Genomic DNA, 144179 nt, shown 5'->3' with positions numbered 1-144179 from the left:
ACTGTAGGTGCGATCAGATTTCAGCCTGTCCTGTGCTAGCTCCTATGTTCACGTTTTTGTCACAAATTACAGTCATTACTTTTTTCCTTCGTTAAAGACAATTCTTGCACTGTTCAACACCTTCGATAACAATAACTTGCCGATTTACAGTTTCGAACATAAATTACTTGAATTTTATTAATTAATAATGTTGTCTGCACGCTGGCAAGACCGCTCACTTTTTTAGCTTAAAGTCGACCTTCCTTTACGTTTTCACATTACAAGCAGAAGTACATTAAAAAATCTGAAGATCTACCAAAGTTTTTTTATTGTCATCTTTTATTTAGATCGAAGCGGAACGTCAGTTCAGCTTCTGTTAAAATGTTTCTTTGACTGCGCAATCGATGTATTAGCGTCCGCGCTAGATGCGCATCTTTACAGTTCGTAAATTTTATAAAACAAATGTCTTTCAAAGAATAGGTCTCATTTCATAAGTTGATCATGTAACATACAGATAGGTGAATGTCTTTCCAAGGGTACTCACAGCTTTCATACTACGGAAATCCCAATAATATTACAAGCGGAATGGTTACCGTTCGTCCAGGTATGAATTAAGTTAGTGATCGGAAGAGAAACCACAGGTCCACAGACTGCAGCTACGCTTGCAGATATTACTGCCTGAAGGCTGGGTAACACTTCATCGTGTTCCATTGCCGCTTCTCATTGTTCGCGTTTCTTTCTTCTGCTCATGTCAAACATATAGTAAAGATAGGTAATGCCGATGCCGCAAGCCCTGATCAGGTTATCGGCCTGTCTGCAGGTATTGTGCAGCCGTTCTTCGCCACAGCACTTGGAGGGTGGCAGGCCAGTCACCCAGGCCACATTTTGCCGCCAGGAAATATCCCTGGCACTCTTTCGACAGCAGGCTGAGAGGCCCTCGGACTGCCCTGGAGTGACTACAATGCCGGACAATCCCCGATCCTATCCATGACGAGAGGAGACCTCCAGGGTCAGAGTCTGGTACTCTACACCCTAGACCACCACAGCTCCAAACACACAGTGCCTTTCAAAATATTAGAATAAACGGACTTAGTAATCATTTTTAATTATGGTTTCATAAAAAAAATGGTAACCTGGTGACCAACACCAGACTTTCTGAAAGCCTAGCACGTGCATTGCACGACCACAATGGCTGTCCGTGCCAGTTTCTATCACGAAGACAGAGAGCCAAATAAAATTAATTTGATAATTCCAATCACAAGTAACACTGATAACAACCTCAGACTGGAATTTGCGCAAATTAAAAAGTCAAAAAACATAACTGATCAATTTTCGTAATTAAATAACTTTTCTTGGTCACCTTATACCAGCAACGGACTGCCTACATGGAGAGCCATCGAATGGTGGTGGTGGGGGGGGGGGAGGGGGAATAATTTCCTCATTCACCATTTAATTAACGTAGAAACTGCTCATGGCGAAATTTTGTTAAAATTGAGGCCATTACATATGAATATAAGCTGGAGCCATACGGTGGCGCAGGTGTACCATTTCCTCCCTCATTCGAGGAACTGGCCCCCAAACAGGTGTCCCAACCTCAAAGAGACAGCGCCGTCCGCCAGAGCAAGGTTGCACCGGCTGTTCATTTCCACCATCATGTTGGCTAACGCCTTGCCGTAGTTGTAATGCCGATCCCCGTCAGTTCACTGAACCTAAGCGCTGTCGAGCTGGGCTAGCACTTGGTTGGGTGACCATCCGGTCTGTCGAGCGTTGTTGGCAAGTGGGGACCACTCAGCCCTAGTGAGGCAAACTGAGGAGCTACTTGATTGAAAAGTAGCGGCTCCTGTTTCGTAAACTGACATACTGCCAGGAGAGCGGTGTGCTGACCACATCCCCCCTCCAAATCCGCATCCAGTGACGCCTGTGGGCTGAGGAGGACACGGCGTCCGGTCGGTACCTTTGAGCTTTCATGGGCTGTTCGGGCGGAGTTTAGAGTAGTTTATTTTAGTCATGCTGGCTGCCATAAGCTGTTTGCTAGCTATACCTTACACTACGGTTCCACATCCAAATTTACAAACGGTACGAAGAGCCACTCTCAGGGCCCATTCGGTTACTAATCCTGGCCGTGTACACATCTGCGATGGTTTTTTCGTGCGATCTCGCGGCTTTTCATCGCGAGAATCTGGCATTACAACTACACTGATCACAATGCCGTGAGCTTTGTCGTTCGGACACTACCTCCGTGCACTTAATACGGAACTCATGCTAGCAACTCTCAAGTTCTTGATTCATTCCTTGTTCTCTTGTAAGTAGGCTGTTTAGGCTTTTATGTTGGTAAGGCCACGTAGTGCTTTGTATGAAAATCGCTGACTGCGTTGTGTGCAGTCTGTGGCTGGTTTGATTCATTGTTGGAATATTCGCTGGTGTAGTGTTGGGCAGTTGGACGTGAACAGCGCGTAGCGTTGGGCAGTTGGAGGTGAGCCGCCAGCAGTGGTGGATGTGGGGAGAGAGATGCTAGAGTTTTGAGCGGACGATCTGGACGTGTGTCCGTCAGAAAAATGAAATTTGCTTAATTGGATGTCACAAAATTATATATATATTATGACTTTTGAACGCTATTAAGGTAAATACATTGTTTGTTCTCTCTCAAAATCTTTCATTTGTTAACTATGCCTATCAGTACTTACAAGGGAACCTCCCCATCGCACCCCCTCAGATTTAGTTATAAGTTGGCACAGGGATAGGCCATGAAAAACTGAACACAGATCAATCGAGAAAACAGGAAGAAGTTGTATGGAACTATGAAAAAAATAAGCAAAATATACAAACTGAGTAGTCCGTGTGCAAGATAAGCCACATCAAGGGACGTGTACACTGAGGAGCACCGTGGTCCCGTGGTTACCGTGAGCAGCTACGGAACGGAAGGTCCCCGGTTCAATCCTCCCTCGAGTGAAAGGTTTTAATTTTTTATTTTCAGACAATTATCAAAGTTCATGCACGCAGACATGATCAACTTCGCTCTCCAAAATTCCAGGACATGTTCAGATTTGCTTGGACACATGCAGGATTTGACGATCTACACACGGAAAAACTTGAAAACGTTAAAAACGTATGTTTTGACAGAGCACAGGGAAAACTGTGCGACTGTGAAACTGTTGCATTCATTTGTTGCCGTTTATGTGACAAACTCTTATGTTTTCATCACTTTTTGGGAGTCATTATCACATCCACAAGAAAACCTAAATCGGGCAAGGTAGAAGAATCTTTTTACCCATTCGCCAAGTGTACAAGTTAGGTGGGTCGACAACATATTCCTGTCATGTGACGCACATGCCGTCACCAGTGTCGTATAGAATATTTCAGACGTGTTTTCCTGTGGAGGAATCGGCTGACCTATGAATTTGCGATCAAATGTTTTCGGTTCCTATTGGAGAGGCACGTCCTTTCGTCTACTAATCGCACGGTTTTGCGGTGCGGTCGCAAAACACAGACACTAAATTTATTACAGTGAACAGAGACGTCAAATAACGAACGGACAGATCATAACTTTGCGAAAATAAAGTGAGTAAAATTTTTACTCGAGGGAAGACTCGAACCAAGGACCTCTCGTTCCGCAGTTACTCAGTCTAACCACGGGACCACAGCGCTTCTCAGCTTGTGTAGTCCTTGATGTTGCATATCTTACACTTGGACTACTCAGTTTGTATATTTTGCTTATTTTTTCATAGTTCCACACAACTTCTTCCTGGTTTCTCGATTGATCTGTGTTCAGTTTTTCAAGGCCTATCCACTGTGTCAATTTATAACTAAATCTGAGGGGGGTGCGATGGGGAGGTTCCCTTGTTAGTGCCTTCAGTAGTTAGAATCTTTTATTTAGCTTGCAGTATTGGCGCTTGCTGTATTGCAGTAGTTCCAGTAACGAAGATTTTTGTGAGGTAAGTGATTCGTGAAAGGTATAGGTTCTGTTAGTCAGGGCCATTCATTTGTAGGGATTATTGAAAGTCAGACTGCGTTGCGCTAAAAATATTGTGTGTCAGTTAAGTGGTTCAAATGGCTCTGAGCACTATGGGACTCAACTGCTGTGGTCTAAGTCCCCTAGAACTTAGAACTACTTAAACCTAACTAACCTAAGGACATCACACACATCCATGCCCGAGGCAGGATTCGAACCTGCGACCGTACCGGTCGTGCGGTTCCAGACTGTAGCGCCTTTAACCACTCGGCCACTTCGGCCGGCAGTTAAGTGGTGATCAGAATAAGTAAAGAGAAAACTGTCTGAGTACGATGTGTTTTACCCAGTTGTTTCTGTATCAAATAACGTAAAAGTTTACCAGCACAGTCATTCGCAATTTTTCAAAGGGGACGTTTCACTCTCAAGGAACTGAACGTGTTCACATTTAGATTTGTCATCGCACAGCAAGGCGGCTTCTGCCAAGTCACTCAGAATTGTGGGTACATGCTATTAAACACTGTGACAGGCTACCTCACATGAATGTGTATTTCTGCAGTAAACAGTATGTTTCAAAATTACGCCAATAAACGTCGAGGGGATATAGAAGTTGTCTTGAGGAACAAAATGAGTATATGAACCCGTGTCCGGAAACGTCACCCAACAATGCTACAGAGTGTCGAAGTTATAAATTCCGGCGTATGTATACAGGATAAAGAAAAAATGTCACATTTGGCGATCAGCATGTGAGTCCTCATCCTGATTCGAGGCAAAAGTGCATCTAGCAAAACATAGTCCCGCCAGTATGTTTAATAGAAATGCGATTTAAAAACGAGGTTCTGGCAAAGCTGTACCTATATGCAGCGTGGGCAAAAACAGGTAGTATGAACTCTGCAGTCTGCCGTAACTGTCCCATCAGCTCAGCGACGGAGCGGCGAGGACGCGTGCTTGCCAACAAAATTCAGAACTCGGTGCCTGTCTTTACAGGGCGATAAGCTAAAGCTTACAATTACGACTATTACAACATGTACTTTGTTTTTTTGATGACCACGTTCAACGACCTGCCACCCATCCATAACGGGCAGCGTTCCAGAGAAGTGCAAGTGCTCGTGTCCGAGAGGAAGGAAGTATGAATGTCGCAGCCAGCAGACGTCGGTGAACCACAGCAGGTCCGTCTGGACCTAATACTTACGTTCGGGGGTCGAGAACTGTACCTAGCAGTCCCCACCGACCGCCGTTCCATTGCGACGAAATTTTTCCGTCACCTCAACCAACGCTTCTATCAAGTCATTCGTCATTCCACCACGTGAAGATTTAAATAAAAATCTGTTACGAAACATAATCACAAAACACACAGTAAAGTTTTAAAATATCCTGTGATTGAAACCTGGTTAATTCGCAGTAACACAAATTTTAATGCAACTGTATTGTAAAATATTTAAGATTTTTTTTCCTGTTACAATTTATGATGTGGTATGCAATGATAATCCAGAATAATATCCTAAGGTATATTTATTGCTTTGTGATCATGTAACTAATTAAGATCTGAGTTGCAATATTTAGGGTTTCGTAAGATATCAGCATATTCGAACACAAGTTCCATGAATTAACTTTAAATATTTACTACCTGGCAATATTCCGTAAAATCATAACTTCCAAATAGCGCAAACTAAAAGTTAGTGAATGCCAATGTGAAAGAAATTTTATCGAAAACATCAATAATTAACTGCTATTTTGAAAATACCATAAAGACCTGATTGTAATATAACTAGTAGACATGCGCAACCCTCGGCTCACGGGGGCGGTTTTTTTTAAGACGGTTTTGTTTTTTCCGGACCTTCCTCTGCCGAATGGGTGAGCCCGTCGAAACTTAACAAAACCGTAGTCAAAATGTGAGGGTGCACATGTCAATAATAGAAAGCCACTGGAAACTAAATAATGAACATTGTAAATAGAATGTAAACCCTATGATCAATTGAAATAACTGATACCTATCTATGACAAATCAGAGAATCTATTATGGACGATAATTTCAAAACATTGTTAATAGTTTTTAAATTCCCGTCCGGGGGACGATGTAATATTGTGTCCTGCCCGCGACGTGATAATGTACTATTTTCACTTCCTATCGAAATATCAAAAGTTAAAGATATAATTTAATCTTTGTGCCAATTAACTGCGCTGCAAGTCAGTGAATATGTACGCCCAGGATAATGAGAACGGCGTAGCATTATCATCTGTATTTTGTCCTATATAAGAATGCGCGCCCGTCTTTTCTTTCTCTCTCTTTAGTCGCGCGCCTTTCCGACAGCATCTTACGCTATCAGACTCCTATATTCTTCCATTTTGTTTCAAATGTATTCCTGTTAGGAATTTGTTTAGTTGTGTTGTTATTGTCGGCAATTGCGATTACCGAAACGACTTTACTATGAATATTTTTCTTTCGCTCCAAAATCGAGCTGAGATTACTGTAATATCAACGTGTTTCGCCGAAATACGGCACAATTCTTTATTTTGTTCAAAAGTGTGAGATTAGTGTGCGAGATGTCAGATGTCTGTACGAAAAACTTACTTTGTGAAATAATAATTGCTTAATTTGGCATTTCCTCTTTCATTTCATAGTAACGGTTATCAATCCGCAATTTATAAAATGTTACAGCTTTTGCTTTACTACATTTTTTCTTACGTTGTCAACGCGATACCCACGAAATTAATTTAGAAGTGATCTGAATTTTCTCGCGAGGCGAGAAGGCAATTTTCCATTCCCCTGAGATTTTAAGATCGTAAACTAAACGTTTTCCCAGCACGTTAAGAGCCTATTAAACTTTACTTCAAACAACAAAGAAGGTAAAAAAGGATAAAGAAAGTGTATTAAAAAACTAAAAACCCGTCTCGATTGCGAAAAAAGCACCTAGTGTTAAGTGTTAACCCAGGTTTCGGCGTAGATTACTACACCATCTTCAGAACAACAATAAAACCCACAAGTGCCTAAGAAGACCTTTGTCAATGATTAAAATAGCTATACATTTATAAAAGAAAAGGAAAACACAAACAGTACATATGTACAAAGTCAAAACCACTACTTAACTTAATGGTGTACGCTCCACCTCACACCGGCCTATGTTCGATGGGCCATGACCCGCCATAAACTGCAGTTACAAACGGTCGCTCACTTACAAGCCTGACCCGCTATGTATGCACATGCGCAAGGCAAGGGAAGTTACTTGAATGCGCATGCGCATACGAATACAAGAAAGTTTATACATGGGTTGGGGTTAAATAGCCCATATATTCCAACCGTGGATCAACGTATATTAAAAAATGAAATGGATAGAACAAGAGACGAGCTAAATAGGAGATGAAACTTAAATATAACCGCACACGGTTGATTATGCTAGTAAAGAAACTTACATATGAAGCTACTTTTGACAACAGGAGGAACTCTTAAAAGCTATACCTAAAGCCAGTAGTTAGCTTTGGGGGGGGGGGGGGACGTAATCTAAAGACGTCGTGGTAATAAAGATATAGGGATAAAACGTGAGGCGTTCGGGCTAAAATCACCTTAATCGTAAAAGGAAAATGAAGATAAAAAGAAAGAAGATGAACAACTTGACCAACCGCGCTCGCCAATCAGCGCGCGCATGTGATAATCCCCAGATCATCAGATTTACAAGTATGAAGAACAAAGTAAAGGCCAAAATTCTTCAAAAAATTTTCTATTTTTTAGTAGCAGTTGGTCATTGAGGATGTTGTCTTTAACATGTTGCAGATGCTTAAAGATCTGCATTTCTTCCAAAACATCCAGTTTTAAGCCCTTAACCTCGGCATGAAATAACTCGATATTAACTGGAGGGCTCGGTGCATGAGCCGTTTGCACAAGATGTTCCGCATAAGTAGAGCCCTTAGTACCGTCACCGCTTCTGGTAGGAATATGCTCTTCATACCTGAGACCCAGTGCTCGCCCCGTTTGCCCGATGTAAAATTTTGGACAATCCCCGCATGTAATTTTTTATACTCCTGATTGGAAAAGTTTATCGCTCTTACTCTGCAAGGAGCGAATTAAATTCCTGTGTAAACTATTAATTTCAGAGTCGCCGCCGCGCAGGATTAGCCGAGCGGTCTAACGCTCTGCAGTCATGGACTGTGCGGCTGGTCACGGCGGAGGTTGGAGTCCTCCCTCGGGCATGGGTGTGTGTGTTTGTCCTTGGGATAATTTAGGTTAAGTAGTGTGTAAGCTTAGGGACTGATGACCTTAGCAGTTAAGTCCCATAAGATTTCACACACATTTGAACATTTTTTCAGACTCGCCTATTCTACTAATAATAGAGGTGGAGCGTACACCATTAAGTTAAGTAGTGGTTTTGACTTTGTACATATGTACTTTTGTGTTTTCCTTTTCTTTTTCGTTTATAAATGTGTAGCTAGGGTGTTCTTTTAATCATAGGAAAAGGGGAACCCTGGAGATTTATAGGACGTTCCAGAGATTATTGGTGCCCTATTGGACTATTATATGTCAAGAGCTCATGAGACCAGAGGAGCAACTTACAGCTGCATTTTTGGAAGTTATCGTCATCCAAAACCGCAAACCTCGGGGAGATTCACGTATTACGGACTAACGACCATTAACTTAGTTCAACTGTGATATGAAAATCTTGACACGTCAACTGACAGCTCGAATTCTGCATACGACATCTCATGTCCTATCAGTGGATCAGGCATCGATGGGTGGGACGCATAATATTCGCTCCGCCCTGTGTCGCTACAGGGACCTGACTGCTTTCGCTAAGGTGTGTCGAGTACCTGGAGCTCTGGCTGCGATAGACTTCAGTCAATCATTTGATCGCATTAGTCATATGTACTTAACTGCTGTTCTTCAGAATATGCATTAACCTAGCGCTTTCGTCGAGGTGGTACTCCGTCTCCTACGTAGCGCAACATCGAAAGTGCTTGTAACGGTAGATCGTCGAATACCTTGCAAATCCGCCGCTTTTGGATGCCCTTTATCGACAATACTATATGCTTTATCAATAGAACCTTTGTTCTGCGGGCTGTGACACCACCTCACGGGTTTGTCTCTTGGTGGCTTCGCTTTTAGGTACACTGCGCTTGCAGATGCTCTGGTATTAACTCTTCGTGACGAACATGATGTTCGCAGATCCTTGGATTGGTTAACCACGTATGGTGATGCTTCGGGGAGCCGTATAAATGTATATAAATCGATGGCTTTGAATATTGTCACTGGGATGACACCTGCAAGCGTCGCCCCACTCAGACGGTGCGATAAAATCCGTTGTCTTACTATTGACTTCACCGACGACATCTCACGCGCGACGACCTTTAATTATCGGAGCATGTTGCATCACATGCGTGCTGGAATTGTGGATCATCGTCTTCGTGCATTGGACTTTCATCAACGGACCGAATTTGTTAACACCTATCAGATATCACGAATTCCGCAAGTAGTGCAAACACTACCGATGCCTAAACACATAGCTTGGAGCATCACGGCGGCATTCGGTTCCTTTGTCAGCGCTGGAATGATATTTAAGGTTCGATACGAGTCACTCACTCTTCCTAAAGAACGAGGCGGACTTGGCCTTGTCAGTGTTCATGATCGAGCAGTATCTCTATTACTTAGTATGCACCTCAAGCTTTGGCGAAGATGCTCGACCAGCCTCACTAGCCTACTGATGGAGGCTCTGGTACCATATTCCCTTGACCCTCCGGTGCACTTACCGAGATACCGGTGCCCTTTTTTTACTTTTGGATGTTTTATCGGGAGGTTCTCCCCGTCCCTCGCTTACCAACGGCCTGTGACATCTACCGCACACTACCTCGCCGCCCGTCGCCTAATGTCGTCGAACTGACTTGTAATACAGTGCGTTGGAACGCAGATTCGCCTATATGTGTGAACTGCAACGTCCAGGATACAGACGAACACCGTCTCCATTGTGGGCCGGCAGAAGACATCTGGTATTTTGGGCGTCGAATTTTGGCTCTCTTTTTACGAATGTCGCCCTCTTATGTCGGTTCCCGCACCCTCCTCTACCCGAGAACGAAATACAAAGCTGTCATGCGGATCAGGGGTCACGCGATTCATTATTTATTTGGAGGTGGTGTCATAGAACTCATGAATCTTTGGAACTATTTAAACGATCGTCATTGTGATATTGTGAAGAAACCTAAATACAGTCAATACTTTTCGAACTTCTTACGGAGATCTACCACGATCCGCCCCGTATCTGGATTATTCATCGCAGGAGATAAATTTGATACATTCCTTTAAGGAGATGAATAGATAACGATACCTACACGAGATTACAAGAAGGCATGTTATGAAAATGTGGCGACGGCGTCAGTGGAATATCGACGCCGCATGTGCGTGTTACAGAAGTGTAGCTTTTTGTTTATTTTTCTTTCTTTCAGAGGCAAGTCATGGAAAAGGAGGTTTTTTTTTGTTAATAAAGAAATGAAAATTATTCTATGGCAAATTACCCCTTCCACATGTTCCTGTTTAGTGACGGAGACATCCTGTCCACTTTGCCCCCGAGACCATTCCTTCTATTCCTTAAAAAAAAAAAAAAAAAAACGAAGAAGATGAAGAAGAGTGATATAAGGCAGTGCCCTACGAGCAAACAGGCAGACTCGTCGATCTTCGAGGTACGTTCGTACCCAATATTTTTTTCTGTTAATGCATCAAATTGTATCCATTTAACACCTCCACAGCATGGTAACTTGTGTATTTATTTTTGTTACTGCTATCTTTATCTAAACATTAAGATATAGCATGAATTTCTTACAGACGTAAACGACAAATTTGTTTCAACCATGACACAAAAAAAAATTCAATAGAACATAACAGTGGATACAGTAACACCCTCTGTATCCAAAGAGGTACAAAAACACAAAATGTAGGCTACACTAGATTGCACATTATGCTACAGTAATTACATTTTCTACGTTTGACGTCCAGGTCTATCTTCACTGAGTCTGTACGTACACATAGGGGCAACGTTCACTTTAAAGAAGATGTTCAAAGCGACCACCTTGCATTTGCAAACACTTTGCCACTAACTGGATTCTACTTTGCTAGACCCTACACAACACACCTGCATCCATCTTTCTCGAAGTGGCATGCACTTAGCTATGAAGTCGTATACGTCAATGAGTGGAGTACCATAAACGTGTTCCTTTAAGTGTCCCCGCAAATGAAAATCTGGTGGATTAAGGTCCTGAGAACGTGGAGGACAGAGCATCTTTAGGGGACTACCACAGGATTAAATATTAGATCCACTGTTGTTTCTTATGAACAATTACTCTTTAATTAATGTTAAAGAGAATTAGTTCCTTTTGTGGAAGTCAAAAGTACCGCAATCAGTCCCAAAATAAATACACCAATAGATTGAATTGTAAATAACATTTCAAAAGTTACTGAGTGGTTTCCCGCAAATGACTCTTTCTTAATTAAAAAGCGCATTGTATACAATTCTGAACGAGAAAGCATACCAGTGCCAATGAGAAACCTGCAGCACGGAAAAACTTTAGCGTGTAAAGCAGAATCTTCAACATTTTTGTGTATGCATATTAAAGAAAATTGGAAAAAATACAGATTAGAGCTTTTTAAAGAAATCACTTAAGCCATTTTTGTATTTCACATCATTGCAAGCCCTGAAGAGAAACAGATTAACATAATTAGCTTATTTCCTGTCAACAATGCCACTTGGTGATTTCTGAGAACACTTCTCGTGGAGAAAGAGTGGTCTGACTAAAAGCAAAAATGGACACAAACAGTCTCGACCGTAAAGACATATCATCATGGTATGAGGTTCTGAGGATAGTCAAAAACTGACCGAAATCGTTTACCAACGAAATAAATTTTTTGCGGTCGACACTATTGTGTACATTTTTATATGTCACGTGGAATGATTTCCTAGAGTAGCTTATATTTAACAAAAGTGCCATAAGAATTATACGTAATGCTCACCTACGATTCCTTGTAGACAACTGCTTAAGGAGTTAGGCCTTTTTAACAATTGCATCGCAGTATGGATTTTATCTCGTGAAATTTTTTGTTTATAAACCATTAGAGTTTAAGTAGAATAATGGCACACATAATTACAACAGTAGCAGAAAAAATACACGTTATAACTTAATACTGATAAATTAAGATCAGAAAGGAATGAAAAATGTTGCTACTACAATCTGTGATCACTTACCCCACAGTATAAATGCCTGACTGCTGTCTCCAAAGATGCGGGGCAAAGCCGTACATAGAACGCCGAGCTGCCTCAGGTGCTATCAAGTTAAGGCTAGCCTGCAACAGTGGACACTTAAATCAAGACTATTTTATGCATGTGCCATACAGTACTGAAATCCAAAGTGGATACTCTTCTGCCAAATGCGGCTACAAGCAGAAACACAGCTTCCCTCAGCCAATCAATTAGAATTATAAAATTTCTATTAATAAAATATAGTAAAGTGTTACTAACCTCCGTTGCCGCATATTTTTTTTTAGGTTTTGCCCAGTCCTGTTTGACCCTGTGACGCGCAGTATAGCTGCTGCGCGAAAGCAAGCCACCTCGTAGGAGCAACTACTTCAGCGGTAGGGGGTTCTCTTCCTGCCACATGTCTGCCTTTGACATGTTGGTGGAAACAACACTGACAACACCAGAACTAAATTTGGAAGTAAGCAAAAATCGTTCCTTCTGGACGGCGTAGAATTATTATTTACAAACTTACAGATTATATACGAGGTGCAATCAAGTTCTAAGGCCTCCGATTTTTTTGTTTTAAAATGAGGCCGCGTTCATTGTCAATACGTCGCAGAGATGGCAGCACCGTATGTCAGATGGAATTTTACCGCCAGCGGCGAGAATGAGAACTGTTTTAAATACTTAAAATGGCGACGTTTTCCTTACTTGAACAGCATGAAATCATTCGTTTTCTGAATTTGCGTGGTGTGAAACCAATTGAAATTCATCGACAGTTGAAGGAGACATGTGGTGATGGAGTTATGGATGTGTCGAAAGTGCGTTCGTGGGTGCGACAGTTTAATGAAGGCAGAACATCGTGTGACAACAAACCGAAACAACCTCGGGCTCGCACAAGCCGGTCTGACGACATGATCGAGAAAGTGGAGAGAATTGTTTTGGGGGATCGCCGAATGACTGTTGAACAGATCGCCTCCAGAGTTGGCATTTCTGTGGGTTCTGTGCACACAATCCTGCATGACGACCTGAAAATGCGAAAAGTGTCATCCAGGTGGGTGCCACGAATGCTGACGGACGACCACATGGCTGCCCGTGTGGCATGTTGCCAAGCAATGTTGACGCGAAACGACAGCATGAATGGGACTTTCTTTTCGTCGGTTGTGACAATGGATGAGACGTGGATGACATTTTTCAATCCAGAAACAAAGCGCCAGTCAGCTCAATGGAAGCACACAGATTCACCGCCACCAAAAAAATTTCGGGTAACCGCCAGTGCTGAAAAAATGATGGTGTCCATGTTCTGGGACAGCGAGGGCGTAATCCTTACCCATTGCGTTCCAAAGGGCACTACGGAAACAGGTGCACCCTACGAAATTGCAAAAATACTGCATAATTACTTTTGTTATTAAACTAACGACTTCCATGTGTTATGTAGAGTCGTCCATGAATGGTATGTACATAGTCATATTTAATTACAAGTTAAGTTAATAATACACTAGCTGGAAGAAAATGCACCACCCTCATGGACTGTGTTCAGTGGCACAAGAGTATTATACACTCCTGGAAATGGAAAAAAGAACACATTGACACCGGTGTGTCAGACCCACCATACTTGCTCCGGACACTGCGAGAGGGCTGTACAAGCAATGATCACACGCACGGCACAGCGGACACACCAGGAACCGCGGTGTTGGCCGTCGAATGGCGCTAGCTGCGCAGCATTTGTGCACCGCCGCCGTCAGTGTCAGCCAGTTTGCCGTGGCATACGGAGCTCCATCGCAGTCTTTAACACTGGTAGCATGCCGCGACAGCGTGGACGTGAACCGTATGTGCAGTTGACGGACTTTGAGCGAGGGCGTATAGTGGGCATGCGGGAGGCCGGGTGGACGTACCGCCGAATTGCTCAACACGTGGGGCGTGAGGTCTCCACAGTACATCGATGTTGTCGCCAGTGGTCGGCGGAAGGTGCACGTGCCCGTCGACCTGGGACCGGACCGCAGCGACGCACGGATGCACGCCAAGACCGTAGGATCCTACGCAGTGCCGTAGGGGACCGCACCGCCACTTCCCAGCAAATTAGGGACACTGTTGCTCCTGGGGTATCGGCGAGGACCATTCGCAACCGTCTCCATGAAGCTGGGCTACGGTCCCGCACACCGTTAGGCCGTCTTCCGCTCACGCCCCAACATCGTGCAGCCCGCCTCCAGTGGTGTCGCGACAGGTGTGAATGGAGGGACGAATGGAGACGTGTCGTCTTCAGCGATGAGAGTCGCTTCTGCCTTGGTGCCAATGATGGTCGTATGCGTGTTTGGCGCCGTGCAGGTGAGCGCCACAATCAGGACTGCATACGACCGAGGCACACAGGGCCAACACCCGGCATCATGGTGTGGGGAGCGATCTCCTACACTGGCCGTACACCACTGGTGATCGTCGAGGGGACACTGAATAGTGCACGGTACATCCAAACCGTCATCGAACCCATCGTTCTACCATTCCTAGACCGGCAAGGGAACTTGCTGTTCCAACAGGACAATGCACGTCCGCATGTATCCCGTGCCACCCAACGTGCTCTAGAAGGTGTAAGTCAACTACCCTGGCCAGCAAGATCTCCGGATCTGTCCCCCATTGAGCATGTTTGGGACTGGATGAAGCGTCGTCTCACGCGGTCTGCACGTCCACGAACGCTGGTCCAACTGAGGCGCCAGGTGGAAATGGCATGGCAAGCCGTTCCACAGGACTACATCCAGCATCTCTACGATCGTCTCCATGGGAGAATAGCAGCCTGCATTGCTGCGAAAGGTGGATATACACTGTACTAGTGCCGACATTGTGCATGCTCTGTTGCCTGTGTCTATGTGCCTGTGGTTCTGTCAGTGTGATCATGTGATGTATCTGACCCCAGGAATGTGTCAATAAAGTTTCCCCTTCCTGGGACAATGAATTCACGGTGTTCTTATTTCAATTTCCAGGAGTGTATGTGCATACCTAGGTCTTGTAGGGTTAGTGATTCATTTGTCACTGCCATCGGCAAACAGATGCTGCTCTTTGTGCGCCCTCTGTTTTGACTCGCCGGCCGTAACTCTAGTAATTTTTGAGATGAACAGTGTTCGGAACATACTTTCTGCGGTACTACCAAGCCCCACTGCAAATTACATACTCATTGTGAATAGCTGCAGCTATTTTAACGGCGTCGTATTGTGGCCCTGTGGGGAACTAGATGGACATACCGAAGAACTGCTGCACATGTTGGGTAAAATGTATCGGTGATGTGTCGCTGCTTCCAACTGCAGTCTGCGGAACGTTCCCACTCCTGTAGACCAGGTTCTGGATGTCCACGTATTACAGACACCCGTCGAGATTGATTCATTGTGCGAACAGCAGTGGCCGACCTAACACCAACCAAGGACAAAATCTGGGCACATCTTGCACCTGCTGTTTGTCAGGGGCCATTGCGAACCGTCTGCTTGCAGAAGGATTAATATCACCTGTACCCCTAGCGAGGCTGCCACTGGTACCACGACACTGCCAAGCACGGCTATTCCTGTATCGTCAAAGAACTGACTGGAGAGTGGAGAGACACAATATTGTCTTCAGTGGTGGAATTAAGTTCTGTGGTCGACGTACATGTGTATGGCGTAGACCTGGTGAGCTCTATATTCCAGGCTGCATTCGCATACGACACCCAAATCCCATCCAAGGCTTCATGGTGTGGGCGACCAGCAGTTTTCCAACTAGCGGCCCCATTTGGTGCTCCTGCAAGGTAAAGTAAGCAGTCCCTGCAGCACTGCACAATCTACTATTCCCGTGATACTGCCATTTCTTCGACAGGAAGGTGACATACTTTTTCAGCAGGACAGTGCATGTCCACATACAACTGCTGCGACGCAAAGGGCTCTTCATGGTGTACAAAAACTGTTATGGCCAGCAATATCACCAGATCTCTCACCAATTGAACATGTATAGGGCACGATGAAGCGGGAACTTACTCGTACTCCAGAACCATCAAGAAACATTGCCGAATTGCAACAAAGCATACTGGATGCCATTCGGCACCTTTATGATTATTTTAATGTGAGAATATACGCCTGCGTTGCCACCATAGTTGGGGTACACGGTGTACTGATGCAACTGATTCAGCATCATTTACAATGACTACCGTGTTTCGTTTGCTCTGAATTTCTTATGATGTACTCCTACAATGATGAACTATCTGTCATATCACTTCTCAATAAAATGACCTTGCCCTTGAGTCCTTTGTATATTTTTCGGTAGTATATGTAGATTGACTCACTCCACACCACTACCATATATCGTGAAAGTGATCTCCATGAAGCAAGTAACTAACCTATAACACACAAAAGACAGTATTGCTGGAAAAACAGCAGCCTTTTCCTTCTAACTATGTGAAAAACAAATAAAGAAGAATATCATTAATCGTAGATTTTTGGTAATATAAGTCTCTGGACTAAAAGTTTAAACATGGCTGCTCTTAAGCAACGGTGGACATACAAACTTGATGGGATTGGAAATAACAGCCAGCCAGTTGCTAGTTTATTAACCATTCTCCATGGTATCGAAATATATAAATTTGTCTTGAAACTTCTGGCAAGATTAAAACTGTATACCAGAGCGAGACTGGAACTCGGGATCTTTGCCTTTCACAGGATAGTGCTCTACCAACTTTTATATCTCATTTTGTTCATAATTGTTCGTTGCATTTGTTTGGGGTGAACGTCCCATGACACTCGTTCAAGATCATCGTTGATCGGTTCACTCAGTTTTTTATTACAGAGGGCAGCTAACCCTGAGCTACCCAAACACGACTCACGACCCGTCCTCGTAGCTGTACTTCCGCCAGTACCTCATCTCCTACCTTCAAAACTTCACTGCAGCTCTGCCGCCGACTTTGAAAGACTAGCACACCTGGTAGAAAGGATATTGCGGAGATGCGTCTTAGCTACAGTCTGGGGGACTGTTTCCAGAATGATATCCTTAAATGGATAAATTTGTCTTCTTCGTGAGGAAAATGGACGTATGGAACAAATTATTACAAAACAGCTACAAGTGTCAACCGGGGAAGGGACCAAAATCGATAAACAACAATTACGAGGAACATACTCATTCGTAGAATGACATATTGACAAAAAAGTATGTTGGAGCCGTAAGTCTCTTGTCTGGTACAATGTGCACGTCACCAACAATGCATAACTGAAGGCAGTAGCCCAAAAATGTAAGGTTTTATAGTAAAACTTTAAAATAAAACAGACATGGCATTGGATCCAGAAGAAATTTTGTATTGCACGTACAAGGCTAGTGACATGAGCCAACTAAGAGATGCAGTCTGAACCGTGCTGCGGCTCGCTTTGGTGCCGTGTGTAGGTGTCTGCCAGACCGTATCGTTAGTTGGCATGGTTGCTTTGTTTGTCTTCTTGTTCACTGACGCCACTCGGTTTCGTAAGCGTTGCCTGTCCGCTATTGGCAGCAGCGGTGCTTATCGATGTGTAGTTCTGCTGCCCTATCTTTGGGGCGACCTCATGCTTCTTCTGTGTGGTGTGAGTGGGTAGTTCGGTTGGGGACGCAGGAGCAGCGAGGTCCGCGCAGAGCGACAACACGCCGGGACCTCTGGTGGCGTCTATGGACTGCCGGATGGAAGGGCAGTGGTCACGAGGGTGCAAGACCTTCGCAACCTGATCCTGCGTGTTTAAGTTGAGGCGTAGAGAAATCTCCACCATTGTGAAATCTCGAAATTCTCCAGTGACTTGGGTTCGTGTTGCTGCTCGTAGTGTCACCGAGGCGAAAAGCAGCGAGTGGAGTACCTGGGGAAGGCGAATCTGATTAGCCTTCCGGAGCTTCTAATTACTATTTACTATTTTCACCTTCTTACACTGTTAATTTCAACTAGCGGTATTTTTCTGTCTTGTGGCCCCTAACGCCCCAGTTACCTGCCCTGGGGGTTAATGTATGTAATGGCAGTGTACGAGGGCAGTTCAATAAGTAATGCAACACATTTTTTTTCTGAAACAGGGGTTGTTTTATTCAGCATTGAAATACACCATGTTATTCCCCAATCTTTTAGCTACACAACACTATTTTTCAACGTAATCTCCATTCAATGCTACGGCCTTACGCCACCTTGAAATGAGGGCCTGTATGCCTGCACGGTACCATTCCACTGGTCGATGTCGGAGCCAACGTCGTACTGCATCAATAACTTCTTCATCATCCGCGTAGTGCCTCCCACGCATTGCGTCCTTCATTGGGACAAACATATGGAAATCCGACGGTGCGAGATCGGGGCTGTAGGGTGCATGAGGAAGGACAGTCCACTGAAGTTTTGTGAGCTCCTCTCGGGTGCGAAGACTTGTGTGAGGTCTTGCGTTGTCATGAAGAAGGAGAAGTTCGTTCTGATTTTTGTGCCTACGAACACGCTGAAGTCGTTTCTTCAATTTCTGAAGAGTAGCACAATACACTTCAGAGTTGATCGTTTGACCATGGGGAAGGACATCGAACAGAATAACCCCTTCAGCGTCCCAGAAGACTGTACCCATGACTTTACTGGCTGAGGGTATGGCTTTAAACTTTTTCTTGGTAGGGGAGTGGGTGTGGCGCCACTCCATTGATTGCCGTTTTGTTTCAGGTTCGAAGTGATGAACCCATGTTTCATCGCCTGTAACAATCTTTGACAAGAAATTGTCACCCTCAGCCACATGACGAGCAAGCAATTCCGCACAGATGGTTCTCCTTTGCTCTTTATGGTGTTCGGTTAGACAACGAGGGACCCAGCGGGAACAAACCTTTGAATATCCCAACTGGTGAACAATTGTGACAGCACTACCAACAGAGACGTCAAGTTGAGCACTGAGTTGTTTGATGGTGATCCGTCGATCATCTCGAACGAGTGTGTTCGCACGCTCCGCCATTGCAGGAGTCACAGCTGTGCACGGCCGGCCCGCACGCGGGAGATCAGACAGTCTTGCTTGACCTTGCGGCGATGATGACACACGCTTTGCCCAACGACTCACCGTGCTTTTGTCCACTGCCAGATCACCGTAGACATTCTGCAAGCGCCTATGAATATCTGAGATGCCCTGGTTTTCCGCCAAAAGAAACTCGATCACTGCCCGTTGTTTGCAACGCACATCCGTTACAGACGCCATTTTAACAGCTCCGTACAGGGCTGCCACCTGTCGGAAGTCAATGAAACTATACGAGACGAAGCGGGAATGTTTGAAAATATTCCACAAGAAATTTCTGGTTTTTTCAACCAAAATTGGCCGAGAAAAAAAATGTGTTGCATTACTTATTGAACTGCCCTCGTACATTTCCTCGCCTTACCGCCGCTGTCCGGTGAGGCGTTGACAGCTTCTTGATTTTTGGTTGGGTGGCGTTCTTCTACCTTAGTGGGAGTCATTTCTTCTTGTTCTGGGCACTCTAAGCACAGTATTCTGCGGGCAGAGCCCGGACCGCCGGTTGCGGCTTTGGCGTAATTTTACATCTTGCATTTGGTTTATTGGACTTCAGCTAGCCTCACCAAGATTATCATTAATCGCTCGTTAAACTGCCACTAGTCCGAGTTACCATCTTGTGATCTGAATGCAACTCTTGGCTGCCTTTCTCTTTGCTCGCGAAAGTGTTTTTGGTGTGACCTACTCAGAGGTCGATTCCTGGAGCACCGTCTGTCACTGGCCCTTGAGTTTTATTTTATTATTGTGTTATTAAGCTACCATCATTTGTCTCACCGGTTTGTATTTTAAAATTAACTTTTGCTACGCCATTCGCCGTTTAACAGTATATTTGTTTTATTATTTTTATTTTTTTTTTATAATTGCCATTTTGGCGTTAAAGGCCTTCAGCCATGATTGTGGTTACTTGCTTTAAAATTCTGATTGTGACCACACTTACTTGTTTTCCAAAATTATTTGTTGTCTGTATTTTATGTATGTTTGTTTAATTTTTTATAATTGCCATTCTGGTGTTAAAGGCCTTCAGCCGTGATTGTGGTTACTTGCTGTAAAATTCTGATTGCGACCACATCGACTTGTCTTCAAAATTATTAGCTGTCTGTATTTTATGTATTGTTAAATTTTAAATAACTGTCATTTTTCGCATTAAAGGCCTTCAGCCGTGATTGTGGTTACGTGTCTTAAAAGTCTTATTGCGACCTCATTGGCCTGTTTTCAAAAATTATTTACTAAACTAAATGAGTGAAATTGCAAAAAAAAATGGTTCAAATGGCTCTGAGCACTATGGGACTTAACATCTGTGGTCATCAGTCCCCTAGAACTTAAAACTACTTAAACCTAACTAACCTAAGGACATCACACACATCCATGCCCGAGGCAGGATTCGAACCTGTGACCGTAGCAGTCGTGCGGTTCCGGATTGAGCGCCTAGAACCGCTAGACCACCGCGGCCGGCGAGTGAAATTGCAAAGCAAAGCAATAGTAATTGATTCGGGCCCTGTCCACAATCGTAAACCAATACTGCCTTCCTTAATTACCAGGTTTCACAGTTACTGGTAATAGGTAAACTATGATAGATGGCGCTTACCTCGTGAATGAGGAATTATAACGTGTGAAGTAACATACTGGAGAAAGTAACCGTGAATGATAAAGCACACTATGCAAACAAATTAAAATCGGATGGAAGTAACATTCTGGGGGAAAGAAAAACAAAATTAATAATAATCCGTTAGAACAGTGAATAAAAACAAAAATGCGTGACATGCACACTTTATTAGACATCAATTTTTTCTATATGTGATCCTACGAGTGAGTATGCTCTTCTACAAAAAAAATTTGTAATTACTGTTTATCGAATTTGGTTCCTTCACTGAATGACGTTTGAAACTACACTGGCGGAAAAAAACTGCAACATCAAAAAATAATTAATACAGACTAATGAAATTCCTGAAATACATTTGTCTAGGTGTCATATTTAAGTGATTAACATTGCCAGATCACAGGTTAATTTACGTGCGAGATAAGCGATTGCATATGCGAAAAGCTCGTAGCCTACATTAACAACAGATGTAACAAACAGAACGTTGAATGCAAGCATGCAAACGTGCATGCATTGTGCTGTGCAGGTGCCGGATGTCAGGTTGTGGGATGGAGTTCCGTGCCCGTAGCACTTGGTCAGTCGATACAGGGGTGACTAACGCTGTTTGTGGTGATGCTCGAGTTGTCCGATGATGTCCCATATGTGCTCGATTAGAGACAGATTTGGTGGTCGAGCAAGCCGAGGCAACACGTGGACACTCTGTAGAGCATGTTGGGTTACAACAGCGGCATGTGGGCGAGCGTTATCCTGTCGGAAACCCCCCCCCCCCCCCTGGGATGCTGTTCAAGAATGGCAGCATGACAGGGTGAATTACCAGATTGATGAACCAATTTCCAGTCAGGGTGTGTGGAATAACCACCAGTGTGCTGCTGCTGTCTTACAAAATCGCAACCACAGACGGTAACACGAGGTGTGGGTCCAGGGTGTCTAGCACGCAGGCAGGTTGGCTGCACGCCCTCAACTGGCCTACTCCTAATGAACACACGGCCATCACTGGTTCCAAAGCAGAACTAGCTTCCATCATAAAACACAATAGACCTCCATCCTGCCCTGCAATGAGTCCTTGCCGGACACCACTAAATTCGAAACTGGCGGTGATCGACGAAACGCACGCTAAGGCCTTCTGGCCCAGAGCTAATCTTGAAGTAATCGATTTATTATAGTTCGTTGTGTCACTGTGGTACCAACCGCTACTCATATCGCTGCTGCATGTACGATGCACCAGACCCATACGCCGAAAACCATCGTCTTCCCTCTTGGTAGAGCCACGTAGCCGTCCAGAGCCCAGTCAGTGTACTTGCGAGCGTACGTTCTCGCGACCACCGCTGCCAGCAACCACATAAAGTGACTACATTCCTGCCAAGTCTTTCTGTACTATCGCAGAAGGAACATTCAGCTTCTCGTAGCCCTGTTATACGAAATCGTTCAAACTCAGTGAGGTGTTGATAATGGCGTCTTTGTCGCCTTCGAGGCGTCGGCGTGTAGCTAAAGCAAACCCGATTTTCATCCTCATAGTCTCTTGTGCGACTGGCGCGGTATTTGAATAGACATCATCTTTCAGATGTAGAAACACGCTCTCAACTTTCTTTTATAACGCCCAACTCCTTCGTGTCCAACTTCTTTTTACGCCAGCGCATTTTGTAATAATTTATTCAGTAGGTCCATTTTCCTTCTGAAAAAGACAAATTTATATTTGTTGAAACCATGCTAAAGGTTAACAATTGGTTGGCCATTATTTACAATCCTATACATTTTCTGGACTAAATATACACTACAGGCCATAAAAATTGCTACACCAAGAAGAAATGCAGAGGACAAACGGGTATTAATTTGGACAAATATATTATACTAGAACTGACATATGATTACATTTTCATGCAAATTGGGTGCATAGATCCTGAGCAATCAGTACCTTGAACAACCACCTCTGGCCGCAGTAACGGCCTTGAAACGCCTGGGCATTGAGTCAAACAGAGCTTGGCTGGAGTGTGCAGGTACAGCTGCCCGTGCAGCTTCAGCACGATACCACAGTACATCAAGAGTAGTGACTGGCGTATTGTGACGAGCCAGTTGCTCGGCCACCATTGACCAGACGTTTTCAATTGGTGAGCGATCAGGAGAATGTGCTGGCCAGGGCAGCAGTCGAACACTTTCTGTATCCAGGAAGGCCTGTACAGGACCTGCAACATGCCGTCGTGCATTACCATGCTGAAATGTAGAGTTTCGCAGGGATCGAATGAAGGGTAGAGCCACGGGTCGTAACACATCTGAAATGTAACGTCCACTGTTCAAAGTGCCGTCAATGCGAACAAGAGGTGACCAAGACGTGTAACCAATGGCACCCCGTACCATCACGCCGGGTGATACGCCAGTATGGCGATGACCAATACGCGCTTCCAAGGTGCGTTCACCGGGAGTCGCCAAACACGGATGCGACCATCATGATGCTGTAAACAGAACCTGGATTCATCCGAAAAATGACGTTTTGCCATTCGTGCACCCAGGTTCGTCGTTGAGTACACCATCGCAGGCGCTCCTGTCTGTGATGGAGCGTCAACGGTAACCGCAGCCGTGGTCTCCGAACTGATAGTCCATGCTGCTGCAAACGTCGTCGAACTGTTCGTGCAGATGGTTGTTGTCTTCCAAACGTCCCCATCTGTTGACTCAGGGATCGAGACGTGGCTGCACGATCCGTTACAGCCATGCGGATAAGATGCCTGTCATCTCGACTGCTAGTGATACGAGCCCGTTGGGATCCAGCACGGCGTTCCATATTACCCTCCTGAACCCACCGATTCCATATTGTGCTAACAGTCATTGGATCTCGACCAACGCGAGCAGCAATGTCGCGATACGATAGACCGCATTCGCGGTAGGCTACAATCCGACCTTTATCAAAGTCGGAAACGTGATGCTACGCATTTGTTCTCCTTACACGAGGCATCACAACAACGTTTCACCAGGCAACGCTGGTCAACTGCTGTTTGTGTTTGAGAAATCGGTTGCAAACGTTCCTCACGTCAGCACGTTGTAGGTGAATGCTCTGAAATGCTAATCATTTGCATATCACAGCATCTCCTTCCTGTCGGTCAAATTTCGCGTCTGTAGCACGTCGTCTTCGTGGTGTAGCAATTTTAATGGGCAGTAGTGCAGTAGTATAGATAGCCCCTATAATGAATCGATTGGCTCGATGCATATCCGAAAAGGTTCGTCTTGTTGATCTACAGCACATGAAAAAATGTATCCTCTGTCCTCCCCGTCCGCACGATGCTGTAAATCGTTCAAGATGCTGGCGAGGTGCAGGTGGCGCACAGAGAGCGGAGGACACGGCAGGTGAGCAGCGGCAGCAATATCGGGACGCGGCGGGCATCCATTCGGTGGTACGACTGCGGCAGCTGACGCGGGCGCGGCTAACGACGCTGTATCTCGGCTCGTCCGCTACATTAGCCAGCACGTCCGCCCACGCGCGCCGATTGCCGCCGCTGTTACGGCACCGCACCCACCACCCACCACCCGCTACCCACCACCCATGCGCTTCTCTTCGGCTGCTCACCGCCGAACCGCGGCTGCCAGTTTCGCTGCTTAATGACGTTTCTCCCGAACAGAAGAGAAAAATTACATATACGGCGAGGGCCTCGCGGTAGAATCTCTCGTGTCTTTGTTCCTAATATACGTAAATCCACACTTATTATAAAAATGGATGGATGGATGTGTGTGTATATCTGTGTGTATCTATGTTCCACATCTCCTCCTAAACCACTGGACTGATTCCAACAAAATTCGGTACTCATATACCTCACTGTGTAAGCAGGCTGTTTAGGTTTTTATGTTGGTAACGCCACGTAGCGCTCTGTATGAAATTCACTGGCTGTGCTGTCTGCAGTCTGGCTGGTTGGCATGTTGGAATATTCACTATTGTAGAGTTGGGCAGTTGGATGTGAACAGCGCTTAGCGTTGCGCAGTTGGAGGGGAGCCGCCAGCAGTGGTGGATGTGGGGAAGTGAGATGGCGGATTTTTGAGAGCGGACGATCTGGACGTGTGTCCGTCAGAATAACGAAATTTGTAAAACTGGATGTCATGAACTGATATATATATTATGACTTTTGAACACTATTAAGGTAAATACATTTCTTGTTCCCTATCAAAATCTTTCATTTGCTAACTATGCCTAACAGTAGTTAGTGCCTTCAGTAGTTAGAATCCGTTATTTAGCTGGCAGAATATGGCGCTCGCTGTATTGCAGTAGTCCGAGTAACGAAGATTTTTGTGAGGTAAGTGATACATGAAAGTTATAGGTTATTGTTAGTCACGGCTATTCTTTTGTAGGGATTATTGAAAGTCAGATTGCGTTGCGCTAAAAATATTGTGTATCAGTTTAGTGTTGATCAGAATAAGTAAAGAGAGAAACGTCTGAGTACGTTCAGTTCTTCTCAGCTGTTTGAAAATCAAATAACGTAAGAGGTTTACCAGCACAGTAATTCATAAATTTTTCCAGGGGGATGTTTCAACTGTCAGTCGACAATCGCTGTGGAGGTAACAGCCACCTACCTACGAGGGTAATCCCAAAAAGCAAGATCTCGTATTTTTTTATAAGTACATAGACCTGTTTATTTCTGCAATTGTTTACATCAGTTTACAGCTTGAACATTTAGCTATTTTTCGACATAATTACCATTTCTGTTGATGCATTTTTTTAGACGCTGTGGCAGTTTTTGTATGCCCATGTCATACCAGCTCGCCGCCATGCTGTTCAGAAAGTTATGAACCTCTTCTTTCACCTCGTTGTCGGAGTGGAATCGCTTTCCGGCCAAATGTTCTTTTAACTTAGGGAACAGGTGATAGTCCCTGGGCGCCAAGTCAAGACTATAGGGTGGGCAAGTGGTTATGCTCCACTGTTGCAGGAGAGCAACGGTTTGCCGAGCGATGTGTGGGCGAGCGTTGTCATGGAGAATGTGTACGCCCTTGCTCAACATTCCTCTTCTCCAGTTCTGAATTGCCCGTTTGAGTTTTTTTTTTCAGAGTCTCACAGTACCTGTCACACATCATCCAGGATGATCTTCACGCGTGCTTTGCTCAACCTTCCACACTGTCTCCTCTGAAATTGACGGTCTGCCGCTCGTGAATTTCGGTCCGACCAGCTGCAAACTCTCTACACCACTTACGAACATTTTTGACATCCATGCACGATTCACCATACACTTCCGTCAATTGGCGATGGATTTCAATCGGCGCAGTGCCCTTTGCGTTCAAAAACCGAATAACTGCTCACAATTCGCACTTGGCGGTAACCTCCAACGGGAGCTCCATTCTCAACGGCTGCCAAGCCAAGACAGCGCCTCAGCGCGGCGTGCGCATATTTACACACAGCGCGTGAAGCACTCTTCATAACAGTATGACCAACTGCCGTACATACAGAGTTCTGTATTTACAAAAAAATAGGAGACCTTACTTTTGGGATTACCCTCGTATCAAAGCAATGGGGGTGAAAAGGAAGCGTAGCCTGCGACTCGTGAATTCTCTGATCTTATTCACCCAGTATTTGAGAAGGAGAGTAGGTAGCACCTTGCAACAAACTTTCACATAATTTCAAGCCTTCACAAAATTTTGTATCGCTGACAGCCTCTACAAAATGGTGAAAGGAAAAAAGTTTATCAATTACTTTACCACTGTTGATGCAGTAAAAGTAGTGTGGTATCTCGTATCGGTACCACCCCACTGGCACTCTACAGTTGGTAACAGAACTGGAAGTTTCCATTAGACGCTTATAGCGGTCACGTGGGATCTGATCGACCAATGGTGTGTGCCCGCTGAGCCATGCCTTCACCAGCTCTGGACTATGACCGCCCTTTTTCGCTACAAGGTAGGAGAGCCAACAGCAGTCACTCAGCGTACTTGCACTTGGAGCCTCATCACAACACCATCGTCTGTGCTTACTACAGCGAACTCGTCCTAGTTGTTATTGTACGAGCTGAACTCAAATTCTTGCTGCATTATTTGTAATGTGTCTTTATTCAGTTGGAGAAATACAAGTTAAGTAAATCTTTTAGCCGGCCGTTGTGGCCGAGCGGTTCTAGGCGCTTCAGTCCGGAACCGCGCTGCTGCTTCGGTCGTAGGTTCGAATCCTGCCTCGGGCATGCATGTGTGTGATGTCTTTAGGTTCGTTAGATTCAAGTAGTTTTAAGTTCTAGGGGACTGATGACCTCAGAGGTTAAGTCCCATAGTGCTCAGAGCCATTTGAACCATTTTTTTAAATCTTTTATTTCTTGTGTTAACTTGTTCACTAATTATTCCTGCTCCTGTCCAGCTTTCCTATGACGACAGTTGCCACACCACTCCCTTAGTACACCTCTTGTAGTGTCCCTTTTACGATGTTTAAGAATACTGCGTGTGAAGTGTTTATAAAAATATTGAATAAGACCAAATAGACCAGACTGAAAGTCAATTGTGAAAAAAAATATAAAATTATTTACAAAAATTATAACGTCGATACTACGGTAGGGAAAGGCTAGCAGATGTTCTTTTTTTTTTTCTTTAACCTTGGACTAGACGATAAAAAAGGTGTGTATCGGGTTATTGACGGAAATATATGTGTCAAAGTGAGTTCATTGTATTATTTCAAGAACATGCCAGTCATTAATCGCAATTTTTTTAATTGAAAAGAGAGAATAATTAGTATTTTTCAGCTATCAGGAAGACGAAAGAAGTAATCGCTGACTGGCAACAATTGGCCGCCATTAAGCGGCGGACTGAATATTAACTTTTATTACAGCTTTCCACAAGAGCAGAAGTGGTAAAATCATTTTAAATCATTATTTAATTTAAATCTGAATAGTTCCATGAGATAATTTTGCGAGAGTTCAGATACATTCAGAGATACCATTTGTCGTAGATCTGTGAACTTTGGCCTTGACTGTATTTAGATGAAAATCAGTTATAATAATCTTATAGGGAACCTGGTGCTCATTTAAATTGAAAACAAACATTTATATTGGCCTTGTATAAGATACTCTGCTTAAACCGTCTCACCTACGTAAAGAAAATAATTAATGCTAACCTCTTATCTTAAGTAGTACCAAAAGGCATAAAACCAATATGGAATATTAAAAGAGAACCGTTAGACTCTGCTGTTTTTTACGAAGTCATAGACAACAAGTACCACATGAGGCATGACGTTATAGTTTATTACTTCTTAACTTCTAATATAGTCGCGGCACTTTTGCAAACTGTATGCACATATAGCACTGAATGTTATTGTAAAATTAAGCCCAAAGCCAGACGCTGTGTGGTAAGGGCATGAACGTGCAACTATAAATAAATATCTGAGCAACGCCAGGTTTCTGTACTAGTAAGATATACAAATACAGACAGGCCACTGGAGACCACTGCATCCAATTTTTCTTTACTTCATGCAAGTGTGGCTGTTCGCTTTATACATCCTAACCTTTGAAAATTATAACACTTACTGCTTGGTAGTAAAATTACAACACCACAACTTTATTTAATTGCGTAAACAGTATAACAAGAAGGATACAGATGGGGGAGAGTACTTATTCTCCTCTGCCTCTTCCTTGGCACGCCATTCACTGTGCGACAAAAACTGTCTATAGTTTATAACTAATTAATAATAGTTCAAATTCATGGCGCAGTTAAAGTCGTTGTCTATTGCATGTTCGCAAGTTTTGCGAATCGACTCTATGAGTTAATGGTTGGAGTGCTGACATCACAGTTACAGTCTGCGAAAACCAGGTATGTTGGCCAGTGATGCAGCATATATACGGATCGTGATAACCCCTTCAGCATCAACAACGGCCTGAAGACGGCGCATTGAAGCGCCGAATCTGATAGCTACACAATAAATAAGATCATAAGGATGACTAGGCGTTTCCACACAGTAGCGAAAGGTCTTGGTCCCCAAGACCTCCAGTCAAAAGGATGGACATACAAAAATTTCTCAGTAATTCTTACGTAAGGCTACAGTCGGCAGAGGAACGCAAGGGTTGCTGTGATTTGATCCTCCTGGTACCGCCTAAACAAGGAAGCGGAACCGTAGCCGTTCATTCGGTATACGTGACTGGTCACAGATGTCGCTATTCCGCTTTGACCGCTTGCTGGCAAGGGGACCCTCCATACTGTAAATTACCGATTTTGATGCGCTTCAAATATGTTGTAGAGGCACTTGCCCTGAGTACCTGGCTATCCGGTTTCTTAGCGACGGGCCTTGGTTTTTGAGAAAATCGATTTTGAAGTTCGCTGCGTGCTTTGTATACCCGTAACATTACGTATATTTCGAGCAAGTCACCGTAGCACAGCGGTAAAGGTTCATGGCTACCGCGTTGGAGGAACCGTGTTCGAGTCCTGATCCCATATTTTTCTTATGTATGGAAGAACCGTCCGGAAAATTTGGTCGTAACGTTCAAAAACGAGTAGACGAATTAACTGGGAAAGACAGAAATGAATTCGTGTCCTGCGCGAAATCCGGTAAGTTCACTAAACTGGTGTACGAAGAATTTTTCCGTTCTGTAATTATTCCGTACGTGGGACAGAAATTTTTTTTTGTACATTATCGATTCGTGAGGAGGGCAAACCGATTCATCTATTCACTAATGAAAGGAAAGCGAGCACCTGCACCCCAAAAGTGGTCCCACCAAAGTGCACTCATTATTGCCAGCCCTGTGATGTTTATTTTTACCGACAGGTGAAAATCTTTACGAAAATCACTCAGAATGCTCCCGACTTGATGAAAGACAATAGAGACATCGCTTCTAGGGAAGATTCGATAAAATTACATTCGCTAATCTTACATCAATTCACCGCAACCTAATTTCGAAAGCATGATTAGATACGCCTGGTTCGCATCGAAATTAGCGGACGACAGAGAAATATTTCTGAATGCAAAAGAATTGTGTTTCCCGGTATCGCTCATGAAGAAAACGTGCGCCTGTAAGACGGTTGCTTTCATAAAATGCGTGTGGTGCTGCGAAAATTTGTGCTTCCGTTGTTTCTATAATAAGTATCACCCACAATATTGTTCTGGCACATCAAGCAATGTGGACGGTGAAAAGTAAGAGTTTGTAATATTGTATGCCAGAAAAAATTAATAACAATATATATCTTTATAATTTCGCACACCTTACGCTGTTTGTTGATATTCTTTGAAATAAAATAGATAAATTCGGACGATTTTGAGAAAAAAAAGTACACGTGTAGCATTCGAACACCGTACCTCCAGCGTGGCAGCCGCGAACCCATACCGCTGCGCTACACTTATTTACTCGAAACAGTTGAAATGTTACGAATATACAAAGCCCGCAATGAACTTCAAAATCGATTTTCTCAAAAACCAAGGCCCGTCGGTAAAAAAGCGGATAGCCAGGTACTCAGGGTAAGTGCCTCTACAACATATTTGAAGCGCATCAAAATCCGTGATTTACAGTATGGAGGGTTCCCTTGTGAGATGTGTGCATCCGTGCCGCAGTTTTGCATAGTGTTCGACATTTGGGCGGCCCTGCTCTAGACGAAGATGGTTGTTTTCATATTATGCAGTGCCGTTTTCTCTTTGATTCGTCTTGTGGACCCTCGTATCAACAACTACTACTTTGCAGCTGAGAAAGCCTTCTTCTTGCTTTTCAAAACGCCGTAAATGTGATTTCAACATTTTCAAACACATCGTTCGTGCTTGTCAGTCAAGTGTTGTGATACTCAAGGAACAAAAATTCTGCGGTAGTTTAGAAAGTCATGTACGATTGCGAATGCTGAACCATGAGTAACGTTCAGCTTGACATCATCAATTCTGGCGGACTATCATCACTAATCATTAGCTCAGCTATCCATCTTCGAAATGGATGGGCTACCCGAACGCTTTTTGTCACAGACAGGTACACGTTCAGCCTTAAAGCAGTTTGTCCACTCTTATTTATTTCTTTATTGACTATGACAGCTATCACATTCTGCATTCTGCAAATGATCTCCTTAGCTTTATTCGTTTTGCAAATAAAATCTGCGTTTACTTGCTGCAATATGTTTTATTTATTCGAGGTGCGTTCTATCTTTTACTTTAAGACATCTTCAGTGGAATCTAGAATGATACAGTTTTGTTTTGATGTATGATATTCGTAGATCATAAAACTCTTCACATCTCTCTTTTTACGTAAGTAAGCGATTATTTCTTCCCCCCATGAACCATGGACCTTGCCGTCGCGTTGGCGGGGTGGCTTGCCTGCCTCAACGATACATATAGCTGTACTGTAGGTGCAACCACAATGGAATGGTGTCTGTTGAGAGGTCAGGCAACCGTGTGGTTCCTGAAGAAGGGTAGCAGCGTTTTTGATAGTTCCAGGGGAAACTGGATTACTGACTTATCTGACCTTGTAGAATCAACGAAAACGGCATTGCTGTGCTGGTACTGCGAACGACTGATGGAAAGGGGAAATTACAGCCGTAATTTTTTCCCGAGGGCATGCAGCTTTACTGTGTGATTAAATGATGATGGCGTCCCCTTGGGTAAAATATTCCGGAGGTAAAATAACCCCCTATTCAGATCACCGGGCGTGGACTACTCACGAGGATGTCGTCATCAGGAAAAACAAACCTGGTGCAGGTAGGTTAGAAAATTTAAAAAGGGAAATGGAAAGGTTGAAGTTAGATGTGGAAGTTACTGAAGTGCAGTGACAGAAGGAACAGGACCCTGGTCAGGTGAATACAGGATTATAAACGCAAAGACAAACAGGGGTAATGTAGGAGTGGGTTTGATAATTAATAAGAAAATACGGCCAAGTAGCTCCGCAGATGACGAAGAGATTGAAGAAATGCACAATGAAGTAAAAGAAATTATTGTGACGGGGAACTGGAATTCAATAGTAGGAAAAGGAAGAGAAGGAAATTAGTGGGTGAATATGGACTGGGGGAAAGGAATGGATGAAGAAATCACCTAGTAGAATTTTGTGCAGAAAATAATTCAGTCATCGCTGGCACTTGGTTTAAGAATCATAAAAGAAGACTGTATACGTGGAAAAGACCTGGAAACACAGGAAGATTTCAGATTCATTGTATAATGATTAGACAGAGATTTAGAAACCAGATTTTAAATTATAAGACATTTCCAGGGCCAGATGTGGACTCTGACCACACTTTACTGTGTATGAACTGTGGATTAAAACCAAAGAAATTGCAAGAAGGTAGGAAATTAAGGAGCTGGGACCTGAATAACTTGAAAGAACCAGAGGTTGTTGAGAGTTTGAAGGGGAGCATTAGGCAACATTTGGGTAAAGGGATATGAATACAGTAGAAGATGAATGGGTAGCATTAAGAGATGAAATAGTGAAGGCAGCTTAAGAGCAAATTATCAAATAGGCAAAAAGACAAGGCCTAGTATAAATCCTTGGATAACATAAGAGATATTACATTTAACTGATGAAAAGTAAAAATTTGAAAATGTAGAAAATAATGCAGCCGAAATGGAATAGAAAAGTTTAAAAAATGAGACTGACAGGAAGTGCAAATGGCTAAGCAGAAATGGCTGGAGGACAAATATAAGGATTTAGAAGTATCTTTCTCTAGGTGAAGGTAAATACCGCATATAGGAAAATTAAGGAGGCCTTTGGGGAAAAGAGAAGGAGCTGTATGAATATCAAGGCCTCATATGGATAACCAGTCCAAAGCAAAGAAGGGAAATCTGAAAGGTGGAAGGAGTATATATAGGCTCTATACCAGAGAATGAACTTGAAGGCAATATTATGGAAAGGGAAGTGGGCGTAGATGAAGATGAGAGGGGAGATATAATACTGCGAGACGAACTTGTCACAGCTGTGAAAGATCTAAGTCGAAACAAGGCCCTGGAGATAGACGCTAATCCGTTGAAATACTGACAGCCTTGGGAGAGCTAGTCATGACAAAACTCTTCCATCTGGTGTCAAGAAATAGGAGACAGGCGAAATCCCCTCAGACTTCGAAAATAATGTAGTAATTCCAATTCCACAGAAAGCACTTGCGACAGGTGTGTAGCGAACTATAAGTTTTGTAAGTCATTGTTGCAAAATACTAACACGAATTCCTTATAGAAGAATGGACAAATTGGTGGAAGCCGACCTCGGGGAAGAGCGGTTTGGAATCTGGCAAAATGTAGGAACACGTGAGGTAATATTGACCCCACCCCGTATCTTAGATGGTACATTAAGGAAAGATATACCCACGTTTATAGCGTTTGTAGACACAAAGAAAGCTTTTGACAAAGCTAACTGGAATAATCTCGTTGAAATTCTGAAGGTAGCATGGGTAAAACACAGGGACCTAAAGGCTGTTTATAGCTTGTACAGAAATCAGACGGCATTTATATGAGTCGAGGACTGTGAAAAGAAAGCAGTGGTTGAGAAGGGTGTGAGACAGGGATGTAGCCCATCCCCGATGTTATTCAGTCTGTACACTGAACAAGCAACAAAATAAAGATTTGGAATAGGAATTAAATTTCAGGGAGAAGAAATAAAAACTTGGAGGTTTGCTGATGTCGTTGTAAATCTGTTAGAGACTGCAAAGGACAGAGCAGTTGAACGGAAATGACAGTGTCTTGAAAGGAACATATAAGATGAACATCAACAACAACAAGGATAATGGAATTTAGCCGAATTAAATCAAGCGATGCTACGGAAATCCAATTAGGAAATGAGACACTTAAAGTAGTAAATGAGTTGGACTATTTGGGAAGCAGAGTAACTGGTGACGGCCGAAGTGGAGAGGATATAAAATATGGACTGGCGATGGCAAGGAAAGAATTTCTGAAGAAGAGAAATTTGTTAACATCAAATATAGATTTAAGTGGTAGGAAGTCTTTTTTGAAGGTGCTGGTCTGGAATGTTGACATCTATGGACGTGAATAAAAGAGAATTGAAGCTTTCGAAACGCGGTACTCCAAAAGAATGCTGAAGATTAGATGGGTAGATCATGTATCTGATGAGGAGGTACTGCACAGAATTGGTGAGAGAAGAAATTTGTGGCAAAACTTGACCAAAAGAAGGGATTGGTCGATAGGACACATTCTGAGACATCAACAGATCACCTGTTCAATATTGAAGGGAAGTGTTGGAGTAAAATCCTTGGAGGAAGACCAAGAAATAAATACAGTAAGCAGATTCAGAAAGATGTACGTTGCAGTAGTTATTCCGAGATGAAGAGGCTTGCACAGGATAGAGTAGCATGGAGAGCTGCATCAAACCAGCCTTCGGACTGAAGACCACAACAACAACAACAATTGATTACTTACGGTTAATATTTTGTATTACCTTTTTCCACCTATCGTCTCGGTGTTGTATCATTCCCATCTGTTTACAAAAGTTTTTTTGCAGTCTGATTTTTGTGTACTACTTTGCATCAATAATGTTCGGATTTCTGAATCGTGTTCAGACAGTTCACTGAACTCGTCTAGTCCCTGCAGTAATCTGGATAATGCTTCTGCAATAACATTCTGACTGTCCTTTATGTATATTATTTCAAAACTGAATTCCTGCGGGTACAAACACCACCTCACTGGTCTTCGGTGTAACAGTTTACATGTTAAGAGAAAAGATAATGATTGGTGATCACAATAGACTTTAGTTTTTTTACCCCAAAGAAAATATTCAAATTTCTTAAACGCCCAAATTACTGCTAAATTTTCCAGTTTTGATACGGAATATGTTCTTTACGATTCTGATAAAGTTCTGCTGGCAAATCTGATGACTCTGGGTACGGCTTTACCCTATTCTTCTTGTATCTGGAACAAGCATGTCCCCAGCCCCTGAGACAAGGCGTCCATGCTTTAAAAAATTCTTTGGATATGTCAGGATGACTCAAAATGTTTGCAGATATTAATGCATTTTTAATTTTGGTAAAGTACTCCTGGCATATCTCATCCCATAACCAAGGTTTATTCTTTATCAACAGGTTAAGTAGGGCATCGCTATACATAAGCTGCTGTGGTATAAATTTTCGGAAAAAGGAAGTTAGTCCTAGATATGCTTTCAATTGTTTTCTGGTCCTTGGCGGTGGGCAATTACGTATGCCATCTAGTTCCTTTGGGTCTGGTAATATACCCTGTTCTGATATGATATGTCCTAAAAATTTCACTTGTTTTTTCCCAAAGTTAGATATCTTTAGATTTACTGTTACTTTGTACTCTGTAAATCTCTGAAACACCTTTTCCATTATACTGTAGTGTTCTGCCCAACTTGATGTCGCTATTAACATATCGTCAACATAAATGGTAACTTTACTGACAAGAGAACCTCCCCATCGCACCCCCCTCAGATTTAGTTATAAGTTGGCACAGTGGATAGGCCTTGAAAAACTGAACACAGATCAATCGAGAAAACAGGAAGAAGTTATGTGGAACTATGAAGAAAATAAGCAAAATATACAAACTGAGTAGTCCATGCGCAAGATATGCAACATCAAGGACAATATGAGCTCAGCAGCGCCGTGGTCCCGTGGTTAGCGTGAGCAGCTGCTGAACAGAAGGGGCCGGTCGAAGTAGCCGTGCGGTTAAAGGCGCTGCAGTCTGGAACCGCAAGACCGCTACGGTCGCAGGTTCGAATCCTGCCTCGGGCATGGATGTTTGTGATGTCCTTAGGTTAGTTAGGTTTAACTAGTTCTAAGTTCTAGGGGACTAATGACCTCAGCAGTTGAGTCCCATAGTGCTCAGAGCCATTTGAACCATTTGAACAGAAGGTCCTTGGTTCAAGTCTTCCCTCGAGTAAAAAGTTTAATTTATTATTTTCAGACAATTATCAAAGTTCAGGCACTTACACATAATCAACTTCGCTCTCCAAAATTCCAGGACATGTTCAGATTTGCTTGGACATATGCAGGATTTGACGGTCTACACATGGAAAAATTTGACAACGTTAAAAACATATGTTTTTACAGAGCACAGGGAAAACTGTGCGACTGTGAAACTGTTGCATTCATTTGTTGCAGTTTATGTGACAAACTCTTATGTTTTCATCGCTTTTTTGGGAGTGATTATCACATCCACAAGAGAACGTAAATCGGGCAAGGTGGAAGAAACTTTTTACCCATTCGCCAAGTGTACAAGTTATCTGGGTCGACAGCATATTCCTGTCATGTGACACACATCCTGTCACCAGTGTCGTATAGAATATATCAGACGTGTTTTCGTGTGGAGGAATCGGTTGACCTATGACCTTTCGATCAAATGTTTTCGGTTCCCATTGGAGAGGCACGCCCTTTCGTCTACTAATCGCACAGTTTTGCGGTGCGGTCGCAAAACAAAGACGCTAAACTTATTACAGTGAACAGAGACGTCAATGAACCAACTGACTGATCATAACTTTGCGAAATCAAGGAGCGTAAACTCTTCACTAGACGGGAGACTTGAACCAAGGACCTTTCGTTCCGCAGCTGCTAACGCTAACCACGGGACCACGGCGCTCCTGTGCTGATACTTTCCTTGATGTTGCCTATGTTGCGCATGGGCTACTCAGTTTGTATATTTTGCTTATTTTTTTCATAGTTCCACACAACTTCTTCCTGTTTTCTCGATTGATCTGTGTTCAGTTTTTCAAGGCCTATCCACTGTGCCAACTTATAACTAAATCTGAGGGGGGTGCGATGGGGAGGTTCCCTTGTGAGCAATTCTGGTCCTAATACCCTGTCCAAAGCTGATAAAAATATGCCTGCGCTAATGTTTAAGCTAAAGGGTAGAACTTGAAATTCATTGCCAATACACACTGCAGACAAATGCTGTATGTTTTCTGCTCTCCTGTAACTTTATATCCCAGTAGGACTTTTTAAGCTCAAGGGTGCTGAAATATTTGATGTTATGAAATTTATCTGGTTTTCTTCTTACTGGTGCTAGGATTTTGTTTATCCCTCTAGCATCTTAAACTAGTCGTATTGATCCATCATGTTTGCTAACTGGTAGTATTGGGCTGCAATTTGGAGAAATTGATGGCTGTATGATTCCTCATTCGCACATTCTATTGACTTCCTGCTTAACTGCTTCACGCTTTGCCCTCGGTATAGGGTAAGACATAACACAAAATGTTTCGTGAGGGTGGACATTAAGTTGATGTTCATAATCTTTAATTACTCCTAGATTCTTATTAAACACACTTGCATCTTTAAAAAGTAAGTCAGAAAGCTCTTGTCGTTGTGTAGCATCTAGAGTATTTGATTCGTTCAGTTTTTGTTCTACTAATTCCTGGTTGACTTCAGTGTCGGTCTCGTGTTCGCTATCACATTTGTTCACAAAATACACGGTGGGATATGAATACTGTACAGTGACATGGGGTTCCGGGTTTACTTTGTCATACCTCTCCAGTGTGGTAATCAGGCTGATAGAAAATCTTTGGTCTTTCACAAAGAAATGGCACTTACCATTATCTATGTCTAATTGAGTGGAATTGACTGGAATTCGTCAGTAGGAAAAGGGAGAGAAGGAAACATAGTAGGTGAATATGGATTGGGGGGAAGAAATGAAAGAGGAAGCCGCCTTGTAGAATTTTGCACAGAGCATAACTTAATCATAGCTAACACTTGGTTCAAGAATCATAAAAGAAGGTTGTATACCTGGAAGAATCCTGGAGATACTAAAAGGTATCAGATAGATTATATAATGGTAAGACAGATTTAGGAACCAGGTTTTAAATTGTAAGACATTTCCAGGGGCGGATGTGGATTCTGACCACAATATATTGGTTATGAACTGCAGATTGAAACTGAAGAAACTGCAAAAAGGTGGGAATTTAAGGAGATGGGACCTGGATAAACTGAGAGAACCAGAGGTTGTAGAGAGTTTCAGGGAGAGCATAAGGGAACAATTGACAGGAATGGGGGAAAAAATACAGTAGAAGGAGAATGGGTAGCTCTGAGGAATGAAGTAGTGAAGGCAGCAGACGATCAAGTAGGTAAAAAGACGAGGGCTAATAGAAATCCTTGGGTAACAGAAGAAATATTGAATTTAATTGATGAAAGGAGAAAATATAAAAATGCAGTAAATGAAGCAGGCAAAAAGGAATACAAACGTCTCAAAAATGAGACCGACATGAAGTGCAAAATGGCTAAGCAGGGATGGCTAGAGGACAAATGTAAGGATGTAGAGGATTGTCTCACTAGGGGTAAGATAGATACTGCCTACAGGAAAATTAAAGAGACCTTTGCAGAGAAGAGAACCACTTGTATGAATATCAAGAGCTCAGATGGCAACCCAGTTCTAAACAAAGAAGGGAAGGCAGAAAGGCGGAAGGAGTATATAGAGGGTTTATATAAGGGCGATGTACTTGAGGACAATATTATGGAAATGGGAGAGGATGTAGATGAAGATGAAATGGGAGATAAGATACTGCGTGAAGAGTTTGACAGAGCACTGAAAGACCTGAGTCGAAACAAGGCCCTGGGAGTAGACAACATTCCATTAGAACTACTGATGGCCTTGGGAGAGCCAGTCATGACAAAACTCTACCATCTGGTGAGCAAGATGTATGAGACTGGCGAAATACCCACAGACTTCAAGAAGAATATAATAATTCCAATCCCAAAGAAAGCAGGTGTTGACAGATGTGAAAATTACCGAACTATCAGTTTAATAAGTCACAGCTGCAAAATACTAACGCGAATTCTTTACAGACGAATGGAAAAACTGGTAGAAGCGGACCTCGGGGAAGATCAGTTTGGATTCCGTAGAAATGTTGGAACACGTGAGGCAATACTAACCTTACGACTTATCTTAGAAGAAAGATTAAGAAAAGGCAAACCTACGTTTCTAGCATTTGTAGACTTAGAGAAAGCTTTTGACAACGTTAACTGGAATACTCTCTTTCAAATTCTGAAGGTGGCAGGGGTAAAATACAAGAAGCGAAAGGCTATTTACAATTTGTACAGAAACCAGATGGCAGTTATAAGAGTCGAGGGGCATGAAAGGGAAGTAGTGGTTGGGAAAGGGTTGTAGCCTCTCCCCGATGTTGTTCAATCTGTATATTGAGCAAGCAGCAAAGGAAACAAAAGAAAAATTCGGGGTAGGTATTAAAATTCATGGAGAAGAAATAAAAACTTTGAGGTTCGCTGATGACATTGTAATTCTGTCAGAGACAGCAAAGGACTTGGAAGAGCAGTTGAACGGAATGGGCAGTGTCTTGAAAGGAGGATATAAGATGAACATCAACAAAAGCAAAACGAGGATAATGGAATGTAGTCAAATTAAATCGGGTGATGCTGAGGGGATTAGATTAGGAAATGAGACACTTAAAGTAGTAAAGGAGTTTTGCTACTTAGGGAGTAAAACAACTGATGATGGTCGAAGTAGAGAGGATATAAAATGTAGACTGGCAATGGCAAGGAAATCGTTTCTGAAGAAGAGAAATTTGTTAACATCGAGTATAGATTTAAGTGTCAGGAAGTCATTTCTGAAAGTATTTGTATGGAGTGTAGCCATGTATGGAAGTGAAACATGGACGATTAATAGTTTGGACAAGAAGAGAATAGAAGCTTTCGAAATGTGGTGCTACAGAAGAATGCTGAAGATAAGGTGGGTAGATCACGTAACTAATGAGGAGGTATTGAATAGGATTGGGGAGAAGAGAAGTTTGTGGCACAACTTGACTAGAAGAAGGGATCGGTTGGTAGGACATGTTTTGAGGCATCAAGGGATGACAAATTTAGCATTGGAGGGCAGCGTGGAGGGTAAAAATCGTAGAGGGAGACCAAGAGATGAATACACTAAGCAGATTCAGAAGGATGTAGGTTGCAGTAGGTACTGGGAGATGAAGAAGCTTGCACAGGATAGAGTAGCATGGAGAGCTGCATCAAACCAGTCTCAGGACTGAAGACCACAACAACAACAACAATTGAGTTTTGTAGGTTCTAAATGCGTCCATACCTATCAAGCAGTTGACTATAAGTTTGTCTACTTTTAAAAAATTACACTGCACAGAAAATTGTTCAATGTTCACGGTGTAAGAGCTTGGTGTTTTACTAATTTGGTTTTGCCGCCTGTAGTGGTTTTTGCAGTTTTGCACTGGCAGAACAGGAAATTTATTCCGTCCTTTTAGTTCGGTGAAAAATGCTTCAGACATTAAATTAGTCGTAGACCATGTATCAAGTATTAACTGTGCGGCTGTACAAAAAATTTTCACTCTGATTACTGCTTGAACTTGTTCTTCCAGTGTATTTTTCGCCGATTTTAGTTCATGTTGATATAGATCGTCTTTTATGTCTCCTTGTTCATCGAATCGTACGAAACATGTTTGCAAATCTGGTTTGCCCCCATCGCTTATAAGGTTTAAGGTATGGGGCTCAACTACTACCGATTCGGGTTTTCCTGCGGTGTAGTCTGATCTACTTCGGTACATGGGACAACTTCTGTTAGTTATACTGTGTGATTGTTTCTCCAGTGTGTATCATTTACATGCTTTCTAGTGTGTTCATATGGCTGTTGTGAAATGTTGCCGTATTGTGATTTTGCTGCGCAAAGGTTGACTGTGGTACGGCGTGTTTGTTATTGTGGCCGCGCGGCGGCCACCGATGCGGCTGTTTTCATTTACACGCGGTGCATAATTTTGAGAGGAGGGATTGAAATTAGCTTGTGGATGGTAATCGTTCCTGTTATACGGAAAGTTTTGCTTAAATATCTTGTTCCTACCATTCCCATTCCCGTATCCATTGCCACGGTTAATGTATTCTTGCGGTTGCGCGTATCAGCCTTGCTGTATGTTTGCGTCTGGCTTTTTGTATTGAACATTCAACTTACATTGTTGTGGTGTTTGGTTGTCTGACGCCCTGTTTGTTATTACTTTCTCCTCATATATGAGGTCGATTGAATCTAAAATGGACAGAAAATATTCTGTGTCGTGCTCAGGTGTACTAATTAATTTTTCACGAATGTGTGATGGCAAACTACTTTTTAAAATTTTTAAAACATCCACATGAGAAATAGGATGCGTCCAACAACGTGTTTTATGGAGATACTTCTCAAAATACCCTCGCAAGCTACCATATTTGCTATTAAAAGGGGCGGAGTTAAAAACCTCTCGCCTAAGTCTCTCCTGTACGGCTTCTGACCAATATTTGTCAAGAAACGCCCGTTGTAAATATGTGGTACAACGCTCAGCTACCTCGGTCGCCCACAAAAGTACATCGCCTTGCGTGTACCCAACAACAAACTTAATCTTTTGTGCTTCCGACCAATTTCTAGGAAACACATGTCGAGAAGCGCTAATAAACGCAACAGGATTCATCTTCTTACCTTCACTCGTAACTGTTGGAAATTGACAGTGTCTAAATAGACCTTCGTCGGCAAATATCGTGGACAAGCTGTTTGCATTTTGTGCTGTGTTTACATAGCTGTCATAATTATTTACATTTCTGGTAGGTACCGGTTCTGGTGTTATGCCGTGTAAACTTACACTCTTCGTTCTGTCATTACTATTGGCATTGTTTGTAGGGTTTGCAATGATCTGTGTGCATACATTACTTTGGTTTGCTGTGGGTGGCACTTTGTTTATTTGTACAACTGGTGTCTCTGTATCAGTTTCACCTAAGTAGTTGCGTATCCAGCACTCTGTAGCTTGCAAAATTGGTGTTCACCTTGTCGATAATGTCATTTTCCTTTTGCTGAATTACCTTTTCAACTACATCATTGATTAATTTACATTCCTTCACTACCTTTTCCGCTGCGGTACTGGTTTTGTCTAGAGTACGTGCTTCAACTTGTGAAATTACGTCAGAATAATTCTCATTAATTTTGTTTCTTTCCTTTTCGGCACAGACTGATTTGATTTCAAGTGATGCTACTTTTAAAGTGAGTTCATCAATAGCTATTAGTATATTTTCGTACTCCTTGTGCGGTTTGTTTACCACGGTAGAGATGTTCTTTACTGTGGAAGTTAATTGTGTTTGTGTAGTTTCCAGGTTCGTGTGTGTGTCTTTCATCGCTTTTATTTGCTGCTCTACTGCATCATTCTGCTCGTTAAGAGTGTCTAATTTCTGTTTTATACCAGTAATGTCATTGTTTACTTCGGAAAGTACATCTTGTTTTAGGTGTTTTTCCATGTCTTTAAATTTTACATTCATCTCCTCGCGTAAATTCTTTGTTAAATCACTGATCTGTTGTGTGACTGTATCCTGAAAATCCCTTAAAACTTGTTTTTGCTCTTGTTTTATGTGGTTTATGTCTTGTGTGACTATGGTAAGGTTTTGCGCGAAACTGTCAAATTTTGTATTTATGTCCATTCGCAAATTGGTGTTTATATTTTTTATGTCTGCACGAAAACTGGTGTAATTGGTGTTCATACTATCCAGATTTTGAAGTATCACGGCAAGTGCGTCATTTTGGCTGCTATTTAATGTACTTTGGTTGTTGACAACTGTACTCTGCAAATCAACATTTGAATTTCGTGTGATGGGTGACGGTGAAGTGTCGTCAAAAATGATGTTATCTGCGCTTTCTATTTTATCCTGTGCGAACAGAATTTTGCTCGTGGAGATACGTGATGTAGTTTCATCTATTGCCATCAACGTGTCCTCAAAGTTAGAACTCTGTGAAAGCGCACTAGCACTTGTCATTACGGTCATGTTCAACTCTGAACTCTTTAATACATCTAATTGTGGAATACATGGCGCTGCTACTTCATATGTTCTCTCCTGCAATTGTACGCCATCTTTGCTCACTGCTTTTTCGCCATTGTCAACAATAATGGAAACTGATTTTTACGCCATTTTGGTTGAAAAGTAAAATTAAAATTTTTGGGAAACAGATAACTGAAATATAATATTTTGTGAATTTAAACATACGATTTACGTGCCGTCAAGCGTTAAATAGCTACTTTTATGACGCACAAAATGTTATGACACAGAAACTTTAAACTTTTCTCTCGCTACTCATTGCGAAAAATTCCTGAAAAATTCACTACAGTACATTTAGGAAAGGAAATTAAGGAAGGGTACTTCTAATCAAAACGCAGGAGACACTACCAAGCATAGCTAAGCAAGCGGTTGCGTAGCGGTCCTACCTTTGCTGCGATGAAACAAACAGTGTATGTCCATAATTTTCCGCAAATTCCGATTTCATTTTGCTTCCTTTTGGAATTGGTTTTCTCCACAAGAATGATACTGACTGGGCCAAATACTTCACGAAATAAGCGTCAAACGAAAAAACTACAAAGAACGAAACTCGTCTAGCTTGAAGGGGGAAACCTGATGGCGCTATGGTTGGCCCGCTAGATGGCGCTGTCAAAGGTCAAACGGATATCAACTGCGTTTTTCTAAATAGGAACCCATTTTTATTACATATTCGTGTAGTACGTAAAGAAATATGAATGTTTTAGTTGGAGCCCTTTTTTCGCTTTGTGGTAGATGGCGCTGTAATAGTCACAAACGTATAAGTACGTGGTATCACGTAACATTCCCAGTGCGGACAGTATTTGCTTCGTGATACATTACCCGCGTTAAAATGGACCGTTTACTAATTGCGGAAAAGGTCGATATCGTGTTGATGTATGGCTATTGTGATCAAAATGCCCAACGGGCGTGTGCTATGTATGCTGCTCGGTGTCCTGGACGACATCATCCAAGTGTCCAGACCGTTCGCCGGATAGTTAACGTTATTTAAGGAAGCAGGAAGTGTTCAGCCACATGTGTAACGTCAACCACGACCTGCAACAAATGATGATGCCCAAGTAGGTGTTTTAGCTGCTGTCGCGGTTAATCCGCACATCAGTGGCAGACAAATGTACGGGACGATGACAGATTTTTTGCAGGCGTTCTATTTAGCGACGAAGCGTCGTTCTCCAACAGCGGTAACGTAAACCGGCATAATATGCACCATTAGGCAACGGAAAATCCACGATGGCTGCGACAAGTGGAACATCGTGATCTTGGCGGTTTAATGTATGGTGCGGCATTATGAGAGGAAGGATGATTGGCTCCCATTTTATCGATGACGATCTAAATGGTGCAATGTATGATGATTTCCTACGTAATGTTCTACCGATGTTACTACAAGATGTTTCACTGCATGACAGAATGGCGATGTACTTCCAACATAATGGATGTCCGTCACATAGCTCGCGTGCGGTTGAAGGGGTGTTGAATAGCATATTTCATGACAGGTGGATTGGTCGTCGAAGCACCATACCATGGCCCGCACGTTCGCCGAATCTGACGTCCCCGGATTTCTTTCTGTGATCCACCGACAACGCCTGACAATATGCGTCAGCGCATTGTCAATGCACGTGCGAACATTACGGAAAGCAAACTACTCGCTGTTGAGAGGAATGTCGTTACACGTGTTGCCAAATGCATTGAGGTTGACGGACATCATTTTGAGCATTTATTGCATTAATGTGGTATTTACAGGTAATCACGCTGTAACAGCATGCGTTCTCAGAAATGATAGGTTCACAAAGGTACATGTATCACATTGGAACAACCGAAATAAAATGTTCAAACGTACCTACGTTCTGTATTTTAATTTAAAAAACCTACCTGTTACCAACTGTTCGTCTAAAATTGTGAGCCATATTTTTGTGCCTTGCTGCGCCATCTATCACAAAGCGAAAAAAGTGGTCCACCTAAAACATTCATATTTCTTTACGTACTACATGAATATGTAATAAAAATGGGGGTTCCTATTTTTAAAAAACGCAGATGATATCCGTTTGACCTATGGCAGCGCCATCTAGCGGTCCAACCATAGCATCATCTAGTTTCCCCCTTCAAGCTAGACAAGTTTCGTTCCTTGTAGTTTTTTCGTTTGACGCTTATTTCGTGAAATATTTGGCCCGGTCACGATCAATGGACCACCCTATATACATAAATTAATTCACAGATCTCGTAAATTGTGAACCAGTCGTGTCGTGAACTGACTTCTGGTGTCCTTGGTTACATTCATACTCTTCCGCCACAAGTATTTATTTCTTGACCATGTGTATAACATTTCTTAATCGGGGTTCTTCTTCAGATGCGGTTCTGACATTGAGATGATGCACAGAAGAAAACTTTCGTGGTTTTGTTCCAATAAAAATTATTATTCAAACAACGCAAATGGCTGCCACACACATCTTACAAAAAATACGTCTTCTCCACTCGAGAACTAAAGACAGAGTCTCTCTATTTATTGACAAAAAAATTGAATGTGGCTTCCCTCATTTGTTACCGCCTTCCATCTTAGTAAAATACATCTTTCACTGGCGCTTACAGCGGTCGCGCTAATGTGTTTGTCGGTGCCTTTCTTACGTACCAATACAAACAGAGTTAAGCATTTCAGCTTTTGCTTTGATGCCCTCAATATCACTTCTTGTCTCATTCGCTAGGGACTGGAGACTAACTTTGGTGCCAATAACAGCCTTTACATATGACCAGAATTTCTTTTAGTTCTGTGAAAGATCACTTGGCAAAATCCATCTGTGGAAGTCATTGAAGGCTTCACGCACTGCTCTCTTGACAGCTAATTGCGTTTCATTCAGTATTTTTCTGTCTATAGCCTTATGCTTTGTTTTACATCTGTTATGTAGTTATCTGTCTCTTTAGAAGTTTCTTTACAGTGACTGTGTACCATGGATTCTCATACTTCTTGATTTCCTACAGCTATCGTTATCTCGATTGGTTGCAAAGCCGCCTAATCTGAAACACTCCTGTTCGTAAGTGTCAAATACATAACTGACAAATGTCTACAACTTATTTTTTATGTCGAAATATGTAAATCTCAGTGAAACACAAGAGAACTCTGAAAATTTATTTTTGAACAGGAGTATGTGGAGTTCATGCTACACGATGGGAAATCCAGATTAGCTGGTACATCAAACAACTTGTCTGCGAGAAAGCAATCCGTTTTCAATGAAATTTACATACTCCATCTGACTGCTAAACAAAATGCCCCAGTTTCAAATGTCGACACTGACTATTGCTAATCTTTATCTTTACTCTTGCAAATAATCAGTCTTGCAGAAGTTTTATTGTAACTGCACAGCAAATGAATATAAAAATTAACGTGTCTGACTTTCTGATAAGAGTGATTCAAAATTCACGAAATAGTACTTTACTGAAGTCTTTTACTAGTATTAAGCCTCTCAACTGATACTGATATTATTTTCACAAATACACTCTGCCAATCACTGTGCCTTACAACGGACATAAACTTGATGGTAATTAAATTTATTGGTCTACCTGTGAGCACGGAATCGTCATCTGCTCTGTAATAATGATGTGACTGTCAAAAACCAAATTTCATTTGCCGTATTTGCGATGTGCAACACAGGTCCATATCTTACCAATTTTCATAAATGCATCTCAGCACACAACACGCGGTACGCAATACGATTTTGCAAAGAGTCATGAAAGTAAATGTACATGGGGAACTAATCTTAACGACGGATAAATGAGAAGAAAGACTCCAAGTTTAACTGCGCTTCATTAAACCATAACAACAGTACAACTTTTCATAAAGTTCTTACACCTAGACAAGTTAACAAAATATTTCTTAATAGCTCTCCTGTGTACAGTTTCTTCCGTTCACACTTGTTTTAACAAGAAGACAAGCCCATATGCTTCGTGACAATTTTTTTACAGCAAACTTCAACCATATGCTGTGTTCTAACAATGAGATGCTACACAGTCGCAAAATATAAAGAACTGGACTACCGTATCTTAAAAGTTCGCTTTTATCGTTCTTCCATTAATACAATTTCATTTGTTCAATATCTTTCCTCAGAAGATATTATTACAAAATCCTTTCTAAATAACGCTGTCTCCACTACACAGTCCGCCAGCTTCCATCTTCTGTTAAACCAAGCACACTGCCAGACTGTCCAACACAATCTGCTACTGTTACTCTCTGACTTAACTCTGACAAAGCAAAGTTAACCTCTGTGACCATCAACTCTGGTCACAAACACAGACTTACACAGATTATTATTACAGAGGCTCAGTACATTTTTCAAATTTACAACTTCATTCATATTTGTGGGCAAAGTTTCCTGAAAATTGTAATGGCCAATAGGACAACCCCCTTTGTTATAGTGTTTGGCTCTGTTGTGTTGCTGGCTGTGGTTATGGGTTTTCTGCTTTTATTTTGCTTTTAATTTTGTTTTAGCTTTGTCACTATGTTACTATTTAGCCATTGTTTTTGGCCATCTGCATTATTATATCAAGTTCTGTTTGGTAGTTTTCATTGTTGAGAGGCACTGTGTTGAATCTATGGAGCAAGTGTCGAATTGCTGCTTGCGTTCATGACTGTGGGTGGTTCGAGTGTTGGAGAATGATTACATCAGCTGCTGTGGGTTTACGGTAAATTTCAAACGCATGTTTATTATTTTGATTTTTGATTGCTATATCCAGGAAGTTAATTTGGTTAGTGTGTTCTATTTCAATTATGAATAGTTCAAAATGGTTCAAATGGCTCTGAGCACTATGGGACTTAACTTCTGTACCCTACTCCCCTAGAACTTAGAACTACTGAAACCTAACTAAACTAAGGACATCACACACATCCACCCCCGAGGCAGGTTTCGAACCTGCGACCGTAGCGGTCGCGCGGTTCCAGCCTGTAGCGCCTAGAACCGCTCGGCCACTCCGGCCGGCATGAATAGTTCCTGCAGACTACAGTAAACCAATCATTTTCCATTCCTTGGTGCATACGGACAACGGGGCACTCATAACAAAATGCTCTGAAATCATTAAGAATAGAGTAATTCCCTAAACCAACACGGCCATTGAACAAGAGCGATAATGAATTTAACGGAAATTTGGAAATTTATGGTAAGTTCTTATGGGACCAAACTGCTGAGGTCATGGGTCCCTAAGGTAACACATTACTTAATGCAATTTAAACTACCTTACGCTAGGGACGACACACACACTCCTGTCCGAGGGAGGACTCGAACCTCCGACGGCGGGAGCCGCGCGAACCGTGACAACCCCCCCCCCCCCCCCCCCTAGACCGCGCGGCTACCACGCGAGGGGCCTGAATTTAACGAATGTCATTGTGATATCAGTGCTGTGAACCCAAGGAGAAGGAAAAAAGTTTTCTCCGCATATTGATTTGCCCTCGTAAACAGGGTGGAAAAAACAGCCAGACTATCACTGACGAGAGTGAAGGAGTTTGGCTGGTAAGCGAACGTATTTGTGTATCTAGCAGAACGATTTTATCCAACAGGGGGCCCAAATCATGTCTTCTGTGATGTCAACTTTGTTCGATTTTGGAAACATGATTTTCGAACATTTGCTGTAATGTAATTGCTAAAAATTAAATCTGTTTCCTTCTTCGCCAATGTGATAGTTAACACTAACTGATCTACTATACTTGTTAGAATAAAAGTTAATTCAAGCTCTCTGTACGTAATCTAACCATGTGGCCTTGAGATTCAGATATTAATCACATTACACGTTGCAGCACCAAGTGTCGACTATCTTACTCCAGTATCGTTTCTGCAGTGCAGCTTATTATCCCAACAAATTAATAGCATTTCAGTACTTTTAGCTTAGCTGAGTTGATAGCAAGTTCTACACAGTACATACCAAAGAAAATTCCTGTCTAACATACATTTATCCATATGGGATAACGTGATCACTTACGTATACATTGAGGTGACAAAAGACATGGTATACCTCCTAAATCGTGTCGCACCCCTTTTTCCTGATGTAATGAAGCGAATCGACGAGGCATGGACCCAACCAGTTTTTGGAAGTCCCTTGAAGAAATACAGTCATGTTGACTCCATAATTGTAAAAGTGTTGCCGGTGTAGGACTTCGTGCACGAACTGACGCCTGATTTATGATCCATAAATATTCAATGCCATTCATGTCGAACGATCTGCGTGGCCAAATCACTCGCTGTGCACGATCTGACCTCTCGACTATGTCCCATAAATGTTTGATGGGATCCACGTCGGGCGATCTGGGTGACCGAATCTTTCATTCTAATTGTCCATAATGTTCTTCAAACCAATCGTGAACAATTGTGGCCCGTTGAAATGGCGCATTGTCATCTCCAACGCTAGGAAAAAGGATGATCTTCAGTTCCCAAGGTTAAATATAACTTTTGCTCAGAAGGGGGTAAATTATGCTGCCACAAAAGTCTCTGGTCACTTACCTAATAGTATCAAAAGTCTGACAGGCAGCCATATAGCATTTAAAAGGAAATTAAAAGAATTTCTGAATGGCAAATTCAGAAATTCAGAATTCCTGATGTCACATTGAAGACAGTATTTTACCTGGTTCTTTCAGGTGATGTCCAAATATTTTAAGTTCATCAGGTTACCCTCCATTCAGAAAGCTGTAGCACTCAGCGACTGTTGCATTGACTCGTAAATTATAGATTTCAGCGATCAGTCGTACTTTTTAAATTTTATTGTGCAGATCTATAGTTCGGCTAGAAGCTAGCCATTCTCAATGCAATGCAATTTTCGCTCAATGCATATACTCGTAATTCCCTGTTGGTCGGCCTTCATCCACAGTTCACTGAATAGTTGTGGATGAATCCTGACCAACAGGGAATTACATGCATTGAGCAAAAATAATAGTGCATTGCGAATGGCTAGCTTCTAGTTGAAATCTAGATCTGCACAATAAAATTTAAAAAGGACGACTGATCGCTGCAATCTATAATTTACAGGTGTTTTAAGTTCTTCCAAGATGTTCAAGAAACGTCCCTTTGGCGCCGCGTGTAAAATTTCAAGATTGGTCCTACCGACTGTTTCATTTCAGTCAGATTATCTCAGAATGCTGATTTATTACGGGTCTCAAAGTTTTACCAGTTTGACGTATATACTGCTTACTGCAGTGATTGCATTTAATCTTGTACGCACCTGGTCCACTAAATGTAAAACTTTATTTATTTGTACAGTATCATACTTTAGTTTTAAACGAAGAGCTTAACTTGTGTGAAACCCCATTCCTAAACTGGTTTCGCGAATTTGTTGCTCTATTTTACAACACTTTCGCTCTGTAAAACTTAACACCAAAGCTCTGTAAAGGGTAATACTAACATCTTACCCACTCTCTGAGCTCAATATCTCACTGATTATAGCGGGATGGTGATTCAGTTTTCCAGATAAGCAAACGGAAATCAAACATCATCGTCACGGTCGTGATGTGAGCTGATGGTGTGCGTGTACCGTATATGTAGTGCGTGCAGTGACTGATGTTGAGAAATCAATGGAGAGTGCAAACAGCAGTTTCCTTCATCATGGAATAATTTATGTACATTGTGTGCAGTGTTTGACATTGAGCACCAGATATTTACATTATAATTTAACTTCTTTGCAAGAACGAATAATCAGATGACGGTGTACACTAGAGATGAGGGAACATATGTTAAGACATAGGGGAATAACTTCCATGGTACTAGAGGGGACAGTAGAGGACAAAAACTGTAGAGGAAAACTGAGATTGGAATACATCAAGCAACTAATTGAGGACGTAGGTTGAAAGTGTTACTCTGAGAATAAAAGGTTGGCACAGGAGAGAATTCGTGGCGGGCCACGTCAACCCAGTCATAAAGAGTGATGACTGAACAAAGAAAAAAGCAACCTGAGAAAACCGAGATTGCGCTGTTTTAAACACACCGCCGTTTCCTAATCAAACTAAACCTATAAGTGTGCAGATATCTGTATGTATGAATTACGTTTTCTGTCCTTAAACTGTAACACCATGACATACCCAATATCCTCGTGAGACAGCTCCATGGATGAATAAAACTATTACTACTACTACTAGCGGAGATATTGTGGGCTGTAGCAGCTGTAGAGATGCAAGAACGGAGAAGATATCAAATATAAGAGTCTATGACAGACAGGCTCATAAAAGTAAAAAAAAAAAAAACCCTGATGATTCAATAGGAATTTGTGTCACAAATGTTTCCGATATTCATTGTTAAAATACATTACGCAACATGTTAAAGAGATAGTTATTCTGAGATATATAAGCTGCAAGACAGAAAAAGAATGCATTCAGTATTGATGTTTCTTAAAAAATACGCATTTTCAACACTTAATAATCAGTATTTACAAGTTTGCACCAACTTGTATTCATGCCTAATTAGATCTCAGTTCGGACAGCGCACGTTTTCAAAGCAGTGTGTGCACACTTTTTATTCGCCGGGCCTACGACGTAGTTGCGATGTCGCATGTCAAAAATATGCATCGATTCCAAATCTGCATAAAGTCTGCATACGGTATAGCTAACAGCCTGGCTCTGATAATTCAGGGCTTCGTTATAATGCATGCATTGTCCCACAAACGAACAACCATGCAGTTATGAAAGGCTCCAGACGGTTTTCGTTAGTTTATTCATGAAATACTGTTAGCAACGATGCACTCATGAGGGCAGACACGCAACTCCGACACATTTTCTGTGAGTTTCGGTTACCAGACAATAATATGATCAATTTTTTAAAAAGTTTCTGCTTCTTTTGGTATTTAGTTATACTGACCATCCAGCCACCTTTGTATTTCATAACTTAAATATACAGGGTGCCCATAAAGTCGGTTTACAGCTTCAAAATTTTATTACATCAGTTGTTGAAATATTTCAACAACATTTATTTTATTGTAATCAGCGTTTATAAAAGTTTTTTTGACAGTGTTTAATAGACCTCTGTATAGGCGCCTTTAGTTGCACAAATCACATTAAGATGGTAATCGATTTCTTGCAATGTTCGCTGTAGCATAGTGTCTTCAGTGGTGGCAATGGCATTACGAATCGTTTGCTTCAAGTCAGCAGTGTCCCATATCTGTATTTGATACACGCTATCTTTTGCATATCCCCATAAAAAAGTCCAAGGGAGTGATATCTGGCGAACGTGGTGGCCAAGGAATTGGCCCATCCCTTCCAATCCATCTGCCTGGAAATGTTTCATTGAGGAACCGACAAACATGCAGTCCCCAATGCGGTGGTGCACCATCTTGCTGGAAAATGATCGTTGGTTGTAATTCACTCAGTTGTGGTGCTACATAACCTCTTCAGGCCCGAGCACATATTAAAATTCCAAGTGAACTAAATTTGTGTTAACTGCAATCTGTTAATGCTAGTTAACAATGAATGACCCTCAAAAACAAATTTTAACCATTGACAATTTTTTATAGATGGTATCACATATGATACCTTGGGACTCAAGCAGGGCATTTATACACACAACTATGCAGTTTCATTTTGGTTTATTCCAAAAAAATTCCAGTCAGAAATATTACACACATTGTTCATATTTTCTGTAGATACCATAATAGGTGAAAACTGTAATTTGGTATCAAAATTTTTAACTATACTATGTAAACAATTAAAAATATATAAACAAAATTACCATAGCAAAATGTGTCAAATTATTGTTCCTCTTTTGGTATTATCACAAGTATCAAATGTAAATTAACAACACTTATACTAAATTTATTTTGTTTTTTGTGGATTTTGTTAAAACAGTGCTGTCAGCAGTGAAGCAAAGGAACACTTTGCACTGCTCACATCGTACAAAAGTGAGACCTCTACAGCCTTCTGCCCGGCATTTTGACCTGTTGTTCTGAACATGGTTCATCATTTCAGGCAAATGAAGCTTGCTTGCTTTCCTTTTTTCCTTTGGTGGTAGTGGGATGGGACGTCTTGGTCTTTTCCTATCTTGTAAATAATCTTCTTCGGAGCCTAGTTCTTGCTCCATAGGTTCGATCAGTAAACTTGACCATTGGTGAAAATATATCAAATTTTCTGCAATATCAAGCTTGAACTGATAGTATGGCACTGTATGTTTCTTTGCAATACCATTCTGCATTGCAGTCTCTCTGTATTCCAACCAAGCAGCAGCAATTGCAAAATCAATAAAGTGATGAATCACTCTGATGGTCCATTTGTGGGTCTGGGCTCTCATGCCATACTTTCCCATCATCCTATCTAACAGGTCAACACTTCCCTTGTAAATATTGTATGCCTTTATTATACATGGGTGAGGAACTTCAATGTACTTTTTCTCCTTTTTAGACCACCGCGTGCATTTTCAATTGGCTCAACACCTGATTCTGTTGAAGCCAAATAAATTGCTAGGTTGTCAAACCATTTGATAATTGCTAGTTTCCCGTCATTCCTTACCACCTGATCATGGCTGCCTCTTGTTTTTCTCATTGTTGCATCTTCCTCAAACCGTATACTTCTCAGGATGCGACTCAGCATTATTGTGCCAGTGGCAGTAATGTTCCTGTCTCTCAGTAACTTGTCGAGGAGGGGAACAGAAGTAAAATACCTGTCAACATAAATTGACGACTTCTCTGTCAATGTATCACTAAGTTTCAACACTACTCTGCCTCCTGCATCTAACTTCTCTGGAGGGGGCACTTTTTCAGACTGAATTTCTTTCCCTTTTCCTTCATACATACAGAAATCAAGGGGTATGTCATTAGGGTTTGCCATGACAAAATTCTTCAAACCTTCTGGGTTAGGTTTTCCCTTTACATACTGCTTCATTTTCACTTGTCCATGAAACGGAATCATGTGCTCATCGATAGATATTTCCCTTGACGATGGTTTTCTAAATTTCCCTTTCTAACAGTCTCCAATATTGGTTTTATTTTCCAAAAGTTGTATTGCTTTTCCTGTTCACTAATAGCATTGTCGTCAACTAATTTTATATTGTTCCTCAGTAGGTAAAATCTGTCTCTTGAAACATTGTCTGCAACTAGTGGGTATCTACTTTTCCTCTCCCAGCACATTCTTAGACATGGTACACCTATAAGTGCTGCAACAATACTCACTCCCCAAAACTTGTGCATTTCTTCTACAGTACAATTTAGTGATTTTCCTGTTTTACTGACATGCCTATAATTTTTGAATTGAGACATATCCTCAAAAAATGAACCATGAAAGTCTTTGCAAAAGTATTCAAATGGTTTCTTGAGTTCATCTGTGGCTCTGAGCACTATGGGACTTAACATCTTAGGTCATCAGACCCTACAACTTAGAACTAGTTAAACCTAACTAACCTAAGGACATCACACACATCCATGCCCGAGGCAGGATTCGAACCTGCGACCATAGCAGTCTCGCGGTTCCGGACTGCGCGCATAGAACCGCGAGACCACCGCGGCCGGCGAGTTCATCTGTGGCTACTGATGTGGTGGCAGCAATGTTGGATCGGAGGTTGAAAACTAAAAGAAAGGCAAAGTAGTTTTTTTAAGTAAACCATCTACTAATATATGGTAATTTCTTTAATAACACACTTATTCTTACACATCTGTATGCATCCAAAACTTGCTTCTTTCTCGGATTTTAGCAAGAGGTACAGTTTCTTCATCTGATGAACTTTCGTCACTTTGATTTCTTTGTATCAAAGCGTCATCTTCATCATCAGACTCACCAAACTCTACGTCAGACTCACCTGGATCAATTCTGTTGATCAACTCAGTGATCTCTTCATTAGTCAAGCCTCAGAATCAAGCGGAAAACAAATATAATCTCACTTCCACTGACGTGAACAAAATCGGAATTGTGTCCCAGGGTATTGTATATGATACCAAAAACATTAACTTTTAAAAATCCTGTAGAGCTTTCCTATGTTGTTAAAGCGCGTGAAAGCACATGTAACTGATAAAATTCATGTCTTTACCTTTATTTCGCCGAGACATGCTGGGACTACTCAGCAGGACGTCGTTATCAGGAGAAAGAAAACTGGCGTTCTACGTATCGGAGTGTGGAATGTCAGACCCCTTAATCGGGCAGGTAGGTTAGAAAATTTAAAAAGGGAAATGGATAGGTTAAAGTTAGATTGTGGTAATTAGTGAAGTTCGGTGGCAGGAGGAACAAGACTTTTGGTCTGGTGATTACAGGGTTATAAATACAAAATCAAATAGGGGTAATGCAGGAGTAGGTTTAATAATGAATAAACAAATAGGAGTGCGGGTTAGCTACTACAAAGAGCATAGTGCACGCATTATTGTGGCCAAGATAGACACAAAGCCCATGCCTACTACAGTAGTACAAGTTTATATGCCAACTAGCTCTGCAGATGATGAAGAAATTGATGAAATGTATGAAGAGATAAAAGAAATTATTCAGGTAGTGAAGGGAGACAAAAATTTAATAGTCATGGGTGACTGGAATTCGTCAGTAGGAAAAGGGAGAGAAGGAAACATGGATTGGGGGGAAGAAATGAAAGAGGAAGCCGCCTTGTAGAATTTTGCACAGAGCATAACTTAATCATAACTAACACTTGGTTCAGGAATCATAAAAGAAGGTTGTATACCTGAAAGAATCCTGAAGATACTAAAAGGTATCAGATAGATTATATAATGGTAAGACAGATTTAGGAACCAGGTTTTAAATTGTAAGACATTTCCAGGGGCAGATGTGGATTCTGACCACAATCTATTGGTTATGAACTGCAGATTGAAACTGAAGAAACTGCAAAAAGGTGGGAAGTTAATGAGATGGGACCTGGATAAACTGAAAGAACCAGAGGTTGTAGAGAGTTTCAGGGAGAGCATAAGGGAACAATTGACAGGAATGGGGGAAAGAAATACGGTAGAAGAAGAATGGGTAGCTCTGAGGGATGAAGTAGTGACGGCAGCAGAGGATCAAGTAGGTAAAAAGACGAGGGCTAATAGAAATCCTTGGGTAACAGAAGAAATATTGAATTTAATTGATGAAAGGAGAAAATATAAAAATGCAGTAAATGAAGCAGGCAAAAAGGAATACAAACGTCTCAAAAATGAGACCGACAGGAAGTGCAAAATGGCTAAGCAGGGATGGCTAGAGGACAAATGTAAGGATGTAGAGGCTTGTCTCACTCGGGGTAAGATAGATACTGCCTACAGGAAAATTAAAGAGACCTTTGGAGAGAAGAGAACCACTTGTATGAATATCAAGAACTCAGATGGATACCCAGTTCTAAGCAAAGAAGGGAAGGCAGAAAGGTGGAAGGAGTATATAGAGGGTTTATACAAGGGCAATGTACTTGAGGACAATATTATGGAAATGGAAGAGGATGTAGATGAAGACGAAATGGGAGATAAAATACTGCGTGAAGAGTTTGACAGAGCACTGAAAGACCCGAGTCGAAACAAGGCCCTGGGAGTAGACAACATTCCATTAGAACTACTGTTGGCCTTGGGAGAGCCAGTCATGACAAAACTCTACCATCTGGTGAGCAAGATGTAAGAGGCGAAATACCCTCAGACTTCAAGAAGAATATAATAATTCCAATCCCAAAGAAAGCAGATGTGGACAGATGTGAAAATTACCGAACTATCAGTTTAATAAGACACAGCTGCAAAATACTAACGTGAATTCTTTACAGACGAATGGAAAAACTGGTAGAAGCGGATCTCGGGGAAGATCAGTTTGGATTCCGTAGAAATGTTGGAACACGTGAGGCAATACTAACCTTACGACTTATCTTAGCAGAAAGATTAAGAAAAGGCAAACCTACGTTTCTAGCATTTGTAGGCTTAGAGAAAGCTTTTGACAATGTTAACTGGAATACTCTCTTTCAAATTCTGAAGGTGGCAGGGGTAAAATACAGGGAGCGAAAGGCTATTTACAATTTGTACAGAAACCAGATGGCATTTATAAGAGTCGAGGGGCATGAAAGGGAAGTAGTGGTTGGGAAAGGGTTGTAGCCTCTCCCCGATGTTGTTCAATCTGTATATTGAGCAAGCAGCAAAGGAAACAAAAGAAAAATTCGGGGTAGGTATTAAAATTCATGGAGAAGAAATAAAAACTTTAAGGTTCGCCAATGACATTGTAATTCTCTCAGAGACAGCAAAGGACTTGGAAGAGCTGTTGAACGGAATGGACAGTGTCTTGAAAGGAGGATATAAGGTGAACATCAACAAAAGCAAAATGAGGATAATGGAATGTAGTCAAATTAAATCGGGTGATGCTGAGGGGATTAGATTAGGAAATGAGACACTTAAAGTAGTAAATGAGTTTTGCTATTTAGGGAGTAAAATAACTGATGATGGTCGAAGTAGAGAGGATATAAAATGTAGACTGGCAATGGCAAGGAAATCGTTTCTGAAGGAGAGAAATTTGTTAACATAGAGTATAGATTTAAGTGTCAGGAAGCCGTTTCTGAAAGTATTTGTATGGAGTGTAGCCATGTATGGAAGTGAAACATGGACGATAACTAGTGTGGACAAGAAGAGAATAGAAGCTTTCGAAATGTGGTGCTACAGAAGAATGCTGAAGATAAGGTGGGTAGATCACGTAACTAATGAGGAGGTATTGAATAGGATTGGGGAGAAGAGAAGTTTGTGGCACAACTTGACTAGAAGAAGGGATCGGTTGGTAGGACATGTTTTGAGGCATCAAGGGATCACAAATTTAGCATTGGAGGACAGCGTGGAGGGTAAAAATCGTAGAGGGAGACCAAGAGATGAATACACTAAGCAGATTCAGAAGGATGTAGGTTGCATTAAGTACTGGGAGATGAAGAAGCTTGCACAGGATAGAGTAACATGGAGAGCTGCATCAAACCAGTCTCAGGACTGAAGACCACAACAACAACAACAATAACAACAACAACAACAACAACATGCTGTGCAGTTCCAGAATCCGTATTTTCTAATCTGTGCTGTCACCTAATGGCACTTGGCAGAAGCACGAACAAGCGAGCTGCAGCAAGCGCGGTGTCTATCGTGTATTATACCACAAGAAAAGATTCCGCTGCGTACGCGCCCCAGAAAAAAATAATACCTGGAGGTATCATATATGATACCTGGGGACTGAAGAGATCGGTCAGAAGGTCGAGGTAAATATGTGCAGTAATTGTTGACTCGTTGAACAAAAATGGAGCAGTTATTCGGTTGCACATGATTCCACACCACATATTCACTTTTGGACTATCCAGGTGAAGCTCCCTAGTCACATTGGGGTGTTCAGATCCACAGATTCTCATATTGTGTCTGTTTAATGTCCCAGAGACATGAAAAGTTGCGTCATCACTGAAACAAATTCGTTTGAGGAATGCTTCATCCTTTGATAGGCGTTGCAGCATGTTGAGGGCAAACTCTGTCCGTTTTGGCTTGTCATTTGGCTCTAGTGTTTGTAACAGTTGCACTTTGTAAGCATGCAACCGTAAGTTCTTGTGGACGGCGTTATGCACAGTTGAACGTGGTAGTTGCAACTGTCTGGCAGCAATGCGGATGGACTTCGTAGGTGAAGACGTTTAAAACGCGATCAATGTTTTCCTCGGATGTTCTCGGTCGCCTGCTCCTACCTATATCCAACACTGTCCCTGTCTCCATAAATTTTTTGTGCCATGCACGGATTGATGGGCGCGATGGTGGATCTCTTCCATACTTTGTTCTGAAGTTTGGTTGAATCTGAACATCCGATTTTGCCTCAATAAACCAGGACAGATTGTGCCTTCTCTTGAGAAATTGCCATTTTATAGAGGTTCAGTCTCTTCCATCAACAGAGTATCTGAAACATAAAATTTTAGTATATATAAAATCTTTAGTAAACAGTGAATACAACAAAAGAAATTTTGTTAAAATATTTCAACAACTGGCGTTGTAATAAAACCTTGAAGTTGTTAAGGGGCTTTATGGACACCCAGTATTACAACATTTTGTTATATGCTTGTCTTTCAATTTTGTTTAAGGGGAGACCGTATGTCAAAATAGATGAAACTTTATATTTTGTGTATTCTATTCCATAATGTGCTTCAGACCGTTCTGAATATTTTGGTACATCATATCCTAAAAACAGACAATTTTCGGAGCCTCGTACACACAACCACAATTGAACAGTCACATTCTGGGAACCATACTGTCACTACGTTTACATGCGACATATCTGCCGACAGACGAAAACCGAATTTGAGAAACTGTTTCTCGCTGTCGGCGGATTTGGTAGACCAGTTAAATGTGGCGTCTGGAAAACAACTGTTCCAGTTTCTGATTTAGTCAGCATAATCGCTGTATCACTCCACTTGCTTGTTAGAGGCAGACAGCTTCATGCTCAGTCTAATATTCCTGCTTCTCCTTCATTGCTCAATAAGTCACTCAGTCCATATTAGCCGAATGTTTTGAGAACAAGACGTAACCTGACAACCCAAGCACGTTTCAAAAACGGTATGCGGTTACATGGGAGCGAAAATAGACTGTGGAATTGGAAAACCGGCAACTAGTAGCGGATTTCCAGAATCGATTTTGAAGTGACCACTTAGAAGCGGTATTGGGAAATCGGTTGACAAAATCCAGTTTTGGTAGCCTCACGTAAACGGGGTGTGTCTAGAATGCTGTGAATGGCATCGTTTTGATGCCATTGTTACGTCTGAGAATTTTGCATTACAAATAAGCAAATCAGTCCTATGTTCCTGACACTAGTTTTTATGAAAATAATGCTAGCCAGCGATTTCTATAGTATACTTGCATATATTGCTTTTTTACGTATATAAAATGACTAAGCGTTGAAATATGTTTAAGAAGCGCAAATTTGCCGGTAATAGTTACGTGAGATTTTAATTTACGTTAGATGTCATAGAAAAAAGCGTCCAAACTGTGAGTAAAGTGCAAATAAACAGAATAACGAGTCTTTTGTGACACGTGCCCGATAGTGCTTGGTGTAAGTACAGGCAAACTGAATTTTGCGGTAACTTTTTCCAGTGAAGGTGGCAATCAAACCTATAATCAAATAGCTGATAAATCCAGAGCTACTAAAGAAATGTTTGCTTGGGAAGATCCATATTGTGGATGAATCGTTCAGTAATGTTGTGTGGTGCCATGTGCCTAAAAATGTTTTTGTGGGCCTCATGACTCTGAAGCTAACAGTGTCTGACGCGGTAATATTTTTTAATGGTAGGAACGATAAAAGACAGCAGCTTCTGGTGAATGTAGGGGTGAGATTAGTGCGCAACACATCTAGCGATCTGAGAGAACTGGCGTGCTTCTTGTAGTCCAAGAAGAGCTACCTGTTCAGCAAATGAAAAAAGAAGCAAGGAAGAAAAGAATGCAAACATCTGGTGATTGTGACACTGAAGAGGACACGAATAATGGGCCAGGACAATTCTGGTGCATTAAAGACTCAGAACTGAAGGTCTGTGTTTAAGAAAGTTAAATCCTCAGTTCCTAAGAACTAAATTAATTGCTATAAATAACCTGTTATCTCAAAAAGCGCTTAACGTAGAAACATGATATTTTCACAGCATGTCAAGAACAAAATTAAACACATAGAACCAGAAAAATAAAAATAACCTGTGTTGTTTGATTTTTATGTCCATTTGCTTACAAAATTCCGCCAGTAAAATTAAGAGTTTGAGAAAAATATTATTAAACGCCTCATAATACAATTTTTGCAATAATTCTAGTTTGGTATATCGACAAAAGTACATTAAGTAACTATGGAAAAGTGTAGGTTCGTGTCTTAAAAATTTTCCAAGATAACGGATCTCAAAGTTTGATAACAACATTGGCAGCATAGGACATATAATCTCCCGTTAAATAAATATATAAGATTTACGGTAACCTGAGTTGGACACGGCCAGGAGATGTTGGGCGGCCGGCCAAGGCCTCGACGGTGAGACGCCGAAAATCACAAAAGATAACAACAGCGAAGGGCGAACAACAAGAGAAAGAATGTCAAGTGCGGAGTCTAAATCAAACTGAGAGCCGAGACGAGACGAGACGGTATCTGGAACCAGGCGATGGTGCGTATATGGGAATGACAGGAAAGCACAGTCCAAACACGATCGTGGTCTGCGCCATTTCTTTTCGTTTATTGTTATGTGATTCCCCTCGCCCCACATGGGCAGGTGGTGTGCTGTCAGCAGTATAGTATTCCATTCTTCAGCCAAACGATTTCTTTAAAAAGTTATGACAACAATTAGAAACAAACTGTGGGACAGTTTTTCCGCTTTAAATTAAAAAGCAAAGATGGAAGTTAAAAAGGAAAATGTAAACATTCCAAAAACACTTCAAAGGAAGGTGAAATTCTGCTGATAAAAAACACTGAAACACTGCACTTTCACTTAAAACCTAAAGGACCTGCACAGGGTGAGGACTATCCACGGAGGAAAGAGTATGTTCCATAGAGCTCAGGGATATGAGTAAAAAGATAGAAGTCTGTTACGCAGGAAAGCTATGGAGATGATAGGTAGGAGTTGAGGTGGATAGTGGGAAATACAGTCGGTGTGTGGGTAGGGTAGTGGTTACAGGAGAACAGTGTCAGGGATGGAAGGAGAGGGAAAAGGAGAGAGGAGCCCTGATGCGGAGTGGGGTAGGTGGATGAAGAGTTAAGGTTGATAGGACGGATAAATATCGGGGCAGATCTGATTGTCTAAGAGAGGGAGTTGGTTGAAATTGCGTTGGAATAGGATACGGAGTGTGTGTAGGTGTAGAGACAGAGGGGTGTGTTTGTGAATATGCGGCAGCATACCAGGGTTGGTAATCAGAGAGGAAACAATGAGGTTATTGGAATCTAAACTGCAGATAGGAAGGATGTGGAGGTGTTTGATGTGGGTGAGGAGCGGCGGGAATTCGATGAGATGGTAGAGGATCCATTTGGGGGAAGGTAAACGGATGCTGAAAGCGAGACCGAGTGCATGGCGTTCGAGGACTGCAGGGACTTGCAGAACTTTGGTGAGGCGGAAATCCTTGCAACATTTGCATAGCAAAGGATAGGTCGAATTAGGGTCTCTTAGGTTTGCAGAATAGTGGAAGGGTGCAATCAATAAGTTCGGCCTGTTAGTAGTTTTAGCGGTTTTAGTCTATTGTGGGCTTTCGGTTGGGATTTGAACTGTTATCCTGCGCGCTTTATAGCACAGCCGCTGTCCAATAGGCTTGGGCATAGCCAGCGCCTGGTGTTGAGGTGGCGACAATATTATTGTCTGGGAGACGAGTCTTTGGTATTGACAGCTCGGTAGCGTCTTTCCGTTGCCTAGCGACCGCAGGCAGGCAGCCAATGACGGCCTGACTTTGAACGGGTAGCTAGGGCCACGTTGCCGCTCTGAAACCCGGTCGCGCGCGCTTATAAAACTTACCAGTGTCTCGCGTGCAGGCGGTGCGGTCGTTTGTCGTTTGTCTGAAGTTGAATTCGCAGTTTATTTCGTTTTTGTTGTTTTTAGTGTTTCTTTGTTTATGTTTCGTTGTAAACAATGTCTAGTGCGGCAGGTAGTACCAGCCCAACACAAGAAGTGAAACGGAGGAAGAAAAGTGTGCTACACACCCAGGCCCGTGAATTCGTGTGCTCTGTGAGGGATTACTTTGAGAAAGAAAAGAACAAAGGTGGGCTCTTAATTCCTGTTGTTCAGGTTGTGAAGAGAACTGCAGCAGCATTGAAAATAAGTAAGAACACTGTTGTAAAGATAGGGAAAGAACAGTATAGTGTAGATTGTGACGAGATTGGCACAACAAAGCTGCACACACCAGGAAAGAAGCGACCGAGAAATAAGCAGGTGACAGCTTTGGACGATTTTCAGAAAGATGCTATTCGTCGTCATATATACAGCTATTATAAGAGAAGGGAACATCCCACTCTATCTAAATTACTGGTGTCGCTTCAGAAAGACGATCTTTTTAAAGGGAGCAAATTTTCATTGCGTACAGTGTTGAAAGACATAAGCTTCAGCTATTCACTGTTTAACGGACGCAAAATATTAATGGAAAGGACAGATGTAGTTGCATGGCGGTGCAGATTTCTGCGCACGATCATGGGTGTGGAATTCGAAAGTATAGTGTGGTTAGATGAAACTTGGGCCAATTCCAGCCATTCTTTACATAGAGGCTGGAATGATGGAACGCCCGAGGGGACAATGGCAGTGCCTGTTGGCAAAGGAGGGCGTATTATTGTCTTACATGCAGGAACATGGAAAGGTTTTGTGCCAAACTGCTTGAAAATGTTTCGGTCAAAAAACATGAAGAAATGAACAGTGTAGTATTTCAAGAATGGTTCGAGACATCGCTTATGACGAATCTGACAAGTCCATCAGTGATTGTTATGGACAATTCCGTTTTTCACGATAAGGCACCAACCTTGGCAACAAAAAAAGACGATATCATTCAGTGGTTCAAACGGCGAAAAGTAGATTTCAGAGAAGATTTAAGGAAGGTGGAACTGCTCGAAATTGTGGCACAAAAGAAACCCCAATTTCCAACATATGTAATTGACGAGATTGCTAAAAGGCACGGGCATGAAATCGTTCAGCTTCCTCCATACCACTGTCACTTCAATGCAATTGAAGGAGTGTGGGCGCAGATAAAAAATTACATTGCTGCAAACAATAAAAAATTCACGATCTCTGAAGTGGAAACTCTCCTTCCAGCAGCTATCAATAAAGTGACAAGCGAGACGTGGGCTAAAATTGTAAACAGCACTGCACGTGCCATCAGAGAGGCGGTCAAAACCGAAGAGGTTGTGGAAGAATGCATCGAAAATTTAATTATACATCTGGGAGAGAGCAGTGATAGTTCGAGTAGTGCTGAGGAAGACAATGTCAAATCAGATTCTGACAGTGATGTGAGTGGTGTTTTTCCATTACAGTAACTACAACGTATTCAGGAATGTAAGGAGGGAGTTTGCTATCGATCTACAACCAGATCATCATATTGTGAGTACTTTCTTCAGATTATAACTCTTAATACACTGACCAATTATTCTGTAGCTTGTAGTAGAACAAATTAATAATGCTAATACTTAACAATGGAAACCAAAACTGCTAATGTTCAACAACTTGCGAAAATAGTTTTCATTTCAGTTGTGAAGTTTAACAAATAACTTTATTATGTTTCAGCATCTTAGATACTTGTACTAAATAGCTCTTATCAGTTTTCGAGTTAATATATTTCAAGCATCAACTTTAAATAAATTCACGCGTACCAATACGACTTGTATTTTGTCTCGCTTTTATTTCTGCTGCTAGAGAATGCGTGTAGCAGACAGGGCACCGCGTGCTGTGAGCCACGTTCGGCAACAGCGCCGTCTGCCCGCCGGAACTGTCAGTACCAATCACTCGTCTCACGGACTATAGGAGCGAATATTAGGAGCTCCGCCTAGCGGCTATAGTCTAGGTCTGTGCATTCTGGCCGGGATACCAGAACATTCACGCAGAAACTTAGCATACATTCTCCACAGTGTAACGTTCGCGGGTGACTGCAGTTGGTAGCTGTAGGCTATATTTTACTATGACGATGAATAAATTATTTTGGTGACTGTTGTACCACCTGCAAAAAAAAAAAAAACATGGCTCAAATCTCCAATTGATGTTGCATCAATTGACAACAAGGGGCCTCATTAACCCTGGTTCGATGTAAATTACTAGATAACAAACTATGGTCAAAATTTCATCGTTATATACTGAAGAGCGAAAAAAAAAATAAACCTGGTACACCTGCGTAATATCGTGTAGGGCTCCAGCGAGCACGCAGAAGTACCACAACACGGCGTAGCATGGAAATGTCTGGAGTAGTGCTGAAGGGAACTGACACCATGAATATTGCAAGGCTGTCCATAATCCATAAATCCGTCAGAGCAGGAGGGGGTGGAGATCTCGTCTGAACAGCACGTTGCAAGGCATCCCAGATGTGCCCAACAATGTTCATGTCTGTGGAGTTTGGTGACCAGCGGAAGTGTTTAAACTCAGAATAATTTTCCTGGAGCCACTCTGTAGCAATTCTGGAGGTGTCGGGTGTCGCATTGTCCTGCTGGAATTTCCAAAGTCCGTCGGAATGCACAATGACCGAGAATGGGTAGAGGTGATCAGACAGAATGCTTACGTACCTGTCAGCTGTCAGAGTTGTATCTAGACGTATCGGGGTCCCGTATCACTCCAGCTGCACATGCCCCACACCATTACAGAGCCTCCACCAGCTTTAACAGTCTCCTGATGACATACAGTGTCGATGGATTCATGAGGTTGTCTCGATACCCGTACACGTCCATCCAATAGATACAATTTGAAATGAGTCTTGTCTGATCAGGCAACATGTTTTCAGTCATTAACAGTCCAATGCCAGTGTTGTCGATATCAGGTGAGGTGTAAAGCTTTATGTCGTGCAGTCATCAAGGGTACACGAGTGGGCCTTTGGCTCTGAAAGCCCATATCGATAATGTTTCATTGAATGGTTTGCACGCCGACACTTTTTCATGGTCCAGCATTGAAATCTGCAGCAGTTTGGAGAAGGATTTCTCTTCTCTCATGTTGAAGGATTCTCTTCATTCCTCTTTGGTCCCGTTTTTGCAGGATCTTTTTCTGGTCCCAGCGATGCCGGAGTTTTTATGTTTTACGGGATTCTTGATATTCACGATACACTCGTCAAATGGTCGTACGGGAAAATCCCCGCTTCATTGCTACCTCCACGATGCTGTGTCTCATCGCTCGTGTGTCAACTATAACAACAAGTTCAAACTCTCTTAAACCTTGATAACCTGTCATTGTAACAGCAGTAACCGATCTAACAACTGCGCCAGACACTTATATAGGCGTTGCCGACCGCAAAGCCGTATTCTGCCTGTTAAATATCTCTTTTTTGAATACACATGCCTAAACCAGTTTCTTTGGTGCTTCAGTGTGTAAAGGACGGCTCTGATAGCTTACTGTGATGTAGGATTCTGTGCCGAGGGATGACGTAGTGCTGCTGAAGAAGGATCGATGATGGTTACAATGACTCCTTTACTGAGGCTTGTTTACGATCATCAGTGGGCGGCGCAAAGAATACTACAGCGTCTCCCCAGTGGCGACGGCATTCGGCTGCAGACTGCGCATTCCAGTGCTGTGCTGTCGCGGCTGCGTCGCCAGGCTGCCGTGTCTCCTGGCCGTAGTGAGAGTGGCCGGCGGCAGCGACGGGCAGCCACAGGGACGGCGGGCTGCGGTGGTCTTTTGTTGGTACCCCGGCAAGGGCTTGATCGCTAGATCCTTCCGTCCTACTCCAGGTATGCTGGCCAAGTGGAGGGCTGTCCACCTGGCGCCCAGAGGACTGGGCGGTTGGCAGCGGTTAAGTGTCCCGGCTTAGGCACAAGCGTCTAGGTCTCCGTCATCGGCCTGGCGCAAAGTAGGAAAGACTCGACGTCATCACTGCCCGCGAGGCACACGAAAAAGACAGGCTGTGACGACATCGTAGGTCTTGCGAGTGCCAGCAGTCGTCTCTGGGGAGCGAGTAACTACTTCAGAGTTTAATAATACTTAACTTCGCGTTTAAGGAAGTTCTCGATAGCACAAGACAAAATTAAGACCTTCGGCTGGTACCTTTTCAATTAAGTATTGATTTCCCGTGGGCCCTACCCAAAGCCAGAGCGTTCGCGAAGTGTGGCGCACAAGCTGACTCAAAAGTTCGTTACAGGGTCCGTACACTTCGTTGGCCCCAAATGCCCAGCTGTTTGACGAGGACGGGCTGGTTTGTACGTTTTTAAATACTGCTTCTCTGGGCTGATTTCTGCTGTTTACATCGGCCAGTCAGTCGAACCGAATCGTTTGGAATGCGTCGGTGACACCCCCACCCCCCATCCTCCATACACCCCCCGGTTATCGTAATTGGGTTGCAGTACTCGTGCACGCTGCATCACGCGTCGGCGTCAAGTGTGATCTGCCATCACAGAAGCGTTGCGAAGCCGCAGCAACCGGCATGGCGGTGGCCTGGTTTCGACATGGCTCTTCTCCGTCGGTTCTGACACCAGTCTATAACTTTCTCTCTTTACGTTTATTAGTCATGTTACTTTTTCGTAGTTTTTATCTCTTATAATTTTAGATTGAGACAACCTGCAGCCCCACCTCGAAACTCTCGTTTTTTTAACGATACTATTAGTTTGGTGATAATTTGAAATTATGTGTTGTGGTACGTTCGTTGCCTCTTTTATCCTCATGCTCATGTATTATTTTTCCCAAGTGGCATAAATTCTACCTGTGGGTTAATTGCACTGATTTTTCCAGTTCTTGCTTGATACCATCACCATGTACATCAAGGATTAGGCCTTTTAGTCCGTTCCATCTCCTTCGAAATGTTTTCATTGAAATGTGATGTAGTGAAAGAGTTACTGAACTGTGTTAGAATATCTGTGTATTCAGATTTTGTAACAATATGGGTTAACTTATTTTCTAAATATTGTTTGGTAACTGAATCATAACTACTTATAGGATCTTTTAAATCTACTAATCTTCTAACTTTAACGTCAATATATCCTATAGTCACTTTAAAAATGTTACATAATTCCTTATGAAATTGTTTGATTAAAGTTTCTATTTTTGGATCAATTTCTGCTTCTAACTCGTTTTCATGTTTTCTGAATTTATCTGCTCATTAATCATGTGAAAATTAAGCTGCAGCTTATTTCCAAAAATATTCATTTATTAGATTCAAAATATCATTAAATTTATAACTATCTGATAACAGTTTTGAAACAAACAGACACAAATGACCACAAATTATTTCATAAAAATTTTGTATTCATCAGTATTATAGTATAGATCATTTCATCCCAAATAGTTAATTAGTTGTTTAGGTATATTTTCTCCAAATGGATCAAAAACAAGTTTCATATTTTTCGATTTATAACAACAAATCCAGTGAGTACCAACATGTACAGATCTACCTAAATTTACTATTCCATATTCATATTCTCTAGGATGAAGTCCTGATGGTTTACTGATCATGAATACACCTTGAAAGGGATTAATTTTTAATTGTTTAAATAATTCTTCTATGTCAAAATTATATAAAGGATTATCACAATTTTTTATTACTTCTTAGAATTTTTTCTTTTTTTTTTAACCCAGCACCAACTATTTTCTCCATTGTTAGGTTGTGTCTTTTTTGTACTTCTAATTCTTTATAAGCCTTTTTCTTGTTTATTATTGCATTTTCAATTGCTGCAGATCCACCAGCTAGTGAACCAACAGTTGCTAGATATGGTAATGCAACCAGAAGTAATGGTAAAAATCGGCCTTTGCGTTTTGTTAGTCCAGCATTATCTTTCTTTTTTGTAAGATATTCGATAATCTTTCTCAAAACAGGTATATCTCATATTATGAGTAAGTTACCGCCAGTTTTTTCTGTCTTTTTTTGTGCATCAGTTAAAAATTGATCAGTACTATGTAATTGTTTATTGAGTTCAATTTTAATTGATTTTGGTTTAGTTTTGTCACTAGGAAGCAAGGTATAATCAATGCTGAAGTAATTTACTTCTAAAGATAAAAAATTTATAAAGATTTCGAAGAATTATAGTCCCAACCATTTTAAACAAGATGCAGCCTGAAGTCTAGTTAAACTGGCAAATGTAGTCTAAGCTGGCGTTCTACATATATTATTCCTTTATCTGCATTTGCAGCTAATTTTTCTCCTAACAAGCCTCTGTGGCATGCAGTCTTTCCTTTGCAGCTAATCGAAGTTCTTTACCTGCATCATGCCATTTTCTAACTCTTTATTATCTCCATACGCAATATCTTGTTTTTTCAAGCCTCATCTAATAGATTAATTGCTTTATCATCTCTAGCCAATCTTTCTTCTACTTTTGTCCTAGGACAACAACAATTACAACCAGGAAGATGCATTTCAAAAGGAAGTTTGTTAATCTAAGCTTGTTCATAAAGTCTGACTAAGTTTATTTAAAAATCTAATCAAATATGTAATTCCTTTTGATTTGTTGATAATGAAATCACTGGATTTATTAGTTAACATTGGAGTTATTCCAACTTTTCCATTATGGTAATTTTTATTTCCATCTAATTCTTCTTCATGAATTACCACCTTTCTACCAAATAAATCTTAAATGTCATTCATCCAAACTTATTCAGCTGATCAAACCTTCACCAACTTTTTCGTCTGAACTTGAGTCTGAATTAAATATATTTTCTCTTCTTAAGTTTGGGAAATAATTATCAACAATCTGTTTTATTAAAACTTTATTTTTTTATCTTTGCTTGATTTTATTTCGTTTGCACATTGAATAGAATTTGGTAAAAGTTTACTATGTTTATTTTTTGATTTCCTCTCAGGAATTATTTTTGGTTCCAAGTCAGTTTTAATTTATTAAATAGTATTTTTATTGATAAATCAGTGGATTATTTCAATTGAGTGGTAAGCCACTCAGTCTCAAGAAAAGACTGACTTAGCTATAAGAGAAAGTTATAACAATGTTGCACTAGCTGGTTTTTGTGAACTTTTTTAACTCCAAATATTACTTAGAAAAATAATAAACTGTATTGTGATGGAGAAACAATAGGAATTCCTGTTAAAAAATAGAAAAGTATATTGATACAAAACGCCAAACAGTCACATTACAGCAGATGAAATTTTAAATAGAATTACTACTGAAAGTGATATAACATTGTTTATGGATATAAAAGATAGTATTGGAGGTGTGCTTGAATTAGTGGTCAACCTGTTGACGCCACTAAAAAGACCATTGGTAATGATGATCCTAAATTATTTGATTTGAGTTAATTAATATGAATTTTAATCTAGATGTTGGAATTTTCATCAGGAAACTAACATTATTTCTTCATTGAAGCCTAATGTTGAACTTGGTGGACCAGTAATTCATGAACCAAATATTCCATTAAATATTTCAGTTTTTTATCCTATTCAAGATTTAGAAATTACGATACCCAATGAAAATGACAATTTGCTTAACCCTCCTAATACCGTGGGGTCTATAATGACCCCAGACTGTAATTTTCTGTAAAATATAACTTATTTCCTGTTCCTAAAAATTATGAAAAATTTGGACTTTTCCTGAATTAAGTAATGGGTTCGTAATATATAATATAACTTTTTGAGAATATTTAGTTTTGCAGAAAATCAAGAGAGAACCACTGAATACCATTGGGGTTAAATGTGACCCCATTTCTCTCTTGCGGTATTATTACTCAATAATGCTACATTGAATCCGTAACTGTTGCTGTATTTCCTTTGTTTTATTCTTGTAAATATTTGTTGTAACGTGTGATTGTTGTCAATACTTTATAATCTGACAGTTATTTGTTCCATACAAGTGGAGATTACTATTGTGTGTGTTGCATTTAGTGGAAAATGAGTCGTCACCTTTCCGAAGACGAAGTGCTTGAAATATTACTGCATGATAATCCTCTATCTGGAGAATCAAATAGTGATATCAGTAATATAGTTTCTGATGTCTCATGCAGCGATGGAGAAATTAACGTCTTAGAAGTGGATATTCCTCAATCAGTTGGAAGTACAGAAGAAGATTTGGACAGCGCATGTGTCCAGCCTGAACAGGAAGTAACACATATTTCTGCCTGTTATATGTAAGTACACATTGTATTTTTGTAAATGTGCGTTAGGGTCTAGCGCTAAGATACACCCTTTGTATTTTTTATTTTTTATTTTGTATAGGTCTAAAAACAAAGAAGAATTGTGGCACAAACACGAGTTGAGAAGAGCTTGTGGAAGAGAAGAAAGATGAAACATAATGCGAATAAAGCCAGATCCAACAAAATTTGCAGTGAAATATGTAGACTCCATAGAATCAGCTTTTCAGTTGTTTCTTAGGAGAAAGATTGTAGATGCAATTCTAAAGTGGACTAACAAAGAGGGTAGTCTTGTTTACGGTAGTAAATGGAAACCAGTAGATGCCCTTGAACTGAAGTGCTTTATCGGTGTCTTGATCCTAGCAGATGCTTACAAGGCCAATAATGAAGCAGTTACACATCTGTGGAAGAAAGAGGATGGTAGACACATTTTTAGTGAAGCAATGGCTAGAAAACACTCTACGCAAATTTCATGGGGCGTCCGATTTGATGACGCAGATGTGAGACGTAACAACCGTGCTCCTAACAAGCTGGCTCCCATTAGAGAAATATTTGAAGTGTGGGTACACACATTTCAAGAAGCATATGTTCCTCACATCAACGTAACAATTGATGAACAACTTGTGGCATTTCGTGGTAGATGTCCATTTCGGCAATATATTCCTTCAAAACCAGGAAAATATGGGTTGGAATTATGGGCTGTACGTGATAGTGCAACGTCTTATGTTCTCAATCTCCAAGTTTACACTGGTCGACAAGAAAATGAATCTCGTGAAGTTGGTCAAGGCAAGAGAGCAGCTTCAGATATGGTGAAAGGCTTAGAAAACAGTGGCAGAAATGTAACAACTGACAATTTTTTCACTAGCCTTAGTTTGGCGAGAGAACTTCTGAAAATCAATCTCACACTCTTAGGAACAATTAGAAAAAATGAAGGAGAACTACCACAAGCTTTCATTCAGACCAAAGGTCGAGTCAAACATTCATCTATTTTTGGATTCCAAGAGCATGCTTCAATTTTTTCATATTGTCCAAAAAAGGGAAATGTTCCAACTTTGCTCAGTACAATACATTCAAGGAAGGAATTGGAAGATCGAGAAGAATGCAAGCCAGTAATGATTCTGGATTATAATAAAACAAAATCAGGAGTAGATACCATGGACAAGCTGGTTAGAACGTACACTACAAAGAAGATGAGCAGAAGGTGGCCAATGGTATTATTTTACAACATGATTGATATCAGTGCACTGAATGCATTTATCATATGGCTACGTCTTACACCAGACTGGGCAGAAAGGACCAACTACAAGACATGGGTATTTCTCATAGAATTAGGAAAGCAGCTCGTCGGAAGAAAGCCAGACAAAATTATTTCCCCAGTACATCCATCAACAGTACAGATAAAAAAAAGAGGGAGGTGTCCGTTTTGTAAAAGGTCTGAGGATAGAAAATTCACCGATAAATGTTCAAAATGTGTATGTTGTGTGTCTAAAAACCATTCTGCAATTTATTGCTGTAAGTGTAATGCGTCATAAATGTCAGTTCGGAATTTAATCGAAAATGTTTTTAGTTTCATGAGAATTGTTTGTAAATTTTAAGGAAATAAATAATTTAAAAAATGTACATTTTAATTTAATGTAATGTCACTGACATCAAGTTTTAGATTGTGAAAAAAATAAATTGATTTGATTCTACTATTATTAAAACTATCCTTAATAAAAAATAAATTTCGTTGGGGTCAGTAAAGACCCCAATGGTACTCCGTGTAACAAAAAATACTCGGTATTAGAAGGGTTAACTGTAATTATGCTTGTGTAACAGTAGTTTTTACAAATGCCTTAATAAATTTTATCATTAATAAATTATGAATAAAATGGAGAGTTATCAGTATTATTCATTTCCTGTGAATGAGAAGAGTAAAAATAATTTAAATACACTCATCAAGCATTCAAAGGTTGAAATAAATATTTTTTTTAATCATATAGCTATGGGCCCCCCCCATCAGGCAGACCGTTCGCCAGGTGCCGGTCTCTCAATTTGACGCCACTTCGGTGACCTGGAGTCGATGAGGATGTATGTCTGTATGTATGATGTATGTGTGATGTATGTATGTATGATTAAATGATGATGGCGTCCTCTTGGGTAAAATATTCCGGAGGTAAAATAGTCCCCCATTCGGATTTCCGGGCGGGGACTAATCAAGAGGACGTCGTTATCAGGAGAAAGAAAACTGGCATTCTACGGATCGGAGCGTGGAATGTCAGATCCCTTAATCGGGCAGGTAGGTTAGAAAAATTAAAAAGGGAAATGGATAGGTTACAGTCAGATATAGTGGGAATTAGTGAAGTTCGGTGCCAGGAGGAACAAGACTTTTGGTCAGGTGATTAGAGGGTTATAAATACAAAATCAAATAGGGGTAATGCAGGAGTAGGTTTAATAATGAATAAAAAAATAGGAGTGCGGGTTAGCTACTACAAACAGCATAGTGAACACATTATTGTGGCCAAGATAGACACAAAGCCCATGCCTACTACAGTAGTACAAGTTTATATGCCAACTAGCTCTGCAGATGATGAAGAAATTGATGAAATGTATGACGAGATAAAAGAAATTATTCAGGTAGTGAAGGGAGACAAAAATTTAATAGTCATGGGTGACGAATTCGTCAGTAGGAAAAGGGAGAGAAGGAAACATAGTAGGTGAATATGGATTGGGGGGAAGAAATGAAAGAGGAAGCCGCCTTGTATAATTTTGCACAGAGCATAACCTAATCATAGCTAACACTTGGTTCAAGAATCATAAAAGAAGGTTGAATACCTGGAAGAATCCTGGAGATACTAAAAGGTATCAGATAGATTATATAATGGTAAGACAGAGATTTAGGAACCAGGTTTTAAATTGTAAGACATTTCCAGGGGCAGATGTGGATTCTGACCACAATCTATTGGTTATGAACTGCAGATTGAAACTGAAGAAACTGCAAAAAGGTGGGAAGTTAATGAGATGGGACCTGGACAAACTGAAAGAACCAGAGGTTGTAGAGAGTTTCAGGGAGAGCGTAAGGGAACAATTGACAGGAATGGGGGAAAGAAATACAGTAGAAGAAGAATGGGTAGCTCTGAGGGATGAAGTAGTGAAGGCAGCAGACGATCAAGTAGGTAAAAAGACGTGGGCCAATAGAAATCCTTGGGTAACAGAGGAAATATTGAATTTAATTGATGAAAGGGGAAAATATAAAAATGCAGTAAATGAAGCAGGCAAAAAGGAATACAACCGTCTCAAAATGAGATCGACAGGAAGTGCAAAATGGCTAAGCAGGGTTGGCTAGAGGACAAATGTAAGGATGTAGAGGCTTGTCTCACTAGGGGTAAGATAGATACTGCCTACAGGAAAATTAAAGAGACCTTTGGAGAGAAGAGAACCACTTGTATGAATATCAAGAGCTCAGATGGCAACCCAGTTCTAAGCAAAGAAGGGAAGGCAGAAAGGTGGAAGGAGTATATTGTGAGGTTATACAAGGGCAATGTACTTGAGGACAATATTATGGAAATGGAAGAGGATGTAGATGAAGATGAAATGGGAGATAAGATACTGCATGAAGAGTTTGACGGAGCACTGAAAGACCTGAGTCTAAACAAGGCCCCGGGAGTAGACAACATTCCATTAGAACTACTGATGGCCTTGCGAGAGCCAGTCATGACAAAACTCTACCATCTGGTGAGCAAGATGTAAGAGACAGGCGAAATACCCTCAGACTTCAAGAAGAATATAATAATTCCAATCCCAAAGAAAGCAGGTGTTGACAGATGTGAAAATTACCAAACTATCAGTTTAATAAGTCACAGCTGCAAAATACTAACGCGAATTCTTTACAGACAAATGGAAAAACTGGTAGAAGCGGACCTCGAGGAACATCAGTTTGGATTCCGTAGAAATGTTGGAACACATGAGGCAATACTAACCTTACGACTTATCTTAGAAGAAAGATTAAGAAAAGGCAAACCTACGTTTCTAGCATTTGTAGACTTAGAGAAAGCTTTTGACAACATTAACTGGAATACTCTCTTTCAAATTCTGAAGGTGGCAGGGGTAAAATACAGGGAGCGAAAGGCTATTTACAATTTGTACAGAAACCAGATGGCAGTTATAAGAGTCGAGAGGCATGAAAGGGAAGCAGTGGTTGGGAAAGGAGTGAGACAGGGTTGTAGCCTCTGCCCGATGTTATTCAATCTGTATATTGAGCAAGCAGTAAAGGAAACAAAAGAAAAATTCGGAGTAGGCATTAAAATTCATGGAGAAGAAGTAAAAACTTTGAGGTTCGCCGATGACATTGTAATTCTATTAGAGACAGCAAAGGACTTGGAAGAGCAGTTGAACGGAATGGACAGTGTCTTGAAAGGAGGATATAAGATGAACATCAACAAAAGCAAAACGAGGACAATGGAATGTAGTCAAATTAAATCGGGTGATGCTGAGGGGGATTAGATTAGGAAATGAGACACTTAAAGTAGTAAATGAGTTTTGCTATTTAGGGAGTAAAATAACTGATGATGGTCGAAGTAGAGAGGATATAAAATGTAGACTGGCAATGGCAAGGAAATCGTTTCTGAAGAAGAGAAATTTGTTAACATCGAGTATAGATTTAAGTGTCAGGAAGTCGTTTCTGAAAGTATTTGTATGGAGTGTAGCCATGTATGGAAGTGAAACATGGACGGTAACTAGTGTGGACAAGAAGAGAATAGAAGCTTTCGAAATGTGGTGCTACAGAACAATGCTGAAGATAAGGTGGGTAGATCATGTAACTAATGAGGAGGTATTGAATAGGATTGGGGAGAAGAGAAGTTTGTGGCACAACTTTACTAGAAGAAGGGATCGGTTGGTAGGACATGTTTTGAGGCATCAAGGGATCACAAATTTAGCATTGGAGGGCAGCGTGGAGGGTAAAAATCGTAGAGGGAGACCAAGAGATGAATACACTAAGCAGATTCAGAAGGATGTAGGTTGCAGTAGGTACTGGGAGATGAAGAAGCTTGCACAGGATAGAGTAGCATGGAAAGCTGCATCAAACCAGTCTCAGGACTGAAGACCACAACAACAACAACAACAACAACATTACAGACAAACTGTAAAAGTAATCACGTACTTCTCTCTTCATTATTCTATCACATTAAACTGCACAACATATACTTGAAAAATGGAAGAAACGAAATTTTCTAATGGGTAACATGGAATATTAATGTTCCAAATAATTTTCTCAAGGCATATTACTCATTTCTCGATTTTAAAAGGCTTACACAATTGAAAGGTGGTGTGAATGTAAGCCTATATAATTTTATAACAATCTGTCCTATGTAAATAACAAACATGACATTAGAAAAAATATTTTGTCAAGTCCAGAAACAGCTATGAAATTATGTGCTACTTTCAATGATAAAAATTCCTCAGGTACTATAATGTATGGCAAGAGAAATCTAACTCATGACGCACAACACATTTGTAATTATACAAACACAATCAATTGCAATATAGTATGTGTTGTGAATAGTTTTAGACAACTCTACCCAATAAAATAAAGTACATACCTAACACATTAACATACACATCTTTGTACACATAGCCATGACTATTGGTAGCGTTGCATCCATAGTTGCCAGTGTCCTTTTTTGAAAGCCTCTCAATAGTTATGCTATTTGTGGTGACTTTACGGCGTGGATTTGGTGGTGCCTCACTGATTGGTCGCCCATTGTGGATCCACTTAATCTGGGGATCAGGAACACCTTCGGCTTCACATCGGAAAGTTACAGTTTCATCTTCCGCTGCATTGATAATTTCAGGCTCAACAGTGAAATATGGTGCAGCTGTGAAGAACAGGCACATTACAATGAATACAATGGCTGCATAAATGTACTTGTAAAAAAATTATAATTTCAACAAATTACACGAAATGTTGCTCAAAAGTTGTATGTTCAGAGCAGAATCATACATACTACGCCTAGACCTTCCACGAATTACGATGTTTAGTCAATTTAGAGCAAATGAAGTCCTTTTATGGTGGAACATGGCAACTGCCTGACTTAATAATTTTTGGAATACATTTACTATGAGAGAAATTTAATGCTACTTCAGACAGTGCAGTTATTCTAGTACTCTAACAAGTTGCACAATACAGAAATATTCCAGAGAATAACACATGAATATTTAAAGCTATATGATGCTTTAGTATTTACGACATTCTGCAAAACAGAAATTCAATAAGTGTGATTGTAAACTCACCCATAACTTGTAGATTTATGGAATATGACTGGGCATCACCAACACCATTACTAGCCTCACAGGTGTATGCACCTGAATCATTGTAATTTACATGTTTTATTACTAAGCTCTTTCCATAATTGCCTTGTGTTATTCTGTCTGACGGCTGGATGGGTCTGCCATCTTTACTCCAGACTATTTGGGGCAGAGGCCTGAAAACATAAAAATGAAGTGAAGTATAGGAAAAGTTGGAAAATCAACTAAAAGACAACAACAATGAAAGAAACTACCAACAAGGCACTTCCAAAACTATTGACTCTGAGGAAAAAATGTACCTTATTTCTTAGACACTAAATCTGGAGAAGAAAAAATATACAAAAGTCTTTACTTTACACCTTTATTTTAAAAAATTAAATAAATAAATATAAGTTGGACATTTAAGGGGTAATAAAAATGAAATGCTAAAAGTGTTTTGCAATATTGTATAAAAACAGCTCTGAGGTACTGAGAATCTTAACCAGCAAGTATCAGCGAGTACTAAGAGAGCAGACAACTGTAACAATGAGCACGAAATAAGGGTCAAAGTGGCATTATCCTCCACTGACATGCAGAAAGTCCATATTGTGACCACTGCTGTTTCTCAACATATGCTGTTTATGTCTTGTGCATTTCTCTCCCCAGATTTTGTTTTGAGATCACCAAGTGCCGGTTTACATATCTGACAGCAATAATGAATTCTCTATAGCCCATAGGCCCAGAGACCTCTGGTAGTTGAAGTGAGCCTGTGGAACTGCTTCATGCATTAAAAGCAGCTAACCACATAATGCAATTTTGTTTATGTTTTATATCTGTATGGCACCTCCTTAAGTTTTGCTGTAGACCCAGGCCATTATGGCTTGTACTCAGTACTGATGGCGGCCTTTTGCACTTTGTAACTGAGGTCTGGCAACAACACTGCCAGATGTCAGAAATCATTTCTCGCCATACAGAGTGTAGGTACTAATATATCAACGAAAATAATAAATTTTTGAAAATATAATTGGATAGATAGCGTCAGCAGGAGAAACACAGTTAAAAGATAAGGAAATGTTCAATGTTTTTGAGCCAGTGGCTCCTTCTGGTCAGGAGGGACGGGAGGGGGTATGAACCCCTGATCTGGGTTTCTAGGCAACTTTTCTGTAGCTCTACCATTTCCTAAACCTCGCCAGTCCTTTTCCTTCTTCCTTTCTTCTTCTACTCCTTTGCCAGGAGGAGCCACTGGGTCAGAAACCTTGCACATTTTCTAACTTCTGTGTGTATTTTCCACTGGAGTATAAGTACTACAATTTCACACGAGCCTGTACACTTGGCACCACATCCAATTCTGTAATGAACAAAAACTGTATGAAACAAGCTTAGAAGTATATACTGCTGCAATACTTACGTTCCACCAAATATACAATACATTTCAACTTTCTTTCCTCTGAAAGCCACCTCATTCTTTCTTGTCACATACTGCTTCACTGGTTGGTGCCTGTTCTGGGCAGCTGAAGAGCCCGTCAGTTCCACATTCAGCATGACACGATTTCCTAATTTGTATTCATTCCTAAAAAAGAAAAAAGTGAACCACATTGAATTCTTGAACAAAAGTTACACAATGTCAGACAATATCTTCCATTTTCTGTGTGGTACAAAACAATTATTGTGGCAACAAAGATGCTCAACAGCCAAGAAAAAAGAAATTTTCAATAGGTTCTAGCTTTACATGTGGTTTTCATAAACTGAGATGATGGAAGGATAATACAGCCAACGTAAAAAGGCATCAAAAGTTAAGGAAAGCTTTTTAACAACAAATACAGGTGACCCTTGATTGCTGCCAAAACCGTAATAGAAAGTAATGTACTTCTCAACACTTACTTTCACTTTAGCTTAAAAAGAAACACTCTTTATACATTATATGTAGTGGAACAGCCTCGTAAACTAACCAACCTCTTTATACACAAAGTGTAAATGATTTGTTACAGAGTTATGATTGCACATTACGTGGTGGTTATTCTAGAGTAGAAAATGTGAGTCAAGTCTCCAAATCACTGAAAGGCAAAGTCACATCATCTACTAGCAGACAACACCTAGTAAGACACAGTGGTATTTTATTCAGCTTAATGACGGCTTTTGTGAGAAACCAGTTTCTGGAACCAACTGAATGAAAACTGTTGACACAGGCAGTTTTAGTTTTGCTTATTGATAAATATTGATTGATTTATTCATTCATTCTTTCTTTTCAAGAGAAACTAGTCTGTATTTTTCTGTCAGATAAATCACGTATTCATTGTTTCAAATGAAACTATTATTTAGTGTTTTACCTGACTGAACTACCCAGTCAATCTTCCGAGTGAAAACAGACTGTAGTACTTTCATTAGTTGAACTACAGCAGTGGTATACAAATGGAATACACATAACCGCCCCCCAGGAGTGTGTGAAGATATCTCGGATGGTACACCAAAGTTAAATTAACCATTACACATAATCATTTAATTATGAACTGAATATAAAACTTCTACTACTACTACTTTTCATCACTTAAAACTGATTAATATATTTCTATGGTTAAGTTGTTCCTTTCAGATACAATTAACATTTGACTAATTAAGCTGATGTATCCTTTTGGGTACAAAATTAAGCATAAATGTTCCTACGGATACACAAAGAAGGAATGTAGCCGACTTTTAGTGTTCTCCCTTTCACTGAAGAGATGGGGTGATGTTCATTAATTAAAAAAAACCCAAAGAATCTAGCCCTATTTTGGCAGAAAGTAAAATTTTTGTACAAACAATTACATTACCAGCTATATCAATGTACGAGGGTCATAACTTTAATAGTAGCAACTATTACAACTTATACAAAACAAATACAAGTTTCAAAGTTGAACTGTTCTTAAAAGTAGTAACCAGCGTTATGTATAACCCACTGCCAGCAATGTGAGAATCATAGATTACCCTTAGCAGTACCAGTTGTGTTGATAGTTCAAGTGGAGTCGACTATTGTCCACCAGATCTCAATAATAGTTGAGAAGAGAATGCTATGAAGTGCTTCCTTTATCTTACAAATCACGCTGATGTCACAAGGGCTGAACTCCACAGAGTGCCCAGTGTGGCACCGCATTTACCAGCCCCATCAATCGCAAAACTCAGTCACAATTGCGACATTCGTGCCCAACCCTCATCCTGCTAAATGACAGCCAGGTCCTGCAAAAAGTGTTGCCGCTTCTTTCTCTAGTTGTTTATTTTTGGAACACAGTCTGCATAGAGAAACAAGCAGTGACACTTCCTGCACAGATTCTTCGATTCTCTTCTTTTCCAGTTTTCCACAGTGCATGATTCACTTCCATACAAGGTTGTCCTCCAAACTTACATCCACATTGTCTAAATTAATGCTTATGTTTGATACTAGTAGGCTGCTTCTGGCCAGGAATGCCTTCTTTGGCTTGGTCTGCTTTTTATGTCCTCCTTGCTTCGCCTGTCCTATGTTATTGTGCTAGTTCCTTCATTCGTCGACTTCGTGGTCCCCAGTTTTGATGGTTTTCCATTAATCTCATGTCTGCTACTCCTTGTTGCTGTCATTTTCTTCAGTTTACTCTCAATCCCTATTCTGTGCTAAGTAGGCTGTTCATTTCATTCATTATGTCCTGTACATCTTCCTCATTTTCACAGAGTATAGCAGTCACCAGGGAATTTTATCACTGATATCCCTCTGATCATTAAACAGACTTGAGTCACTTAAAAAGGTTGTTTCCATCATACACCTTTCGATCTTCCAGCATTGGAGTCACTCATTAATGACACCTACATTTTCTCCCTTTACTAACGATAAACAACTTTAAAATCAAACTTGCTACTTTCAGAGTTGTGTTTTCCATTTCCACTGATATTCATGCGCACAATGGAACTACACTGTGCTCATACAAACATTCTGCTCCATTTTGCACTGTTCTACACTGTGCATGTGTGTGCAAGATGGCACAACACTCTTACAATGGAACACTGCCCTGCGATAAAAGTCTAATATCAATCAGAAGTTGACTGGCACATTTTCTTCATCAATGCGCACACCTAGCAGTTATTAACTGTTTGATGGGGTTAACTCATCCTTGTCTAAACATATGTATTGCCCCATAAATTCAGTTGTTCGATATTTTTCTGGAACTCTTGATGTAGCATGCCTTCTTCACTGCAACTTGTACTTCACCTGTGATCACTCTTTTAGTCTGTTGTCTTAAAACCAAATTCTTAAAACAGAAAAATTTTTCTATTATTTTCTTGCTTATTTTTTGATGGCATTTCTGTTTGACAAAATCTCTTTTTGTTTTCGTAGTATTACATCAAATTTTCTTAGTATAGCAGAACATGCTGCCTTTCTCACAGAACTAACAATACTTGCTGCGAGCATTTGCTTCTTTTTCTTGGGTACACATTTACAAATTACTCTATCCTCAGCATAATTGTCCTGCTACTGTACCTTTCACACTGTCAATTTATCTAGTGCTTCCACATTGAATTATATACATCTCTCCATGCTGTTAATGACATGAACAACATACAGTGAAGCCTGTCCCTGAAGACATTTTCCACCACTGGTTTCCTATTGATAGAGTGAAACAGAACGAACAACATTAGACTTGAACATAGCTGTACTTGGTCATGTCATCAAGTCAGTTACCACTCAAATCACACTTCAGTTGGCTCAGTCAGAAACCAAGTCCATTTGTTTGCTGACAGTAAATGGTCCATGCTTTGAACAGCATACTGACAATCATTTTGAAGAAAACTCACCTGAAAAATGATGTTGCAGCACAAGCATACATGAAGTCATCACTTGCATCCTGACGTGTCACATTTGAAAACCACAGGTTTCCTTCTGGGTCAAGAGTCATACGGGAGTTATTGATGCTTTTAATACCTCCATCATTATACTAAAGGAAAAAAGAAAAGTTACATGTCATTAATAATTATTTGACTGCAAATGCAAGTCCAAACAAACCCATTTCTATTCAGGTCAGACTTTTTACCTGCCATCACATGCCACAAAGAATTTACATGAATTTTCAGAAGAAACTAATTAAAAATGCTACATCATGCACCTCACACATCATTTTTATCTTTATTGTTGTTTTATATATTAAACACATCTCAAAAACATAAGTGTATCAATAAACACCCACATAATAACCAAAAACTGTTAACCCATCACCAGGCAGGTATTTGCAAAGGAAAAGTAAAAAAAGACCTGCACAAATGAGTGATGCAGCAGAACTGATATAACTGCTATCCCAAAGCAGATTAAAATTGCTGACAAATGGAGACTGGAAGACCTGACTACATTGTTTTTACACATAACATTTCACATATTTCATGGGCACATCTTTCAATCCCATAATCCTCCAGGCCACTATCTCTGTTATCGCTTGCCTCACACCTACTTCCAGCCCTGCCCCACGAGCTTAATTTAATTCTTCCTTTATTCATACCATTCTCTCCGCAGTCTCCTCCTTCCTGTATTATATTTCCCTCTTCCAATCCACTCCATATGCACTGTGTGATGTGCACAGCCCCCTGTGCCCATGGCCAGAAGAAGTCAATGTCACATTCCTATCTTGTGCACCCTCTGCTTCTCCCTCCCAAGTGTCAGTCACTCTTTCCCAATGCTGCCTCCCACTCCTCTTCTCTTACCCTCTACATAAAACACAACCCCTTACTCCATCTGGAATTGCAGAACTGGCATAATGTAGTCAGCCAGGACACTTTAAAACCGTGCAGGTTTCAGCTGTTGCCCATTACACTCCAGCAGAGTAGCAAGTTCCTTATTTAGCTTTTTCTGATTTTGCTCCGTAGTTTAAGTCTTAAATTCCATGTGTGTTTTTCTATTTAACAGGTGTAATCTTGCATTTTTGTAACTGTAAAATGTAGATTCAATCCGTCTGTAACACAGTTTTAACTTCTTTTGAACGGCCAGCTGCACAGCTCAATAAGGCATCAGTCTACATTGATGACATATCAGGAGGACAACAAATTGCTTATTTAGGTTTCTCTGTATGCTTTTATGGTTTAATTTTTAAATTAGTTGCGCTGGGATGGATAGGATATGTGCCTGCTGCGTGAGGATGCAGGACGACTTGTTACACTTCTTCAACAGCTGAAGGTGCTTTTGGCTACAGTCAGCCATCTTCAGAGTGCTCCCTTGGGGTGTAGCAACAGCGGAGAATTTTTCACACTGCACGGATCATCTCAGATGTCACTTGTTTTGCTCACAGTAACTGCTGCTGGGGCACCTTCCAATGTACCAACACGGTGCATCTGCCCTCACAGCAGGGAGAGTGGTGGGTGGTAACATGTTTGCATCACTCGAGGCCGAGGGTCAATGTGGAGGTTGGCTGTCTGGCCTCACTTATTCACCCTCTGAGGGGCAAGTGGCCATTCCTTCAGCACGGTCCAAGCAGGTAAACAGGAGGAGGGATTTGCTAGTTATTTGGCACTTCAACTTTAGGTGGATTATGGAGCTCCTTAAGTAAATAACATTCAGGACAGAAGAGAAATCCCAAGTGCACTTAGTATGTCTGCTGGAGGGGTCTCATCCCAATTGTGCAGCTATTGAGCATACAGCGTGCAACTGTCTACAAGTTGTGGCATTTGGAGCCGAGTGTAGTGTCCCAACCAAAGGCTTCGCTGAATCTGTGGCGGTCTTGGTTGCAGTTCTCTGGATCTGCTTTACTGGGTGTAGGACCCCTCCTGACAGGATAGGGTCCACTACACAAAGGAAGCAGCTACTCAGATGGCAGAGTACTTGTGGAGTGGACATGGTTTCTTTTTTTTTTTTTACAGACTAAGCACTAATTTGAGGTATTTTGATGAACACTCTCCAGTCGACAAGCACATAGTGAAATCAGTCAAAATTTTGTCACTAAATTGCTGAAGTATTTGTAACAATGTTCCCAAATTTACTGCCCTTTAGGAAATTTGTCACACTCAAATTATTTTGGGATTGAGGGCTGGCTAAAACTCAAAGTAGAAATCTCTGAAATATTTAGTGTGTCACTGAATTATGTCAGAGAAAAAGACGAGAGGCCGTAGGAGAGGGAGTGTTCACTGTAGTGGCAAAAATATGAGTGTGACTGTGGAGTTACCTGGACATGTACAACAGGTCTAGCTGAAATTAAGTTAATTACTGGATAGTTTTACTGGCCATCCAATTCCACCATGACAGTTTCAGAGTCATTCAAAGGAAATCTACACTCAGTAGTGCAGCAATACCCAGATCAAGCAATATTACACTCCTGGAAATGGAAAAAAGAACACATTGACACCGGTGTGTCAGACCCACCATACTTGCTCCGGACACTGCGACAGGGCTGTACAAGCAATGATCACACGCACGGCACAGCGGACACACCAGGAACCGCGGTGTTGGCCGTCGAATGGTGCTAGCTGCGCATCATTTGTGCACCGCCGCCGTCAGTGTCAGCCAGTTTGCCGTGGCATACGGAGCTCCATCGCAGTCTTTAACACTGGTAGCATGCCGCGACAGCGTGGACGTGAACCGTATGTGCAGTTGACGGACTTTGAACGAGGGCGTATAGTGTGCATGCGGGAGGCCGGGTGGACGTACCGCCGAATTGCTCAACACGTGGGGCGTGAGTTCTCCACAGTACATCGATGTTGTCGCCAGTGGTCGGCGGAAGGTGCACCTGCCCGTCGACCTGGGACCGGACCGCAGCGACGCACGGATGCACGCCAAGACCGTAGGATCCTACGCAGTGCCGTAGGGGACCGCACCGCCACTTCCCAGCAAATTAGGGACACTGTTGCTCCTGGGGTATCGGCGAGGATCATTCGCAACAGTCTCCATGAAGCTGGGCTACGGTCCCGCACACCGTTAGGCCGTCTTCCGTTCATGCCCCAACATCGTGCAGCCCGCCTCCAGTGGTGTCGCGACAGGCGTGAATGGAGGGACAAATGGAGACGTGTCGTCTTCAGCGATGAGAGTCGCTTCTGCCTTGGTGCCAATGATGGTCGTATGCGTGTTTGGCGCCGAGCAGGTGAGCGCCACAATCAGGACTGCATACGACCGAGGCACACAGGGCCAACACCCGGCATCATGGTGTGGGGAGCGACCTCCTACACTGGCCGTACACCACTGGTAATCGTCGAGGGGACACTGAATAGTGCACGGTACATCCAAACCGTCATCGAACCCATCGTTCTACCATTCCTAGACCGGCAAGGGATCTTGCTGTTCCAACAGGACAATGCACGTCCGCATGTATCCCGTGCCACCCAACGTGCTCTAGAAGGTGTAAGTCAACTACCCTGGCCAGCAAGATCTCCGGATCTGTCCCCCATTGAGCATGTTTGGAACTGGATGAAGCGTCGTCTCACGCGGTCTGCACGTCCAGCACGAACGCTGGTCCAACTGAGGCGCCAGGTGGAAATGGCATGGCAAGCCGTTCCACAGGACTACATCCAGCATCTCTACGATCGTCTCCATAGGAGAATAGCAGCCTGCATTGCTGCGAAAGGTGGATATACACTGTACTAGTGCCGACATTGTGCATGCTCTGTTGCCTGTGTCTATGTGCCTGTGGTTCTGTCAGTGTGATCATGTGATGTATCTGACCCCAGGAATGTGTCAATAGTTTCCCCTTCCTGGGACAATGAATTCACGGTGTTCTTATTTCAATTTCCAGGAGTGTAGATTGAGACAACTTTAACTATTAACTGGTATCTCTATGGATTCAATGCAGTGGGTACAGACAGGCTGTGTTGGTAAGTACTTTTGGACACGTGTTCCTAAAAGATGTCTTGGGCATCTAGTTTGAGAGCCCACATACTATGAAAATATTTTAGAACTTGTAGCTACACAGGCCTTACCTTATCGACAATGTCAATAAAGACAAATGGATTAGTGATAAATATTTAACAGTGGCACTGTTTACCAAAGTTAATAATGCAAACAAGAAGGCTAGGTGAGTATGTTTACTAGAGAGAGCAGGTAGGCAGTTGTTAGCATCCCGCTTAACCAATGAATGGATATGATTTAGTTCCACTATAATGGATGTAGAGGAATTATGGGTGACTTTAAAGGGATTGTAAATCACATTCTGGCGAACTACGCGCCGAGCAAGTGGATTACAGACAGAAATTCAAAAGATGCTGAGGAAACAAGACTGTTGCACTCTGTTCAAAACAGAAGGTACAAATGACAAAGGCAAAAGTTAGTAGAGATTCACACTTATGTAAAAAGATCAATATAACTACTACAAGCGTCATACCTTATCAAATATCTTTTAGAGAACCCGAGAAAATTCTGGTCCTATATAAAATCACTAAATGGATTTAAGGCTTCTATTCAGTCAGTTGAACAGTATGGTGTGGCAACAGAGGCTAGTGAAGGAAATGTGAAGTTTTAAATTTTGATTTCATGTTATCACTTTGGAGAGCAAGCCGGGCTGCAACTTTATGTTAAAAAGACATTGCCCAAGTACAGATCATGACACAATTTTCTCGATGCGCCAACCACCTATCACTTGAAAACTGGGCTCATTTTGTATGAGAACAATGTACAAAGATCTCGTGACCTACACCTTAACCGGTGCTGCCTTCTGTTGTCAATTTCTACAATTATTTCAAAAGAAATATTAGCGAAAGTAACAGCTGCTGTCATGAATGGCTGACTCAATATGATCGCATTGACATAATTTCATGTTTGTCCTAGTTAGGATTCGCATTCTGCTGTAATTCTGCTACAAATAGATGTTGTCTGTTGAGTGAGCAAGAAATTTTGGAAGAAAGAAATTGCTCAGTAACTTACCTCACACATTTTACTTGGGAGGATACTTATAATTTCTATTGTCTGTCTTCGTTCCTTGACAACCTCAACAACTTCTCTCCCATCTGCTTCACTTGGTCCTCCTCAATCCAGCATGCCACCTTCCTAGATGTTTACATTCTCTTCTCTGATGGCTCCATCCACACCTGTGTCCACATTAAACCCACCAACTGTATCCACATTTTGACAGCTGTCATCCCTTTCACCAAAAAACTCCCTCTCTTATAGCCTGGGTATCTGGGGACGGTATATCTACAGTGACAAAAACTCCCTTGCTCAATATGCCGAGTGTCTCACCAAGGCCTTCCAGACAGGAACTATCTCCCAGACTTAGTCCACAAACAGATCTCCTGTGCCATTTGCCCTCACTACCGCAAGCCTCCCACCACCCCCATAAATTAGCCACAAAGGAGTACCCCTTCGGCACCCAGTACCACTCCGGACTGGAACAACTGAACCACATCCTTCACCATGGATTTGGTTACCCATCATCATGCCCTGAAATGAGGGACATCCTATCTGAGATACTTCCCACCTCTCCTAAAGTGGCATTCCATCACCCACCCAACCTCCACAACATCCTAGTCCATCCCTATGCCACTCCAATCAGAAATCCCTTGCCACAAGCATTATATTCCTCTGCAAGACCCAGGTGCAAATCCTGCTCAATCCACCCACCCGGCACTTCCTATTCCAGTCCTATCACTGGTTCATCCTACCCCATAAGGGGCCGAGCCACCTTTTACAGCAGCCATGTCATTTACCAGCTCTGCTGCAATCATTGCACAGCTTTTTACGTTGGTATGACTAGCACCCAGCTGTCCATCAGGATGAACAGCCACCGCTAAACTGTGGCCAAGAGCACAGTAGACCATCCTGTGGGACAACATGCAACTGAACTAACACGCTTGATTTCAATGGCTGCTTCACTACCCAAGCCATCTGGATCCTTCGCTCCATCACCAGCTTTTCTGAGCTGCACGGATGGGAGTTATCCTTACAACACATTCTCCACTCCCGTAATTATCCTGGCCTCAACCTGTGATAATAATGTAACATACTGTCCCCATACCCTCCACCCAACAGTTTCCACCTCCTATGTCCTATCTTCTCCTCCCCATTCTCATCTCCCATCCTGTTTATTTGTAGCCCTCCGTCACTGTATCCGCCCATCTCTCCCCGTTCCTCTCCTTTTTTTGTTCCTTTTTTCCCCACCTCCCTGCCTCACAACTTCCTGTTGCTGCACCTGTTGAGTCTAGTCCCTACGCACTCTTATCGGACAGCATTTGTCTCTCCCCCCACCCGTACACTACTACTACTATCACTATCACTATCCCTTTCCCTACCCCTCCCATTCCAGATTGCTGCTTGCGTCTTACATGACGCTGCATTAAGGCCTGAGATGATGGAGTTGGCGGTCATGCATGCGTAAGGTGTGCATGTATGCTTGCTTGCTTGCTTGCTCGTGTGTGTGTGTGTGTGTGTGTGTGTGTGTGTGTGTGTCCTCTCTTTACTAACAAAGGCTTTGGCCAAAAGGTACATGTCACTGCCTTCTAATAGTGCCTGTCTGCAGCATGAAATGTCATCTTTACGGTAAGTAGCAATCTATCTTTTTCTACATTGTTGACATTCCTACCTGGAATTTCCATTATTGCAGTTACTTATTTCAAATTGTAGGACCTATTACCTTAAAAATTTCAGTTATTATAATAATCGGGCAGGTAGGTTAGAAAATATGAAAAGGGAAATGGATAGGTTAAAGTTAGATATAGTGGGAATTAGTGAAGTTCGGTGGCAGGAGGAACAAGACTTCTGGTCAGGTGACTACAGGGTTATAAACACAAAGTCAAATAGGGGTAATGCAGGAGTAGCTTTAATAATGAATAGGAAAATAGGAACGCGGGTAAGCTACTACAAACAGCTTAGTGAACGCATTATTGTGGCCAAGATAGATACGAAGCCCACACCTACTACAGTAGTACAAGTTTATATGCCAACTAGCTCTGCAGATGACGAAGAAATTGAAGAAATGTATGATGAAATAAAAGAAATTATTCAGATAGTGAAGGGAGACGAAAATTTAATTGTCATGGGTGACTGGAATTCGAGTGTAGGAAAAGGGAGAGAAGGAAACGTAGTAGGTGAATATGGATTGGGGCTAAGAAATGAAAGAGGAAGCCGCCTGGTAGAATTTTGCACAGAGCACAACTTAATCATAGCTAACACTTGGTTTAAGAATCATGATAGAAGGTTGTATACATGGAAGAACCCTGGAGATACTAAAAGGTGTCAGATTATATAATGCTAAGAGAGAGATATAGGAACCAGGTTTTAAATTGTAAGACATTTCCAGAGGCAGATGTGGATTCTGACCACAATCTATTGGTTATGAACTGTAGATTAAAACTGAAGAAAGTACAAAAAGGTGGGAATTTAAGGAGATGGGACCTGGATAAACTGAAAGAACCAGAGGTTGTACAGAGTTTCAGGGACAGCATAAGGGAACAATTGACAGGAATGGGGGAAAGAAATACAGTGGAAGAAGAATGGGTAGCTTTGAGGGATAAAGTAGTGAAGGCAGCAGAGGATCAAGTAGGTAAAAAGACGAGGGCTAGTAGAAATCCTTGGGTAACAGAAGAAATATTGAATTTAATTGATGAAAGGAGAAAATATAAAAATGCAGTAAATGAAGCAGGCAAAAAGGAATACAAAAGTCTCAAAAATGAGATCAACAGGAAGTGCAAAATGGCTAAGCAGGGATGGCTAGAGGACAAATGTAAGGATGTAGAGGCTTATCTCACTAGGGGTAAGATAGATACTGCCTCCAGGAAAATTAAAGAGACCTTTAGAGTTAAGAGAACCACTTGTATGAATATCAAGAGCTCAGATGGAAACCCAGTTCTAAGCAAAAAAGGGAAAGCAGAAAGGTGGAAGGAGTATATAGAGGGTCTATACAAGGGCGATGTACTTGAGGACAATATTATGGAAATGGAAGAGGATGGAGATGAAGATGAAATGGGAGATAAGATACTGCGTGAAGAGTTTGACAGAGCACTGAAAGACCTGAGTCGAAACAAGGCCCCCGGAGTAGACAACATTCCATTGGAACTACTGACGGCCTTGGGAGAGCCAGTCCTGACAAAACTCTACCATCTGGTGAGCAAGATGTATGAAACAGGTGAAATACCCTCAGACTTCAAGAAGAATATAATAATTCCAATCCCAAAGAAAGCAGGTGTTGACAGATGTGAGAATTACCGAACAATCAGTTTAATAAGCCATAGCTGCAAAATACTAACACGAATTCTTTACAGACGAATGGAAAAACTAGTAGAAGGCGATCTCGGGGAAGATCAGTTTGGATTCCGTAGAAATACTGGAACACGTGAGGCAATACTGACCTTACGACTTATCTTAGAAGAAAGATTAAGAAAAGGCAAACCTACGTTTCTAGCATTTGTAGACTTAGAGAAAGCTTTTGACAATGTTGACTGGAATACTCTCTTTCAAATTCTAAAGGTGGCAGGGGTAAAATACAGGGAGCGAAAGGCTATTTACAATTTGTACAGAAACCAGATGGCAGTTATAAGAGTCGAGGGGCATGAAAGGGAAGCAGTGGTTGGGAAGGGAGTAAGACAGGGTCGTAGCCTCTCCCCGATGTTATTCAATCTGTATATTGAGCAAGCAGTAAAGGAAACAAAAGAAAAATTCGGAGTAGGTATTAAAATTCATGTAGTAGAAGTAAAAACTTTGAGGTTCGCCGATGACATTGTAATTCTGTCAGAGACAGCAAAGGACTTGGAAGAGCAGTTGAACGGAATGGATGGTGTCTTGAAGGGAGGATATAAGATGATCATCAACAAAAGCAAAACGAGGATAATGGAATGTAGTCGAATTAAGTCAGGTGATGTTGAGGGTATTAGATTAGGAAATGAGACACTTAAAGTAGTAAAGGAGTTTTGCTATTTGGGGAGAAAAATAACTGATGATGGTAGAAGTAGAGATGATATAAAATGTAGACTGGCAATGGAAAGGAAAGCGTTTCTGAAGGAAAGAAATTTGTTATCGAGTATAGATTTAAGTGTCAGGAAGTCGTTTCTGAAAGTATTTGTATGGAGTGTAGCCATGTATGGAAGTGAAACATGGACGATAAATAGTTTGGACAAGAAGAGAATAGAAGCTTTCGAAATGTGGTGCTACAGAAGAATGCTGAAGATTAGATGGGTAGATCACATAACTAATGAGGAGGTACTGAATAGGATTGGGGAGAAGAGGAGTTTGTGGCACAACTTGACCAGAAGAAGGGATCGGTTGGTAGGACTTGTTCTGAGGCATCAAGGGATCACCAATTTAGTATTGGAGGGCAGTGTGGAGGGTAAAAATCGTAGGGGGAGACCAAGAGATGCATACACTAAGCAGATTCAGAAGGATGTAGGTTGCAGTAGGTACTGGGAGATGAAGAAGCTTGCACAGGATAGAGTAGCATGGAGAGCTGCATCAAACCAGTCTCAGGACTGAAGACCACAACAACAACAACAACATTATAATACACATAAAAATCTGAAATGGAGAATGATAAAAATCAATGCAGACCACACAATGGTAGAAGTAAGCTGACAGAACCAAAACTGGCATAAGGAGCTCAGCAGTTTTTGAAATAACAAGCGTTTCCTCAAATAATGGAGAACAGAAAATAACAAATACACAGCGAGAAAGAGCCCATTTTAAATTATCGTGGCAGCAAAAGGAGAAAGATTAGGAATAATACAAGTAAAATTATCAATGCCTGAAAATCGTAAGCACAAACAAGAAGTAATTGAGAAATACATTATGGCAAACATATGTAGAAAGATTATCACAGTTTTGGTCCATTAAAACAAAATTATTGCAAAATTACACACTGGATCATAAGCATCCAACTTGTGTCATTTTCATTAAAAATACGTATTTGTACGACTTAAGTATGTTGTATAAAAAATTTCTAGAATGCAAACACACCTGTATCAGCCAATATACATTTGGTTTTGGCCATCCATCAGGAGGATGGCAGGTGAGTTTAAAAGGGTCTCCCTCCTGCGCAGTAACAGAAATTGCTGCCATGCCTTTAAAAGAATTAAGCTCTGCTTTCCGCACAAAAACTGAGTTTGATGTAGCTGTGCCCCATTCATTCTCAGCGAAGCACTGATACTGACCTGTATTCAGATGAGACGAGATAAAACATATATAGTAATGACTCTGCAATTATAATTTTACAATTTGACTTATAGCCAACACACCATAAATTTAAATCATCTTCACACCTCCTAATGTACTAAAAAATTATATTTATTTGGTCATGAACCAGCTTTTGGCTTCTTTGGTCACCATCAGTGTCCACTGCATGTCACAAAAGTAAGTAAAATGACATGTAACTTGTACAGATGTTATTAACACAGAAGATACAAAAATTAATACATGTAGAATGTTTGCATAGGAAACTACTACAGGTTTTTTCTCATGCAGAAATAACAGAATTAACTGCAAAAGGGAACAAAAAGCTTTGTTCATGTAGGGACACATCGTCTGCACATCAATCAAATTTACCTACCTTACTGGCACAAATTCTCCATTATTTTCTGGAGAGAGAATATGTATTAACCTTGGTATAACTGAGGTTTCTTCTGAAAGCCTTTTCTCTGATAATTGTGACAATGCTTGCTACTTTGTTTCTTGATAAATATTATTTGGAACAGATGTTGATCACATGAGGTAGTTATGTGACTTCCAGTATCATATGAAAACTTTGTTTTGGTCATCACTGAAGACATATTCTACTTTGACGAAAATATCAAAATACTAAGCAACACATTCCTGACAGCCATGTTAATGTAGCCAATTTAACAAGTACATACACAACACACATACCTAGATCTTCATCTCTGGGTGATGTTATAACCAGGGTGCCCCTTCCAGGCTGCTGTGAGATTCTATTATCATAAGCCTGCCAGTTGAAATGTTTTCCATTCTTGATCCATCGATACCTATAAAGTGTTGATCATCACATAAATAGTATTTTAATTTCAATTAAATAATGAGAAAACTGTCTTGCCAGTTTCTTAGTATATATCATTCACCAAATGGATTATGCAATTTACTGGTCGATACTTTCAGAGTAACTTATCTCTAAAAATACTTCATGAAAAAACTGCAAATAAACTTGCAATCTTAATGTATTTTCTATGTCTGTGTAAGGTGGATAATTCAGTTTCGTTGCAAAACGTTGTTGCCCCAAGACTACGTAACTTATTTTTACAGTACTCAAAACAATTTTTTTCTAGGAACAATGTACAGTTTCCAGACTCGTGTAGATAAAACTCTTCTATATATTACTGTTTATGAAAACCAATGTGCACTCCATGACAAAGAAAGTAAGGCTCTCAGAAGATAATGTCAATTTTTATGTAACTTGGCACATGCATACGCACATACACACCAACTCACACCACTGGCAGGTATGTAAATTATTTAAGAGTTGCAAAACTCTGTGATAGAATGGCAACCAGAGTGCTGTTATCAGGCCTGGTTACATAATGGGTGTGGATTATGTCAGATATTTAGTGACCACTGAAAGACAAGCAGACACTGTGTACTCAAGCGAGACAGTGTTATCAGCACCTGGCAGAATTTGAAAGCAGTTTTATTGTGGGTCTCCATTTGGCTGGCTAGTAGAATCGTGCAGTATTCACAGTTGTGGGACACTTGGATGTGACAGTGGTTTAGTGTTGGCCTGAATGGAAATATGAGAGCAGGCATACTCCCTGTCAAAGTTCCAGTTAGCTACAAGGGAGGAGTACCATATTGTGGAACAAGCACATTGTAACCCCTTCACCTTTGTAACAAAAACAAGTACTGGCCTCCTCGCAACATTCTGTAGCATCCCACGTCATTGGTAGGAAACCAGCAACTGTGTGGAGGCTACTATTATCCCATGCAGAAGCTACAGTTAACACAAAAACACAAACTGCTGTCTTTGGAATGGTGCCATGACAAGGAAGCAGTGACTGCTAATGGATGGCATCACATTGTGTTCAGTGATGAAACACTGTTCTGCTCTACCTTGGATGACCAACATCTGGGAGTATGGTAGCGACCTAAGTACAGGTCATTTTCTTCTACTGTTTGGAAGACAAACAGCAGTGTTACTCACAGTATCATAGTGTGGGGAGCAATCAGGCACAACTTTTGGGCACAGCTGGTAGAGAACAACAGAGCTCTGTCAGTGCAACAGTATGTCAGAGACATCCTGCATCCTCATGTGCTACCCCTCTTGTGACAGTATGATGGTGCTATTTTTCAACAGGACAATGCCTTTTCATTCAGGGCACGGCCTCTCTGAAATGTCTGTGTGGTGTCACCGCCAGACACCATACTTGCTTGGTGGTAGCCTTTAAATCGGCCGCGGTCCATTAGTATACGTCGGACCCGCGTGTCGCCACTGTCAGTGATAGCAGACCGAGCGCCACCACACGGCAGGTCTAGAGACGTACTAGCACTCGCCCCAGTTGTACAGCAGACTTTGCTAGCAATGCTACACTGACAAATACGCTCTCATTTGCCGAGAAGTTAGCATAGCCTTCAGCTACGTCATTTGCTACGACCTAGCAAGGCGCCATTCCCAGTTTATATTGCTATTATAATTCTGTATCATCAAGAGCGATGTTCTACAATTATGGATTAAAGTTAAGTATTCCAGAAGCTATGTACTATTTTTGGCTACTATAATTCCTTGTCATTTTCCAGACCTCACGCCAGCCTGCGTGAGCTTAAACACGTGCCTTTCGGCTTCCTCCAAACCCTGTGAATTGGCTCCTGCCAATTCACTACAGTCTGCATGATACTGAGGAATTCCCACGGACATCAAGATCCCCAGACCGAGTGTGTGGGGTTAGCTCAGTCATCAACTCCATCTCACTGCCTGTAGCCAGGATATCAATGACCAGTTACAAAAGTTGTGGGCCAGCCTACCTCAGGAAAGGTTACAAAAGCTTTTATGGCACCATTCCCAACCGAATTAGTGCATGCATCCAGGTCAGGGGGTGCATCATCATAGCGATAAGCAAGCTCATACTGCCAAGTTCTTTATAAATATAACTCGATATTGTAAGCATTCAAATAACATCACATAACCTCTCAACCTGTGAAGTTTCATTTTGCTTCCTCCTCCCCTTCTGGGGGCTTCACTTTATATTTGTATTTCCTCACAAATGGCACACATCAATGCTACAAACCTTGTTCATACTGTTTTACGCAAATAAATTTGCAAAGCACTATCGAGAGAATGTACTGTCTTATAAATGCTGAGTGGTGAAAGAGAAAAACCACATGAAACAACAGAATTGTTGGAAAATCAGTATTATTTTGTAATCACTGACATACATGTACTACAGTAATAGTGTTAAATGAACTATGTAAACTTGACAATACAGGGGTGTATCAAAAAGAATCATACAATTTGGCACGACTATATTTCTGAAACTAATAAACATATACAATGATTTTTTGAGGAAAGGGAAACTCAAAGTTTCTTCCCCCCCCCCCCCCCCCTCCTCATCCTCCCCCACCCCCGTACCTCTTCATAGTTGGGCCTACAGCTTTCACAGCTGCCGTTATGTGATGTCTCAGTTCATTCATTGTTGGTAACAGAGGGACATAAACAGAGTCTTTTGTAAACTCCCACAAAAAAATCACACACAGTCAGCTCTGGTGACCTTGCAGGCCAGCAATGTAGGGGTGAATCATTTGGTCCAGTGTGACCAATCCAGCGTTCAATAATCGTTTGATTTAAAAATGCCTGCACTTCCACATGCCAGTGTGGTGGTGCCCCAAACCGTCAGTAAATGAAGTCGTTTGAATCCGTCTCGAATTGCGGGAAAAGAAGGTTCTCAAGTGTATCCAGATATGTGTTGTCGGCAAAGAAAAATGGACCACGCACCTTTTCCCCTGAAACTGCACAAAACGCATTAAATTTTGGAAAGTCCCTCTCATGTTGTACAACTTCACGTGGTTGTTCCGTACCCCATATCATCACATATTATGACGGTTCACCTTTCCCTTTAAATGGAATGTTGCCTGGTCACTAAACACTAAGCACGGAAGAAAACTATCATCCTCCATCTTGCCAAGAATGAAATTACAGAACTCCACACGTTGTTGTTTGTCACCTTCATGAAGAGCTTGCAATAGCGGAATTTTGTATGGTTTGATCTGTAAACATCAATGCAGACGGACATCGGGGGGGCATTGTAGGTGACAAGCTACATGACGACCAGATTTCTGCAGAGTCCTTGTGAAACTATGTCAGATGCGTTCAACGTCTGCATCAGACACTCGGGGATGGTTCGGTGATTTGCCTTTACACAAACAACCTGTTTCTCAGAATTGTTCATGCCATCGTTTAATGCTCTGTACTGTAGGAGGATCCCACCATACCTAGTACGAAAGTCATGCTGAAAGTTATTACTGACCCACACTGCACAAAATGAAGAACATAAAATGTTTTCTGTTGTCCTGACACCATTTTTACTGGAACTGAAGTGGGCACACAGTGCTGCTGCCGATTGGGAACTATGTAAAACTTGAGAGTTTGCTCTTTCCAACACTACATTGTTCACGCAAATATCTCAAATAACATAATAGTTATGATTTTTTAAATCGGGTGATTCTTTTTGATATACCCTATACACCTAGAATTAGTTATGAACGTTGGTATTTACAACCAAGGGATGAAATTGTCACTCACCTTGTGTGAAATACTTTTATCATACAATATGGCTACAGGTAGGTTTAACGCTAAAGGGTGGATGAAAAAGTACAATGTGCAGACTTACTTAGGTGCTGGTTCACCTTTAGCTTCACACTCTATGATGAAAGGCTTATTTTCATTTTGTTGTTGAGCTACCTGAAATAGCAGCTCATCTGTTGGCGGTTGTTTAATGATTTGTGGTGGGGACTGGACTGGAATAAAACACAGTTTACAATGTTAAATGTATTTATTGTGTTAATACTTAATTTAAAACAACAGTAAATAGATACATTATAATTTTTTAACGCTTTAAACTCAACATTTTTGTCACTGTTTTCATTATGTATTTGCATTGTCATTTTGGTAATCACGAAAATAGCTAGGCAGTGAAATTCCAATTGGAAAAAATATAACTTCTTGCTTTATATGCTATGTTTCTAAAAACATATGGTCACAAAAGAATATCCTTTTCTCAACTGCTGTTTATGACAACATGCATATGTGTTGGGCAACTGTCTTCTAGTAAAATCCATTTTTCATTTACTTACCTAATATCTGAGAACAAAAGAAATCTTTTAAATTATGGTGTAACTTGTTTTTACAGTGAAATTTTTAAGATCCCTTATGAGGTCTTCAATTTCCCAATGAAAACATATTAAATAAGGAGTTCAGAGATTAAAAACATTTACTTGCATTTTCTGACTCCTGAGCCTAGTCTAGCAGAATACATACATTACACTAGATGAATGTTACGTGTATATGGAATCATTTAGATGTGTTGCTGTGTACAGGTTTGTTTGGTACAGAACACATCAATTCCAAAAGAGGGCACTTACTTCACACTGTCAGATATTCTTGCCTAAAACTGCAAGGTGGCTTGCAGTGTACAGATTCAGAAGGAGAATTTTACAAAATTCAGGACAAAGTAAGAAACATTTGTTTTTTATGTTTGTTTGTGCAGCCATTTTCTGCAGCTGCAGAAGCTGTTACAATCTATCTTGTGTGATCATTCTGAGCACTGGTGTTATTTCCATTTCCCCTCACTTTAGAAACAGAACTGCACTTACATGTGTTTCACACTCAGCACAAGAAACAACCCTCCCCCCCCCCCCCCCACACACACATATATACAAATTCCTGTCAAAGGTTGGCAATGCTCACAACTATCCAGAAAAACAAATGTACTAAGATAAACACTGTGCTGAATGAGGAATATATGTACGGTAACTGCAATTATATTTCTAAAGGGATGTGAAGTGGAAAAGATGCCAATGTAACATAAGAAAAAATACTTTTAAAACCAGTGAAAAATTGACAAATGTGAGTACAAGCTTTTTCTCAACCTCAGCCTTCGCTAACAATGAACGAAAAGCTGTCATTTGCAGAATATGTGAACAAGAGGCTGAAACACCACAAGTAAATTGCACACCAGCTTCATAAAGGAACAGTTTTTAATATATAAAAACCAAAATGTAAAAACAACCAGTATCATGTACCCATATTTCCAGAATGACTACAGAAGATACTTTGTAAATAAAAGCAAAACACACCGAAGCAAAACACACCTGGTGTAAAATACTCTTAATTCATTGCAGTAAACTTAAGACATAGAAACCAACAATAACTGCAATTTTTTTTTGTTTTGTCAAAAAATTCATGGCCCAAGATGCAGCCACAAAATGTTGGCACCTCAATTGAAAAATTTCATGTGCAATTTTTGGTAAAATGTTGCCATATTCTACGTATGAAACAGTTCAAAATATTACAATGCATTATATTTTATTTGAAAGATGACTTCCTGATTAAAATTATACCCTGGGTTTGTAAATACAGTGGAACATCACTTCACAAGCACCTCCCATAAAGCGCAATTCACATAACATGCAAAACAATTGTAAAAAATTACTTGGTTCATGAGCAATGATCACACAAAACGAGTGACAATGATTTAGCGTGACATTGCCAGCCATTCGTGTACAGTGGGGGAAATGTTCAACAATATGAACACCTTTCAGTGTCAGCAGCAGCATACGAACAATGTCTTTAGTATGTACTGCAGTCCGGCTTTAGCACTCTTTCTGCTACCATCTTAGTGCAGCTTATTATCACAAATTTTTCTAAACTTGTGTTCACACAGTGATTTCTGTGTGCAAATTTTAATAACTTTCTTAAAAATGTCTCCAAAGATAAAAGCCGCAAGACGACAACCATATGAGAAAGAAAATGACCTTAGAAATGAAACGTAAAATTACTGAAAAATGCTAACATGACGAAAGCGTTGCTGATTTAGCACGCACAATTGGTCTACATCAACTACTTGCATTATTCTCAAGGACAAGACTGAGGAGATAGGTGCATCAAAGAGAGTGACAAGAGTATCTAAACAACGGTTTCGTATTCTGGATGATGTCAAAAGATTGCTCCTTATATGTATAAAAGAAAAGCAACTGCAAGGTGACCCATTAATGAGAACTTCATTTGTGAGAAGGCGAGAATGATTTCTGCCGAACTTGTTAAGAAGATGCCAGGATCATCAGTGGCTGAAGAAGCCTTTGAGGGAAGTCGTGGGTGGTTTGACAAGTTTAGGAGAAGAACCAGCATCCACAGTGTTGTGTGACATGGCCATGCAATAAGCTCCGACACAAAAGTAGCAGAGAACTTCATAAGCCACTTCAAGATGCTCATAGTTTCTGAGGGTTACCTGCTGCATCAGGTTTTTAATTGTGATGAGATGTGTGTATTCTGGAAAAAGATGCCAAAGTGTACCTTTATAATAACAGAGGAGAATGCAATAACTGGTCACAAGCCAAAGAAAGACCATAGCATACTGCTATTCCGTGCCAATGCAGGTGGCGACTTGAAAATTAAACCACCGCTTGTGTACCATTCAGAAACTCCATGAGCCTTCAAGAAATGTAAAGTTCAGAAGAGCAGGTTAAATGTGATGTGGAGGTCCAGCGACAAGGTTTGAGTGACACACGATCTTGAATCAATGAAGTATTTGGTCCTTTGGTAAAAAAAAAAAAAAAAAAAAAAAAAAAAAAGTATATTTGCTTGAGATGAATCTGCCACTCCATGTCTTGCTTGTTATGGACAATGCTCCTGCCCATTCTCCTGGACTACAAGACCACTTCCTTGAAGAATTTCAATTCATCAAGATCCAATTTCTACGTCCCAACACCATTCCGTTACTCCAGCCTATGGATTAGCAGATTACTTCTAACGTTAAGAAGCTCTTCACTAAGGCATTTTTTGAGCATTACTTTTGAGCTGACTGAGGCTACCAATCTCACTCTCAGAGAGTTTTGGAAATTTCACTTCAACATTGTTGCCCGCATCGCGATGATAGATATGGTGAGGAAAGGGAGTTACCAAGAGAACTCCCACTTCTGCTTGGAAGCAGCTTTGGCTGGACTGCGTTGTTGAATTTGACTCTGAGGCATTTCAGTAAGTATCTGTGGAGCCAGTAGTGAAAGATTTTGTCTTTGGCCAAGAGCATGGAACTAGAAGTGGATAACAATGAGATTGACGAGCTTGTGGGAGATCACAGCCAACAAATGACCACCAAAGAGCTTATGGAGGTGCAGTGTTTTTCACAGTAGGAAGTTGTGGAGAGGAGGAGCAGGAAGAGGAGGAGCAGGAGGAGGAGGAGGAGGAGGAGGCGGCAGTAGCAGTAAAGCAGCAATCTTCCAGTGCAATAAGAGAAATGCTGAAAGAATGGGAATTGGTTGCGTCATCACTGAAAATCATAACCCCAATAAAGCAATGACTATGGTCGGTACAAATTTATTTGACGATAATGCTGTGTCGCATTTTTGCCAAGTGTTAAAGCATCGGCAGCAACAAATGACTATAGGTAGCTTGCTGCTGTTGTGGAGGTGACATTGTTGTTGTTGTTGTTGTTGTTGTTTTCAGTCCTGAGACTGGTTTGGTGCAGCTCTCCATGCTAATCTATCCTGTGCAAGCTCCATCTCCCAGTACCTACTGCAACCTACATCCTTCTGAATCTGCTTAGTGTATTCATCTCTTGGTCTCCCTCTATGATTTTTACCCTCCACACTGCCCTCTAATGCTAAATTTGTGATCCCTTGATGCCTCAGGACATGTCCTACCAACCGATCCCTTCTTCTAGTCAAGTTGTGCCACACACTTCTCTTCTCCCCAATCCTATTCAATACCTCCTCATTAGTTACGAGATCTACCCACCTAATCTTAAACATTCTTCTGTAGCACCACATTTCGAAAGCTTCCAATACACTCCATACAAATACTTTCAGAAAATACTTCCTGATGCTTAAATCTATACTCGATGATAACAAATTTCTCTTCTTCAGAAACGCTTTCCTTGCCATTGCCAGTCTACATTTTATATCATCTCTACTTCTACCATCATCAGTTATTTTTCTCCCCAAATAGCAAAACTCCTTTACTACTTTAAGTGTCTCATTTCCTAATCTAATTCCCTCAGCATCACCCAACTTAATTCGACTACATTCCATTATCCTCGTTTTGCTTTTGTTGATGTTCATCTTATATCCTCCTCCTTTCAAGACATTGTCCATTCCGTTCAACTGCTCTTCCAAGTCCTTTGCTGTCTCTGACAGAATTACAATGTCATCGGCGAACCTCAAAGTTTTTATTTCTTCTCCCTGGATTTTAATACCTACTACAAATTTTTCTTTTGTTTCCTTGCCTGCTTCCTCAAGCTTCCTAATAAAAAAAGAATTAGTTACGTATTATGAATAATAAATTACATAATAGTGCATGTATAATTTTCTTTGAATACATGGCATAAATATGATAAAACTTTTAGTACCTTTTCTGAATGGAATGCATTATCTTATTTTACATTTATTTATATAGGATAAATTGTTTCGCTTAACAAGTGTTTCACGCTATGAGAAAGATTCGGAAATGAATTATGCTCACTATGCGAGGTTCCAACTGTATGTGTATGTTCTTTTGCTGCTGCTATCTATTTTTATTTTATTATAATTTTCTTAAGCAGCTCTTGGACTAATGTCGTAGAATAAAAATGATAAAAGAAATTTGGAAATTGTTAACTGTAGAGTTATCCAGGGCTGGTTTCAAAAAAAACAATTTTCCACAACAGCGACTTAGCACCCGAAACGACCACTGCCAACTGTGTTATCTCTTCTATAGAAATTTTACAGTTGTCTATTGCAGTAGCCACCAGAAAGATCGCGGGAGGCGCACATCAGCACGGCGCGTCACGGATGGTAGTTGCCGCAAGTAGAGTCCCGTCCACCAGAGGGCACGCGAGAATTCGGATGCGACCTCTGCCGGCATAACAACAACAACAACAACAACAACTCAGGCAGCACGGGCCGTGCCCAGTCAGTTCACATCGGGCATGCCTATGAGACAATTCTCGGTCTACTCTGAAGAGCGACGGAAAACGTGAACCGTGTTACTACATCTATGGTGCCCCTTCCAGCTTGGCACCCCAAGCAGTGGCTTGTGTCGCTTGGGCCTTAAAGCAGCCCTGGAGTGATCCCATAACCCTTTCAAAGAAAATTGTTTTCCTCCACATTCCATTGTCATCAAAATACATGATGCTGACAATGCAAGAAATGTGAGGACTGCAAAAGGAGTGGTTACAAAACCAGATCCTTATTGTGGTCATCTTGCTCACAAAGTACATGTTCATATGACACAGTCATTTTATATGGAAGATACATGAGGCTGTTCTCACAAAAAGAGACACTATTGCAGAAGAAAAGTGGTGAAAATGGAAAAGAAGGAAGAAAAAAACATGGCCTACGATATTAAAGAAACTGTTGTGATGTATAAGATTCAATATTTAACATATCAGTTGGAAGATCAAAATTTGACACACTAGTCTAAGTGGGTTGTTCCATATTCACCTAGATATGTCTACATATCTGTGTATTGTAGAAATTTTGAACCTGTGTGGGAACTTTGAAGAACTTATTTCAAGCCTTGACATACAAATCTTACGACATGAAAAGTTGTTAATAGTATGTGATGTATAGTGAAAGACTTGTTTGTTTCTGGTATGTGGTACTTCCTTGGAGGACTGCACATGTTATATATGTTGTTGTTGTTGTTGTTGTTGTGGTCTTCAGTCCTGAGACTGGTTTGATGCAGCTCTCCATGCTACTCTATCCTGTGCAAGCTTCTTCATCTCCCAGTACCTACTGCAACCTACATCCTTCTGAATCTGCTTAGTGTATTCATCTCTTGGTCTCCGTCTACGATTTTTACCCTCCACGCTGCCCTCCAATGCTAAATTTGTGATCCCTTGATGCCTCAAAACATGTCCTACCAACCGATCCCTTCTTCTAGTCAAGTTGTGCCACAAACTTCTCTTCTCCCCAATCCTATTCAATACCTCCTCATTAGTTACGTGATCTACCCACCTTATCTTCAGCATTCTTCTGTAGCACCACATTTCGAAAGCTTCTATTCTCTTCTTGTCCACACTAGTTATCGTCCATGTTTCACTTCCATACATGGCTACACTCCATACAAATACTTTCAGAAACGACTTCCTGACACTTAAATCTATACTCGATGTTAACAAATTTCTCTCCTTCAGAAACGATTTCCTTGCCATTGCCAGTCTACATTTTATATCCTCTCTACTTCGACCATCATCAGTTATTTTACTCCCTAAATAGCAAAACTCATTTACTACTTTAAGTGTCTCATTTCCTAATCTAATCCCCTCAGCATCACCCGATTTAATTTGACTACATTCCATTATCCTCGTTTTGCTTTTGTTGATGTTCATCTTATATCCTCCTTTCAAGACACTGTCCATTCCGTTCAACTGCTCTTCCAAGTCCTTTGCTGTCTCTGACAGAATTACAATGTCATCGGCGAACCTTAAAGTTTTTACTTCTTCTCCATGAATTTTAATACCTACTCCAAATTTTTCTTTTGTTTCCTTTACTGCTTGCTCAATATACAAATTGAATAACATCGGGGAGAGGCTACAACCCTGTCTCACTCCTTTCCCAACCACTGCTTCCCTTTCATGCCCCTCGACTCTTATAAATGCCATCTGGTTTCTGTACAAATTGTAAATAGCCTTTCGCTCCTTGTATTTTACCCCTGCCACCTTTAGAATTTGAAAGAGAGTATTCCAGTTAACATTGTCAAAAGCTTTCTCTAAGTCTACAAATGCTAGAAACGTAGGTTTGCCTTTTCTTAATCTTTCTTCTAAGATAAGTCGTAAGGTTAGTATTGCCTCACGTGTTCCAACATTTCTACGGAATCCAAACTGATCTTCCCCGAGGTCCGCTTCTACCAGTTTTTCCATTCGTCTGTATAGAATTCGCGTTAGTATTTTGCAGCTGAGACTTATTAAACTGATAGTTCGGTAATTTTCACATCTGTCAACACCTGCTTTCTTTGGGATTGGAATTATTATATTCTTCTTGAAGTCTGAGGGTATTTCGCCTGTCTCATACATCTTGCTCACCAGATGTTAGAGTTTTGTCATGACTGGCTCTCCCAAGGCCATCAGTAGTTCTAATGGAATGTTGTCTATTCCCGGGGTCTTGTTTCGACTCAGGTCTTTCAGTGCTCTGTCAAACTCTTCACGCAGTATCTTATCTCCCATTTCGTCTTCATCTACATCCTCTTCCATTTCCATAATATTGTCCTCAGGTACTTCGCCCTTGTATAAACCCTCTATATACTCCTTCCACCTTTCTGCCTTCCCTTCTTTGCTTAGAACTGGGTTGCCATCTGAGCTCTTGATATTCATACAAGTGGTTCTCTTCTCTCCAAAGGTCTCTTTAATTTTCCTGTAGGCAGTATCTATCTTACCCCTAGTGAGACAAGCCTCTACATCCTTACATTTGTCCTCTAGCCATCCCTGCTTAGCCATTTTGCACTTCCTGTCGATTTCATTTTTGAAACGTTTGTATTCCTTTTTGCCTGCTTCATTTACTGCATTTTTATATTTTCTCCTTTCATCAATTAAATTCAATATTTCTTCTGTTACCCAAGGATTTCTATTAGCCCTCGTCTTTTTACCTACTTGATCCTCTGCTGCCTTCACTATTTCATCCCTCAGAGCTACCCATTCTTCTTCTACTGTTTTTCTTTCCCCCATTCCTGTCAATTGTTCCCATATGCTCTCCCTGAAACACTCTACAACCTCTCGTTCTTTCAGTTTATCCAGGTCCCATATCCTTAAATTCCCACCTTTTTGCAGTTTCTTCAGTTTCAATCTGCAGATCATAACCAATAGATTGTGGTCAGAATCCACATCTGCCCCTGGAAATGTCTTACAATTTAAAACCTGGTTCCTAAATCTCTGTCTTACCATTATATAATCTATCTGATACCTTTTAGTATCTCCAGGATTCTTCCAGGTATTCAACCTTCTTTTATGATTCTTGAACCAAGTGTTAGCTATGATTAGGTTATGCTCTGTGCAAAATTTTACAAGGTGGCTTCCTCTTTCATTTCTTCCCCCCAATCCATATTCACCTACTATGTTTCCTCCTCTCCCTTTTCCTACTGACGACTTCCAGTCACCCATGACTATTAAATTTTTGTCTCCCTTCACTACCTGAATAATTTCTTTTATCTCGTCATACATTTCATCAATTTCTTCATCATCTGCAGAGCTAGTTGGCATATAAACTTGTACTACTGTAGTAGGCATGGGCTTTTGTGTCTATCTTGGCCACAATAATGCGTTCACTATGCTGTTTGTAGTAGCTAACCCGCACTCCTATTTTTTTATTCATTATTAAACCTACTCCTGCATTACCCCTACTTGATTTTGTATTTATAACCCTGTATTCACCTGACCAAAAGTCTTGTTCCTCCTGCCACCGAACTTCACTAATTCCCACTATATCTAACTTTAACCTATCCATTTCCCTTTTTAAATTTTCTAACCTACCTGCCCGATTAAGGGATCTGACATTCCACACTCCGATCCGGAGAACGCCAGTTTTCTTTCTCCTGATAACGACGTCCTCTTGAGTAGTCCCCGCCCGGAGATCCAAATGGGGGACTATTTTACCTCTGGAATATTTTACCCAAGAGGAAGCCATCATCATTTAATCATACAGTAAAGCTACATGTCCTCGGGAAAAATTACGGCTGTAGTTTCCCCTTGCTTTCAGCCGTTCGCAGTGCACCTACGGTACGGCCATCTGTATCGCTGAGGCACGAAAGCCTCCCCACCAACGGCAAGGTCCATGGTTCATGGGGAAGTTATATATATCAGCTGTGAATCAAATGAAATTATCATGAACTATATGCTACTACATGGACCAACTGTTGGATATATTTGTATTAACAATACCACCAGAAATCATTTTCAATTTGTGATATTTTAAAGATAGTTGGTACCCCAGTTCAATAGCATTTATTAGCAAAGGAAGGTACCAACTCAGCTGAAAAAACATGAAGTTCAGTGGTTTGCTCATTACTGTTATAAGTGTAGTACACTACAATGCTATTGTCTGGAACCTGCATGTTTATACATTTTGAAAGCTTTTCGTATGTTTGAAATACCTCTCTATTAGGTAGCCTATCTTTAAGAAGTATTAAAACACTGTTTCTGAAAAGACTAGACCTTGATTTCATGAGTCCAATATATGAGAATAAGACAACAGAAACTGGTTTAATGTGTGACAAAAATTTTCAGTTGTTTGTAAAACTTGTTAAACTTAAAAGTGGGATTTCACCTTTTCAGGAAATTCTGTACTGAACAAAGCTGATCAAAAGTTAAACGAATCAATTTTTGGGACTGGCATTTTTTGTGTGGAGGTGGACGAGGGGAGGATTGAACCCCATTAAAAAATTGGACTGGTGCAGCAAAATAACTGATGATGATGGTTTGAGGTGAGGGGCATTTGACATCGCGGTCATCAGTGCCCTGACAAAAAGTCAGCATGCTAATCTCATGGGTGGAGAAGAAGGCTGTCCCCACATGAGGAGCAGTTTATAAAGTATTAAAGTCTGCCTCCCTTCCCCACCAGTTTAGGGATGAGGCCTGATAGTTCACCAAATTTCACTACTCTTGTAGCACTGGAATCAGCATCTGTGAGGATGGTGGGCAGATCTCCATCGAGACTAAGAGCTCCCTAATATTAGTAAATATGGCACACATTGCCACGATATGCTGAACTGAAAGTGGCACGCCACAAACTTTAAACTGCCGGAGGAGGAAGCCATGTGTTAGAAGGCTATGTCCGATTCGCAGCCTAGTTAGTAGAATCTCCTTCCAGTGGCAAGGCTGACATGACGTCCGCCATACCATTGTGGTCAATTTGAGCGACTGCAGCCATTCAGTCTCCCACTGATGCATGATGCACAGAATAACTGAGGGTATAACCTTAATCAGAAAAGTATCTTTCAAATAAAAACAGCAACAAAACATTCCATATACAGAGCATTTTAATGTTTTATGCATGTGACAAGAAACTCACCCAAGGCATCATCTGTGGCCCATATCTTCAGGAGAAGAACTTTTTTTTTTTTGGCGAGAAAGAAAGGTTTTTTACATTTTGCTGAATTAAAATGTACGCTAAATTTAATACAATCTGATACTACATAGGTAAGGTTTTTTCTTCCTTTGTCTGTCTGAATGCATACAGACTATGCTGTTTATTTTTTCTGAACTGTACGAACAACTATTTACAAATTAGCACACTTGACTCAGAAAAATATGTTCCAACAAACTTCTGCAGCAGACTGAATGCATGCCCAAAATCACATAGCAATATGGATAAGTTAAACTTATTCACCTGTTCAGCAACTTTGAATAGTGACGGTAACTACTGGAGAAAATGCTTCAAGATTATTTGTAAATCCAGATAAAAGGTACCAAAAATCAAGAAAATATGGAGTTAATATGTCAAAAAATGTATGAAAATTAAAGCAGATAAAGAACTCTCAAATTGTATGGGTGCTAAAGCATTTACGAATTAAATAGGAAAAGGAATAATATCTGGTATTCAATCTTTCCCATCACTCATCCTCCATAAAACCATATCTTGTCAATGCCAACACAAACACACACACACACACACACACACACACACACACACACAAACACACACACCTTTCTCTGTCTAGCTTTGATGAAGAAAATTACTTCCTTCAAAAATGATAAATGAAACTCTTTTGGCATCGTAGCAATTTCATTTCCATTTTCTAAGAGGGGCATCATCTATGTCCACTGGCTGAAGATTTTCTGTCATGTGGATAAATCATATAACAATTTTATAACTTCTCTACATGTATGTGCTGTTGTGTATATTAGGTGATTAACTTAACAAGACACATATAATATATTCTTTAGCTTATTAATATTAAGCAAGCAACTGAAACACACAATTCCACAGTAGTAGTAGTAGAGGGGATTTTTTGGGCGCACGACAGCACGGTCTTCAGTGCCCGTTCAGTATCATAGTGAGACGGGTGTCAAGAGAAAAACTCAGAACATTTACATAAAACGGAACATAAAACACGGGGAACAATCATTGAAAAATATGTGCTCACCCACACCGAACACAATTCCACAAACACTATGGTTCTACAATCCCATAAAGGGCACAAACAAGGCAGTCCTGAGTAAAATATATTTTTGTTATTCACAATTGAGCACTGATAACTGTACTCGGTATTACCAACCATAAATTTTAATTTTCTTACATTTAGAAGATGTAAGAAAGCATTATCAGCACTAACTGGAAATGAAGAAAAATGCATTTGCTGGCCAAAATTAAATATTCAGTTTTGCTCTCAAAGACATTCTTAGCAAGGCAACATCAGCAAATCTACACAAATTTGGGAGGAGGGCATCAAAACAGCAGTACACCCATTTCTCCCCCTTCATCCACATTTTCCCCCCTATGTTCTCTCAAACCTGAATGTAAAATCAATATCAAAAATAAGCCTAAAATGAGTTCTATTCTCTGAAAAGATTTCTTATAAAGGAAAATTCCAAGCACATTATAACTACTTGTTGCATTAGAACTGAAACCAATATCTTCTTTTTGTATGCAATCCTTTGCCATTCGAATGGTACAATGATGCCCATGACAGCTATTCCCTACGTTCGAGCTCACTTTCGGCACCAATTTCTACACTCCACAGAAGTTTCATTTCACATGCTGCTGCAGAGGAAAATGTTCAATCTGGAACTCACCACTCACAAAGGAAGTCAGGTACTTGCAACCCTCTGCACTTTTACAAGCTTTACTACCTTCAGCTATAAGCATCCATACTGCTCCTGAATGTATTCTAATTTTTTTTGTGGCGCACAACATCAACTGTCATTAGCGCCTAGACTACTTTAGGAATGCACCGCGAGTCACAAGTTTAAAACAGCAACGAAACGGAAAACACGATGAAAGACATACTGACAGGCATAGCATTAAAAAAGAAAACAGCATAATCAAATGTCCTTTGAGAGGGTTGTCAAATTGATAAAATGAAGAACGCGAGCAGCTGCTCGTGGGTCATCCGCTAAAATGGCTTCTACAGTACATGGCAGGCCAAGATCGAGACGCAGGGTGTTAAAATCCGGACACGACGTTAAAATGTGGCGGACCGTCAGCAATTGCCCACATGGGCAGAACGGCGCCGGCGCCGGCGCAGCCGTCAGCAGATGGCGATGGCTGAACCGGCAGTGGCCAATTCGCAACCGGGCCAAAACTACCTCCTCCCGCCGAGAAGGGCGTGAGGAGGACGTCCAAGCCACGGGAAGAGCTTTCAAGGCCCGAAGCTTGTTGTCTGGAAGTGCAGCCCAATCGGCATGCCACAGCGATACAATGCGCCGACAAATTACCCTGCTACAATCTGACGAAGGGACACAACAAGAAGCTGTCCGAGGCTGGAGGACCGCAGCCTTGGCCGCGGCATCTGCAGCTTCGTTCCCAGGGATACCGACATGGCCAGGAACCCACATAAAGCTAACCGGAGAACCGACGTCCACCAGCTGCTGAAGACAGCGTTGGATCCGGTGCACGAAAGGGTGAACCGGGTATGGATCACCGAGGCTCTGGATAGCGCTCAGGGAATCAGAGCAGATGACATATGCAGAATGTTGGTGACGGCAGATGTAAAGGACAGCCTGGTAGAGGGCAAAGAGCTCAGCTGTGAAGACCGAACAATGGCCATGGAGCCGGTATTGGAAACTTTGTGCCCCGACAATAAAAGAACACCCGACCCCGTCATTGGTCTTAGAGCCATCTGTATAAATGAAGGTCATATTAATGAACTTCGAACGAAGTTCGACAAAACGGGAGTGGTAGACTGAACCGGGGGTAACCTCCTTTGGGAGCGAGCAGAGGTCAAGGTGGACGCGAACCTGAGCCTGGAGCCAAGGTGGCGTGTGGCTCTCTCCCACTTGAAAGGTGGCAGGGAGTGAAAAATTAAGGTGTTGAAGGAGGAGACGAAAGCGAACTCCAGGGGGTAGCAGGGCGGAGACATACAACCCGTATTGACTGTCGAGAGAGTCATCAAAAAAGGAACGATAAGACGGGTGGTCGGGCATTGCCAGTAGTCGTCAGGCATACCGACAAAGCAGTATATCGCGCCGGTAGGTGAGTGGCAACTCACCAGCGTCAGCATGAAGACTCTCGACGGGACTAGTATAAAACGCTCCGATCGCAAGTCGTAAACCCCGATGTTGTATGGAGTTGAGGCGGCGTAAGATGGATGGCCGTGCAGAGGAGTATACGAAGCTCCCATAATCCAGCTTGGAGCGGACGATCGACCGATATAAGCGAAGTAGGACGGTTCGATCCGCTCCCCACGACATACCACTGAGAACACGGAGGACATTGAGAGAACGGGTACAACTGGCAGCCAAATAAGACACATGTGGAGACCAACTAAGTTTCCTGTCAAACGTAAGACCTAAAAATTTTGTTGTCTCCACGAATGGGAGAGCAACGGGACTGAGTTGTAAGGACGGTGGGAGAAACTCTTTGTAGCGCCAGAAGTTAATACAGACCGTCTTCTCGGCAGAAAAACGGAAGCCATTGGCGACACTTCAGGAGTAAAGACGGTCAAGAGAACGCTGAAGACAGCGCTCCAGGAAACACGTACGCTGCGCGCTGCAATAGATGGTAAAATCGTCCACGAAAAGGGAGCCTGATACATCAGCTGGGAGGCAAACCACTATTGGATTGATCGCTATGGCGAAGAGAGCGACGCTCAAAACTGAGCCCTGTGGCACCCCATTCTCCTGGCGAAAGGTGTCTGACAGGACAGAACCCACACGTACCCTGAACTGTCAATCCATTAAAAAGGAACAAACAAAAAGAGGGAGGCGACCGCGAAGGCCCCATGTATGCATGGTGCGGAGAATGCCCGCCCTCCAACAGGTGTCGTAAGCCTTCTCCAAATCAAAGAACACAGCCGCAGTCAGACGCTTCCGCAAGAAGTTATTCATAATGAAGGTCGACAAGGTAACCAGATGGTCAACAGCAGACCGGCGCCTACGAAATCCACATTGTACATTGGTAAGGAGGCGTCGAGACTCGAGCAGCCAAACCAATCGAGAGTTAACCATTCGCTCCATCACTTTACAGACAGCTGGTAAGCGAGATGGGTCGATAACTGGAAGGCAAGTGCTTGTCCTTCCCCCGCTTAGGAATCGGGACAACAATAGACTCGCGCCAGCATGCGGGAACATGTCCCTCAATCCAGATGCGATTGTAAGTACGAAGAAGAAAACCTTTACCCGCAGGAGAAAGGTTCTTCAGCATCTGAATATGAATAGAATCAGGCCCTGGAGCGGAGGACCGTGATCGGCCAAGTGCGTTTTCGAGTTCCCGCATGGTGAATGGGGCATTATAACTTTCACGATTCGAGGAGCGGAAGTTAGGTGGCCTAGCCTCCTCTGCCTGTTTGCGGGGGAGGAAGGCAGGGTGGTAATGAGCGGAGCTCGAAACCTCTGCGAAAAAGCGGCCGAAGGCATTGGAGACAGCCTCAGGGGCCACAAGGACGTCATTAGCGACCGTCAAGCCAGAAACTGGTGAGTGGACCTTAGTGCCAGATAGCCGGTGCAGGCTACCCCAGACAACAGAAGGAGTAAAACTGTTGAAGGTGCTTGTGAAAGCAGCCCAGCTGGCTTTCTTGCTTTCTTTAATAATACAACGACACTGTGCACGTAATCGTTTATAATTGATACAATTCGCCACTGTAGGGTGGCGTTTAAAGGTGCGTAAAGCACGTCGACGAGCACGTAAGGCATCTCTACATGCTGCGGTCCACCAGGGGACCGGTACGCGACGTGGAGAAGAAGTAGGGTGAGGGATGGAATATTCAGCAGCAGTGAGAATGACTTCCGTGAAGTGTGCGACCTGACTATCGCAGCTTGGGAATGTTTGATCCTGAAAGGTCGCCCTGGAAGAGAAGAGCCCCAGTCTGCTTTGGAGATGTTCCAACTAGATGAGCACGGAGAGGGGGTATGCTGCAGGAGATGGATAACACACGGGAAGTGGTCGCTCGAATATGTATCAGAAAGTGCATACCACTCGAACCGGCGTGCAAGTTGGGGAGTACATATAGAGAGATCTAAATGGGAATAGGTGTGAGATGTGTCCGAAAGAAAAGTAGGGGCGCCAGTATTGAGGCAGACAAGATTGAGCTGGTTGAAAAGGTCTGCTAACAGGGAGCCCCTCGGGCAGGATGCTGGAGAGCCCCAAAGGGGATGGTGGGCATTGAAGTCTCCAGTTAACAAAAATGGTGCATGTAGCTGAGCAATAAGTTGCATCATGTCTGCCCTGGTAACGGCAGACGACGATGGAGTGTAAACGGTACAAATGGAAAATGTAAAAGTGGGGAGAGTAACGCGGATGGCAACTGCCTGCAGGCCGGTGTGCAACGTGATGGGATCGTAGTAAATATCATCCCGGACCAGCAACATAACCCCTCCATGAGCTGGGATACCTACCACAGGGGGTAGGTCAAAATGCACAGAGGTGTAGTGTGCCAAGGCAATTTGATCGCATGGGCGTAGCTTCGTTTCCTGGAGGGCTACGACGAGCGGACGGTGCAAGCGTAGCAGCAACTTCAAGTCCTCTCGGTTGGAGCGAATGCTGCGAATATTCCAGTGAATAAGTGCCATCGTAAGAAAAAAAAAGGGGAAGATGAAAGAAGGGGTCACCTCAAAGGCCGCTGAGGGCCTGGCTTCGAGCGAGCACTGCCGCCGCTATCAGTAGGCGGACAGTCAGCGTCCATTGGGTCTATAGGTTCATCGGCCATCTTGGGAAGATGGCCGGGAGGGGGAGCTTCCTCCACCAGTGAACGGCCAGATGTTCGGCTACCAGCGGTGCGGCCAGGCGAAACGGATGACGGCCTGGGGCGGCAACCGCTGGGTGGCGCAGGAGAAGAAATGCGCCGTGGCGGAGAAGGAGAACTGTGCTTCCTATTAGCCTTCTTGGAAGGTCGTTTGGTGGAAGTACCGGTCGAAGGCTGGGAGGTCGAGGTACGTAGGAAGTCTGCACGGGACGGTTCCTTCTTGAAGGCCCATGCATCTGACTTCTGGGTCTTCGTCTTAGCAGAAGCTGATGAAGGGGCTGGTGTCTGTGGGGTGATGGGAGGAAGAGGAGACGTCGACCGCACGATCTTAGCACTGGCCGAACGGACGACCGTGGTGCTGAAGGTCAGATCGCATGTCTGGGTTGCCACCTCCCTGGTAGTCCGAGGAGAGGCGAGGACAGTACTGTATTTCCCCGCTGGGAGCAGCGTGGGCTTCCTACTAGCCAATAGCTTGCGAGCAGCCGAGGTGGACACTTTCTCTTTGACCCGAATTTCTTGGATACAGCGCTCTTCCTTATAGACAGGACAGTCGCGGGAGGATGCGGCATGGTCACCCTGACAGTTCACACAACGAGGAGACGGAGGTGGACAGTCACCCTCATGGGCATCCCTGCCACAAGTGACACATTTAGCCGCATTGGAACAAGACTGGCGAGTGTGATTGAAATGCTGACACTGGTAGCAGCGCGTAGGTGTCGGGACATAGGGGCAAACAGAAATAACCTCGTAGCCCGCTTTGATGCGCGATGGCAGCTGAACACTATCGAAGGTCAAGAAAAGTGTCCGGGTCGGTACAAGGTCATTGTTGACCTTTTTCATGACCCTATGGACAGCCGTCACGCCCTGCTCAGCGAGGAAAGATTGAATCTCCTCGTCAGTCAAGCCGTCGAGGGATCTAGTATAGACCACACCACGAGACGAATTCAAAGTTCGGTGAGCCTCCACCCGGACAGGGAATGTGTACAGGAGTGTGGCCCGAAGCAGTTTTTGTGCCTGAAAGGCGCTCTCAGTTTTGAGTAATAAGGTACCGTTATGCAACCTGGTACAAGATTTGACAGATCCGGCTATGGCATCGACGCCCTTCTGGATAACGAAAGGGTTTACAGAGGAAAAATCCTTTCCGTCCTCAGATCGAGAAACGACAAGGAACTGTGGGGCAGGCGGTAGTACTTTTGTCACTGGTAGCTGGTCACGTTTCCGTTTTTGGGCAGAAGTCGAGAGAGATGGAGTGAAATCCATTGCGGAGGAATCCCCCATGATTGCCAGCGCCGAGGCGGAGACCAGAGAAGGCAAGGAGAAGAAGGCAATGAGAAGGCAAGGAGATTATGCAGGGGAAAGAGTAAGGAAGACAGTGAGGTGGAGAAGAGCAACGAAAGGAACCAACCAAAGGAAGGAAGAAACGAGAAGTGAAAAAGCAAAATGACCGCAAATAGAGGTCGTGGAACCGTCCGTCTCCGGACGCAGGCGCTAACTACCCCCTTGAGGGGGAGGGACTCCGTTTAGTCGCCTCTTACGACAGGCAGGAATACCTCGGGCCTATTCTTACCCCGGACCTGCAGGGGGGAAATGTATTCTAATATAATCCATTCATTTTTCATTTGAGCGTCATCCATGTCTTTTCTTATTTATCAGGATCTACTAACCCCCCTCTCCCACCTGTGCACACGTAACAGCTAATCTAAAATGCACTGTTTGGATGTTAAATGACTGGAATAAAGCAGCAAAGTATGTTAGTGCCAAAGGTTTGCTTCACTACAAGTATTTGTCTGTTAAGAATATAGCAACAAGCTGTGATGTGTGCAGTGTGGCACAATCAACAAATAGGTATCAATGGATAATTGGCTGCACTGACTACCTCACCCTGCTACAGTGTCACTAAAGCTAAGCCGACTGCAGGTCCAAAAATTGCAAAGTTCCTTGAAAACGACATCATTTCAAAGCACACAGCACCCCCTTTGGTGATCTCTGATCAGGGGTAAGTTTTTTTCAGTTGAGATTAGTATCACAAGTAATTTCACATAATGTCATCTCCCACAAAATGACAACCTGCCTGCCATCCATACTGGAAGACATGTTCGGTGTCCATTGTTGTTGAACAGAGAGGCTGGGGTACAACAACACCTGTTATGGCATTCGCATATAACAAACTGAAGCAAGAGACTACAGACTTCACACCACTCTTCGTGCTTCATGTTTGTGGCGCCAAAACAACATTGGATACACTGTTCCCATTTGAAACAGATGATAATGCCTCATCACCGGAATCACAAAAGGAAAGGCAGCTTGCTCGTAAAGAGACCTTGGATGCCCAAGAGAGGCAAAGAGTGCTAATGACAAGCATCGGCAAGTAAGATACAGTCCACAAGACTTGGTACAGATTTTTAAGCCTGTAGAGAAATTGAGACTATTGAAAAAGTTCCTGTATTGTATCCTTCTTCACTTCTTGGACATCATATATGCAGTCAAGGATTTTATGACCTTCCATCAAGAAGACAAAAGCACAGAGATGCCATCTACACTCTCAGTATGAAGCCCCATTACCATCTAGAGGCACAGGTTGGCGATGGGAGGTTCAAGAAAATTGAAGACCCAGACGATGATCGCAAAGCTTCGATGCTCACCACAGTGAAGGGGATGTGACAACATGACCAGAATGCAAGAATCTGCCAGTGTCACTATACTGAGTACCGCTGACAATATCCTGATCCAAGCTTTGAAACGGTGGGTCACTACTTCTCTAGGAGAGGAAGCATTGTCATGAGCTGTGGTGGTATATGTAGTGTGAGGTAACAGTTATATCGCTGGCTGGCATCATGCAGATCACCAATTCAAACCCAACCACAAGCAACTGCCCGTTATTTAGAATTTATCAGTTCTGGAAGATTCTTGAAATATGTTATGTTTACATTGTTTGCATATTCTGGAATATTCAAAATACATATCGACACCAGCATTCTGTAATATTCAAAGCTTGAATAAATAGCTGCATTCCCTATCCAGGTGGTTTGGTCTATTCTGGCTGTACATTGGTATTGGTAATAAACATACTTTCCGTACTAACAAGGGAACCTCCCCATCGCACCCCCCTCAGATTTAGTTATAAGTTGGCACAATGGATAGGTCTTGAAAAACTGAATGCAAATCAATCGAGAAAACAGGAAGAAGTTGTGTGGAACTATGAAAAAAATAAGCAAAATATACAAACTGAGTAGTCCATGTGCAAGATAGGCAACATCAAGGACAGTGTGAACTAAGGAGCGCAGTGGTCCCGTGGTTAGCGTGAGCAGCTGCGGGACGAGAGGTCCTTGGTTCAAGTCTTCCCTCGAGTAAAAAGTTTACTTACTTTATTTTCGCAAAGTTATGATCTGTCCGTTCGTTCATTGACGTCTCTGTTCACTGCAATAAGTTTAGTGTCTGTGTTTTGCGACCGCACCGCAAAACCGTGCGATTGTTATTGAAGTCGCGAGCCATATTTGCTGGATTCATATTGCCCACGGAATACATCTCACGTATTTAATGCACTCTCGTCCACAGTAGCGAACAGTCAACTGCCAGCCAGGGAGCCTCGTTAGCAGGAATACTCTCTCTTCCGTGCGCTGTAATCAACTGACGTCGTGTGTTTTGATGTTTGTTTAGGTGTAGCGTCCCCATACTACGGCGCAGTCACCTCGCATCGGACGGACGGACAGATAATAATTGTCCGAAAATAAAAAATTAAACTTTTCACTTGAGGGAAGATTTGAACCAAGGACCTCTCGTTCCGCAGCTGCTCACGTTAACCACGGGACCACAGCGCTTCTGAGCTCAGGTTATCCTTGATGTTGCCTATTTTGCGCATGGACTACTCAGTTTGTATATTTTGCTTATTTTTTTCATAGTTCCACACAACTTCTTCCTGTTTTCTCGATTGATCTGTGTTCAGTTTTTCAAGACCTATCCACTGTGCCAACTTATAACTAAATCTGAGGGGGGTGTGATGGGGAGGTTCCCTTGTAAGTGTTGTACTTCACTGACAACCCTGCCTTCAGATCTGGACATGATTACGATTTCAACATGACAATATCTACAGAAAGGAAGTACAAAAATCGAAGACCAAAAACAGAGCAGTCATTCAACAAGTCCTCAATTCTTGTAATGACACAGTTTTGCACAGCCAATAGGAGGATTGTTTAAGATACACACTGAGAGGCAAGGAAAGAGGTAATGTATTTTAAATGCTTGCAGTAAAACTATTTAATATTCTTTACAGGTTTTCTTAACATCTGTCACCATAGCTTTGACCTTTTGTTTGTTACTTGTTTGGAATGAAGACTGTGCATCCTGACTGACAACTACAGTTTGGACACTACTTGGTAAAGACATTGAATATAACTAACAGCAAGTATTTTACTGGAACTAAGACTGAGGTGAATTAATTATCTGCAGCATAGCCGAAGATCTAGGTTGGATTGAAATGTTCCAATAGTTTGGTTAAAAGCTTCTAAACCAACATATGTAATATTATAACAAGAAATTTGGCTACTCTTTGTTGAACAGATGAAGTAGTTATTCAGAAGATAGTCAGTGCCCACGGGTTATGTACAGGCTATATAAATTTGCAGTGTCATTGTGGCCATACATCACATGCCCCAAATTATTATTTTGTTTGGTCTTTTAAAGCACACGTGGAACTGTTGGCTAGTTTAAGTCCTTCTTCTTCATATCTTCCCAAAAGTTTTTCATCCTCTTACTACATGTCTGTTATCTATGTAGTGTGAATGTGTTCTTGAGTTTCAAGCTCTTTTCTGTTAGTTGCTAGGATGTGAATTTGTATGCGTCATTATTTTGTGTGTTTATAGTTGTGAGTCGATAGCAACTTTCATAAGACCCTTTTGGGTGTGTGTGTGTCACTGTGCTTTGTACTACAAACTTATTTTGTATATAATGATCATCATCTTCTTAATGTATGTAATTACAACTACTGTTTCTGAAATACACTGTGTATTTCTTCTTTATATTGTCATATTTGTAAAATTTATAGTGTTGCTGTGGTATCAATTGTAGGCTATACTACAATATTATAGTAGTTTAATACTGACACAATCTGCTCATTGATGACTAGTAAGTGACTTTGCACAGCTAATAATGAAATATAAAGTTTTCTACGTATTACATAAAAGTCAGGGCAATATTTGAAACAGATAATGAAAAATATTTTTTACACAAGACGCTACAATTGTTTTGCATCATACATGGCATACTGTCATATGGGTCCTAATCAAACAATAACACCAGACACACAGTCAAATGGGCAGCTTTACCAAAATGTAGAGTTCAACCTAGAAATCATTCCACAAAGATGACAAGTAGCTATAAAAAGTTAATGTAAAGCTGCAACACCAAACAAGCTGCCTGCTTTGGAGTTTTGTATGCCACAAAGCACAAACTAAACAATATATGTTTAACTGTAAAACTGGAAGAAAATGAAGGCATATGCATTTTTATTCTTTCAGCCCAATTGGAGTCTTCAAAATTCAGAGAGAGCACACAGATTACATTGGGAAATGCCTCTTTCCATCTACTGGCCCAAGAGAAATGGTCACACCACCTGGATAGTGAAGGATAGGCGCTATATTGGATATTGGGGTAACAATTCTGTAACAGATGCACAGAAAGGTGGATCCATAGATTACATTAGGATAGATTCAGTTTTCATCCCATAGACCCAAAAAAATGTGATGACTCTCCTGGGAATGTCAGAAAATATAACAAAGCATTTGAATGTAATACTTACTACCCTGATCATTTGTCAGGGATTCTCAAAATAAGTGAATAAAATGCGGTAAACTGGTACAGCTAATATTTACAGAATTAACACGCTGTCAGAATGAAACATTGTTATGCACTATTAATAAATTTATACAAAAAATAACTAATCTTGACTATTGTGACCAAGTGCTGTCAAAACTAAAATCTAGCAGACATTTTTACATAAGCTGGCTTAACAGTCTCTGTTCATCTATAGAATTGGAGTTGCCTATCAAAAAGTCTTTCAGACTCTGTTGAAACCGTGCTTTACCTGAAACCAAGTTACTTTTTGGAAATGGCCACTGGAGGAAAAGGGTGGCTTTTGTTCTGGGAGGGAAAACCCAAAGCTGAACAAGTTTGGTCCCCGATAAGACTAAATGAAAGAAGCAGTAACTCCCATCTTAAAACAATTCTGTTTCCGAAATCGTCAGTGGGTTAGCCACACAAACGCTTTACATATTCCAGAATGAATAACGTCCAAGTTGGGGCAGGATTTAACATTGCAAAGTCCTGTACCGAAGCGGTATCTGCAGGAATAGATTTGCAAACAGCACTGCAATGTGTAATTTCGCGTTGACACCACAATGAACTCAACATTCCCTGGGGAATCCAAAGTGTGTTCCATTTCAGTGTGTACCACATGTTTTTACAATCTGTCACTAATGTTTCCATACACGCCCTACACATTTCATGCAATTCAGGACATATATAAATATATCGGTTAGTATTTTAATACTTACTTAGCGCAAGACACTGGGAAGTCGTGATTAATACCACTAATCGTATAATCCAAAACGAATCCATGTTCCACAGAAATCCTGTAAAAGAAACTATTTAATCGACGTTGAAAATTACACTAAAAACGCAAAGTAACCCGTAAAACTTAATTTCGCTGTCCTTACGCGGCACAGCACTGTCCCTACGGACTCGCAACAGGCTATGAGAGTATTCTACAGTGATATGTTTGATTCATTGGCCCCAAAAGGCTGATGATCTAACCGAATAACTATTCCCCCCGCCACCAGGGCGTGTGATCCAACTGCGTTTTTTAAATAGGAACCCCCATTTTTATTACATATTTGTATAGTACGTAAAGAAATATGAATGTTTTAGTTGGAGCCCTTTTTTCGCTTTGTGGTAGATGGCGCTGTAATAGTCACAAACGTATAAGTACGTGGTATCACGTAACATTCCCAGTGCGGACAGTATTTGCTTCGTGATACATTACCCGTGTTAAAATGGACCGTTTACCAATTGCGGAAAAGGTCGATATCGTGTTGATGTATGGCTATTGTGATCAAAATGCCCAACGGGCGTGTGCTATGTATGCTGCTCGGTATCCTGGACGACATCATCCAAGTGTCCAGACCGTTCGCCGGATAGTTAACGTTATTTAAGGAAGCAGGAAGTGTTCAGCCACATGTGAAACGTCAACCACGACCTGCAACAAATGATGATGCCCAAGTAGGTGTTTTAGCTGCTGTCGCGGTTAATCCGCACATCAGTAGCAGACAAATGTACGGGACGATGACAGATTTTTTGCAGGCGTTCTATTTAGCGACGAAGCGTCGTTCTCCAACTGCGGTAACGTAAACCGGCATAATATGCACCACTAGGCAACGGAAAATCCACGATGGCTGCGACAAGTGGAACATCGTGATCTTGGCGGATTAATGTATGGTGCGGCATTATGAGAGGAAGGATGATTGGCTCCCATTTTATCGATGACGTTCTAAATGGTGCAATGTATGATGATTTCCTACGTAATGTTCTACCGATGTTACTACAAGATGTTTCACTGCATGACAGAATAGCGATGTACTTCCAACATAATGGATGTCCGTCACATAGCTCGCGTGCGGTTGAAGGGGTATTGAATAGCATATTTCATGACAGGTGGATTGGTCGTCGAAGCACCATACCATGGCCCGCACGTTCACCGGATCTGACGTCCCCGGATTTCTTTCTGTGATCCACCGACAACGCCTGACAATATGCTTCAGCGCATTGTCAATGCACGTGCGAACATTACGGAAAGCGAACTACTCGCTGTTGAGAGGAATGTCGTTACACGTGTTGCCAAATGCATTGAGGTTGACGGACATCATTTTGAGCATTTACTGCATTAATGTGGTATTTACAGGTAATCACGCTGTAACAGCATGCGTTCTCAGAAATGATAAGTTCACAAAGGTACATGTATCACATTGGAACAACCGAAATAAAATGTTCAAACGTACATCTGTTATGTAGTTATCTGTCTCTTTAGAAGTTTCTTTACAGTGACTGTGTACCATGGATGCTCATACTTATTGATTTCCTACAGCTATCGTTATCTCGATTGGTTGCAAAGTCGCCTAATCTGAAACACTCCTGTTCGTAAGTGTCAAATACATAACTGACAAATGTGTACAACTTATTTTTTATGTCGAAATATGTAAATCTCAGTGAAACACAAGAGAACTCTGAAAATTTATTGTTGAACAGGAGTATGCGGAGTTCATGCTACACGATGGGAAATCCAGATTAGCTGGTACATCAAACAACTTGTCTGCGAGAAAGCAATCCGTTTTCAATGAAATTTACATACTCCATCTGACTGCTAAACAAAATGCCCCAGTTTCAAATGTCGACACTGACTATTGCTAATCTTTATCTTTACTCTCGCAAACAATCACTCTTGCAGAAGTTTTATTGTAACTGCACAGCAAATGAATATAAAAATTAACGTGTCTGACTTTCTGATAAGACTGATTCAAAATTCACGAAATAGTACTTTACTTAAGTCTTTTACTAGTATTAAGCCTCTCAACTGATACTGTTATTATTTTGACAAATACACTCTGCCAATCACTGTGCCTTACAACGGACATAAACTTGATGGTAATTAAATTTATTGGTCTACCTGTGAGCACGGAATCGTCATCTGCTCTGTAATAATGATGTGACTGTCAAAAACCAAATTTCATTTGCCGTATTTGCGATGTGCAACACAGGTCCATATGTTACCAATTTTCATAAATGCATCTCAGCACACAACTCGCGGTACGCAATACGATTTTGCAAAGAGTCATGAAAGTAAATGTACATGGGGAACTAATCTTAACGACGGATAAATGAGAAGAAAGACTCCAAGTTTAACTGCGCTTCATTAAACCATAACCACAGTACAACTTTTCATACAGTTCTTACACCTAGACAAGTTAACAAAATATTTCTTAATAGCTCTCCTGTGTACAGTTTCTTCCGTTCACACTTGTTTTAACAAGAAGACAAGCCCATATGCTTCGTGACAATTTTTTTACAGCAAACTTCAACCATATGCTGTGTTCTAACAATGAGATGCTACACAGTCGCAAAATATAAAGAACTGGACTACCGTATCTTAAAAGTTCGCTTTTATCGTTCTTCCATTAATACAATTTCATTTGTTCAATATCTTTCCTCAGAAGATATTACAAAATCCTTTCTAAATAACGCTGTCTCCACTACACAATCCGCCAGCTTCCATCTTCTGTTAAACCAAACACACTGCCAGACTGTCCAACACAATCTGCTACTGTTACTCTCTGACTTACTCTGACAAAGCAAAGTTAACCTCTGTGACCATCAACTCTGGTCACAAACACAGACTTAAGCCCGGTCCACACGCAACGATCTGTCTGCGCAGACATCGGTGCAGATGTCTGTACATGCAAAAGATCGCTGCAAATGTGGTGTGTTCACACGACACAAACCCCAATCTACTACTCGCCCGCCATCTGTCGGTGTAGAAAAGAAATATCAGTGGCAAGCGACTACGCTCCCCGTAAACGTCAAACATTTAATTCAGTTATTTTGAAATATAGAAATGGAGGAAGTTCTGTTGTGGTCTGTGTTCGCAACTTGTGTTGCAAAAAACATTCAGACCAACCGCAGGAAACAGAGAAAGCGGGCAAAATGGTGTAGACAGTGGCTGCTAAAGCGAAAGCAGTTTTCTCACGTAAATTTACTGAGAGAGTTGCAGGACGAACCTAACGACTGGCGAAATTATTTGCGGATGGATGTCGAAACTTATAATTATCTCTTAAAGCTTGTAACCCTTCATATTATGAGAAAAAATACTTGTATGGGCAGGGCAATTTCTCCTCATGAACGGCTGACGGTAACATTGACACTCCAATTTCATCTTCAATTGTACTCCTGCTTGGTCTTGGTGTTTCTTGATCACTAAGAAAGCCAAGCAGATCAAAATACCATAACGTTGGCTGGTATACTTGATCTACTCCTACACCAGATCTAGATTTCTGAACTTTGGATAACTCAATTAGAGCATTGTATGCTGCAGTCTTTTTGTCTCGGTCACTATATTCTTTACTTTTAATCTTCCACAAACATGGGTGGTTTCTACATATTTCAATGAATTCACTTACAAACTCTCGAGAACACTGACGAGTATCAGCCAATTTAATGCCCGGTGTGCACAAATACAAACACTAGACTGAGCAAACAGCTGTTTCGCGCCAGATTTGCGGCGATCTCCTGTCCACACGCTCCAACTTGTCTGCGCAGATGTGGTTTGAACCCACAGATTTGAGAGGTTTCGCTCAAACCTCCAACTCCAACTTCGAGGTTTGCACACACCTCAGGTTGGTGCAAATCTTCTGTCCACACGCAACGATCTGTCTGCGCAGATGTGATGTGCGCAGACATTTGCGCAGACAGATCGTAACGTGTGGACGGGCCTTTACACAGAATATTATTATTACAGAGGCTCAGTACATTTTTCAAATTTACAACTTCATTCATATTTATGGGCAAAGTTTCCTGAAAATTGTAATGGCCAATAGGACAACCCCCTTTGTTATAGTGTTTGCCTCTGTTGTGTTGCTGGCTGTGGTTATGGGTTTTCTGCTTTTATTTTGCTTTTAATTTTGTTTTAGCTTTGTGACTATGTTACTATTTAGCCATTGTTTTTGGCCATCTGCATTATTATATCAAGTTCTGTTTGGTAGTTTTCATTGTTGAGAGGCACTGTGTTGAATCTATGGAGCAAGTGTCGAATTGCTGCTTGCGTTCATGACTGTGGGTGGTTCGAGTGTTGGAGAATGATTACATCAGCTGCTGTGGGTTTACGGTAAATTTCAAACGCATGTTTATTATTTTGATTTTTGATTGCTATATCCAGGAAGTTAATTTGGTTAGTGTGTTCTATTTCAATTATGAATAGTTCAAAATGGTTCAAATGGCTTTGAGCACTGTGGGACTTAATTTCTGTCCCCTAGTCCCCTAGAACTTAGAACTACTTAAACCTAACTAACCTAAGGACATCACACACATCCATGCCCGAGGCAGGATTCGAACCTGCGACCGTAGCGGTCGTGTGGTTCCAGCCTGTAGCGCCTAGAACCGCTCGGCCACTCCGGCCGGCATGAATAGTTCCTGCAGACTACAGTAAACCAATCATTTTCCATTCCTTGGTGCATACGGACAACGGGGCACTCATAACAAAATGCTCTGAAATCATTAAGAATAGAGTAATTCCCTAAACCAACACGGCCATTGAACAAGAGCGATAATGAATTTAACGGAAATTTGGAAATTTATGGTAAGTTCTTATGGGACCAAACTGCTGAGGTCATGGGTCCCTAAGGTAACACATTACTTAATGCAATTTAAACTACCTTACGCTAGGGACGACACACACACTCCTGTCCGAGGGAGGACTCGAACCTCCGACGGCGGGAGCCGCGCGAACCGTGACAACACCCCCCCCCCCCCCCTAGACCGCGCGGCTACCCCGCGAGGGGCCTGAATTTAAGAAATGTCATTGTGATATCAGTGCTGTGAACCTAAGGAGAAGGAAAAAAGTTTTCTCCGCATATTGATTTGCCCTCGTAAACAGGGTGGAAAAAACAGCAGACTATCACTGACGAGAGTGAAGGAGTTTGGCTGGTAAGCGAACGTATTTGTGTATCTAGCAGAACGATTTTATCCAACAGGGGGCCCAAATCATGTCTTCTGTGATGTCAACTTTGTTCGATTTTGGAAACATGATTTTCGAACATTTGCTGTAATAAAATTGCTAAAAATTAAATCTGTTTCCTTCTTCGCCAATGTGATAGTTAACACTAACTGATCTACTATACTTGTTAGAATAAAAGTTAATTGAAGCTCTCTGTACGTAATCTAACCATGTGGCCTTTAGATTCAGTTATTAATCACATTACTCGTTGCAGCACCAAGTGTCGACTATCTTACTCCAGTATCGTTTCTGCAGTGCAGCTTATTATCTCAACAAATTAATAGCATTTCGGTACTTTTAGCTTAGCTGAGTTGATAGCCAAGTTCTACACAGTACATACCAAAGAAAATTCCTGTCTAACATACATTTATCCATATGGGATAACGTGATCACTTACGTATACATTGAGGTGACAAAAGACATGGTATACCTCCTAAATCGTGTCGCACCCCTTTTTCCTGATGTAATGAAGCGAATCGACGAGGCATGGACCCAACCAGTTTTTGGAAGTCCCTTGAAGAAATACAGTCATGTTGACTCCATAATTGTAAAAGTGTTGCCGGTGTAGGACTTCGTGCACGAACTGACGCCTGATTTTTGATCCATAAATATTCAATGCCATTCATGTCGAACGATCTGCGTGGCCAAATCACTCGCTGTGCACGATGTGACCTCTCGACTATGTCCCATAAATGTTTGATGGGATCCACGTCGGGCGATCTGGGTGACCGAATCTTTCATTCTAATTGTCCATAATGTTCTTCAAACCAATCGTGAACAATTGTGGCCCGTTGAAATGGCGCATTGTCATCTCCGACACTAGGAAAAAGGATGATCTTCAGTACCCAAGGTTAAATATAACTTTGGCTCAGAAGGGGGTAAATTATGCTGTAGCACTCAGCGACTGTTGCATTGACTCGTAAATTATAGATTTCAGCGATCAGTCCTATTTTTTTAAATTTTATTGTGCAGGTCTATAGTTCGGCTAGAAGCTAGCCATTCTCAATGCACTATTATTTTCGCTCAATGCATATACTCGTAATTCCCTGTTCGTCGGCCTTCATCCACAGTTCACTGAATAATTGTGGATGAATCCCGACCAACAGGGAATTACATGCATTGAGCGAAAATAATAGTGCATTGCGAATGGCTAGCTTCTAGTTGAAATCTAGATCTGCACAATAAAGTTTAAAAAGGACGACTGATCGCTGCAATCTATAATTTACAGGTGTTTTAAGTTCTTCCAAGATGTTCAAGAAACGTCCCTTTGGCGCCGCGTGTAAAATTTCAAGATTGGTCCTACCGACTGTTTCATTTCAGTCAGATTATCTCAGAATGCTGATTTATTACGGGTCTCAAAGTTTTACCAGTTTGACGTATATACTGCTTACTGCAGTGATTGCATTTAATCTTGTACGCACCTGGTCCACTAAATGTAAAACTTTATTTATTTGTACAGTATCATACTTTAGTTTTAAACGAAGAGCTTAACTTGTGTGAAACCCCATTCCTAAACTGGTTTCGCGAATTTGTTGCTCTATTTTACAACACTTTCGCTCTGTAAAACTTAACACCAAAGCTCTGTAAAGGGTAATACTAACATCTTACCCTCTCTCTGAGCTCAATATCTCACTGATTATAGCGGGATGGTGATTCAGTTTTCCAGATAAGCAAACGGAAATCAAACATCATCGTCACGGTCGTGATGTGAGCTGATGGTGTGCGTGTACCGTATATGTAGTGCGTGCAGTGACTGATGTTGAGAAATCAATGAAGAGTGCAAACAGCAGTTTCCTTCATCATGGAATAATTTATGTACAGTGTGTGCAGTGTTTGACATTGAGCACCAGATATTTACATTATAATTTAACTTCTTTGCAAGAACGAATAATCAAATGACGGTGTACACTAGAGATGAGGGAACATATGTTAAGACATAGGGGAATAACTTCCATGGTACTAGAGGGGACAGTAGAGGACTAAAACTGTAGAGGAAAACTGAGATTGGAATACATCAAGCAACTAATTGAGGACGTAGGTTGAAAGTGTTACTCTGAGAATAAAAGGTTGGCACAGGAGAGAATTCGTGGCGGGCCGCGTCAACCCAGTCATAAAGAGTGATGACTGAACAAAGAAAAAAGAAACCTGAGAAAAGCGAGGTTGCGCTGTTTTAAACACACTGCCCTTTCCTAATCAAACTAAACCTATAAGTGTGCGGATATCTGTATGTATGAATTACGTTTTCTGTCCTTAAACTGTAACACCATGACATACCCAATATCCTTGTGAGACAGCTCCATGGATGAATAAAACTATTACTACTACTACTAGCGGAGATATTGCGTGCTGTAGAGATGCAACAACGAAGAAGCTATCAAATATAAGAGTCTATGACAGACAGGCTCATAAAAAAAAACCTGATGATTCAAAAGGAATTTGTGTAACAAATGTTTCCGATATTCATTGTTGAAATACATTTCGCAACATGTTAAAGAGATAGTTATACTGATATATATAAGCTGCAAGACAGAAATTGAATGCATTCAGTATTGATGTCTCTTAAAAAATACGCATTTTCAACACTTAATAATCAGTATTTACAAGTTTGCACCAACTTGTATTCATGCCTAATTAGATCTCAGTTCGCGCAGCGCACGTTTTCAAAGCAGTGTGTACACACTTTTTAGTCGCCGAGCCTATGGCCTAGTTGCGATGTCGCATGTCAAAAATATGCATCGATTCCAAATCTGCATAAAGACTGCATACGGTATAGCTAACAGCCTGGTTCTGATAATTCAGGGCTTCGTTATAATGCATGCGTTGTCCCACAAACGAACAACCATGCAGTTATGAAAGGCTCCAGACGGTTTTCGTTAGTTTATTCATGAAATATTGTTAGCAACGATGCATTCATGAGGGCAGACACGCAACTCCGACACATTTTCTGTGAGTTTCGGTTACCAGACAATAATATGATCAATTTTTTTAAAAAGTTTCTGCTTCTTTTGGTATTTAGTTATACTGACCATCCAGCCACCTTTGTATTTCATAACTTAAATATACAGGGTGCCCATAAAGTCGGTTTACAGCTTCAAAATTTTATTACAACATCAGTTGTTGAAATATTTCAACAACATTTATTTTATTGTAATCAGCGTTTATAAAAGTTTTTTTGACAGTGTTTAATAGACCTCTGTATAGGCGCCTTTAGTTGCACAAATCACATTAAGATGGTAATCGATTTCTTGCAATGTTCGCTGTAGCATAGTGTCTTCAGTGGTGGCAATGGCATTACGAATCGTTTGCTTCAAGTCAGCAGTGTCCCATATCTGTATTTGATACACGCTATCTTTTGCATATCCCCATAAAAAAGTCCAAGGGAGTGATATCTGGCGAACGTGGTGGCCAAGGAATTGGCCCATCCCTTCCAATCCATCTGCCTGGAAATGTTTCATTGAGGAACCGACAAACATGCAGTCCCCAATGCGGTGGTGCACCATCTTGCTGGAAAATGATAGTTGGTTGTAATTCACTCAGTTGTGGTGCTACATAACCTCTTCAGTCCCGAGCACATATTAAAATTCCAAGTGAACTAAATTTGTGTTAACTGCAATCTGCTAATGCTAGTTAACAATGAATTACCCTCAAAAAAAAATTTTAACCATTGACAATTTTTTATAGATGGTATCACATATGATACCTTGGGACTCAAGCAGGGCATTTATACACACAACTATGCAGTTTCATTATGGTTTATTCAAAAAAAATTCCAGTCAGAAATATTACACACATTGTTCATATTTCCTGTAGATACCATGATAGGTGAAAACAGTAATTTGGTATCAAAATTTTTAACTATACTATGTAAACAATTAAAAATATATAAACAAAATTACCATAGCAAAATGTGTCAAATTATTGTTCCTCTTTTGGTATTATCACAAGTATCAAATGTAAATTAACAACACTTATACTAAATCTATTTTATTTTTTGTGGAATTTGTTAAAACAGTTCCTGTCAGCAGTGAAGCAAAGGAACACTTTGCACAGCTCACATCGTACAAAAATGAGACCTCTACAGCCTTCTGCCCGGCATTTTGACCTGTTCTTCTGAACAAGGTTCATCATTTCAGGCAAATGAAACTTGCTTGCTGTTTTTTTTTTCCTTTGGTGGTAGTGGGATGGGACATCTTGGTCTTTTCCTATCTTGTAAATAATCTTCTTCGGAGCCTAGTTCTTGCTCCAGAGGTTCGATCAGTAAACTTGACGGTTGGTGAAAATATATTAAATTTTCTGCAATATCAAGCTTGAACTGATAGTATGGCACTGTATGTTTCTTTGCAATACCATTCTGCATTGCAGTCTCTCTGTATTCCAACCATGCAGCAGCAATTGCAAAATCAATAAAGTGATGAATCACTCTGATGGTCCATTTGTGGGTCTGGGCTCTCATGCCATACTTTCCCATCATGCTATCTAACAGGTCAACACTTCCCTTGTAAATATTGTATGCCTTTACTACACATGGGTGAGGAACTTCAATGTACTTTTTCTCTTTTTTAGACCACTGCATGCATTTTTCAATTGGCTCAACACCTGATTCTGTTGAAGCCAAATAGATTGCTAGGTTGTCAAACCCTTTGATAATTGCTAGTTTCCCGTCATTCCTTACCACCTGATCATGGCTGCCTCTTGTTTTTCTCATTGTTGCATCTTCCTCAAACCGTATACTTCTCAGGAAGCGACTCAGCATTATTGTGCCAGTGGCAGTAATGTTCCTGTCTCTCAGTAACTTGTCGAGGAGGGGAACAGAAGTAAAATACCTGTCAACATAAATTGACGACTTCTCTGTCAATGTATCACTAAGTTTCAACACTACTCTGCCTCCTGCATCTAACTTCTCTGGAGGGGGCACTTTTTCGGACTGAATTTCTTTCCCTTTTCCTTCATACATACAGAAATCAAGGGGTATGTCTTTAGGGTTTGCCATGACAAAATTCTTCAAACCTTCTGGGTTAGGTTTTCCCTTTACACACTGCTTCATTTTGACTTGTCCACGAAACGGAATCATGTGCTCATCGATAGATATTTCCCTTGACGATGGTTTTCTAAATATCCCTTTCTAACAGTCTCCAATATTGGTTTTATTTTCCAAAAGTTGTATTGGTTTTCCTGTTCACTAATAGCACTGTTGTCAACTAATTTTATATTGTTCCTCAGTAGGTAAAATCTGTCTCTTGAAACATTGTCTGGAACTGGTGGGTACCTACTTTTCCTCTCCCAGCACATTCTTAGACATGGTAAACCAATAAGTGCTGCAACAATACTCACTCCCCAAAACTTGTGCATTTCTTCTACAGTACAATTTAGTGATTTTCCTGTTTTACTGACATGCCTATAATTTTTGAATTGAGACATATCCTCAAAAAATGAACCATGAAAGTCTTTGCAAAAGTATTCAAATGGTTTCTTGAGTTCATCTGTGGCTACTGATGTGGTGGCAGCAATGTTGGATCGGAGGTTGAAAACTAAAAGAAAGGCAAATTAGTTTTTTTAAGTAAACCATCTACTAAGAGATGGTAATTTCTTTAATAACACACTTATTCTTACACATCTGTATGCATCCAAAACTCGTTTCTTTCTCGGATTTTAGCAAGAGGTACAGTTTCTTCATCTGATGAACTTTCGTCACTTTGATTTCCTTGTATCAAAGCATCATCTTCATCAGACTCATCAAACTCTACGTCAGACTCATCTGGATCAATTCTGTTGATCAACTCAGTGATCTCTTCATTAGTCAAGCCTCAGAATCAAGCGGAAAACAAATATAACTTCACTTCCACTGACGTGAACAAAATCGGAATCGTGTCCCAGGGTATTGTATATGATACCAAAAACATTAACTTTTATAAAACCTGTATAAAGTTAATTTATAGTTGACTGTTGAGTATTGTCTGTAGAGCTTTTCTATGTTGTTAAAGCGCGTGAAAGCACATGTAACTGATAAAATTTATGTCTTTACCTTTATTTCGCCGAGACATGCTGTGCAGTTCCAGAATCCGTATTTTCTAATCTGTGCAGTCACCTAGTGGCGCTTGGCAGAAGCACGAACAAACGAGCTGCAGCAAGCGCGGTGTCTATCGTGTATGATACCATAAGGAAAGATTCCGCTGCGTACGCGCCCCAGAAAAATATAATACCTGGAAGTATCATACATGATACCTGGGGACTGAAGAGATCGGTCAGAAGGTCGAGGTAAATATGTGCAGTAATTGTTGACTCGTTGAACAAAAATGGACCAATTATTCGGTTGCACATGATTCCACACCACATATTCACTTTTGGACTATCCAGGTGAAGCTCCCTAGTCACATTGGGGTGTTCAGATCCACAGATTCTCACATTATGTCTGTTTAATGTCCCAGAGACATGAAAAGCTGCGTCATCACTGAAACAAATTCGTTTGAGGAATGCTTCATCCTTTGATAGGCGTTGCAGCATGTTGAGGGCAAACTCTGTCCGTTTTGGCTTTTCATTTGGCTCAAGTGTCTGTAACAGTTGCACTTTGTAAGCATACAACCGTAAGTTCTTGTGGACGACATTATGCACAGTTGAACGTGGTAGTTGCAACTGTCTGGCAGCAATGCGGATGGACTTCGTAGGTGAACGAGTGAAGACGTTTAAAACGCGATCGATGTTTTCCTCGGATGATCTCGGTCGCCCGCTCCTACCAATATCCAACACTGTCCCTGTTTCCATAAATTTTTTGTGCCATGCACGGATTGAAGGGCACGAATCTGAACATCCGATTTTGCCTCAATAAACCAGGACAGATTGTGCCTTCTCTTGAGAAGTTGCCATTTTATAGAGGTTCACTCTCTTCCATCATCAGAGTATCTGAAACTCAAAATTTTAGTATATATAATCTTTAGTAGACAGTGATTACAATAAAAGAAATGTTGTTAAAATATTTCAACAACTGGCGTTGTAATGAAACCTTGAAGTTGTTAAGGGGCTTTATGGACACCCAGTATTACAACATTTTGTTTATATGCTTGTCTTTCAATTTTGTTTAAGGGGGGACCGTATGTCAAAATAGATGAAATTTTATATTTTCTGTATTCTATTCCATAATGTGCTTCAGACCCTTCGGAATATTTTGATGCATCATATCCTAAAAACAGACAATTTTCGGAGCCTCGTACACACAACCACAATTGAACAGTCACATTCTGGGAACCATACTGTCACTACGTTTACATGCGACATATCTGCCGACAGACGAAAACCGAATTTGGGAAATCGTTTCTCGCTGACGGCGGATTTGGTAGACCAGTTAAATGTGGCGTCTGGAAAACAGCTGTTCCAGTTTCTGATTTAGTCAGCATAATCGCTGTATCACTCCACTTGCTTGTTAGAGGCAGACAGCTTCACGCTCAGTCTAATTTTCCTGCTTCTCCTTCACTGCTCAATAAGTCACTCCGTCCATATTAGCCGAATGTTTTGAGAACAAGACGTAACCTGACAACCCAAGCAAAACGGTATGCGGTTACATGGGAGCGAAAATAGACTGCGGAATTGGAAAACCGGCAACTAGTAGCGGATTTCCAGAATCGATTTTGAAGTGACCACTTAGAAGCAGTATCGGGAAATCGGTTGACAAAATCCGGTTTTGGTAGCCTCACGTAAACGGGGTGTGTCTAGAATGCTGTGAATGGCATCGTTTTGATGCCATTGTTACGTCTGAGAATTTTGCATTACAAATAAGCAAATCAGTCCTATGTTCCTGACACTAGTTTTTATGAAAATAATGCCAGCCAGCGATCTCTATAGTATACTTGCATATATTGCTTTTTTACGTATATAAAATGACTAAGCGTTGAAATATGCTTAAGAAGCGCAAATTTGCCGGTAATAGTTACGTGAGATTTTAATTTACGTTAGATGTCATAGAAAAAAGCGTCCAAACTGTGAGTAAAGTGCAAATAAACAGAATAACGAGTCTTTTGTGACACGTGCCCGATAGTGCTTGGTGTAAGTACAGGCAAACTGAATTTTGCGGTAACTTTTTCCAGTGAAGGTGGCAATCAAACCTATAATCAAATAGCTGATAAATCCAGAGCTACTAAAGAAATGTTTGCTTGGGAAGATCCATATTGTGGATGAATCGTTCAGTAATGTCGTGTGGTGCCATGTGCCTAAAAATGTTTTTGTGGGCCTCATGACTCTGAAGCTAACAGTGTCTGACGCGGTAATATTTCTTAATGGTAGGAACGATAAAAGACAGCAGCTTCTGGTGAATGTAGGGGTGAAATTAGTGCACAACACATCTAGAGATCTGAGAGAACTGGCGTGCTTCTTGTAGTCCAAGAAGAGCTACCTGTTCAGGAAATGAAAAAAGAAGCAAGGAAGAAAAGAATGCAAACATCTGGTGATTGTGACACTGAAGGGAACACGAATAATGGGCCAGGACAATTCTGGTGCATGAAAGACTCAGAACTGAAGGTCTGTGATTAAGAAAGTTAAATCCTCAGTTCCTAAGAACTAAATTAATTGCTATAAATAACCTGTTATCTCAAAAAGCGCTTAACGTAGAAACATGATATTTTCACAGCATGTCAAGAACAAAATTCAACACATATAGAACCAGAAAAATAAAAATAACCTGTGTTGTTTGATTTTTATGTCCATTTGCTTACAAAATTTCGCCAGTAAAATTAAGAGTTTGAGAAAAATATTATAAAACGCCTCATAATACAATTTTTGCAATAATTCTAGTTTGGTATATCGACAAAAGTACATTAAGTAACTATGGAAAAGTGTAAGTTCGTGTCTTAAAAATTTTCCAAGATTACGGATCTCAAAGTTTGATAACATAACATTGGCAGCATAGGACATATAATCTCCCGTTAAATGAATATGTAAGATTTACGGTAACCTGAATTGGACACGGCCAGGAGATGTTGGGCGGCCGGCCAAGGCCTCGACGGTGAGACGCCGAAAATCACGAAAGATAACAACAGCGAAGGACGAACAACAAGAGAAAGAATGTCAAGTGCGGAGTCTAAATCAAACTGAGAGCCGAGACGAGACGAGACGGTATCTGGAACCAGGCGATGGTGCGTATATGGGAATGACAGGAAAGCACAGTCCAAACACGATCGTGGTCTGCGCCATTTCTTTTCGTTTATTGTTATGTGATTCCCCTCGCCCCACATGGGCAGGTGGTGTGCTGTCAGCAGTATAGTATTCCATTCTTCAGCCAAACGATTTCTTTAAAAAGTTATAATGACAATTAGAAACAAACTGTGGGACAGTTTTTCCGCTTTAAATTAAAAAGCAAAGATGAAAGTTAAAAAGGAAAATGTAAACATTCCAAAAACACTTCAAGGGAAGGTGAAATTCTGCTGATAAAAAACACTGAAACACTGCACTTTCACTTAAAACCTAAAGGACCTGCACAGGGTGAGGACTATCCACGGAGGAAAGAGTATGTTCCATAGAGTTCAGGGATATGAGTAAAAAGATAGAAGTCTGTTACGTAGGAAAGCTATGGAGATGATAGGTAGGAGTTGAGGTGGATACTGGGAAATACAGTCGGTTTGTGGGTAGGGTAGTGGTTACAGGAGAACAGTGTCGGGGATGGAAGGAGAGGGAAAAGGAGAGAGGAGCCCTGATGCGGAGTGGGGTAGGTGGATGAAGAGTTAAGGTTGATAGGACGGATAAATATCGGGGCAGATCTGATTGTCTAAGAGAGGGAGTTGGTTGAAATTGCGTTGGAATAGGATATGGAGTGTGTGTAGGTGTAGAGACAGAGGGGTGTGTTTGTGAATATGCGGCAGCATACCAGGGTTGGTAATCAGAGAGGAAACAATGAGGTTATTGGAATCTAAACTGCGGATAGGAAGGATGTGGAGGTGTTTGATGTGGGTGAGGAGCGGCGGGAATTCGATGAGATGGTAGAGGATCCATTTGGGGGAAGGTAAACGGATGCTGAAAGCGAGACCGAGTGCATGGCGTTCGAGGACTGCAGGGACTTACAGAACCTTGGTGAGGCGGAAATCCTTGCAACATTTGCATAGCAGAGGATAGGTCAAATTAGGGTCTCGTAGGTTTGCAGAATAGTGGAAGGGTGCAATCAATAAGTTCGGCCTGTTAGTAGTTTTAGCGGTTTTAGTCTATTGTGGGCTTTCGGTTGGGATTCGAACTGTTATCCTGCGCGCTTTATAGCACAGCCGCTGTCCAATAGGCTTGGGCATAGCCAGCGCCTGGTGTTGAGGTGGCGACAATATTATTGTCTGGGAGACGAGTCTTTGGTATTGACAGCTCGGTAGCGTCTTTCCGTTGCCTAGCGACCGCAGGCAGGCAGCCAATGACGGCCTGACTTTGAACGGGTAGCTAGGGCCACGTTGCCGCTCTGAAACCCGGTCGCGCGCGCTTATGAAACTTACCAGTGTCTCGCGTGCAGGCGGTGCGGTCGTTAGTCGTTTGTCTGAAGTTGAATTCGCAGTTTATTTCGTTTTTGTTGTTTTTAGTGTTTCTTTGTTTATGTTTCGTTGTAAACAATGTCTAGTGCGGCGGGTAGTACCAGCCCAACACAAGAAGTGAAACGGAGGAAGAAAAGTGTGCTACACACCCAGGCCCGTGAATTCGTGTGCTCTGTGAGGAATTACTTTGAGAAACAAAAGGACAGAGGTGGGCCCTTAATTCCTGTTGTTCAGGTTGTGAAGAGAACTGCAGCAGCATTGAAAATAAGTAAGAACACTGTTGTAAAGATAGGGAAAGAACAGTATAGTGTAGATTGTGACGAGATTGGCACAACAAAGCTGCACACACCAGGAAAGAAGCGACCGAGAAATAAGCAGGTGACAGCTTTGGACGATTTTCAGAAAGACGCTATTCGTCGTCATATATACAGCTATTATAAGAGAAGGGAACATCCCACTCTATCTAAATTACTGGTGTCGCTTCAGAAAGACGATCTTTTTAAAGGGAGAAAATTTTCATTGCGTACAGTGTTGAAAGACATAGGCTTCAGCTATTCACTGTTTAACGGACGCAAAATACACTCCTGGAAATTGAAATAAGAACTCCGTGAATTCATTGTCCCAGGAAGGGGAAACTTTATTGACACATTCCTGGGGTCAGATACATCACATGATCACACTGACAGAACCACAGGCACATAGACACAGGCAACAGAGCATGCACAATGTCGGCACTAGTACAGTGTATATCCACCTTTCGCAGCAATGCAGGCTGCTATTCTCCCATGGAGACGATCGTAGAGATGCTGGATGTAGTCCTGTGGAACGGCTTGCCATGCCATTTCCACCTGGCGCCTCAGTTGGACCAGCGTTCGTGCTGGACGTGCAGACCGCGTGAGACGACGCTTCATCCAGTCCCAAACATGCTCAATGGGGGACAGATCCGGAGGTCGTGCTGGCCAGGGTAGTTGACTTACACCTTCTAGAGCACGTTGGGTGGCACGGGATACATGCGGACGTGCATTGTCCTGTTGGAACAGCAAGATCCCTTGCCGGTCTAGGAATGGTAGAACGATGGGTTCGATGACGGTTTGGATGTACCGTGCACTATTCAGTATCCCCTCGACGATCACCAGTGGTGTACGGCCAGTGTAGGAGATCGCTCCCCACACCATGATGCCGGGTGTTGGCCCTGTGTGCCTCGGTCGTATGCAGTCCTGATTGTGGCGCTCACCTGCACGGCGCCAAACACGCATACGACCATCATTGGCACCAAGGCAGAAGCGACTCTCATCGCTGAAGACGACACGTCTCCATTCGTCCCTCCATTCGCGCCTGTCGCGACACCACTGGAGGCGGGCTGCACGATGTTGGGGCGTGAGCGGAAGACGGCCTAACGGTGTGCGGGACCGTAGCCCAGCTTCATGGAGACGGTTGCGAATGGTCCTCGCCGATACCCCAGGAGCAACAGTGTCCCTAATTTGCTGGGAAGTGGCGGTGCGGTCCCCTACGGCACTGCGTAGGATCCTACGGTCTCGGCGTGCATCCGTGCGTCGCTGCGGTCCGGTCCCAGGTCGACGGGCACGTGCACCTTCCGCCGACCACTGGCGACAACATCGATGTACTGTGAAGACCTCACGCCCCACGTGTTGAGCAATTCGGCGGTACGTCCACCCGGCCTCCCGCATGCCCACTATACGCCCTCGCTCAAAGTCCGTCAACTGCACATACGGTTCACGTCCACGCTGTCGTGGCATGCTACCAGTGTTAAAGACTGCGATGGAGCTCCGTATGCCACGGCAAACTGGCTGACACTGACGGCGGCGGTGCACAAATGCTGTGCAGCTAGCGCCATTCGACGGCCAACACCGCGGTTCCTGGTGTGTCCGCTGTGCCGTGCGTGTGATCATTGCTTGTACAGCCCTCTCGCAGTGTCCGGAGCAAGTATGGTGGGTCTGACACACCGATGTCAATGTGTTCTTTTTTCCATTTCCAGGAGTGTATTAATGGAAAGGACAGATGTAGTTGCATGGCGGTGCAGATTTCTGCGCAGGATCATGGGTGTGGAATTCGAAAGTATAGTGTGGTTAGATGAATCTTGGGTCAGTGCCAGCCATTCTTTACGTAGAGGCTGGAATGATGGAACGCCCGAGGGGACAATGGCAGTGCCTGTTGGCAAAGGAGGGCGTATTATTGTCTTACATGCAGGAACATCGAAAGGTTTTGTGCCAAACTGCTTGAAAATGTTTCAGTCAAAAAAGACGGGAGATTACCATGAAGAAATGAACAGTGTAGTATTTCAAGAATGGTTCGAGACATCGCTTATGACGAATCTGGTAAGTCCATCAGTGATTGTTATTGACAATTCCGTTGTTCACGATAAGGCACCAACCTTGGCAACAAAAAAAGACGATATCATTCAGTGGGTGAAACGGCGAAAAGTAGATTTCAGAGGAGATTTAAGGAAGGCGGAACTGCTCGAAATTGTGGCACAAAAGAAACCCCAATTTCCAACATATGTAATTGACGACATTGCTAAAAGGCACTGGCATGAAATCGTTCGGCTTCCTCCATACCACTGTCACTTCAATGCAATTGAAGGAGTGTGGGCGCAGATAAAAAATTACATTGCTGCAAACAATAAAAAATTCACCATCTCTGAAGTTGAAACTCTCCTTCCAGCAGCTATCAATAAAGTGACAAGCGAGATGTGGACTAAAATTGTAAACAGCACTGCAAGTGCCATCACAGAGGCAGTCAAAACTCAAGGGGTTGTGGAAGAATGCATTGAAAATTTAATTATACATCTGGGAGAGGGCAGTGATAGTTCAAGTAGTGCTGAGGAAGATAATGTCAAATCAGATTCTGACAGTGATTTGAGTGGTGTTTTTCCATTACAGTAACTACAATGTAGTCAGTAATGTAAGGAGGGAGATTGCAGATCATCATATTGTGAGTACTTTCTTCAGATTATAACTCTTAATACACTGACCAATTATTCTGTAGCTCATAGTAGAACAAATTAATAATGCTAATACTTAACAACAGAAACTAAAACTGCTAATGTTCAACAACTTGCGAAAATAGTTTTCATTTCAGTTGTGAAGTTTAACAAATAACTTTATTATGTTTCAGCATCTTAGATACTTGTACTAAATAGCTCTTATCAGTTTTCGAGTTAATATATTTCAAGCATCAACTTTAAATAAATTCACGCGTACCAATACGACTTGTATTTTGTCTCGCTTTTATTTCTGCTGCTAGAGAATGCGTGTAGCAGACAGGGCGCCGCGTGCTGTGAGCCACATTCGGCAACAGCGCCGTCTGCCCGCCAGAACTGTCAGTACCAATCACTCGTCTCACGGGCTATAGGAGCAAATATTAGGAGCTCCGCCTAGCGGCTATCGTCTACGTCTGTGCGTTCGGGCCGGGATACCAGAACATTCACGCAGAAACTTAGCATACATTCTACACAGTGTAACGTTCGCGGGTGACTGCAGTTGGTAGCTGTAGGCTATATTTTACTGTGACGATGAATAAATCCTTTTGGTGACTGTTGTACCACCTGCAAAAAAAAAAAAAAAAAAAAATGGCTCAAATCTCCAATTGATATTGCATCAATTGACAACAAGGGGCCTCATTAACCCTGGTTCGATGTAAATTACTAGATAACAAACTATGGTCAAAATTTCATCGTTATATACTGAAGAGCCAAAAAAAATAAACCTGGTACACCTGCGTAATATCGTATAGGGCTCCAGCGAGCACGCAGAAGTACCACAACACTGCGTAGCATGGAAATGTCTGGAGTAGTGCTGAAGGGAACTGACACCATGAATATTGCAAGGCTGTCCATAATCTATAAATCCGTCAGAGTAGGAGAGGGTGGAGATCTCGTCTGAACAGCACGTTGCAAGGCATCCCAGATGTGCCCAACAATGTTCATGTCTGTGGAGTTTGGTGAGCAGCGGAAGTGTTTAAACTCAGAATAATTTTCCTGGAGCCACTCTGTAGCAATTCTGGAGGTGTCGGGTGTCGCATTGTCCTGCTGGAATTTCCAAAGTCCGTCGGAATGCACAATGACCGAGAATGGGTAGAGGTGATCAGACAGAATGCTTACGTACCTGTCAGCTGTCAGAGTTGTATCTAGACGTATCGGGGTCCCGTATCACTCCAGCTGCACATGCCCCACACCATTACAGAGCCTCCACCAGCTTTAACAGTCTCCTGATGACATACAGTGTCGATGGATTCATGAGGTTGTCTCGATACCCGTTCACGTCCATCCAATAGATACAATTTGAAATGAGTCTTGTCTGATCAGGCAACATGTTTTCAGTCATTAACAGTCCAATGCCAGTGTTGTCGATATCAGGTGAGGTGTAAAGCTTTATGTCGTGCAGTCATCAAGGGTACACGAGTGGGCCTTTGGCTCTGAAAGCCCATATCGATAATGTTTCATTGAATGGTTTGCATGCTGACACTTTTTCATGGCCCAGCATTGAAATCTGCAGCAGTTTGGAGAAGGGTTTCTCTTCTCTCATGTTGAAGGATTCTCTTCAGTCGTCTTTGGTCCCGTTTTTGCAGGATATTTTTCTGGTCCCAGCGATGCCGGAGTTTTTATGTTTTACGGGATTCTTGATATTCACGATACACTCGTCAAATGGTCGTACGGGAAAATCCCCGCTTCATTGCTACCTCCACGATGCTGTGTCTCATCGCTCGTGTGTCAACTATAACAAGTTCAAACTCTCTTAAACCTTGATAACCTGTCATTGTAGCAGCAGTAACCGATCTAACAACTGCGCCAGACACTTGTCTTATATAGGCATTGCCGACCACAGAGCCGTATTCTGCCTGTTAAATATCTCTGTTTTTTGAATACACATGCCTAAACCAGTTTCTTTGGTGCTTCAGTGTGTAAAGGACGGCTCTGATAGCTTACTGTGATGTAGGATTCTGTGCCGAGGGATGACGTAGTGCTGCTGAAGAAGGATCGATGATGGTTATAATGACTTCTTTACTGAGGCTTGTTTACAATCATCAGTGGGCGGCGCAAAGAATACTACAGCGTCTCCCCAGTGGCGACGGCATTCGGCTGCAGACTGCGCATTCCAGTGCTGTGCTGTCGCGGCTGCGTCGCCAGGCTGCCGTGTCTCCTGGCCGTAGTGAGAGTGGCCGGCGGCAGCGACGGGCAGCCACAGGGACGGCGGGCTGCGGTGGTCTTTTGTTGGTACCCCGGCAAGGGCTTGATCGCTAGATCCTTCCGTCCTACTCCAGGTATGCTGGCCAAGTGGAGGGCTGTCCACCTGGCGCCCAGAGGACTGGGCGGTTGGCAGCGGTTAAGTGTCCCGGCTTAGGCACAAGCGTCTAGGTCTCCGTCATCGGCCTGGCGCAAAGTAGGAGAGACTCGACGTCATCACTGCCCGCGAGGCACACGAAAAAGACAGGCTGTGACGACATCGTAGGTCTTGCGAGTGCCAGCAGTCGTCTCTGGGGAGCGAGTAGCTACTTCAGAGTTTAATAATACTTAACTTCGCGTTTAAGGAAGTTCTCGATAGCACAAGACAAAATTAAGACCTTCGGCTGGTACCTTTTCAATTAAGTATTGATTTCCCGTGGGCCCTACCCAAAGCCAAGCGTTCGCGAAATGTGGCGCACAAGCTGACTCAAAAGTTCGTTACAGGGTCCGTACACTTCGTTGGCCCCAAATGCCCAGCTGTTTGACGAGGACGGGCTGGTTTGTACGTTTTTAAATACTGCTTCTCTGGGCTGATTTCTGCTGTTTACATCTGCTGTTTAGTCGAACCGAATCGTTTGGAACGCGTCGGTGACACCCCCACCCCCCATCCTCCATCTACCCCACAGCTATCGTAATTGGGTTGCAGTACTCGTGCATGCTGCATCACGCGTCGGCGTCAAGTGTGATTTGCCATCACAGAAGCGTTGCGAAGCCGCAGCAACCGGCATGGCGGTGGCCTGGTTTCGACATGGTCGGTTCTCACACCAGTCTATAACTTTCTCTCTTTACGTTTATTAGTCATGTTACTTTTTTGTAGTTTTTATCTCTTATAATTTTAGATTGAGGCAACCTGCAGCCCCACCTCGAAACTCTCGTTTTTTTAACGATACTATTAGTTTAGTGATAATTTGAAATTATGTGTTGTGGTACGTTCGTTGCCTCTTTTATTCTCATGCTCATGTATTATTTTTCCCAAGTGGCATAAATTCTACCTGTGGGTTAATTGCACTGATTTTTCCAGTTCTTGCTTGATACCATCACCATGTACATTAAGGATTAGGCCTTTTAGTCCGTTCCATCTCCTTCGAAATGTTTTCATTGAAATGTGATGTAGTGAAAGAGTTACTGAACTGTGTTATAATATCTGTGTATTCAGATTTTGATACAATATGGGTTAACTTATTTTCTAAATATTGTATGGTAACTGAATCATAACTACTTATAGGATCTTTTAAATCTACTAATCTTCTAACTTTAACGTCAATATATCCTTTAGTTACTTTAAAAATGTTACATAATTCCTTATGAAATTGTTTGATTAAAGTTTCTATTTTTGGATCAATTTCTGCTTCTAACTCGGTTTCATGTTTTCTGAATTTATCTGCTCATTAATCATGTGAAAATTAAGCTGCAGCTTATTTCCAAAAATATTCATTTATTAGATTCAAAATATCATTAAATTTATAACTATCTGATAACAGTTTTGAAACAAACAGACACAGATGACCACAAATTATTTCATAAAAATTTTGTATTCATCAGTATTATAGTATAGATCATTTCATCCCAAATAGTTAACTAGTTGTTTAGGTATATTTTCTCCAAATGGATCAAAAACAAGTTTCATATTTTTCGATTTATAATAACAAATCCAGTGAGTACCAACATGTACAGATCTACCTAAATTTACTATTCCATATTCATATTCTCTAGGATGAAGTCCTGATGGTTTACTGATCATGAATACACCTTGAAAGGGATTAATTTTTAATTGTTTAAATAATTCTTCTATGTCAAAATTATACAAAGGATAACCACAATTTTTTATTACTTCTTAGATTTTTTTCTTTTTTTAGCCCAGGACCAACTATTTTCTCCATTGCTAGGTTGTGTCTTTTTTGTACTTCTAATTCTTTACAAGCCTTTTTCTTGTTTATTATTGCATTTTCAATTGCTGCAGATCCACCAGCTAGTGAACCAATAGTTGCTAGATATGGTAATGCAACCAGAAGTAATGGTAAAAATCGGCCTTTGCGTTTTGTTAGTCCAGCATTATCTTTCTTTTTTGTAAGATATTCGATAATCTTTCTCAAAACAGGTATATCTCATATTATGAGTAAGTTACCGCCAGTTTTTTATCTGTCTTTTTTTGTGCATCAGTTAAAAATTGATCAGTACTATGTAATTGTTTATTGTTGAGTTCAATTTTAATTGATTTTGGTTTAGTTTTGTTACTAGGAAGCAAGGTATAATCAATGCTGAAGTAATTTACATCTAAAGATAAAAAAATTATGAAGATTTCGAAGATTTATAGTCCTAACCATTTTAAACAAGATGCAGCCTGAAGTCTAGTTAAACTGGCAAATGTAGTCTAAGCTGGCGTTCTACATATATTATTCCTTTATCTGCATTTGCAGCTAATTTTTCTCCTAACAAGCCTCTGTGGCATGCAGTCTTTCCTTTGCAGCTAATCGAAGTTCTTTACCTGCAACATGCCATTTTCTAACTCTTTATTATCTCCATACGCAATATCATGATTTTTCAAGCCTCATCTAATAGATTAATTGCTTTATCATCTCTAGGCAATCTTTCTTCTACTTTTGTCCTAGGACAACAACAATTACAACCAGGAAGATGCATTTCAAAAGGAAGTTTGTTAATCTAAGCATTTACTATTCCTTTACCACGTTTTTTACTTGTTCATAAAGTCTGACTAAGTTTATTTAAAAATCTAATCAAATATGTAATTCCTTTTGATTTGTTGATAATGAAATCACTGGATTTATTAGTTAACATTGGAGTTATTCCAACTTTTCCATTATGGTAATTTTTATTTCCATCTAATTCTTCTTCATGAATTACCACCTTTCTACCAAATAAATCTTAAATGTCATTCATCCAAACTTATTCAGCTGATCAAACCTTCACCAACTTTTTCGTCTGAACTTGAGTCTGAATTAAATATATTTTCTCTTCTTAAGTTTGGGAAATAATTATCAACGATGTGTTTTATTAAAACTTTTTTTATCTTTACTTGATTTTATTTCGTTTGCACATCGAATAGAATTTGGTAAAAGTTTACTATGTTTATTTTTTGATTTCCTCTCAGGAATTATTTTTGGTTCCAAGTCAGTTTTAATCTGTTAAATAATATTTTTATTGACAAATCAGTGGATTATTTCAATTGAGTGGTAAGCCACTTAGTCTCAAAAAAAGACTGACTTAGCTATAAGAGAAAGTTATAACAATGTTGCACTAGCTGGTTTTTGTGAACTTCTTTAACTCCAAATATTACTTAGAAAAATAATAAACTGTATTGTGATGGAGAAACAATAGGAATTCCTGTTAAAAAATAGAAAAGTATATTGATACAAAACGCCAAACATTCACATTACAGCAGATGAAATTTTAAATAGAATTACTATTGAAAGTGATATAACATTGTTTATGGATATAAAAGATAGTATTGGAGGTGTGCTTGAATTAGTGGTCAACCTGTTGACACCACTAAAAAGACCATTGGTAATGATGATCCTAAATTATTTGATTTGAGTTAATTAATATGAATTTTAATCTAGATGATGGAATTTTCATCAGGAAACTAACATTATTTCTTCATTGAAGCCTAATGTTGAACTTGGTGGACCAGTAATTCATGAACCAAATATTCCATTAAATATTTCAGTTTTTTATCCTATTCAAGATTTAGAAATTACGATACCCAATGAAAATGACAATTTGCTTAACCCTCCTAATACTGTGGGGTCTATAATGACCCCAGTCCGTAATTTTCTGTAAAATATACCTTATTTCCTGTTCCTAAAAATTATGAAAAATTTGGACTTTTCCTGAATTAAGTAATGGGTTCGTAATATATAATATAACTTTTTGAAAATATTTAGTTTTGCAGAAAATCAAGAGAGAACCACTGAATACCATTGGGGTTAAATGTGACCCCATTTCTCTCTTGCAGTATTATTACTCAATAATGCTACATTGAATCCGTTACTGTTGCTGTATTTCCTTTGTTTTATTCTTGTAAATATTTGTTGTAACGTGTGATTGTTGTCAATACTTTATAATCTGACAGTTATTTGTTCCATACAAGTGGAGATCACTATTGTGTGTGTTGCATTTAGTGGAAAATGAGTCGTCACCTTTCCAAAGACGAAGTGCTTGAAATATTACTGCAGGATAATCCTCTATCTGGAGAATCAAATAGTGATATCAGCAATATAGTATCTGATGTCTTATGCAGCGATGGAGAAATTGACGTCTTAGAAGAGGATATTCCTTAATCAGTTGGAAGTACAGAAGAAGATTTGGACAGCGCATGTGTCCAGCCTGAACAGGAAGTAACACATATTTCTGCCTGTTATATGTAAGTACACATTGTATTTTTGTAAATGTGCGTTAGGGTCTAGCGCTAAGATACACCCTTAGTATTTTTTTATTTTGTATAGGTCTAAAAACAAAGAAGAATTGTGGCACAAACACGAGTTGAGAAGAGCTTGTGGAGGAGAAGAGAGATGAAACATAATGCGAGTAAAGCCAGATCCAACAAAATTCGCAGTGAAATATGTAGACTCCATAGAATCAGCTTTTCGGTTGTTTCTTAGG

The 144179-nt window shown here is 41.4% G+C and overlaps 1 protein-coding gene across 5 annotated transcripts; it reads right to left on the bottom strand.

Moving 5' to 3' along the window:
- Nucleotides 1-38338: 38338 nt before the first annotated feature.
- LOC126263354 (neuroglian-like) lies at nucleotides 38339-118871 on the bottom strand. 5 transcript variants are annotated; one of them, XR_007546870.1, is made up of 11 exons: nucleotides 118729-118871; nucleotides 118567-118644; nucleotides 95826-95952; nucleotides 91864-91979; nucleotides 90958-91151; nucleotides 80910-81049; nucleotides 77524-77685; nucleotides 76122-76312; nucleotides 75431-75706; nucleotides 56075-58075; nucleotides 38339-38438 (listed from the first exon to the last, which is right to left on the bottom strand). XR_007546870.1 is itself a non-coding variant. In XM_049960442.1 (10 exons), exons 2-10 carry the CDS (start codon nucleotides 118628-118630, stop codon nucleotides 58041-58043), a joined length of 1305 nt encoding a protein of 434 aa, XP_049816399.1. In that variant the 5' UTR covers nucleotides 118631-118644; nucleotides 118729-118871; the 3' UTR covers nucleotides 53842-58040. The 5 variants fall into 5 exon arrangements, 2 of the variants coding, with proteins under 2 accessions (XP_049816399.1, XP_049816400.1); XR_007546872.1 differs by lacking the exon at nucleotides 38339-38438 and adding an exon at nucleotides 51242-51582 and having other exon boundaries at nucleotides 57369-58075; XR_007546871.1 differs by lacking the exon at nucleotides 38339-38438 and adding an exon at nucleotides 51815-53799 and having other exon boundaries at nucleotides 57369-58075.
- Nucleotides 118872-144179: the final 25308 nt, after the last annotated feature.

The sequence above is a fragment of the Schistocerca nitens genome, chromosome 6 (genome assembly GCF_023898315.1).
Source record: "Schistocerca nitens isolate TAMUIC-IGC-003100 chromosome 6, iqSchNite1.1, whole genome shotgun sequence".
Classification (NCBI taxonomy): Eukaryota; Metazoa; Arthropoda; class Insecta; order Orthoptera; family Acrididae; genus Schistocerca; species Schistocerca nitens.
Note: the sequence above shows the minus strand (reverse complement) of the source record. Positions and strands in the feature narration are given on the sequence as shown.

What these genes read in the sequence shown, in the direction of transcription:
- LOC126263354 (XM_049960442.1), bottom strand. Translation starts at nt 118,630, where the DNA reads ATGGATTCGTTTTGGATTATACGATTAGTGGTATTAATCACGACTTCC. An exon ending in ATGTATATTGGCTGATACAG is followed by an intron (nt 81,050 to 90,957) that starts GTGTGTTTGCAT and finishes TTTTTCCTTTAG; the next exon opens with TATAATGATGGAGGTATTAA. An exon ending in TATTGTATATTTGGTGGAAC is followed by an intron (nt 76,313 to 77,523) that starts GTAAGTATTGCA and finishes TTATGTTTTCAG; the next exon opens with GCCTCTGCCCCAAATAGTCT.